The sequence below is a fragment of the Salmo salar genome, chromosome ssa10 (genome assembly GCF_905237065.1).
Source record: "Salmo salar chromosome ssa10, Ssal_v3.1, whole genome shotgun sequence".
NCBI lineage: Eukaryota > Metazoa > Chordata > Actinopteri > Salmoniformes > Salmonidae > Salmo > Salmo salar.
This window is the reverse complement of record NC_059451.1, coordinates 80,576,431-80,713,091: the sequence shown is the minus strand read 5'-3', so window position 1 is coordinate 80,713,091 and position 136,661 is coordinate 80,576,431. Positions and strand designations below refer to the sequence as shown.

Genomic DNA, 136,661 nt, shown 5'->3' with positions numbered 1-136,661 from the left:
TTGTTAAGCGTTTTTTTATTTAGCCAGCGCGCTCTTTGCTTCCACTCACATTCCCCTATTGTCTTAGGCCTGATGTTCCTTCAACCTCCCCTTAAAAAGGTAAAAAATCCTCACACATCTTCAGACTCCACACACACCTACGAATCAGGTGGGAATGATGAGGGCTGTATGTGGGCATTGCGTAACACATGGAGAAAAGGTTGATTACTATGGATCTAGGACAAGGGAATAAAGCTGTCTGGAATTACTTTGATTACATCCTCCTTTCAACTCACACAGTTCACCCAAAGATTGTGTATGCATTCTCATCGACGGGGCTGCAGTGGAGCAGGTTGAGAGCTTCAAGTTCCTTGGTGTCCACATCACCAACAAACTAACATGGTCCAAGCACACCATGACAGTCGTGAAGCGGGCACGACAAAACCTATTCCCCCTCAGGAGACTGAAAAGATTTGGCATGGGTCCTCAGATCCTCAAAAGGTTTTACAGCTGCACCATTGAGACATCCTGACGGGTTGCATCACTGCCTGGTATGGCAACTGCTCGGCTTCCGACCGCAAGGTACTATAGAGGGTAGTGCGTACGGCCCAGTACATCACTGGGGCCATGCTTCCTGCCATCCAGGACCTCTATACCAGGCGGTGTCAGAGGAAGGCCCAAAAAATTGTCAAAGACTCCAGCCACCCTAGTCATAGACTGTTCCCTCTGCTGCCACATGGGCAAGCGGTACCGGAGCGGCGGTGTAGGTCCAAGAGGCTTCTTAACAGCTTCTACCCCCAAGACATAAGACTCCTGAACATCTAGTCAAATGGTTACCCAGACTATTTGTATTGCCCCCCCCTCCCTCCCCTCTCCACACCACTGCCACTCTCTGTTGTCATCTATGCATAGTCACTTTAATAACTGTACCTACATGTACATACTAGCTCAATTAACTGGTGCCCCTGCACACTGACTCTGTACCGGCACCCCCCTGTATATATTGTTATTTTTTACTGCTGCTCTTTAATTACGTGTTACTTTTATCTCTTATTCTCATCCGTATTTTTTGAAACTGCACTGTCGGTTAGGGGCTCGTAAGTAAGCATTTCACTGTAAGGTCTACACCTGTTGTATTCGGCGCATGTGACTAATACAATTTGACTTGATTTTTTGATTTGAAGTCTTTAAGAGGGTCTGAAAGATAGGAGGTCTTATTCAGGGGTACATATTATACAAGAGTGTGCGAGGGATGATATGTTTGAAGTTGAACTTTCTCCAGACTCTGACTTGTATGACTCTGTTTCATCCCAACAGTCAGCACAGCACCACAGGTCAAACCGGTGAGTAGCCAAACCTTTTGTATTCACCTCATAAACAGAGAAAGATCTGATTACGCTGTCCAATGGTTTTCAAACGAATCGCAGTCGCTCAATGGGTCAGTGTACCACTAACTGTAATAGACCCCCTCCTGTCCTCTTCCTCTCTCCTCTCCTCTAGGTGGGGAAGATCTCGAAGAACAAGAAGAAGAAGCTGAAGAAGAAGCAGAAGCGTCAGACCGAGCTGTTGGAGAGACGCATGCTGGAGATTGAGGCCCTGGAGAAGGAGGCTGAGAAACAGAGGGCCACAGAGGGCCCCGAAGGGGAGGGGTTGACTCACTCCCCAAAACACGCACCCCGCAACGCGGCACTGGGGCCCGCCGTCGCATTGGGTGAGAGCGATGACGACGATGACGACGATGAAGAGGATGGAGACGAGGAGGAGGAAGGAGAGGCGGAGAGGGAGAGGCCCACCAGGCTAACCAATCACACCTGTGAGTTGACATGCTTTGACTGTCAATCAGTGTGGTGGTGGTTTTATAGTCCTTCACTCAATGTGTTGGTTATTCACGCATTCAGTAGTGTGTGTGACTCAGAGCTGTGGGGAATGGGAGTGAGTGAGAACTGGAGGTGGATGGGCCAGCCTCCAACCTTTCACACTAGACCTACAAGAGGGGAGCAATGCCAGGCTGGTTCATAAACGACTACAGTCTAACCGAAGCTCGAGCTCTCTCTTTCTCCCTCTTTCTTTCTCCTCTCTCTCCCTTCTCTCTTTTTCACTCCTCCACTCTTTCTCTCCCCGTTTCAGGTGCTGCCCTACCCCAGGAGCAGTCAGAGGTTCCCCCCACACCAGAGGCAGCAGCAGAGCCAGAGGGGGAGCCCACCCCCAGCCCTGCTCCAGAGACAGAGACACAGACCCCCACACCCACCCCCACCACACCTGGGGATGTCAACACAGCCAATCCAGAGGGCGAGGCGGAGGAGGAGGACGACGAGAAGGAGGATTGGAAAGAGGCCGTAAAGGAAGAGAAGGAGGAGGAGGAGGATGGGGAAGATGACGAAGAGGATGAAGAGGACTTGGTTACAGCTCCGGCCGAGCCGCCGCCGGCGGTAGAGAAAGAGGAGAAGGAGAGGATAACAGACGAGGAGGAGAAGGGTGAGGAGACCAAGGAGCAGGAAACGGACAAAGAGGAAGAGGACGACGACGACGATGATGACGATGATGATGATGAAGACGACGATGACGCCGATGAAACGGAGACGGGCGCTGAAGACCTCAGCAACTCCATCTCCACCGCCACGGGCCAGAACAACAACACCCCCAAAACCAATGGCCATGTCCTCCTGGGGGGTGAGGAGAGGGAGAGGGAGCGAGGTCCCAGAGCCAACCATCCGGTCCCTACCTCCTCCCCCATCCATCTGCACTGCCCCCTGGTGGAGTCAGAGTTCAGCTGCACGGACAGGGACCAAAGCTCCCTCAGCTCCTTCTATGAGCTCTTCAACGGTGAGGTGGTCACGCCAGGCCTGACCAACGGGGCGCAGCGCCACAGGGGCACGGCGCCACGCTTCCCCGAGTTGCCGCTGGACCCCGACCCGGGAAATCCCGTCACAGTGGGCGGAGCTGGTCACCCGGGGGGCGCGACCTCCCCTCACAGCCCCACTGCAGACCGCAGCCGTACTGTGTCATTGTCTAGCACCGGGGACATGCCTAAAGGTGAGGCGTTTCTCCCTTTCTCTCTCCTTCTCTCTCCTTCTCTCTCCTTCTCTCTCTTTCTCTCTCGTTCTCTCTCTTTCACACACATGTATGAACAACACAGATGTGCGTGTACAGTACATGGAGTCACAGAGACACACATTTGCTGTATGTAATCTGCCTGTCCTTGACAACATTAACCCGTTTATCTAAACTAGATGATGTGGTTCTAGCCAAGGCCAAAGCAGCAGACCTGCTGGTCAACCCCCTGGACCCCCGCAACGCTGACACACTCCGAGTCAAGATAGCTGACCTGGGCAACGCCTGCTGGGTGGTAAGACGTGTGTGTGTGGTGTTTTACAATAAACTGATTTGCATAATAAACAGTAGTCGTTAAACTATCTCCTCTCTCTCCTTTCTCTCTCCCAGCACAAGCACTTCACAGAGGACATCCAGACCAGACAGTACCGCTCCATAGAGGTCCTGATAGGAGCTGGCTACAGCACTCCTGCTGACATCTGGAGCACCGCCTGCATGGTGAGCACACACGCACACACGCGCACAGACACACACAGGCACGCACGCACGCACACAGGCACACACGCACACAGGCACGCACGCACACAGGCACGCACGCACACAGGCACGCACGCACACAGGCACGCACGCACACAGGCACGCACGCACACAGGCACGCACACAGACACACAGACACACACACGCACACACGCGCACAGACACACACAGGCACGCACGCACGCACACAGGCACACACGCACACAGGCACGCACGCACACAGGCACGCACGCACACAGGCACGCACGCACACAGGCACGCACGCACACAGGCACGCACGCACACAGGCACGCACACAGACACACACAGCACACACACACACACACACACACACACACACACACACACACACACACACACACACACACACACAGTGCTGATGGATGATCCTGTCCTGTGTGTGTCCTGCAGGCGTTTGAGCTGGCTACAGGAGACTACCTGTTTGAGCCCCACTCTGGGGAGGACTACTCCCGGGATGAGGGTCAGTCTCTACATATTGCGTTTCTGATTGGTTCAGCCTCGTACTAAACCTAATACAGCATAATACTGCACTTTATTGATCTGCATATGATTATAGTGACAGGATTCAGCTGTTTTAATAATGGCTGTCGTTACCGTTGATTCTGAAGGTGTTTCGACTGAGTAACCGTGTAGTTACAGCTGTTGTTGATCTGTCGTTTTGAGATTTGCTCAACTGAATTAAGTGGTAGCACTTAGTAAGATGGTAATACCTTGTAGTACTAGCATATTGGAGATAGTATAACGGCTTAATTAAAAATACTTTGTATTGCAATGGGCCCAAAATAGAACATTCTTGAACAGGTTAAAGATGTCACAACAGATTTTAGTATAGCCCCCTCTAGTTTTCCTATCCACTAGTGTCTCTCTATCTATCCTCACCTTCTACATCTTTACCCTCACTCAACCTATCCCCGGATCTACATCTATACCTGACCTGACTCATCCCGCCTTGTCACGCCCTATCCCTGTATTTACATCCACACTCCCTAAACTTCCCTATCCCGCTCATCCTCTATACCGGCTCACTCCTGGTCCCCACTCCCCACCCGCCCCATGCTGTCCATCGTGAAGCCCTAGTCCAGTTGACCTCCTGTCACCTCAACGCTCTTGTTGATCTCATGTCCAGCCATCCACATTTGACTCCATAAATACTATGTTAACAATATTACACCACCATACTTCACCAAAAAGGGACTTGAACGATAATTCGCCATACTATCGACATAAATGGCATGTAGTCAATATGTATGGACATATACTGCCATGAGATCTTCATTGACGACAATGAGAGCCACCATATTTGGTGATGAGTCTCTCAGATTCAAAGATAATAGATGCATGTCTCTCTACTCCAAACCCACGGCACTCTCTACTCCATCTCACCACCTCTGGTGTGGGGTCACTAACACTGAGCTCTCTGTCTCTCCCTCTTTCACTCTTTCCTCCTCTTCCAACTCTGCCTTCCTTACTTGTCCTACTTTCTTGTTCTCCTTTTCCTCCTTCCTTCCTTCCTTCCCTCCTCTCCTCATCTCAATCCCCCGGTTCCTTGTCCTCCTTTTCCGCTCTCCTTTATCCTTTCACCCTATTCTCCCTCTCTCCTTCTCCTCCTTTCCCTGTTCCTCTTCCTCCTTTCTCCCTCTCTCCTCTGTAGACCATATAGCCCACATCATTGAGCTGCTGGGCGTTATTCCACGGCACTTTGCGCTCTCCGGAAAATATTCCCGGGAGTTCTTCAACCGAAGAGGTAGCACCAGGGAAAGTTCTGGTGGGACGGAGACGCACAGACGCCCGAGCACACACTGTGACTCAGACAGACAGACGGACAGGCATGAATATAGACAGGGTGGAAGGGGAATTGTATAAGCAGTCCAAAAGCAATAAGGGGTTTTGTAGCCAGTTTCCTGGCTGCCAAGACACCATTGGTGTGCACCAGAGGAGGCTGGTGGTAGGAGCTATAGGAGGACGGGCTCGTTGTAATGGCTGGAATGGAATCAATGGAACGGAGTAGAACACGTGGTTTCCATGTGTAGCATTCCATGATTCCATTCCAGCCATTACAACGAGCCCGTCCTCCTATAGCTCCTCCCACCAGCCTCCTCTGGTGTGCACAGCTGTTCAAGACCGCACATGAAGCAGGAACAATGTCTGTTTGCTTTATTTCACAAATGTAGTCATAGTCCTCTCCGGGACCTTCTGGGGAGACTTACTGTCCCGTCAGTCAGTCTGTCCGTCTATCAGAGTGGTGTCTCCAGGCAGCAGTGTGTCCATCCATCCCTCCAGTGTGTGTGTGTGTGTGTGTGTGTGTGCATGCTGTAATGCCGTGCCTGTTCTCTTGTGGTGTGGGCTGTGGCGGCCGGGGTTCAGATCACATCGCTCTGATCACGGAGCTTCTGGGGAAGGTTCCACGCAAAGTGGTCGCCGCCGGGAAGTACAGCCGAGAGTTTTTCTCCAAGAAAGGTAACGTCATGACGAGGTACTACCCCAACGAGGCAGACAGGAATACACAACAGTATTTATCTCGAAATATTAGTACATGTAACAAAGCTAGTCGGCGGTAGTATTTGAGTAGCGTGTCCACCTAGAAAATGTGCGTTTTCAAGCTTTGGTTATAAATATCTTGCTAGTTACACCTGTATTAGCATAGTATCTTTATCCCTACCTGTACATATTTACCTTAATTACCTTGTACTCCTGCTCATCAACTCGGTTCTGGTACCCCCCGTGTATATAGCCAAGTTATCGTTCCTCATGGTGTATTTATTCCTCATGTTATTATCTTTGTATTATTTTTCTATTTTTCTCTCTGCATTGTTGGGAAGGAAGCATTTCACTGTTAATCTACACCTGTTGTTTACGAAGCATGTGACAAACAAGATTTGATTTGAGCCACTTGACTGAGTTCTGAGTACTATCCTCCCTGAGTCTACTGCCTGTCTGTGTGTTACCTCTGTGTCTCTCTTTGGTAAGTGTCTGTGTCTTTTAGAAACGGTGTGCTACCCTGCTGCTAGCCTGCTTCTCTCATGTTCCAGTCATGAGGCTTTAATGTTCTGATTACAGCTCCCTTTCTTTGATGTTCTCTGTCTCTCTCGCTCTCCCTCGCTCAATCAAAGGTCTCGTCTGGTGTGAAAGGATGTCTCAGTTCGTTCTCCTTTTATCTCTCTATGGTCTTAATGTGTTCTGACGGACTCAGTCGCTCGCTACTCCGGGCCCTTGATTTGCCTTTCTTGGGCCGTGTCTCAATAGTCTTAAACTCGTGTCCTTTCCTTCATCTATGGTACACTGTAAGTAATGTTAAATAATGACAGTGAAAGCGATGTGAGGAAGCCTTGCTTCCACCAATTCAGTGTAGATGAAAGCAAAGAGACATGGGAAGGATGCCACTGTGGAGTATTGAGATGCAGTCCAGGTTCTACTCTCTCTTCTCTGTCTCTCTCTTAATCTCTCTCTCTTGCTCTCTCTCTCTCTCTCTCTCTCTCTTGCTTCTCTCTCTCTCTCTCACTCTTTCTCTCTCATGGTTAGTCTTTACAAATCATAGTGCTGTAACTAATTACTCTTCCTTTCTCTCTCGCTCTCTCTCTCTCTCTCTCTCTCTCTCTCTCTCTCTCTCTCTCTCTCTCTCTCTCTCTCTCTACCTCCCCCTGTAGGTGAGCTGAGGCACATCACCAAGCTGAAGCCCTGGTCCCTGTTTGATGTGTTGGTGGAGAAGTATGGCTGGGCCCCTGAGGATGCCGGCCACTTCACCCACTTCCTGCTGCCCATGCTGGAGATGGTCCCCGAAAAGAGGGCCTCGGCTGGGGACTGCCTCAGCCACCCCTGGCTCAACTCGTAGCGACACCAGCCCCCCCTAGTTGCAGCCTCCACACACTGCTCAAAGCTAGGCACTCAAGACTGGAGAGAGAGGGAGAGGGGGGAGGATGAGAGGGAAATGGGAGACTTTCTCGGTCCTGCCCTGCCTCGCCCTGAGCCCTCCACACACACACACACACACAGACACACACACACACATAGACATGCAAAACAGACACCCACAGAGCCTCAGCAGGTAGAAACCACAAGGCTGTCATAGACCAGATAGAGAAAAGCTGCTCCTCTGCGGTCCTCCCCATAAGTCCCATACAACCCCTCACAGGAGGAATAGAGCGGCCCAGGAATGGAGTTGAACGGAGTCAAACTTCCACGATTCTAGACAGGTAGGACAGAGATCCCTACACAACATGGGGAGCAGCCATGGTCAGGACTGTGTCTTCCAAGACATCTCCTACTTAGAAAGACCATGCAGTCTGAACAGAAACTAACCCGCTCATATGAATGGGTTCTCTGCAATGTCCTGACCAGTTTTCTCCTGAACCTAGACCTGTCCTCCACCCTGGGTTTCCTATTGGAAGTCAATGAGCACCTCTATCAGAATGCTGACTGTGTGATAGCTCCATCTGCCTGACCTTACAACAGCACGGCCTAAACCTGCTGAGACAGAAGTGTGTGTATGTGTGTGTGTGTGTTATTAGTCTGGGTCTGCACTGCACATTCTGTAGGTGCAACAGGCAAGTGTATGTTCGTCCCTCTCCTACAAAGGCGCAACAAGACTTCCAGATTAGGAGTCGGCCCTTCACCCTACTCCTCCTCTCATCCCTCTCCAGCCCCTGCCCCCCTCCCTCACTCTGTAGGAGTACTGTGCCCCCCCCCTGCCCAGGACTGAAGCAGTGTTGTTGAACTGTTTACATCCCCCCCAAAGCCCCCCAAAGCCCCAGTCCCCTGCCCTGTTCAGCCCCCCTAGCCACCCAGCCAACAACACAGCTCCAGTCCCATCCCCGGTCACCAGGGTGCCCCAGAACTGAACTGCTACCACACAGACAGACATACAGACAGACAGGGCACGGAACAAACAAAGATCCTAAAGACTGATGCACGATGAGCCGGACTGCTTGATCTGTAAAGAGTTTAACTGTCGTGAAAAGGAGTGAAGTGTACGGAGAGGCTGATTGACAGGAAGGGATGATGATGGTAATGATGGACGGGTGTTACTTAAGAGTTGTACATTTCATCGGTTTGTTTGTTTTAGTTTTCTTCCTGTCTTTTTATTTCAAAAGCGAAAGGAGTCACTTGTGTTTACCTTTTTGGTGCCCCGTGTGAGGTTATCCAAGTTCCCTTTTTTCCTTTTTCGAATCCTTCCTCCCTTTGACATTCCTGATTCAGTCACACCATTCCTGACCTCTTTTTCTCTTTATCCTTAAAACAAGAACAATCCTTATGAGTCCCTGTGGCGTGGCACTTTTACCAGATATGATTATTCCCCCTTGTAACCTACACAGGAAACCCTCAAAGTTGATCCTGAGCTTCTCCAGAAGGGGTTAGTCAAATGGAGGTTGCACTTGTCTTTGTAGATGTTGTTCAGGGATATATCTTTGTACATAACTCTGAGATCCGGCTCTGGAGATAAGACCGATGTACAGAATTGAAAAAAAAAACACATGCATCATTCCTAAAAGAGGCTGTCACATGGACATGGATCTGTCCTCCAGAGCAAACAGTGGCGAGAGGCTGAGCCATTCTGGAGGCCACCAGAATATCGAACTGTGCCACTCTGTGGCTGATGAGGGTACTGCGTTCCTGCACACTGCAGCGCCTCTCAGTGCCAATGCTCCTACGTTCCACTCCACTTCTCTCTCTCTCTCTCTCTCACACTCATCACAATTAGTCCAGTTGCCTATTTTTCGCAATAAAATAAAAATGAGTATAAGTAAATGGTGAGATATTTTTTAAAATATTTAATTAATTTAAAGAAGAAAAAAAAAAAGATACAAAAATTATCTGGTTGTTGTGAAAGTGACCGAATCTCGTCCTATTGAGGTGATTGTGTTTGTCTGTTTTAGAGATGTTATTTCTTTTGTAATTATTATTGTTATATTATTATTACTGTAATTAATCTGATTAGTTATTTTTTACTCAGTTGTCACCTCTTCCTCCCCTCTTACATGAACAGTGCTGCTCTGTTTGGACTTGTGACGGTGATGAAATTGATCAAACATTTTTGCAATAATAGTAAATTATGATTTTTTTGCACCAAAAGCTCCTGATCTCACTCTCAGCCATGCTGACTGTTCTTCCTGACATCGACAGAATCGCGTCTCTTTTCTGTGTTTTTCATTGACAGATTTAATAAAATTGTAAATTAATGGAGTCTTGATGTGGTCTTTGACAGTTTCCAGCAGTTTTCATTAAATACTACTAATATTGTAACTTGTGTATTGAGGATAAGAGACAAAAGCTGAGATTTTGATGCATTTTCAAACCAGCCACTAGTGAGTGTAAAAAGACAACAACAAAAAAACAAAATGGCAATGTATTGTTATCACTCAGAATGCCGAGGTCAGTTGACTTGACACACCTTATTACATTCTAATACTCACTAAACGATTTTACCTAGCCATCAGACAACATTATTCTAACTGCATGACATTGCATTATTCTAATTGCACGCTAAAAGATTATCCTAACAATACCCTGAGATTACTAGAATAGTATAAAACAATATTCTAAGGATTGTCACTAAATCAGATATATGTTAAAACTCACTTCTATTTTAATTAAGGGAAAATACTCTGCAGTGCTTACAGATAGTGTAAGCACAACTGTCAGTCAGTTTTAAATCATAGGTAAATCACATGCACCTTCAAGTATAAGTGCTGTTTGTCTGACGGGCAGGTAAGGGAAATAGTGTTGAAGGCATAAGACTTACATACTGTAGGACTATAGAACAGATTACCATGGTAGTTATTGAAATATTTGGACACCTTAACCAAGCAATGATTCACATTTCACAGATAAAAGGTACATTACAACAACGTATACGTTTAGTCAGTCACTAATGTAACATGCAGAAGGCCAGGAGTTTTTACCAACCACCTGACCAGGAAATACTCTGGGCCCTTACAAGGTCAAGAAGAACTCTAGACCCTAAATATGAGGAATCTGTGGTAGTGTTTGAGAGCATCAATTCATCTGACTGTTTTACAAATCACCTTGCACCTTAAATATTTCTGATGTTTAGATAAGTCACTCGGGTCAGTCAGTGATGCTATCAAACACAGCCTTTGGCAGATGTAGTGATATGTGGGTGTTGTGAGGGGAGTCAGGCATTCTTGAGCAGCAGGGGCTTGGCCAGCTCCAGAATGTCTAGGTTTGGGTCCAGAGGCCTCCCCAGCCCCTCCAGCACCATGATGGCAAACACAATGACGCAAAGTTACTCTCCAACTTCACCTGTAGAGAGGCAAACAAACCACAACGTCAACAGCAGTCTTGGTAGCAAACTCACATACTGTACATCAATGGAGGCTGCCGAAGGGAAGATGGCTCATAATAATGTCTGGAACGGAGCAAATGGAATGGCATCAAACCCATGGAAACCATGTGTTTGATACCATTCCACCTATTCCGCTCCAGCCATTACCATGAGCCCGTCCTCCCCAATTAAGGTGCCACCAACCTCCTGTGCTGTACATTCAGTAAATGAAGTCCATGTGCAAAATATATAGATATGACTATTGTTGATGTTACAGAAAATATTTGTGGTTTTGAAACTAGACCTTCTCAATCCAGGACCAGTCAAATTTACCGTGTGGGTGACCAATCCAAAGACTCTGGATAACAACTCAGCCACTTGGACCTTCCCCATTGAGAGACTGTTGCTGAGGGCATGGCCAACTAGCTCTGCCATCTCCTTTTTGAACCGAGGCACGTCCTGGCACTCGTTGGCCCTGGCATGGTTCAGGATCCGCTATTCCACCTTTTCACCCTAAACACAACAGCTATGGGTGTTAGAAGCTCATTGGATACCCCACATCCTCCATCACAATACTCAGGCAAGTGAGACACCTCATAAACCCACTTTTGGCCTCCTCTAGAACTTCTAGGAGAAGTTCTAAATTCATGTTTGTTTATGTGTGCGTGTGTGTGTCTCTTTCACCTGTCATAGCACCACGGCGGTGAACACGGCTCTGAAGTTTCTCAGTTCTCTGTCAATGAGCTGGGCCACGATGCCAGCATCACCAGCTGTAGAGGGGCCGGGGCCGGCCTCATGCTCACCAATACAGTGTCCCACCGGTCTGTCAGGGTGACCCTGCCCTCGGGGTCGTCGTCACCCCCGCTACTGCTACGCTGGACCAGAATGTCACCGGGTGAAGATCCCCATGCACAACGTTATCCACAAACACCTAGGATACCCAGAGACAGACAAACCCATATAGGGGATAAGGAACTGGTAAGTTTGATTCAATGTTAAGAAATAAGAAGGTCAACTTTTTGGGACAGTAAAGCTAAAACTTTTAATTTGGCTCTAAGCTCCAGCATGTTTTAAATGAAGCGACACTTCAGAATGTCAACATTTATTTGAGGGTATTTTCTTAAGTATCTGTTTTAATCATTTATAGTGTATTAAATTTAGTCAAAAGTTTAGTCTTTGGTCCCATATTCCTAGCACGCAATGACTACATCAAGCTTATGACTTTACTAACTGGGTGGATGTATTTGCAGTTTGTTTTGGTTGTGTTTCGGATTATGTTGTGTCCAATATAAATGAATGGTAAATGATAAAACCAAGATGGAACTCTTTGGCCTGAATGCCAAGCGTCACGTCTGGAGGAAACCTGGCACCATCCCTACGGTGAAGCATGGTGGTAGCAGCATCATGCTGTGGGGATGTTTTTCAGTGGCAGGGACTGGGAGACTAGTCAGGATCAAGGGAAAGATGAACTGAGCAGAGAGATCCTTGATTAAAACCTGCTCCAGAGCGCTCAGAACCTCAGACTGGGGGTGAAGTGTCACCTTCCAACAGGACAATGACCCTAAGCACACAGCCAAGACAACGCAGGAGTGGCTTAGGGACAAGTCTCTGAATGTCCTTGAGTGGCCCAGCCAGAGCTCGGATTTGAACCCGGTCAAACATTTCTGGAGAAACTCCCCAAATACAGGTGTGCGAAGCTTGTAGGATCATACCCAAGAAGTCTCGATGCTGCCAAAGTTGCTTCAACAAGTATTGAGTAAAGGGTCTGGATACTTATGTAAATGTGTTATTTCCGTTTTCAATCTTTAATACATTTACAAAAATGTCCAAAAACCTGGTTTTGCTTTGTCATTATGGGGTATTGGGTGTAGATTGATGAGGGAAAAAAACAATTTAATGCATTTTAGAATAAGACTGTAACGTAACAAAATGTGGAAAAGTCAAGGGGTCTGAATACTTTCCAAATGCACTGTATAATAGGTTTCAAATATGCAGAGGTCACAAGACTGGACATGATTAGGCGATCTCACCATATTAAGAAGAGTATCTACTCCCATCCTGGCAATCTCTGCTTCCCCCTTAGATGGACCTTAGGGCTCAGATAGTTGGATATGGGCTCACTCTGAAACACCTTTCCAATTGTGTTTCAATTGGTGTTGTGCCATATTTCCACCTATTATTCCTATTAGGCATCTTGGTGAACTTTGGTTATGGAAAATATATTTCACAGCGGTTTAGATGGTACAATGATTATTTTCACTATACTTGCTTGTTTTGTTAAATAAACTGAAATTAGGCAAACTATTCGAATTTTTGCAATGAGGAAATGGCGGAGCGATTTCTACATAGTGCACCTTTATATAAAAAAAAAAACATCCACATCCATACAATAATGTAATGGGTTGAATAAAAAATGATTGCTCATGACATGATAAAGTCATTTCAATACATTAAGCTTATTTTAAAATGATGTAGATTAAAGATATATGTTTTCTGCAGGAATTCACACATAGAGTGTGCAGATGTTGGGCTGTCCAAAAGAGGGAGACACAGGACAAGGTGAGATGCAGACAATGGTTTCCATGCTTAAAATTCTTGTTCAAGTGTTTGAATCATCATTAGATACATTATTTAATTGTACATGTTGTCATTAATAAAATAAAATGGAGAGAGTATCGTTCCCAGTTACAAATTGTGTTTCTGGACAGAGGTCCTCTCCACCTCCCAGATGTAGAGTGGAAGGGGCAGAGGAAGCCACACAAAAGCCACACAAAAGGTAGGAGAAACGCCAAACAGATGTTGGTCGTCCCCCCGTCCCCGTCCCCCCAGCCATCGATGGGTCAGGATAAGCTTTTCAAATGTCTCCCACATTTCAAAGGGAGAGGTCAGAGCTTGGCGCTGCAGGTCACAGAGGTTGTTCCTCTGGTTACGTTTTACATTTACCTTTAAGTCATTTAGCAGACACTCTTATCCAGAGCTACTTACAGTTAAATCAAATCAAACTTTATTTGCCACATGCGCCGAATACAACAAGTGTAGACTTTACTGTGACAAGCCCTTAACCAACAGTGCAGTTCAACAAGAAAATATTTACCAAGTAGGCTAAAATAGAAAGTAATAATAAAAAGTAACACAATAAGAATAACAATAACAAGGCTATATACAGGGGGCACCGGTACCAAGTCAGTGTGCGGGGTACAGGCTAGTTGAGGTAATCTGTACATGTAGGTGGGGGCGAAGTGACTATGCATAGGTAACAAACAAACAGCGAGTAGCAGCAGTGTACAGGAGTGTCAATGTAAATTGTCCCGTGCGATTTTTATGAATTGTTCAGCAGTCTAATGGCTTGGGGGTAGAAGCTGTTGAGGAGCCTTTTGGTCCTAGACTTGGTGCTCCGGTACCACTTGCCGTGTGGTAGCAGAGAAAACAGTCTATAACTTGGGTGACTGGAGCCTCTGACAATTTTATGGTCTTTCCTCTATAGGTCCTGGATGGCAGGAAGCTTGGCCCCAGTGATGTACTGTGTCGTTCGCACTACCCTCTGTAGCGCCTTACGGTCAGATGCCGAGCAGTTGCCATACCAGGCGGTGATGCAACCGGTCAGGATGCTCTCGATGGTGCAGCTGTCGAACCTTTTGAGGATCTGGGGGCCCATGCCAAATCTTTTCAGTCTCCTTAGGGGGAAAAGATTTTGTCCTGCCCTCTTCACGACTGTCTTGGTATGTTTGGACCATGATAGTTTGTTGGTGATGTGGACACTGCAGCCCTGTCGATGTTAATTTGGGCCTGTTCGGCCTGCCTTTTCCTGTAGTCCACGATCAGCTCCTTTGTCTTGCTCACATTGAGGGAGAGGTTGTTGTCCTGGCACCACACTGCCAGTTCTCTGACCTCCTCCCTATTGGCCGTCTCATCATTGTCGGTGATCAGGCCTAGCACTGTTGTGTCGTCCGCAAACTTAAGGATGGTGTTGGCCACGCAGTCATGGGTGAACAGGGAATACAGGAGGGGACTAAGTACACACCCCTGATGGGCCCCAGTGTTAAGGATCAGCGTGGCAGGCGTATTGTTGCCTACTCTTACCACCTGGGGGCGACCCATCAGGAAGTCCAGGATCCAGCTGCAGAGTGAGGTGTTTAGTCCCAGAGTCCTTAGCTTAGTGATGAGCTTCGTGGGCACTATGGTGTTGAACGCTGAGCTGTAGTCAATGAACAGCATTCTCACATAGGTGTTCCTTTTGTCCAGGTGAGAAAGGGCGGTGTGGAGTGCGATTGAGATTGTCGATCTGTTGGGGTGGTATGCAAATTGGATGCAGTTAGTGCATTCATCTTAAGATAGCTAGGTGAGACAACCACATATTACAGTTGTAGTAAGGACATTTTTCCTCAAAGAAGTTATCAGAAAAGTGAGTGCTAGTATGAAAATACTTTACTAAAATTCCCCTTGACAGACTATACCAACAACAAAACTTATTGAAATACAAATAAACGTAGGCTTCTTTTGCAGAGATGAGTTCACAGGCAATAGATCAGCACTGGTTCAAGACAGTTGGAGTCACAGATATTTCTGAAGGGTAGCCTAGTAGGGTGAGGTAGTCTTGTTCAACTCATTAAACTCTCTGTGTGAACCCAGAGAGACTATAACCACACAAGTATTTATTATTTACTGATACAATAACAATACACTCCTTTGCCTTTGTTAGCCTAGTTGTCATCAAGATGTCAGACTCACGTGTAACTTGTATTTGTACAAATGCTAATATCGGTCCCATGACTTGAGTAGGTTTTGTGCCACAAATGCAAAAAAGTTAGCATGTGGAAACAGTGCCAGGGAAACTAAACCAAAGCATGGATTGCTGTCATGCCTTTTCCATAGACTGCTTACAGGGTAAGGAAAGCAATATGTAATTTGGGTGAACTATCCCTTTAAGTCACCTGTAATTAGTGAATAATTAGAAATCAACCAATACATTGTCATGCCATCTAAGGGCAGAGGTACAAGGGGCCATCTGTAGCTAACAAAACACATTGCTGTTGTTCTATTGGGTGGTTTGTGGACTGGTCAGTAAATAAAAGCTACTTTCAGAGATAAAGTCAGTGGAGGTCAGGAAAGCAAAGCCCCCACTATCCTCTCAGAGAGAGGAAGAGAGGCCCTTCAGAACTTTTAATTGGCTCCCGGAGGAGGCCCTTATTTAAGTATTCGGTTATGCTCAGTTTTGCCCCTTCCTGCTCCATTCCGCTTCTGAGCAGGACACTCCGTTTCCACAGCAACTGGGGCTCCAATCGCCCAGCCAGCTGCAGGTTAGTACAGCTGTGGGGGCTTGGGGGTGTGGGCTGAGCTGATGATGGAAAAGGAGGGCGGTACTAGAGTGAGGGAGAAAGGCAGAAAAGGGAGGGGGATCATGAGAGAAGGAGGGGTGGGAAAAGTTTGAGAAAGAGAGAGCGGCAAATTCATTGAAAGAGAATATAGACAGAGAGTATGTGTGTGTGAGTGAGAGAAGGCAAAAGGACAGAATAACTGAAAACATTTCAACCTGAAGGCTGAAAGGGGAGGGACTGCCTTGACTTGTCCTTTTTCAAACAAGTTTGTGGAGAATCTTGGAGAAGCTCTTTTTCTGCTTGGGAAGAAGGGGCAGGGTCTATGCTAAGTGGGAGTGCAGCTCAGAAGCAGGGGAGTAAAACCAGAGGAGAAAGGGGAAAAAGGCAATTTTGCTTTGAAGGAAGTCATACCAGTGGATGCTGTCAGTGTCCGATTTCACAAAATGACAGAGCACTTCTACAGGGCTCATCCAGCTGAGAAAGGTATGGCAAAATAAGATTAACTTGTGTTTAATGTGTATGCTTTTTGGTTTCAAAGATTTTGTTTTGTATTTTCTGTGAATCTGTTTGAACTTTTTTTATTTTTACTATGGGACTGAACCAGTAACATATTTAAGTGTGTTAATGTGGGTTTTGTGTGTTTTACTGACTAAGTATTTAATGTACATTTTGGACTATAGGTAATTTATAGTGTGTCGGTTTTGTTAACTTGTGTGCGTTTGAGCGCACATGCATTTTGTGTTTGGATGCGGTACTGTGTGTGTGTGTGTGTGTGTGTGTGTGTGTGTGTGTGTGTGTGTGTGTGTGTGCACATGTGCTATCAAAATACAAATATATGCAAAAGCACATCTGAAGATACTTCAGATCTCTGTTTTATTTGAGCAATATTCAATTACGGTCTGCTCCGGCTAAAGTGTGTTTTGAATGTTGTTCAAGTAGGCTGTCAATTAATCATACTGCTGCACCAATTCCGTTATACAGAACCATGTTAGAATACCTAGGAAGACAGGCGTGCATGCATGTGCGTGTCAGCCTACTAAAAACCGTGCAGTAAGAATAGTTATAATGGGTGTCAGCTCTCATCTACCTATATATGAAATGAGCAAAGGGCAGGAGAGATGTTTTGGTGAGATGAGGGTAATGGAGGGAAATATGTGTATTCCAGTCCAGCTTCTAGAGTAGAGCGGATGAGTAGGGGGGGAGAGAGGCGCAGAGTGGATAAGTAGATAAGTGAGGTGAGACATTCTTCAGCTCTAGAAACAATGGCAGCTCTTCATCCAGCCAGTGTAGAGTCTCTGTATTGTTGGGAGTCGGTGGCAGAAAGAAACATCCCCAAGGGACTGGCTGTGCATCTCACTCACTCTCTGGGGAAGGTAGCTCTTTGTTGGCTTTTCATTATAGCTGTCATTAGAGGAAATCTACACTCTTAGAAAAAAGGGTTCTTCGGCTGTCCACATAGGAGAACCCTTTCTGGTTCCTGGTATAACCCTTTCGGTTCCTTGTAGAGCCCTCTGTGGAAAGGTTCTACATTGAACCCAAGAGTTCTACCTGGAACCAAAAAAGGTTCTCCTATGGGGACAGCTGAAGAACCCTTTTGTAGTGGTCTGGGTGTAGCTGGTGCAGAGGAGTCAGGCGCAGGACAGCAGAGATGAGTAACACAAGTAACTTTACTCAAATATTCCAATAACATGTCGTAATACCGAGCCCACAATAACAGACCGAACATACATAAAACAATCACGCACAAAGACCAAATAATGAACATGTAATTGGGGAATTGAAACCAGGTGTGTAAAACAAAGACAAAACAAATGGAAAATGAAAAGTGGATCGGCGATGGCTAGAAGGCCGGTGACGTCGACCGGCGAACGCCGCCCGAACAAGGAGAGGGACCGACTTCGGCGGAAGTCGTGACACCTTTTTAGGTTTTAGATGGCACCTTTTTTTTCTAAGAGTGTAGTGGTGAAGTAGGAGTTTATTGTGATATAAATTTGTTGGTGGAAATTGTAAGGTGGTTGGAGGAGTCGAGTGCCCACAAATCAAGTTCACAATATTGATACTGTTGCATATTAATCACTGTCTCGACCAACATTTTGGATCGGGCCTTCCTCAAGGAAAGCTGAACTCAATGAAAACCTAATGTTAGTTGGTGTGAATTAGGGTTAAGGGAGGGGGCATTTGGGTGGAGTTGGGGTGACCGTAAGAGACAGAGGAAGCTCTGTGTGATGCCATGCCATACAGTTTACCAGGAACCTCTCCCGAGTTCTTACAGGACTATCAGTCATCCTCTTTAATTCAATGAGGTTCTGACCTCCTCCTGATCCTGACGTTCTTCTGTTGTGTAATGTTCTATTAGCTTTCTACCTAACTTAAAAAAACACTAAACTGAGGAACGTTCAAAACTGACGTTCCGTCAGACACGACTCTTGCTGTTCCTTCGTGAAGAAATCTAAGTCTTGATTGGCGCTTTAGTTCAGTCGACTAGAAGTGCTATCACATGCAACATTCTTCCATTCTTTACCGCGGCGCTATGTTGTGCTGTATTGAGTGTCTTGTAGTTCTGTGGTGAGAAGGACTGTGGTAGTTTGTGACGTGGTACTGAAGCCTATAATCCTGCAGTAAGTCCGCATGACTGGTGGAGAGCCAGAACCCCTTGTTTTCTGTTATCAGACGCAACAACGGCCTGTTTGATTGGTAAGCTGTTTACATTCTCTGGAGTGGCGAGAGAGACTAACAGAATGATGACTGCTGTTTGATGCTCTGCTTTGTAGGTGTGCTTTCCCAGCCATGCACTTACTCAGCCATTCATACACACTCATGCATAGATAGTCATGCATACAGACACAACCAAAAGGCAAATGAAAGTGCTCGGTCTTAAAATCTTAGATGTTTGGAGTATGTTTTCCCAATATGTAGAGACATTGTTAGTCTCTTTTTCAGTGAACTCAGAAGCCAGATGTTTAGTATCGTGACAACTGTCATTTGTCACAATTAAATCTCAGCTGGTTTGGAAACCATGTTGTATTGGATAAATGGATCTCAGGGAATCAGATGTGTTGACTCAAAGCAGTGCTGGGCCAACTGGAGAAGTCATACATTTTGCGTGCTGGGACTTAGTCAATGACAGATCAAGCTGTCTATTCGCACGCTGAGATGCATTTGTAGTGTGAGTGTGTGACATCTGTCCCCTCTCACCAGAGGTCCATTATCCTGAACATAGAACAGTGACAGCACGTCTTGGAGGAGGACAGTCATTTCTCCACCCTCTTACAGGAACCAGCTTTCTACAGGCACTCTACCAAGCACCCCCAGTGGCCAAGGACCCAACTGGGGCCTTCAGACTGCTGCCATTGACAAGCTGCTGTGGTTACCATGGTGACGCAGCCAGAATGTGTCCTGCATTGCTAGTAGGGGTTTCAAAGGGTCGGAAACTTTCTGATAAACTTCCGGAAATTTTCCATGGGAACTTAAGCTCTGGATTTGGGGAATTTTGCTTGACTTTATGAATTTATCTTATAACAGTGAATCTTTTTTTTGTGGGATGCACAAGACAATTCTAGGTCTTGTGGCATATTTTGGTTAAACTATCCACAATTCAATGGAATTGCAGCCCTCTGCATGCACAGTGTACTCTTCCATCACATGTACAGCTGATTCTCAAGATCTTGCACACTAATGAGATGCTATTGAGCCCACACTACTACACTGTCTGAGCCAAGGACTACATGCTTTCTGGTACATTTTGATTACAATACTGGGTGGGGTGAATATATTTTATGACATGATTTTGTTGTTAAATAGTAGCCTACAGCAGTGTGTTTAAATCATTTCTAACTTAACAATTTCTGCTAGTTTTTGCTACCATGTGGGTTTTAGCTTACTTGAGCCTGCTAACTGAGGAGTGTTAATACACCGGTTTCCATACATGCTTCAATTTATAACATGTATCTTACAAAGGAGTTGTTGTAATCTAACTGCTTACCTATTTATCTGTACATGGAATTGTATTTTTTTTTCTTTTACTCTTTTTTTTCTCATCTTTACAGGAAAATGTCACAGGCACTATCTGATGTGTGGAGACATTTCACTGCAGCTAATGTAGAGGGAAAAGCTGTGTACATTTGCGAATACTATGCCAAATCATATGTGATGAATGCAACAAAGATACAGAATCATCTGGCCAAGTGCATAACGTTCCCTCAGTGCTCACAGCAAGCAACCTCTTACAAAAGTCCATCTACTTCTATTCAAGGTGAAAATGATGAATCAGACACCTTATCGATAACAACAGCTCATGGTCCTCCTGGAATGAGCAGTTTTTTTTTTTACTCAATGGAGGAACGTAGTCAGAGAAATGCTGATGAATGTCTTGCTCGAGCTGTGTATACAACTGGTTCACCTCTGATGCTCACAGGCAATGTCGACTGTTCGTGGCCAAGGAATAATTAACTACATCTCCACCCCTCAACCAGTGTTCTACAAGAGCACAGACACAAGGGACAACAGACACACCGGTCTCTACATTGCGGATGAGCTGAAGGCAGTCATCAATGACCTTGGACCACAGAAGGTATTTGCACTGGTGACAGACAATGCTGCGAACATGAAGGCTGCTTGGTCTAAAGTGGAGGAGTCCTACCCTCACATCACACCCATTGGCTGTGCTGCTCATGCATTGAATCTGCTCCTCAAGAACATCATGGTCCTGAAAACAATGGATACACTCTACAAGAGAGCCAAGGAAATGGTTAGGTATGTGAAGGGTCATCAAGTTACAGCAGCAATCTACCCCACCAAGCAAAGTGAGAAGAATAAAAGCACCACAATGAAGCTGCCCAGCAACACCCATTGGGGTGGTGTTGTCATCATGTTTGACAGTCTCCTGGAGGGGAAGGAGTCTCTCCAAGAAATGGCCATATCACAGTCTGCCGATATGGACAGCCACATCATGAGGATCCTCCTGGATTATATATTTTGGGAGAGCGTGACACTCCTGATACCTATAGCATAGATTGAGGGAGACGATGCCATCCTGTCTGAAGTTCAGACTCTACTTGCAGACATAAGAGAAGAAATCCGTACTGCCCTGCCCACATCACTGTTGCTCCAAGCAGAGGAAACTGCAGTTCTGAAATGCATCAAAAAGCGTGAATACTTCTGCCTGAAGCCCATACATGCCGCAGCGTACATGTTGGACCCCAAGTATGCTGGCAAGAGCATCCTGTCTGGTGCAGAGCTCAACAAGGGTTATGGTGTCTTGCCTGGATGAGGGCAAGGTTCTTGGCAGTCTGGCGAAGTACACTTCCAAGCAAGGGCTTTGGGATGGAGATGCAATATGGCAGTCGTGCCAACATATCTCATCAGCCTCCTGGTAGAAGGGATTTTGTGGATCTGAGGCTCTTTCCCCTGTTGCCTCCATCATCCTCCAAATCCCACCAACATCAGCCGCCTCAGAGCGCAACTGGTCCTTGTTTGGGAACACACACACCAAAGCACGCAACAGGCTGACCAATACAAGGGTTGAAAAATTGGTGACCATCCGGGCAAATTTGAGACTCTGAGCCTGACAATGAGCCATCCTCAACAAGGTTGGAAAGTGACAGTGAAGATGAGGCCTCAGAGTCAGATGTTCAAGAGGTGGACATTGAGGAGGTCCAGGGAGAAGACATGGAAGCTTAAGAGGAAGACAACCAAAGCTTTAGTTTCTAGACTATCATTTTACAGATGTATGTTGAAAACGTTTTTGGGAGATGTGATGGATCATTGGGGATCATTCAATAGTCCCTTTTGTTGTTCAGTGAAATCATCCCATGTGAAGTCAACTCATTTAATTAAAGTTAAATTCGTAACTAAATCGTTTTTTATTTCTATGGAAAGGATTTAATAATTTGCAATTGGTAATGTAAAATGTTTGTTTCTGTCTCCATATATGGTAAATATAGCCAATACACACAACCTCAGCATGTAAATGGTATTAATATTAATTTGCATACATTTAAGTTAATTCTCATATTCCCACAAAGTTTCCACCTCTGAATATTCCCCAAAATTTGCAAATCTAGTTGCTAGTGAAGGAATTGCTGATGTCCAGGATTTCTTGGGGCTCTGGTGTATTGTCTGAGAGGTAGGGAGAGGGTTAACACTTTAGTCATTATCAAAGCCCCCCCACCACCATTTATGCTGTAGCCCACACCCCACACACACACCATCCAAAACCTGTGCTTGCGAGCTGTTGCTCATATTAATCTGTCAGGCCAGTGTAGCCGGTTAAATTCCTCAGTGCCTCATTTGCTGTATTAAAACATGCATCTAGTGGAACACTGACTGTGGCTGTGGGGAAACTGTTGGTGCTGTGATCTCAATTAGATCATTTAACAAGACATGGACAGGACTATCCCTTCTCTTCTGTTTTGTTTACATAGAGCAACTTCAGTATAGGGAGGTGTGGTGTACCAGGGGAAATGACGCCTAGTCAGCTAAGCCTGTACGGTGCCCTGTTAGGTTTGGGGTAGAAGAGCTAACCAGTCATGATGTGACCCATCCAAACCCCAGTGTTGTTGGCTCTCCCTGGGCAACTCCATAGCCTGCGTCTTCACTGGCAGTCTCTCACACTCACTCACAGGGCTTCAGTCCCTTCCATCATCGTAGAGGGAGAGTTGGCGTATTGGGCATGTTCTCGTTTGGAAGCGGAGCTGGCAACTCTATCCAGAGGGTCACTCACCGAGGACACTGCTCATTGACTTTGGCTGCTGTGGCCATGCTCTGCTCTGCGTTTACAGTGAAGGTGGAAAATATTCCAGCACATATTTGCCTTGTTGTGTGTGTATAATATGGCCACAGGGTCTGACAATGGGAACCCCCAAAGGCAACCCAATAACCCCCAAAACATGTAGCCTACTGTAGGCTCTCCTCAGATGTTGCAATTAGTGGAATATACCATCTTGTTTGGTGATTTTTGTGGGGGCATTTTAATAGCACCATTCTCAAACATTTGTGTCTTAGAGTTAAAAAGATTGAATCCTCCTAGTCCAATTAAAATGTAAAGTTGCTATTTTCAAACTAAACCTTAGAAAAGAGAAACAGAGATAATAATGGTTCTGACAATTAGATTCACTTCTGAGAATTCAAAGAATGCCTGGAGATTCACCCAGGTGTAAAAACGAAATGAGCATGGCTCGAGAGACCCTGGCATCTTTGATCATGCAGAAACGCATCACTTGCAGTGTCTGTCTCCAACAAGATCATACTGACTGCAGCATAACTCTCTTTCAGTTAGGTTTTCTCTTGAGTTCTCGCTTGTCTTTACACTCTGTTTCATTTTAGGTTTTGTATCTTGAGTTCTCTCTTGGCTTAGGCTCACAGTTGCCGGTCTTTGGGTGTGTGGGGGTCAAAAGTGTCTGTTCCGCTGTGCTGTGGAGTTTTGTCTCTGGGAGACCATTTTCCCAAGCTCTCGCCTCACACCATTCCTCTGGGAGCAGCAAGGGAATTATACAAATCTGTTCTTGCACAGGCGTGCGGGGATGGGATCGGGAGCTCTCTGCAGGGAATTCTTAGGCGGAACCCCAGAAATGCGGGTGAAAACAGGAAGAGAAGGAGAATTTGGCAGCGAGCTCATTTGGGAGAGACTGGCTAGGAGGACAAATATGATCCGGGACCAGAGAATAAGTGAACAAGTGCATTGCAAAGGGTCCATATACACTGAGGCCTATTCAAGACCAGCAGTGTTCAAGTCATAAAGAAACGCTAAACTTATTTCATGAGACCGTTCCTTGTGAATAAAACTATTTTTTCCATCAGCTGTTCGATCTTGGGTTAATGAATAGCACATTTCCTTTCTGGAGTCGACAGGTTTTGGTGTTCCAATAACAGATACAAGCATTAACTGAAGTACAAGACATGTTCTCACCCCTTATCATTGTGGTTGAGGACAAGGTGAAACCTCATCTAGCTTCATCGGCTGTGGTGTGTGTGTGTGTGTGTGTGTGTTGCATATTTTCTGTTGCTACATAGCGTATTCCTCACCCTGTGAAACCCTTAGCCAACACTTCAGCTACACACAGGAGACTCATTTCCAGAGCTGCTTTTTTTTAGCAAGTCTAATAGTTAATGGCCTGACTTAATCTGTCACTGGTTGATTTATTGCAGCTGTATGCATGTTGCATTTTTGCTTACAGTATGGCTCGATGGATGTTGTGCAAGACTTTCTGATTGTTGTGCATCTAGAGAAGACCACTCTGAAGAGGTCTGATGAAGTGAACACGAGCAGGCTTGGATCAGCTATGAAGATTGGAGTTTATGGTATTCAGCAGGCTTGGATGATGAACTAATTCAGACCAAAGTTGAAGCTTTATTCAGAAAGCTCTGCAGGTTTGGATCAGCTAGTATATGCCAAAGTTGTAACTATTTACATTTTAGTCATTTCGCAAATGCAATTATCCAGAGTGATTAGGGTTAAGTGCCTTGCTCAAGGGCACATTTTTCACCTAGTCTGCTCAGGGATTTGAACCAGCAACCTTTCGGTTACTAGCTCCACACTCTTAATAGCTAGGCTACCTGCCACCTTAAAGAAGGCTTGGATCCTAGCTGTTCTCAGTAGAGCAGGCTTGGATCACTTAATATAGTGGTAGCTAGCTAGCTGTTCTCAGTAGAGCAGGCTTGGATCACTTAATATAGTGGTAGCTAGTTAGCTGTTCTCAGTAGAGCAGGCTTGGATCATTTAATATAGTGGTAGCTAGTTAGCTGTTCTCAGTAGAGCAGGCTTGGATCATTTAATATAGTGGTAGCTAGCTAGTTAGCTGTTCTCAGTAGAGCAGGCTTGGATCATTTAATATAGCGGTAGCTAGCTGTTCTCAGTAAAGCAGGCTTCGAGATTAGCTGGCATAGGCCATGGTCAGTGGAGCCAGCAGGGTAATTGGTAGCAGATTGGGTTGAGGGGCAGCACATGTAGGAGTCTCTTCCTGTGAGGAGGAGGGGAAGACAGGTCTGTAGAGGAGGGGATGAAGGGAGTATGGAGGAGTAGTGTGCTGTTGAAATCTGATCCTTCTTTCCAGATGGGTTGAATGGTGATCGTTTACTCCTCTGCCTCCCTCACTGCTCATTGATTCATCTTCTCCTTCGCTTCACTTATATTATTTTGCTCTTCTCTGTTCTGCTGTCTTCTCCCTTATTCTATTCTCGCCTCTTCTCGTCTGCTCTCAAGGTTACTCTTTCCATAGTTGAGTTGAGCCCAGTCCAACAACTGTCAACCTCCTTAAAAGTAACCACACCAGTTTCTTAGTGAGAATGTCTTTCTGCTTTCCAGACTGCGGTGTCAGTAGCTTCACCCTAAACCTCTGGTTCTGGAGCCTGGTCGAATCACTGCTAGGCCGTAAGCAGATCGTTAACATGCTAGCCACACCATTTGCAACGTCAGTGGAATGGGTTTCACTGGGAAGAGAAGGAAAGCCCTTACTATTAAAGGCTTGCTGCGGTTTCCGATCGGCGTGCTGTGGGGTTTTCACCCCATTTACAATCTCCACTCTGACAGGTGGATCGGAGTAAGGTCGTTTCCATAAAGACTGGTGCTTCCTGTTTCCGCCCTAGAGTAGAACAGTGGACTTACTGTGGTGAAAGGCAGAGGAACTGTCAAAAGAGTTCTCGGTTTTCACAGTTTATCTGCCTACACCACAGTGAGGTGGGATGGAGAGGGCACAGGCAATAGTACCCTTAACCCACATCCTGCCATTCACACTTTCTCTGTCTGTATGACTGTCATAAAAAAAAACACAAGGGCAAACAAGACAAATGTTTGTCATAGTGTTTACCCAGAACAGTAAGCGGTTTCTGAGTAGCCGTGGTAACCCTGTGGTCATGCACCATAATTACTGTATATCCTGTGAGGTTTGCAATTGGGGACCCATTGTGGTCATATTTAATTCATTCCTACAGTCCTTTGTGGGGTAGACGGTACAAACCCTTGGCTTGGAAGCAACTACTTACAGTTGTATACAAACATACAATAACAAGAAATGCTATACTTGGGTGTGAAAAATGCATGACAATACATGTCAAGGTTATTTTTAGATTGGATTGATACAATTAATTGTTTGTGGTATCCCCTTGAGTTCCTGTCTCATTCTGTGGCTAACCCCGTTTTGTTTCTGTCTGCTGGCCATCCTTTCCCAACGGCTAACAATGGAGGAAGAGGGGCAAGGCGACGTGGCTGAGCAGAGGCACGCCATGCTAGGGGGAGTCCCGCTGGGCCTGGACGGGACGTGGGCAGCAGGGCGGCCCCTGTGTGTCTACTCGCTCTGGGTTCCCATGGGTCGCCTGATAGGGATGTTTACTACATCCAGTGAAGAAATGCAGAGACGGTTGGAGCTAGGGGATAATTGCAAGGGAGAGAGTGAGCAACAGAGAAAGTGAGCACGGGAGAGAGATGGTGAGCGAGAGGGAAACGGGTGATAAAATAAGGGAGAGGGGGAAGGACCGGGAGCGAAGTCCAGAGGCCTGTTGCACACACGGTCGACCTGCTTGGCTGCTAGCCAGACCCCTGCTATGGAATCAGCATGGGAAAGAGGCTGGGACCCAGGACAGGCAGTGGAGGAGGGAAGAGAGAGAGGAAAGAGAGGGAGAGAAAGAGAGAGACTTACTGCTGAGCCTAGATAATATTCCATTGTTCATTTGCCAAACCCTCCTTCCCTCCATACAGCCTTCATGTCTCCCCCACCCCCCTCTTCTTTCTCATGAATCTTTGTCAGACTGAAGCAGGTCAAGTCAGCATGTGAGCAGGTGAAATCCCTAGCACATAATTTGAACTGCCACATTGTTTCATATCTGGCCTGGGTCCCTACAACATCCTGCAGCAGGGCTGACAACAAATTGGCTTAGCATTACCTCTGGCATACTCTGGAAGTTCCTTCAGAGTAAAAATAAATTCCTCCCTCTCTCTCTCTCTCTCTCTCTCTCTCCCTCCCTCCAGCTCTCATCATCTTGCTCTCCAACAGCGAGGGAAAAGGGAGGGCGAGAGTCTGCAAAGTTTGCTGTTCCGCAGAGAGCTTGCTAAATGTGAAGTGGTGCATTCAATTGATTGCAGACGAGGCTTTAGCATTTGTTAAAGCAAACCACACTGTGTGGGGATAGACACAGCTCTATACTTAGCCATACAGGGAGAGCGAGAAATTTAATCAGAGCCTCCTGCACTTAAATTCTCTGCTGCAGTTTTGAGCAGCTCTCGCCATCTGCTGCTTTGCTACCTTTCTGAAGGACTGTAGTCCTTTCTCCTTGGGCATGAAGTAGTAATTTGAGTTTAACCACTTGTGGTGAATCATCATCCTGGACAATCACTCTTTGGCGTAGCGTCCCTTCTTGCTAGCTGTGATATCTGGGGCCGCCGTGGGTGACTTGTCCTTTTTAGGTATGTGGAAATGACTGAGCGCTCCCCCATTCCGGAGGCTCCCTTAGAAGACGGGTGATGTCATGTCTTTCTGAGATGCAGCTGTGAGGAGCGGCTTGCAGGCCTCCACAGCTCAGAGATCTGCAACACTGTTCACAACAGCAAGACTTATCACTGACAGTACTACTGACAACACTACTGACATTCAAGAATTCACATTGACAACAGAACTGACACTGATAATACCAGGTCTAAAGCAGAGGAGGCTGGTGGGAGGAGCTATAGGATGGGCTCATTGTAATGGCTGGAATGGAATTCATTGAACGGAGGCCAACATGGGGGTTCCATATGTTTGAATTTGATACCGTTCCATTAATTACATTCCAGTCTTTACAATGTGTCTGTCCTCCTATAGCTCCTCCCACCAGCCGCCTCTGGTCTAAACTCTGACCACACCATGGACCTCAGCACTGACAACACCGACGACTGCACAGGACCTCAGCACTGACAACACCGATGACTACATAAGACCTCAGCACTGACAACACCGATGACTACATAAGACCTCAGCACTGACAACAAGAATGACTACATAAGACCTCAGCACTGACAACAAGAATGACCACACAGGACCTCAGCACTGACAACACCAATGACCACACAGGACCTCAGCACTCACACCACCAACGACAACACCGACGACACCAATGATCACACAGGACCTCAGCACTGGACCTCAGCACCATCACATCAAGTCATAAATGCTGATTCCGCACCAATGAACACACCACTTATACTGGTACTGACAAAATGAGTGACAATGACAAGTCCATGTCTAATTTGCCATGAGGTGCTGTAAGGCTAGGAATGCAGACTCTTATTTAGTCACAGATGCCATGAAAAGCTGGAATCTGAAGTCGACAGTGGATTGTTTGTAGCTGCCCTATTGTTGTGGAATGTCGTGGTGCCTCCTCTGGGCTTGCTAGTCTGTTTCCTTGACCCGGCTGTAGCTAGGTTGCGAATCCTGCTGTGTTAGTGTCCTATGTAAAGCAAACCAGGGTCCTTGGGGCTCTGTCAAAGGCTTCCAGGGCCATCAGTGTGGGGCTGCTATTGTCCACAGAACCCAGCCCCGGCCCGGTATCAGGCTCAGTGGCGTGTTTGTGTGGGTTACAGCAGTTTGTCTACAGGTCTTTGTGGAACAGGGATTTATAGCATCAATGCAGATGGTCATAGTCCCCCTGCTCCTCCTTTAGCACATCTTGTGCTCCTCTTCTGTTCCCTGTCTTTTTGACACGCATGCACCAGTGAATGTATCACACACTCTTACAATGCTCAAACACATTTATTTCTTCCACACACACGTGAATACATCTTGCACAAACATGCTAAAAAGATGATAACTGTGACCCTACTTCCCTATATTTAAATTCGCATACCATCTTCCCTGTCTTACCGTGACACTGTCCCCTTTGCAGTTTCGTACTTGGCTCACCCCTGTGTTTATGTAACTGTATCTGTGTCCAGACACCTAGTGACCAGCCATCTGTTGATAGGAATCTCCTGCTGTCCTGTTGGGTTTGTTATGCAACTGATGGGCCCTGATGCCCTGCTGCTGACCCTCTGGCTAAAGCTCACTCTCTCTCACACACACACACACGTTATGCTTTGGTCTTCTTGCAGGGCCAGGGGTTTACTGATGTGTTTTGATGACAAGGTCTGGGCATTATCAGCCAGTCCTATCGATCCTCTCTCACACATCAACAGTCCCAGACCCTTCTGAACAATGCTCATTCCCATAGTTCCTCTGCCGCAGCGTGCATCAGCTGTCACCCCAATCAGATGTCAGAGAGCAAAGGTCAGTGGGGTCACATTTCCCTGTGATGTTTTTATTGGCCGGAGCAGATGGCGTCCCTTGGCCACATCATTGTGGAGGTTGTCATCTCTCCCTTCCTGGGTCAGGGTTAACGGCTGCTAGGGACAAAGAGGTGGCTAAGGCCCTCTGGCTCTCTCTCGCGCTCTCTCCAATGGAGTTAGTTACCCCAGTAACGGGCTTGGTCCCAATAAAACTCCCTGGCAGCGCTGTCAGATTTACAACTTTACTAGATACGGATTCATTGGCTGTCACATTGAGTGAAGGGGGGGGTGGGGTGGTGTGTATCATATGGAGCTGCCTGCTACTGTAGTGCCAGGCTTTGACTCGTTTGGAAAACCTGGAGCCTGTAATGGTCAGTCAGTTACACTCAACAATTAAGTGTTCCTCAGTTTGAGTTGTGGGACTGAGTCCACGGAACACGTTCAACTGTGGAGAACGCAGTGTCGCAGCGAGGCAGTCAGCTTTCCATCACAGAGCTCCTAGAACAGCACTTTGCTTTCACCCTGGGGCTCGCAAAGATGAATGACAGCTGAAAGCCTCAACCTTTTTCACTGTGTAACGTTATTCTTGTATTACAATTCACAATATCCACTTTCCTTCCCTCTTTTCTCTCTCGCACCATTTTCTCTCTCCTTTCCTTCCACTCCCTCACTTTTCCCTCGGTGACGCGCACCCCCGTCTTGCTGACCCAGAAAATAAATTAAATGTAAAGCTACACTTCATCTTTCTGGAGGATGCATACAAGTTCCAGCCCTTATCCACTGGATTTCTGTTTTTTAAAAATGGTCCTGCAGCGAGGGAAGGTAGGGGGGAGGTTGATGTTTCTCCTCAGACGTGTGAAGAGTGCTCAGCTGAAAGTCATTTGAGCCTGCAGGCGAGGGCCTGACGCAAACCCCTCCTCTCCCTCTCTGTGGGGGGGAATAGCCCAGTACTTCTCCAACAGACGCCAGAAGGGGAGAGCGGGTTGGAGGAGTAGAGAGAGACAGAAATAGAGACGGACAGATAAAATGCACTTGGTTACGGTAAGAGGTTTGTCAGCCAAAAGCATAATTTCTCCAGTGTCAAGTTATACTTAAACACTGAAGTGGAAAAAAACAACCCCTGAGCTGTGCAGTTTCAAAACGCTGGACGAACCCACTGGGCCAATTACACAGTTGACTCCGCCAAGGAAGAGTTCAGCTAGTCAACAACTTTTATGTAATTCAGCCAAATTGGGACATTTTCTTCAATGACTTGTTCAGCTACTCAGGGGACAGCAATGTATGGCATATTGCCCGACTGGGCAGGCATTCCCTGCGTCCTGAGGGCTGGGGTGAGGAGTTGCAGCAGGGTTAGCTAATGTGTGCTTATTGGGGGTTGAGGGGGCGTTTGTTGGAGTGGGCAGTGCTCAGGAAATGGTTTAACGGCCCATGGATGCCCTGGAGCCCTCTAGCACATCTGGGTGAGGTCACACGCACATTCCCCCATCTGTTGGTATGGGAACTGCTTTGTCTAGCTGTGTATATATGTATGTGTGTGTGTGTGTGTGTGTGTGTGTGTGTGTGTGTGTGTGTGTGTGTGTGTGTGTGTGTGTGTGTGTGTGTGTGTGTGTGTGTGTGTGTGTGTGTGTGTGTGTGTGGGACGTGTGCGTCTGTCCAGCAGTCTGTCTGAGTAACTGCTAACAGGCGTTTGCCCAGATGCGTCCCCTGAGCCAAATCATGCCAGGACGCTTGACCAGCGTTTATGGGCCTGGTCGTTGAGTGCTTGTCTAGTCTGTGTCCCAATTGGCACCATATTCCCTATATAGTGCATTACTTTTGACTATGTTTTTAGAGTAATAAAGTACAGAGGAAAATGTCAGCTGGAGAATGGGAGGGGAGCCACGATTGATGGAGGGTAACACGGTAAACAAAATGCTTCAGCACTGCTCTTGAACACGTTCCAGGTCTTCTTGGAGAGGTAGTTAGTCAGTGAAGAGGATCGATTGTGTGATCGGTTGTCAAGTGAAAAACATTCCTCTCAAGTTGAACTGAATACTGCTTCTTTTGTGTCGGAATGTTGCTGATGTTTTCCTAATAGGCCTTAATTGCATTACGGTAAGCTACATGAATGGAAAATACTGCAAATTCCCCCATGTGCCACATGGACTGTCCTCTGTTAACTTCTGTGGGTTCAACATAATTTAAAGCATCATTTACAAGTTTATCCTCCAATTACTAATCAAGTAGGGATCTACAGTTTGGGGAGATTCCTCACAACCCGTGAGGTCTGTTCCTCTTTCTGCGGTTTTGATTTACAGCCGTTTCAAGGCTCACAGAACTCAGATGGAGGCTTAAAACCACCAGTATATAGCATACCCATTAGCCTGTCTGACTCTTAGTGTTTACGTATATCTCTGTGTGACAGTCCGACTCCAACCCTTTTGCTGCATGAGGAGAATAAGTCATCCACAAATGATCTCCTCTAACAGACCAATAGCAATCTAATTCTACTACCTGGATACTTCTGTGTCTGACTGTCTTTCTCTGTCATTCCAGGATGCCAGCTGCTAGCACAATGACTGGTGGGACGGCCCTGCTACTCTGTACCAACACTGACAACTGTGTCTACCAATCAGTCAACGGGTATGTATTGCACTACTTCCTGTATACATTTTACAGTCCACTCCATGGAACCCCTTAGAAATAGGCGAGGGCAACCACAACTGTCCCATGTGGTGCTCCCACAATGGAGGGCCGGCAGGGCAGAGGTTGCCATCTGCCAGCTGGATACTGTTACTGGTCACCCTGTTGTCACTAGTGGTGAGTGAAGCCCTATAGCCCTGTAAGCTCCCCACTGTATCTGTGGTAACATTTTAACCAACAGATCTTCCCGACATGGCAGTGCATTCATTCTTTTCTTTCCTTGTTTTGAATCCCCACCCCTCTTTGGCATGTAAAAGCTATAGATTTCACAACTTGAAGATATACCAACATACCTGGAAAAGTCCCAAGCAACAGATCTATTTTCCCCCCTCATTAGACTCCTCTTCAACTCGTTCCCCTTATCTCTTCCCGTCTCCTCATGCTCTGTTAGCTCAGCTGGCCAGAGAGGGTTGTTGTAACCCTCTTCCGGCCCCATAAGGCCCCCTCCACCCTCACCGTCCTACTCCCTTCGTCTGTGGGTGAGAACAGCCTTCCCATAGTTCCCCGCTTTTAGCCAGGCTCTCTTTATGAAACAGGCCTCTCCCTGCCAAGAAGAAGAACCCTATTGATCCCCTTCTGCCTCCCCTCCCTCTGTCTGTCTGTTCCTCCCCCTCCCACTTTGTCTTGGCTTTGCAGTTTGACCTAGCTAGTTTTTGTCCTCTGCTGCTTCATAAAAACTACAGCCTCAACTGAAGGGAGAGGCATTAATTTTTTTGAACTATTCAAAAGGCACTCACACATCTGAGGGATCTTTGTTGCAGGTGCATGGTAGCAGTTGATTGAGCTGAGATAAAAGAAGAAACCCCCACACTGCTCTTGATAATATTCACTGCTCTTTATTAAGCTTTACGTATCGGCCTCAAGGCCGTCGTCAGAGCTTTTAAAACCAAGATAATTTGCATGTTTTTCACAATTGCTCTTCTATCTTGCTCATTCCAAAATTGTTTAAGGGAGCGAAGGGAAGTTGTACTGGCCGTTTCTTTTAGGTTTCCCTCAAGATTGCTGATTTCTCCCTTTCCTATATACAATAAAGCAATGTCATCGAAAGTTGCAGTCATTGGTTGTGCTTCCTCTGTTTGTTTTAAAACCAAATCATTTGATGAACTGGCCTTGATCCAACAAGAGGTCAGTTAGTGGGTCAGCTTTAGTTTAGAAAAGATGCACGTCTGCTCTCTGCCGCCTCTCTCCTGGCTGTGTACACTTTCCTCCCCCCCCAGAAATGGTTGTTGCTTGTGAACTTTGACCTCACGTTCAAACAGTCACGACCCACTCATCGTGCAGAAACGCATACTGTTGTTTTACGAGAATTACTAATTATTTACTCCATAAATTCAAGTGCCAGTTATTTTATATCTGAAGAGCCTAGACTATTTTGGAATTTTAAACATACTTACACAGAGATATTATGTGGAAATCCAGAATTGAGCTCGACGATCAGTGCTTTGTCTACACCTGTTTTTGTCTGGGATGGGTTTGGCACTGCCATCTCTAATCTGTGTGTGTGCGCGTGTGTTCCTATGCATGTGTGCAGGCTCCAGTGCTGCGGCTTGAAGGTTGGGGAGGCTCCGTCTGCGGTCCCCCTGCGGCCAGACGTGGTGTGTGGGGACAGGGACACCTCCAAGCGGCCCTTCTCCCCCCTGGTCTCCCCTGTGGACGGGACAGACACCACTGACGCCATCCTGGCTCACAGGAGAGCCACCTCGGACCCCCAGACCACCATGGAGCATGGACTGGTCGGCTGCAGCAAACTCAACAAGACCCCAGCGGGTCTGAAGACCAGCGCCAGCATCCGGGACAAGATCTCGCAATGGGAGGGGAAAAAGGAGACCCGCCCTACCGCCCCAGTAGTTGGAAGTGGTCCATGCCTGCTGACCACAGTGCACAAGGAACCAGAGGCTGTGAGAAAGGAGATCTCGGAGGTCCACAGGCCGGACAGTAAGAGGTTGGTCAGCTGGGAGAGGCAGGACTCTGGGAAGGAGCATGCAGGAAAGCTGGGGGATTTATGGCCAAAGTCACCTGAGGGCCCCACTACCAAGGGGAACCGAGAGGTGATACTGGATAGAGGACCCCTCAGAGGCAGTTAGTAAACCCACAGAGACAGCCAAGGAAAATAAGTCAGTTTTGACTCACATTAAGAAACTGGAGCAGGCCATGAAAGAGGATCCCACCAATCCCTCCTTGGTGTTGCCTGGGAACTATTTCTGCCCTCCTTCCGAGGAGCCAGAGGAGGCAGAAAGGAGGGGGAACGAGCCCATATTTGGGACACTGGACGTTATGGGGTTAATGCCTGTGGGGTCATCGCAGCAGCGGAGGTCAGGTGACCCTGAGAATGTGTACACTGAGCCTGGCGCTGCCAGTCCCTCCATCAACCCCTTACCTAAACCCCAGCGCACCTTCCAGCACCACACCCCTCCCAGCACCCCAGCCTCAGGACTAAGCCTGGGCAAGGGGAGACGTGACCTTCCCCCTCTGCCCTCCATCCCCCCGCCTCCCCTACCCACCTGCCCCCCGCCAGAAGTCTGCAGGAGACCCCGGGCAGACCGAACCCGAGACAGCATTAACAGGTAAGAGACGGAGATCAGACGGAGATGAAATGAGACAATATGGGAGGAAATACAGCACCCTCCGATTCAGATACAGATTCATTCATTGCCACACCTAAGATTGGCGGTGTTGTCTTTCGGTACAGCAGTCTTTCCCTGTATATGTTTTACCCTAACCGCATACTTCATCCATTAATCCAGTGCAGCGTCTCATTCTGCACATCTGCACTGAATCAGAGGGGGCAATGTCATTCTGCTCATCATAGCATTCTAGAGGGTGAGGTCATTGGTTGGAGCTTTGGAATGTACACATGGAACATGAACCTTGCCAAGAGACTCCTGGCAGGAAACAATAACATGTTGTACTGTGTTTTTGTGGTTGATTGGTCCTTGGAATATCAAGGGCTTTTGGTGGAGTCATTTTATAGCCCTTACGTGGCATTGATTTTACTTTTCATTTTCACTGAAGTGCGAGGCTATAAAGAGACGACGTTCATCCAAGGCTTCTAAAAGCACAGTACGTGTTTTCAAGTATAGAACTAAAGAAACCCCCTGTCTGGACTCGAGCGTTTGCATGTTTCTATTGTTGATTTCTTTAGTCGACTGCATTCTCGTAAGACCTAGTCTGGCTGTGTAACGTTCCATACCAAATATGGAGGTTTCACACAGCTGAGGTCTGTTTTTCGAAACTCTTTGTGAAGTCGGCCCAAGTTTCAGCCCAGCTAGCACTTAACCCTTTGACACATGCCAACAAACGGGTGTGATCATTCTACAGTGGTCCCTGCAGCGTACGCTCAAACCGGTGTGATTAGAACGTCCAGTTTCGATTGAAGCAGCAGTCAGCGTTTGAGCTGTCCACACAGTTTTTTCACAAACATTTGTCACAAACACAGTCCTAACAAAGTTATCCCCTGAATTTGACCAGTTTATTTTTTGGATGCAATGTACAGACATGCTGTCGATACTTCTGTGAATAACACAATCATCCAAACCTGAAAATGTAGGCTACATTAGTCCTAGCGCTAACTGAGGAAAGATTGACATCACACAAGCGGTCATATTTACCCAACTCTCTGCTGACAGAAACCACAATATTAATTAGCTAATAGCAATTACTATTTACAATTCATCACATCACAGGTGAACTCACCATTGGTCAAAACAATTGAGTAAAACACTTTCTAGAAATCAAAAGTAATCCGACGATGGATAGTTTGTGCGCCACCATGTTTCTTTTTTCGCATCAACCAAAGAGGAGTTTGGTCTGTTTGTAGACACACCCCCTTCAACATGCATACTGCATTCATTCACTTCCCTTCATTCACTTCTGGAAGTTCCTCAAAAGATGAGTGAACCATTCCTTCACTTCATTTTATAACATCTTTGATCTGACAGACATTTACGTGACACCCAGAATGTACTGTATAATGTCAACAAACATGGCACCACACATAGCTGGCAAAGAGCTTAGCATTAGCTCATTATAATCAGTACAACTTTCAAAAAAGTATTTTACACACACAGATGTCCATTACAATCTATGCAATCATCGGAATGCATGATTTGTCACCAGTACTTGAAGATATGTGAATAAAACTGTAAATGCATTATGCTACACAAAAAAATGACCAGGGGCACAACTTTCACGCCCCCCCCCCCCCACATTGTGAAATTGCACTTTTGTCCCCCTCAGTTTTATAATTGGAATGTGATACAAAACGAGGCAGCGGTGTGCTTTAGGACCCTGTGGACGCCTCCGAGTGGTCGGGTAGGCTGTTTGGTGTGTTTAACTTTAAAAAAAATAATAATATCCAGTCAGATAAGAATATACCCCCCGCTTCTAAAACCAACGTTGAGCCCCTGGGAATGACAACACTATATACAGACAATAATGCAGTTAGTTTGATTGGACACGTGTGCATTCCTAAATTATTATTTGTAAGGAAAACAACAATGAAGGCAATACGAGCGCCAGCCAGAAAATGTGCCAGGGGGAAAAAGTTTGCTCCTCACTGATGCAGTGCCACAAAAATGTTTAGTAATGCATTTGCATGATTAATGCCTAAGCAAATTAATTTCCATGTGTCCTATCTGTGCTTGGAGTTTAAAAGTTAAACTAAGCTTGCAGTTTTATTAAGTCTTATTGAAACATTCAGTGAAAGTTTAAGGAAGTTATTCAAAAACGTAATGTATTTCCTTTAAATTTCTTTCTAAACAATTACAACATTTAGCAGCTGTTCTCAGAACGTGTATTTTATTACCTTCAAATATCCTATAATTTCTGTTCTCAGAACCTTATAACCTCCCAGGAAAACTTTCAGGGAACCATAGTAAAATCTTCTCCCAACCCCCCTGCAACCTAAAAATGTACATTCCCAGAACAAGTGTTCTCAGAACGTTTAAAAAAAAAACGTATGGCTTCGTTCCCAGAAGCAATCGGGAACCAAATACATGTTTCCACAACTTCCAAAGAAACAAATGTGCTAGCTGGGAGAGTGTGAGCTAAAAAATAGTGAGCTATATATGGAATAGGGTGAGGCTGTCCAAAATGGTAGTCTTTTGTGGGTTTTACAGAACAATAGTCCTATTGGAAGAGATACTGTCTGTTTCCCACTGGGCCAGACTGTTTGGCAGCAGTGATGCGCACACAGAGATGGGCATTCAGAGCTGGCCAAGAGGATTATCTGTCAGTCTGCCTACACACACACAAGCGTGCGCATGCACACACACACACACACACACACCTTTACCATCTGGAGGGCTATAGAGATAGGTAGTTCTAGACTGAAATGTCTTTCTCTGCTTCCTTTACCCAGGTCCCAGAGGTAGAGAGAGAGACCATATGCAAACAGTTCATCTTGAATCTTCACCACCAGCCAATACTGTCAAGACAGATTATTTGTGTTCCTTACCTTAAATCCACTACTTCCACTACCAATATGTTTCTCCCACCCGGCTGATCCCATGTGTCTGTCCTACAGGAAGTCCTATGAGTTTGAGGATCTGCTGCAGTCGTCAGAGAGCAGCAGGGTGGACTGGTATGCTCAGTCCCGACTGGGCCTCACACGCACTTTATCAGAGGAAAATGTCTACGAGGATATCCTAGGTAACGCACCTTCTTTCTGGCCCTAGGTATATGTTCCTAACATGGGCTTGATGGCTCAGTTGGTTGGAGCTGTGTTGGTTGGTTTGCAACATCAGAATTTCTGCATGGACCATATATACAGAGTATGTTCTTATACCGTACGTTCCTAACACTGGATAGTGGAAGTGTTTAAGGGTTGACTCGTGTCATGGGCCCTTCTGCTCAGGGACAACTCCATGCCACAGAGTTCAGGGGCATGTTCAGTAGGGTACACTGTAGCATAACTCAGTGGAAAACAAAGCTGTTTTCTTATTGGACAAGTTCTGTTTCAATGAATTTAAAAAGCATCTGTTACTTACTTAACACAACCCATGTGTTCCTAAGGTGTTCTTTTGTGCTTTTTATTAAGAGTCATGCTGCTTCGGTATTGTTATTAGTAACAATGTGGTTCTCTTACCTACGTTTCTACGTTATGTCTACTGTGTTGAACTAACCCCACCTCCAGCCTGTTTAATATCATGTTGGTGTAATGGAGTTTTGTGCGGTCATGGGTTGTGTTCAGTAAGTAACAAATGCTTTTTAAATTCATTGAAACAGAACTTGTCCAATAAGAAAACAGCTTTGTTTTCCACTGAGTTATGCTACAGTGTACCCTACTGAACATGCCCCTGAACTCTGTGGCATGGAGTTGTGTGTGTGTGTGTGTGTGTGTGTGTGTGTGTGGGGGGCGGCATATTTGGGGCTTAGTCCCCTGGTGCATTTTTGGCAACATTCTCCATGTTTCTATGGTTTTCATCACTCACACTATGAGTATTGGTCGTTACATGTAGGGTATATTCAGGTCCGTGCTTTAGAGCTTAACCATAACAATCAAATGGTGTATTTTATTGCATTTGGGTGCTGCCTATACTTAGCCTGTATTTTCTTAGTGTCTAAGTGGAGTACTTAGAGTGATTTCTCAGACATGGTCTACCGAACCCCCGGCCCCCCATGGGTAAAGTAACTCATGACTCACTGTAGGAGCAGCTTTAAGTGCCTATGGGAGGAAGAGCTGGAGTTGGAGCTACAAAGAGGGAGACAAAGGCGAGACAGCAGACTGTTATAACTGGGTATCAGTGTCTCTCCACCATTTAACACCCCCCCCCCAACGCTAAACACAACCAACTTGAGCTTGCTCTTTCAAACTAGAAAAATCTCTATCACAGACCATAGTAGGCCTATAATGATATAGAGATGTTTGCCAGTGAAATGTGAAAACCAGTACTCTAGCTGATCCCTTGTTTTTCTGAGGAGAGGAGGGGGAAGAACTGTATGTCCCGGTCTGACGTCCCCCTCCAACAGGTCCATCTGGTAGATGGATTGACGAGGGAGAAGAGACCGGCCCCGGCTCTGGAAAATGGGCCTCACTGTCCCTGCCTCTCTCTCTCTCTCTCTTATCTGCGCTCACAGCAATGGTTGGATTACTGGTGCTTTAGTGTAAACTGCATCTGAGCTAGAGCGGACAGTTTATCTTGGTGAAATATGAGCTTGGTTGCAAGCAAGCGCTGCTGGCAGGTCTGTACACACACACACACATCTGGAGCAAAAATATTGGAAACGCAACCAAAACATACCGGCAATGAATTAGAGCACTCATTTGGGTAGATTGCCGTCCAATTAGAAACGTAGGACATTAGAACCGTGGTTCGATAGCATGTTGCTGAGTTTTTATGTGGCGGTCTGTATCCTTTGCAGACCCTCCGTCAAAGGAGAACCCTTACGAAGATATAGAGCTGAAGAGAAGTTGCCCTGGAAACAAGCGCTCTTTACCCATCTCCTCTCCCTCATCCCTTGTCCCCGACACACCGGCCAAGGTACATAATGTAGAATGAATTGTCCCTGATAGTAATGTGCATTGTGCTTCTAGTGAATGTGACCATAGTGATCAACTGCTTGTAGTGATCAGATTGTGAACTAATCAAAAGCAATAGAGGCCCACTACACAATTTCAGGAAAAAAAAAAAAAACGCATTGATACACGTCTCGGCCTCCCCCTCTTCCTCTATTCTGTCTCCCTCCAGCTCTCCTCAAAGCCAGGTTTCTTCAGGCAGAACTCAGAACGCCGCAGCTTCAAGCTCCTGGACCTGCGTAAGACCAACCGGGACACCGGCATCTCCTCGCCCTCCCGCATCAGCCCCCCCTCCACCCCCAGCAGCCCTGACGACACTCCCAGTCTCTCAGGAGACCCCTACAACCGCAGGCGCAGAAAGATCCCCAAGGTAAATGGGGTGCCTACCAGACACCTAACCTCCCCCCATCCTCAGTGATTTACAGGCACAGTCTACTGCTTTGGGGTGCCTGGTGCTCTCATGCGTCCCAGTCTAGTGCCAAGGCATGGCCTGCCTCATGCATTTGTCTGGGAATAACTTGGACAGGACAGAGACAGTTAAGAGGATGTACCTAGACAGGACAGTTAAAGATTTATTTTGACAATATATTTCCATGGAGAGAGAACGTCTCCCAACAAGTGTTGTGTCCAACAACTCTCAGAATAGTACTGTATGGTTGCTGCCGGTCTGGCTGCCAGTCTGTTAATGCCTCTGCCAATAATACTGTCGTAATTGCCTTTTTTGGCAAGGTAATGACCAAGGAGCTGGCTAATAAAGCAGAAATAGACTGGCACTCAGGTTAACCTATGTAGTGAGAGGGTGGTTCTGGGAAGTTACGACGGCGGATTCTTGTGTTGTGCTACTTCTCCTCCCTACAGATGGTGCTGAAGATCAACGGCATCTTCGAGTTGAGGAGAGGGAAGAAACGCATGAAGAGGGTGTCTCAGTCTACGGAGTCCAGCTCAGGGAGAGGTGAGGCTGGGGTAGACCTGCCAGGAACACACCGAGGGTGAGGGGCTCGAGCTGCTTAAAGGCTTACCCCTACACTGCTACACCTCTACCCCCTTACAACCCTATCCCGCTATTCCCCTAGCCCCCTACCCCCTTCTCCCTTACCCCCTAGCCGTTAGTTTCACAGCTGCTTTCGCTACACAGTTTGGACAACACTGCCTCATATCTCCATAAAAGCAACAACACTCCTCCATATGTGTCCACTTAGCTTTATGGGCATGTTTACGTTTTTGGGTCAGTTGCGTTTGACCCATTTTTCAGACGAACGTTTTGTTGTTGCTTAATCAAACACAAATGTGGAAAGAGTTTGTTATTGTGAATGAGTACTATGCCATATGTGGAAATGTTCTGCTTCAAATGTTATTTCACATTATTTACAATGTGGTCACATTCACTCGTTATTTTGTTACTTTGTTTCTCTTTGATGCAGTGACCGATGACAACAGTGAGTCCGAGAGTGACACAGAGGAAAAATTGAAAGGTGAGGACATCCTCAAGACTGTCTGTGTGAGCGTGTGTGCGTGTACTGAAATGTATAGTGCTCTCTCCTTTCTAGAGGGGGAATGATTGGATGAAATCTGCCATTCCTTTGGATTAAGTGTATTTTAATGATGTGTCAGCTCACAGCCAGCGTCTGTCGTCGGTGCAGTCCATGTTGAGGCAGACGGGGCGGTTCCGGACCCTGGAAAGGGGCCTGATGGACCTACAAGAGAGGAAGCTGTTTGAGTACTTTATAGTGGTGGCACTTCAGAATACCAAGGCTGGAGCTCCTTATCTACCAGAGGTCACTCAGCAGTTCCCCCTCAAGGTAGTCCGAGCTGACAGCTAGTCCTCAACCAACTGGAGTGTTCATGTGTTTATCTTATAAGTGAAAAAAAACATTTTTAAAATGAGTGCACCTACTGTGTGCGTGTGTGCGCGTGTGTGTGCGTGATCAGACATGCAGTGCCAGACATGTTTGGAAACACCTACTCATTCAAGGTTTTTCATTATTTGTACTATTTCTACATTGTAGAATAATAGTGAAGACATCAAAACTATGAAATAGCACATGGAATCATGTAGTAACAAAAGTGTTAAATAAATCAAAATATATTTTATATTCTTCAAGGTAGCCACCCTTTACCTTGATGACAGCTTTGCACACTCTTGGCATTCTCTCAACCAGCTTCACCTGGAATGCTTTTCTAACAGTCTTGAAAGAGTTTCCACATATGCCGCTTTTCCTTCACTCTGCGGTCCAACTCATCCCAAACCATCTCAATTGGGTTGAGGTCAGGTGATTGTGGAGTCCAGGTCATCTGATGCAGCACTCCATCACTCTCCTTCTTGGTCAAATAGCCCTTACACAGCCTGGTGGTGTGTTGGGTCATTGTCCTGTTGAAAAACTGTATCTTCTGTATACCACCTCTACCTTGTCACAACACAACTGATTGGCTCAAACACATTAAGAAGGAAAGAAATTCTACAAATTAACAATTTAACGAAGCACACCTGTTAATTGTGACGCATTCCAAGTGACTACCTCATGAAGCTGGTTGAGAGAATGCCAAGAGGGTGCAAAGCTGTCAAGACAAAGAGTGGCTACTGAAGAATCTCAAATATAAAATATATTTTGATTTAACACTCTCTTGGGGTTACGGCATGATTGTGTGTTATTAGTTAGTTATTTTATAGTTTTGATGTCTACAATGTAGAAATCAGTTAAAAATAAAGAAACCCTTGAATGAGTAGGCGTCAGCTTTTGACTGGTACCTTAGCATTGAAGCTAACCTGTTTATTCTCTCTGTCAGCTGGAGAGGAGCTTCAAGTTCATGCGGGAAACAGAAGACCAACTGAAGGTCATTCCTCAGTTCTGTTTTCCTGACGCTAAGGACTGGGCCCCCGTTGACAACTTCCCCAGGTCAGGCTGCTCATACACACATGAACCCCCCACCCCACCCCATATAGGAGGTGTTGACAAATGATGAATGGGAGGCTAGTGAGCTGTTAATAAAGTGCTTCAGGTATAATGAAACAACCTGTCACTTCTTCCTGACACACATTGCCCAATAGTACCTAGACCAGGTCAATCTCACAAGCACTACTTTGTTTCCAAAGGTGAAAGTGTGTTTCTGGTGGGAGACAGGTAATAATTACCCTTTACTAAATGTTTTATGGGTACCGGCTATTGGAATGTTAGCTCAAGCAGACCGAGGCTGCATCCCAAATGGGATCCTTATCCCTATTTGGTGCACTACTTTTGACCAGGTTCGAAAGGGCTCTGGTCAAAAATAGTGCACTATATAGCGAACAGGGTGCCATTTGGGATGCAGTCAGAGCCCCATTACACACACCTGCAGGGCAGAGACGTTGAGCTGGCTGACACGGTTCCTGTCAGAGAGCCAGGGTTGGTCAATGCACACCTGTCAGACAGACTGGAGCTGTCTTTGTGTGGCTTATGCAGAGTAAGTCTGCCCTGAGGGGAGGACTGGAGAACAAAGTAGGGGGTTATTGGTTTTACTGATATCAAGAAATTACCAGGGTGGTTGGATTTTTCCTTTAAACAGGATCAATGGGTTGGCGACACAGCGAACTATCCTAGACGTTCTTAAAGTTGATAAGATTACTTTAAAATGGGTGGTGCACAGACAGTGAACCATTTTTTTCCCCCAACTTTCTTTCCAAATCACGGAAATAAGAGGTATGTTTTTCAAAGTTGGCTGGCTAATCTGATGTTGTTTTGTGAAATACAGACAGGAGTTTGAGTGCTCTATTTTCAACACACAACTCACTCAATTTCTTAACAGTTTTATTGCTCCTACATATGAATAGTTTCCAACCTGTGTGAATTATCTTATTTTCCAGTGAAACGTTCTCCTTCGTCCTGACTGGTGAGGACGGGAGCAGACGGTTTGGATACTGTCGTCGTTTACTGGTAAGCTACTCAAATGGCTACTTTTGTTATTTCCACTTCACCCACTTCCAGGTGTGTGTCACTGACCTGAGTGTTGACAGTGATTTGGAAATCCCTGTGTTGATTTGAATTCAAAATGGAGGGCCCTATCATTCACTGCACTGTCCTGCTCTGGGTCCGCAGCCCAGTGGTAAAAGCCGGAGGCTGCCAGAAGTCTACTGCATCGTCAGCCGGCTGGGCTGTTTCGACCTCTTCTCTAAGGTACAGTATACTATACACACAGTGCCTGGAGTTTTTCCTGGTCAGGTCACATGTTCAGGCCAAAATCCTGGCCTGCAGTTCAGTATGGCCACCCACAGTGAGAGGAACTGGAGCCCACATGTACCCACAGAGCCCCTCCCTCTCCCTGTTTGTAACTTTCCCACCACAGCTTTTCAAGCTGCAGCCCTGGCCCCAGTACACAAAGACACATGTGAACCCCAGCTGATGTGGTTACCACAGTGGAATATTGGCATAGGCTCCCCTATAATGAGCCACTGATTTATGTGTGTCAGCCTACATGCATGTATGTGAGTGTGCAGTAGCCCGTGCTGCTTGCGTATATTTGAGTGTTCAATATATTAGAAACTGGGTGGTTCGAGCCCTGAATGCTGATTGGCTGAAAGTCGTGGTATATCAGATCGTATACCATGGGTATGACACAACATGTATTTTTACTGCTCTGATTACATTGGTAACCAGTTCATAATAGCAATAAGGCACCTCTGGGGTTTGTGGTATATGGTCAATATACCATGGCTAAGGGCTGTGTCCTAGCATTACTTAAATGTGTTGTAGTGCATTTATATCTATAAGCTTCAGTTTAGCGTACTGTTAAGTGTACTTTCTATACCATACTTAATTGTGTAAGTTAATGTGCATTAGGGTAAAGTATAGTGTACTGCTACTCCATTGTGAATGTGTGTGCTGTCTTCCCCCTAGATCCTGGATGAGGTAGAAAAGAGGAGGGCCATCTCTCCAGCCCTGGTGCAGCCCTTCATGAGGGGCATCATGGAGGCTCCATTCCCCGCCCTGGGGAGAACCATCACTGTGAAGAACTTCCTACCTGGCTCAGGCACTGAGGTGAGGGGGAATAACGTTACAGAGCAGGGGTGGCTAGAGTCGATTCCACCACTGGCCATAGGAGGCGGCCTTCGCTTTACTGAAAACGTCATTGACTTGAGGTGTTTATCTTGTACGTTATAAACTTTGGATGTGTGTACACTGTGCTGTATGCAAGTGTGTTTTGTGACGTTAGTAGCCTGTGTGTCTATGTAAATACATCTCTTTCTCTCTCTCTCGTTCTCCATCTTTCTCAGGTGATAGAGCTGTGTCGTCCGTCTGACTCTCGTCTGGAGCATGTGGACTTTGAATGTCTGTTCTCCTCTCTGTCGCTGCGTCTGCTCCTCAGAGTCTTCGCCTCTCTGCTGCTGGAGCGTAGGGTCATCTTCACCGCTGACAAACTCAGGTGGGACACTACTGTGTGCTCTATGGCCACTAGTGATGGGGGGGATCTATACAGTTGGGCAAGATACTCCAAGTATCGATTTGTCCGTTTTTTTTTGTTGCTAGGTAGCGTTAGCTAGCGCTAGTCGGCCTGCGGAAAAACGCAGCTATACTTCATCCTATAGCTTGTTCTCCAAGGTTTTTTTCAGCATTTTTTTTCCCCCCCATGACTGATCAAAACTAATTTCCTCATGTTCTCTTTTGTCTCTCTACTGCAGACTTATACAGAGCAATATGTTTGGAACGTCGAAATAAAATTGCAGTACTGAATCGCAATACATATAGAATCGTGAGAACCTCCATACATATTGTATCGGCACCTAAGTATCATGATAATATCGTATCGTGTGAGGTCCCTAGAAATTCCTAGCCCAAAACAAGCCCTAGCCTCTATTCGGCCTAGTCTAGTAACTAGGGGCTAAGGTTGGAGGTTGTTTATGGACTGGCTAATGAGTATGTGTTGCTCAGTGTCAAATTCAGAAAACGTTAATGTCCTCAGAGGCAATTCATCTTGCAGCAGTCATAAAACATATCACATTTAAAATAAATAGCAAAGATATTTACAAGCAAATAGGCAGGGTAAGTGCAGTTTCATCGTGCATGTGCTAAGTATAATTAGTCCAACATTTTAAGTTGCAGAATTGCATTTGGAATAAGAGTACTTGGCCCCATTATATTTTATGTTTTTTAAATATTTATTTTTATTTTTTAGCCTTAGGTAGTCTGTACCTGTGGCCAGAAGGAAGGAGCTGGAATTCAGGGTGGAGTGGATGGGAAGTGTCCACCACTATTATATTTGCCATCTGGAGGGCTCTGCCCAAGTAGAGAGATGACCTGTCCTGCTGTTGCTGCCACATGATTTTTCCACAAGTCCTGACTATCTTGCCCAACCTATTTTTCTGTGCCACCTTGATATTCCCAAACCAGCAGGTCAAGCAGTAGGACAGAATGCTCTCAATGAATGATTTATAAAAGAGAACCATGATGGTTAGATCAACATTAAAGTGCAGTTTCCGTAGGAAATAGTCTGTTGGTCTTCAAAATAGCATCAGTACACTGATCCCAGGACAGCTTGTCGTCAATGACTAGACCAAGGTATTTGTACTCCTCCACTATTTCAATGGGCTCTCCTTTTATCAGTGATGGTGTGTGCATGGTAGTGTTCCTTCGAAAGTCAATCACCATGTCCTTTTGTTTTTGATGTATTTAATATTACATGGATGACTCCGACCAGACAGTAAAATGATTCAGACGGTCCGAGCTCGGTTTCATCCGCTTCAAGAAGACTGACCAAAGCAGTATTGTCAGCATATTTGATCAGGTGGCACCCTGGGAACCGGCTCCGGCAGCTGTCTGTATACAGTATGTATAGTACTGCAAATTGGAGGGGTTCAAGAAGGTGTCTAGTGGTGGTTTATGTATGCCTTGACGATCTTTTCAAGACAGGTAAGAGTGACAGGTCTGTAATCATTTGCTGCAAATGGATGGGAGGTTTTTGGAACAGGTACAACAATAGATTTTTTTTTTCCATAGTGATGGAATTTCCAATGTATCCAGGAACTGCTGAAAGAGAGCAGAAGATACCACTCAGCTGAGTGGAACAGTGTTTCAAGACACGACCACTTGCATTATCAGGCCCCAGGCTCTGTTGTGCTCCAGTGCTTTTGAATACTCGTTGTATGACTTCCTCATCGATGACAATCACGCTCTCTGTTGCCATGACATCCTCCTCCAGACAGGCCAGGGGAGCGGGGGCGCCCCCTGTTTCAAAACGAGTGAAGAACTTCAGTTTGTTGGCTGTGGAGGGCACACCCTCTCGTCCAGGCAGGGATCGATACGTTGCCTCGCTTTGAAAGGGGCGTTTGCCCAACCGGGCAGATGGAGTCTCCCTGTAACATTATCTGTTGCACCTTATCCTTGTATTGGCATCTTGCCTTTTATCTCTTCGTTCACCTCTCTCTCTACCTCTTCGAGTGGATTCCCGGAGGCAAACGCTTGTTTCTTCTTGTTAAGCACTACTTTCAATTCTTTGGTCACCCGTGGTACGCTAAGATATATCTTACATGTTTTTTGGGGGGGATCGCCAAATAAACACAATTCAATATAGTCATATTACATTAGTCAACTCATTCAGGTCAGCTGATGATTCTTCAAATCCACTAAATGAGGTAGTCAAAGCATCCCTGCAATTGATCACTACTGTCCTTGTCCCACTCCTGTGTTTGTTTTTCCACCGCCTTCCCCCTTTTGACTAACTGTCTATAAGTTGCTCGTAGAAAACAGTGTTATGATCTGATCCACCCAGTGGAGGTCTGGCCAAGGATGAATACACTTTCATGACCGAGCCGTAAAACAAACCAATGATCTTATTTTTCCTTGTTAAACAAGTCACATACTGGGTGAAAGTACTGTGTGTGCGTGCAGCTATTGAAATCCCCCATGATGAATTTGGGTGCATCAGGGGAAATCGCATCAAGCTCTTGAGTGAGGTTTGAAATTTTGTCCGCTGCATTGACACGGTTTGCTCTTGGATAGATATAAACAGTTGTTATAAAAAGCTGGGTGGAATTCACGGGGGAGGAAGAAGGGGCGCAGTGACAATGACAGTAGCTCTCTATTAGGAGTGCATATTTTCTTCCCTTGACAATTGTAGTTTTATATCATTTATCAGAACAGACTCCGCCTCCGTGCTCCTTACCACTAGCTTCTCTGCCCATACGAGTGATGGTGAATCCGTCAGGGGGGACGTCAGTCGGGCACCGCCTCCGACAGCCAAGTTTCAGAGGCCATCACACAGGCCTCCCTGTATTCATATAGATACCAAGCAGGGTAGTTGGAAACGGGTAGTTGTGAGCGGAATCTTTGTTTTGTTCCTCCTCAACCTCTGCCGCACACCTCCTTTTCCTCCTTCACCGGGTTGTTTTGTCTCACCATCTCTGCAGGTATGTCCCCTTTGATCCATTCTCCCGAACGTGCGTTATTACATTGTAAAAGAGCTATAGCGGATGTGTGGTGCCCGCCGACTTTCTCAGAAGTTCGCATGCTGTTTCAGGTACCAGCAAGATGAATCAAAGTAGGAGAATAATCCACTGTATGCACGTCATGTCGCTCTACTGTAGCCTAATCAGTAATCCGATGCAACATAAAACACTAATAAACAAAGCAACAAAAACGGACGAGTTTAAACGACGGACAAACGCTGCAGGGCACCACTGCGCAGCGTCCTCCTGCCCATCCTCAATTAAGCCTCACGCTTTCAGCCACCGTAGTCTTTTGAGTACTTACTGTCAGCTATGGATCAGTACAACTTAGTACTTATCTAGCTACCTTTTTTGTTATACTGTGTATATATACTAAGTAAATGTATATACTGAGTAAACCGACTTGACACCAGTGAGATCAGGTGAAAGGCAGAGGAGAGGGAACAGGATGAGACAGACACACCAGACAGACATACAGACAGATGGATCTTGGAATAGAGACAGAGAAAGAGTGTTAAGGAAGGAATGCTGTTGTGTTATACAGTTGTCTAGGGAACAATCATTTCTCTCTAGAAATATGTCATGGAAGCCAAATACAGGGTTGGTGTAGAAGGGAAAGCGTTAAGACAGCCGTGTGCAACCGATTTGACGCACTATCATCCACTATTCACCTGCTATTGACGGGTGCCTTGAGATGGACCCTGGAAATGCTTTATGGTCTTTCTTGGATGTGCATTTCCCTGTGCTGTTGACATAGGCAGCTCAATTCTGATCTTTTGCCCAATTATTGGCAATAGTTGATCTGATTGGTCAATTAGTGGAAAAAGATCTGAATTGGGCTACCTGTGTAGACTCTGCATCATTAAATGCTTCTGAAAACCCAGCAGGAAAAGCTTGTGAATCCACAATAGATTGTTGTTCTACTGTTGCATTGAAATGAGTGGAAACTTGGCCCACAATCACAGATTTTTGTTTTTGACTTAATTAAATGAAAACAGACACGCACATTGGAGGCATTAAGTTAACAGCACTGGGTTAGTTCATTCACTCCCGCAATATATATTGTAGTGTTAAATCACGCCCCCTAAAGATTCATGAACAAGTCCTCAAAAAGCAAGCTTTACAAAGTGCAATGTTCAGTTTTATGTTCTAAAGCAAGTCTTGATAATAGCTGAAGAATCTGCTACTACCACCTTGTGGTGGATTATAGAACTGCATTGAATACAGTACAAAGCACACTGACTTATATTACGTGGCTATGTGTAGGCTGCCACTACAGTCATATTTTTGCCGTTAGGTTTTTAATTAATGTTAACAACTTGTTCAATTCTGTCAGTTGACATCCTATTCTCTCCCTCTCTCTGCAGTACTCTGTCTCAGTGCTGCCATGCGATGGTGGCTCTACTCTACCCGTTCACCTGGCAGCACACCTACATCCCTGTGCTGCCCCCTTCCATGCTGGACATAGTATGTACCCCCACCCCCTTCATCGTGGGTCTGCTATCCAGCTCCCTGCCCAGCCTCAAAGAGCTGCCCATCGAGGAGGTGAGACCAGGCCCCTGAGCCCAGCCCACTGTGTGTGTGTGTGAACCCCTAACCTCATCCCTTTCCTCAATAAACAATGATCTCTGTGGGTCTACTCTGAGAAAGAGCTGAGGCTGCCACACTGTGCGGAAATGACATACGGCTCTCTCCTCAGGTCCTGGTGGTTGATCTCGGCAACAGCCGCTTCCTCAGACAGGTATACATCCCTAACAACGGTACCCATAGCAACAGACAAACAACATACTGTGTGTCTCTTACATAATTGGCTACACCCATAGATGTAGCTACAGCTCTCTGCTCATGGGACACAGTCGTCATTTCCTCTCACACCCCGGTCTTTCCTCTCCAGCTGGATGACGAGGACTCCATTCTGCCTCACAAGTTGCAGGCTGCTCTGGAACACGTTCTGGACAAGAGGAAGGAACTGGCCAGTGAGATGCCCACCGGTGAGTCAGTGCTACTATATTAACACCTCTCACAGAAAAGTAATGTTGTGACTGATACTGGCTTGACGAAGGTCTATGCGACTGTTGATATATGTTAATTACCATATGCCTTCTCATGACCGCCATGTTGAATCTGTCTCTCTCCAGACTCGAGCTCCCTCAGCATGGTGGTGTCGGAGACCTTTGTACGTTTCTTCGTGGAGATGGTGGGCCACTACCCTCTCTTCATGAGCGGGGGGGATCGAGAGGACGAGTCTGGAGCCCCCTCCTCGCCCACCCCGTCCTGCTTCCAGCGCGAGGCCTTTCGCAAGGCCGTCACTTCCAAGAGTCTGAAGAGGTTCCTGGAGGTCTTCATGGAGACCCAGATGTTCGCTGGGTTTGTGGCAGAGAGGGAGCAGCGCAGGCAGGGTCTAAGAGGTGTGGAGATGGGTAGTAGAGCGTTTGAATTTTGTTAGTGCCTGATTGTGGGCACTCCCATAAGATACGTCTGCTTTTGGAGTCTGTATGCCTGTCTGAAATGCATCATTATGAGAATTTTGCATATTTGTCTACTAGTTTTGTGTGTTCTCGTCTTTCTACCTGTCTGTCTGTCCAGGTTTGTTTGAGGTGAGGTCACAAGATTACCTGGACTCTCTACCAGGGAGCGAACATCGTGGGGTCAACAAGTTCCTCAAGGGTCTAGGTGAGGCCCAAATCCTCTCCCATACACCCTATCCACTCTAGTACCTACATGCATCATATACCAAGTCACTCTGAATAATAGGCGTTACATTCATGAAACTACATTCCTCCTCCATGTTTGAAAAGGTTGTCACTCACGCCAAAGTTATTTTGATCCGGTTCTACTGCCTGTTTTTATTTTCAGGAAATAAGATGAAATTCCTGTCCAAGAAATGATGCCTCGGGAGGGGACTCCATGAGAGGGAGCATGTTCAAAAGAGGCAGAGAACAAAACACTTTGTCTAAGGACCCAAAGTCCCTGTGGATAGCATGAAGAAGGGGATTGTGTGTCCACAAGCTTAAGGAGACATTCTGGGCAAGGACCGAACACTCTTGGCAATATTTGGACTAAACATGAAGGACTTTGGAGGGTGTTGGGGTTTAGCAATCGGACCAAAAACATTCATATTGTCGCAGCCCCAAAGACACAGACCCATCAAGGAACGTCATTCTCCTTTGAGGTCTTATCATTCCAGAGTGTGTCTCTGTTGCACCTGAGAGCTTACTTTTGTAAACCTGTCGGCCTTTATAGTGTACATTGATGTACTGTATAGCACAGTCCATTTCCATTCCTAGAGTTGGGATAGAATGACTCCACCCACAAACCTGAAAGACTCCACTGTTGCTGGGTGGGCCAAAAGACCATTCCATTTTGTACAGTACCGTTTAAACATTCCACATATTTCTATTGACTACAACTTCTATGTTAACAGGAGGCTTAAGTTAATTTATACTGTGTACTTTTTAGAATAACTTTTGCTTCCATTTTCCCTCCTTCAAATGAAAGCAAAAGAATATCCTGTAGTTTTGTGATGGGCGTTATGTAGTCTGTATGGAGGAGGGGTCGTAGACCACTGGGTTACTATTGAGGGAATATACAGCAGTGACAGCGTGAACTATGGATTGGAATGGGTGTAATCCAAAAAAGAGAAATGATCAGCAAATCATACCTTGGAGAAGGCAAAGTAGGCCTACAACAAATCGATATGTAATTGTAAAACACCACTAGTTTTGCCTTAAACCTGATTTGAAAATGTTATGAAGCAAATAAAGTTATTTTTAATTAATAAATACAAGGATGTGGGCCTCATTCATGCCTGATTGCTATTGCTGAAGAACTAACAGCTATTACAACGTTATAAACTGATTATGTAATCACACATATTATCACTCAAAAAGGGTTATTGACTTGATGTCACGAAACAAAAGGACAGTATTGTACAATTGAGCCCTTAATTTAAGTCATTTTCTACATTATCCACTGGAGGGCTCTCGCTATTACCCATTTCATTCAGTACTGACGCTCCAGTTGTTCAGACTCCACTCTACCAGTGCTCGATTTATTATGGTTTCCTTAAAGATGAATAGCACAATCCATTTTCCTCGTTTGCTATACATAAATGACCATCGATATCGAACGAAAAATCATTATTATGAACGAAATATATCAACATATTTTGCCAAAGAGCATTACACGTTTTTTAAATTGTATAGTTAGCCTATTTATAGTTAACCTAATATAAATAGTAATTTATATTATCAAATGTATTACTTGAATAGTGTCCAATAAACAAAGATTTTGTATCTTCATTATAGGGTTATTTCACAACTTCAGATAATTCGATGAGGGCTGATAAGGTTTCGTAATAGCTTTGTCCCTTTGTGTGTTTGTCCCTCTGTAAAGAGGCAATGACTGTCCCCGACCTCTTTTCTTTGTGATTTCCTTTTTCCCCCTTACCAAGGCTGGCTTTCTTTTCCTTTTCGGTGCGCCGTCCCCTCGAATCCCCCTCCCTCGTTACGTGTTGACCGGTCGGTCCTGCCTCCCTATTTCCCCTCGTCTTTTTCTCTCCCTTCCAGGCTTCATGTCATACCACAGCTAATTCCTGACATTCCAGCCCTCTTCGCGCTTCAAACGACTCAGGAAAGGGGCGACCAATTTAAATACATTTCTTCACAGAAATCTGACCCCAGAAATTCCACTTGCCTGTTTGACCCAGCGGTGTTGTCTGTTGCTTGACTTTCAACAGGTACGTTTACAACATGTTTCTGTCTCTTTGCATTGTGAGGTGAACATCTGTTTTCTTTCATAAACCAATGCCTCTCAAGTTGTTACCAAACTTTCTGTATCGGAGTTAGACTGGTCAGCTGTAGCCGTAGTACAGTTGTCTGCCGGTTACATTGTTTATAAAACGCTGTTTGAGGTACAAATTCTTTACATTTCTGACATTTTTTTTTGTTGTTGTCGAATTTCTAAATTTGTATCCCTGCACTGTACTTCCTGCGTTTCGGACGGAACTTTTTAAAGGAAACTAAACGTCATAGCGCGCAGTTAAACGTTAGGGCACCGGTGGGTGATGGGCTACTGAAATTATAAAATGAAAAGATATGTTTACAAAATAGATATTTCAGTTGCCTCATTTGAGAATGTCAGTTGTCAGAAAATCTGAGAATGTTTCCGAAATAATAGAAATGAGTGATTTTTTTGTTTGTTTGTTGTTGTGCCAAATAATAAAATAAAAATACCAGTCTACTATTAATAACTATTACTCTGAATTACTTCCAATAACTACAGCTATTAATACTAATTTAGCACTTGAGCTATATCTTCAATAACTATATCTAGAGAGAAATGAAAACAATTACATGTGTATTATGTGACTATGATTATTCATATTTGTTATATGCCCATGAAAGTAGTTCCCATGATCTTACATGTTAATATAATGTGTGAAAAGTCCACATACCATACATTTACAGAATGCCTGTTAAGTCAACAAAATGTGGTTTACTGTGTTGTCTGTGCCCAAGCTAAATTCAATTATCAGGCATACGTTTTATATAGTTTTAAAACGTCCACATTTTCAAGCAATTTTATTTTCGCTTTGTTTATGATGTCGTGTACTTGGTGTGCTGTTTTTGAGTCCCCAAATCCAACCACTGCTACCTGGCATATTGTGTGCGCTGTGTGTAGCCAGTGATGACCGATCAGCACACACACAGGGTTTGGTTTTGTAGTGGAGTGGATAAATTGTGTAGAGTCTAGTCATGGTGGTGCTGACAGGCTGTGTGAGGGAGTATTTTTGGTCTGGGTCCCAGAGCAGGGTTAGTGTGTGTGTGAGAGTCCATCCATCCCTCCCCCGGGTCAACAGGTGGAATGGGCCAGGGCCTTGGAGAGGTAGGGGGCAAGCACACCCCTGTTAGGGCACTCTCTTAAAACTACTGTATGACAGCCAAGGGTTATTCATGTAATCCATCCTTTCTCACTTTTTGTTTTTCTGTCTTGGGGTCTCTGAGTTCACTACCCTAGTCTGTTTTTAATGTACATACTGTAGCCTAATAATGATGGATTGCTAACTTGTCATTCTGTCTCTGTCTGTGTGTCCATATCATCAGGTCTCTGCAATTTATAAAAACTCATAAGCTGTGTGTATTGGTGTTTGCGTCTCTTTTGCCTTTGTATGCCTGTGTGTGTGAGTGAGCATGTGTATATTGCGCTGCCCTGAGACTGTCCTTGTGCTGAGGAGACTTCAGTGTGCTCATCCCACATAGCGAGCATTCCTCCTCCACTCACACGAGAAAGCAGAATAATGCCTTAGATATGAGCCCTACAGAACAAAGAAACCCCCTGGCCTCCAAGCCCCAACAACCCACGTCTGCCAACAATCCTCCTCTCTAGTCTCCACATACATATGTCCAACAAGTCATTGGGCTGTTTTAGTGCACATGTTTGATGGATCTCTCTGTAGGGATAACCTTGGATTGAACTCCGTCTTGACCCTGTAATCCTGTGGTTATTGTGAGGAATGACTTGAATATACTGTGGGATTTTCATGATCGGTTTTGATGTGGGGCTAGTCGAGGTGTATGGAAGCGTTAGTGGCATTGGCACAGGATGTTACATGTAATTAGGCAGTGTGTTTGTTTGTGTGTGCTCAGAGAGCTGAGTTGATCTGCTCCTGACAGGGCAACACAGTGGGACACCGCACAAAACATGCCAATCAAATATGTTCCTTTCTCTCCCCACCCAGGCCAATGCCTGATCCTAGAAGACCATGGCTGTGTCCCAAATTGCAATCTATTCCCTATATAGTGGAACCATAGGACTTTGGTCAAAAGTAGTGCACTAGATAGGGAATATATTGTCATTTAGGACACAGCTATGGTCTTCTAGGATCAGGCGTTTTATGAGGGTATGTTTCCGAGAATTACATTCTGGTCCCGATTAGAGGAGACTGTCCAGTGGAGCACCCCCGTCTCTCCTGTCCCCCTTCACCCCTAACCCTCTCTGGCGTTGACGCCCCTTGCAGTCCTACCCACCCCACAACACACTGAGTAGGCCGTGAGCACTGTGCCAGGGGCAAGTCGAAACTGATGCAGCTGTTCCCTCTTATGACTGGGGGTCGAAGGGTGGCGAGGGAGTGGGCAACGCTGCATAGTTTGTATAGGTGGGTGTGTGTGTGTGGTGTAGTCCTATGTGTATTTCTGGTATCTGAAGTGAAAGTGTCAGGGTATATTTGTGAGTGTGCGTCTTTACGAGTGCATATCGGATTTGTTCCATACTTTTGTGTGTGCATTTCTGAGAAGTACACACCTGCTTCCTGTGTGCCCCCTGAGCGCAGCATCAGCTGGGAGATTATCCCATTTGAGTGGGCCCAGGGGAGAGGGGCCGAGATGGAGAACTGGAAGGGGCCACCTGATTTTAAGGGGCTTACGTCAATTAACCCTGTTGGACACTTTGGCTGAGGAACCTAACCAGCATTAATGGTTTATGCCCCACAGCTCTCTACACTTAACTTTCTCTTACTTCATCAGTGTTGCACTATAACATTTTAATTACAGTTGGTTACTCTGTAAGCAAAGCAATTAAATGTACTCTCTTTGAGCACAACAGTGACCATTTCACCATAGACCCCTCATTTAAAAAGTTACTAAGGTTTACCACCAGAGCAAAGAAAGGGATTCTACAGTGTAAGTTTGCCCTCCTCCATTGTTTCACAGTGTTGTTAGGTGCATGTGTGTGTGAGCAGGGTTAACTGGCCAGCTCATTTACAGGAAGCCCATTGGAACGTCGGGAGGCTCAGAGGAAGAGATTGTTCCTCACTCAGACGTGACACCCTGTGACTCATCAGGACCACCCCTTCCCTCCTGTCCCACTTTTCACCCCCCCCCCTCAATTGGCAGCCCATATTTGCCTCGAGGAAAACAAACAACGATCGAGACAGGCCTCACCCAGTGACCCGAGCAGGAAAAACTCCAGGTCCTAATTATGCATTACTGAGAAACCTAATGATGTATTCAGGTCACATGGTCAGCAAAAACTCCTGGCCCACCCTAGTCATGTGATTGGTACTGTACATGGCTTGAGTGTTAAAGGCTTGAGTGTTAAAGTGTAATTTGACTAGACGGAGAGAGATGATAGACTTAAAACAACCCTGACATGATCTCCTTGATGTGTCTGCCCAAGTCTTTCTCTATCAATGGCGGTGTGGTGGGGATCTCAGTTGAATGTGTTTCCCAATCTGTTGGCTTAGTGACTCCTCCACCCTCTGTCTCTAGGTGCCATGCTGTTTGTTTTCATGCCTCCATAATTACATTTCTGATCCGAGGTGCTTTTTCCAAGTAGGATTAGCGACTCCCCAGTGATGTGGTCCAAGATCTTATAGCCTACGCACACACACCGCTCTTCATTATGACTGCACTCTTGACGTAACTATCACTTTTCTAGATGGAGCGCCTCCTTGGGCGGACGTCAAAGGACCTGAGTATTGTTTTGTGGTTTTAGTTTCGTCTTCATTTCTTGATGTTTGAACTTCTTGAGGGAGATCTGGCAAGATGTTGAATAGCTGACCATATGTAGTCACAGACTAGTACTATGGACCCCAAGACATTTCAAAGTACCGAATGCTTAGCAGCATAATCAATATTTGAAACCAATCCTTGTTATCCTGACAAGTGCATAATATGGTACTTCATTTTTTTTTTTTACAATGGGTATTGCTTTCCTATGTTCGTGGTCTAACATTCTCCAAGCCAGCACTCCTTGACTCAACCTCCCCTTACCTAAATATTGTGTCTTTTGCTTCCTCAGGATCGCCTTGTCCTGTCTTGTCCTCGGCCCTTGGAACGCACCCTCTACCCCCTGCTCCTCCCAGCCCTGTCCTGTGGTCCTCCCGGCCCCCCACCACGTCTGCGGAGTGGGTGCCGGCCCCCTCCCCTGGGGGCACCAGTGAGGAGCTGAACGAGCCTCTGGACAAGCCTCTGGAGAACGATGCGGAGGGCGTGTGGAGCCCCGACATCGAGCAGAGCTTCCAGGAGGCCCTGGCCATCTACCCGCCCTGCGGACGCAGGAAGATCATCCTCTCCGATGAGGGAAAGATGTACGGTACGCCCAACCCTTTTCCATCTATTCCCCGGTGTTATGTGATGGCTCTGCCGTCCCCTCGCTCTTATATGGACACACGCTCTCAGGCGCTGTCCCTTGATGTGCAAGATATTCCCTTTTTTTCTGGTGATATTTGTATGTTGCGCTGTCCCTCACATATTTGTGCAACCTTTATGTACAAATAGACACGTACACACCATCTTCATGTTTCAGAGCGCTCTTCACATCACACAGCTGTCCCTGTTTTTAAATGTAGTTCTGTCCTTGCTGTTCTTGTCTATTAATGTTCTGTATTATTTCATGTTTTGTGTGGACCCCAGGAAGAGTATCTGCTGATTTCACAGCCGCTAATGGGGATCCTAATAAAATACCCTTTCCCTCCGTCCACGTGGCTGAGTAGCGTGTGATGGCACGATTTGATGTGTGCCACTCTCCTCTCCATGTTGCTGCTCACATTCTAATTGATTGATACTTCACAGGATCTGCTTAACTTCACTCTCTCTGACATTCCTGTACTTTTCTAGTGTTTAATTACGTAACTATGTAGCGAGGAATTGGTTTGGCCATATCTCATTACCAGTCATAGGTACAGTATACTGTATAGCATTACTTCATTGCACATTGGCCTTCCTACCTATGTTATGTCATTGGCTTTTAAGTGTTGTAGTCCAATGAAAAGTGAAGAACAAAAATTGAGAAGTTATACATGGAGTGTGGAACACCTGCCCTTTCCATGACCGACTGACCAGGCGAATCCAGGTGAAAGCTATAATCCCTTATTGTTCCGAGGGCAAAAGGGGGTGCAACTCAATATTAGGAAGGTGTTCCTAATGTTTTGTGTACTCAGTGTATGTCTTGATGAGGTCATATTTAGGTAAGTGTTTTGTACACAATGGATTGTATTGTCTACCATAGTATGCTAATAGTATAGAGTGCTCATAGTCACTGTATGACATTCTGAAGGGTCTATAGGTCACACTGTCTTGCTGATAGACGTCTGATAACATATGGCTAGCTGATAGACGTCTGGTAACATATGGCTAGCTGATAGACGTCTGGTAACATATGGCTAGCTGATAGACGTCTGGTAACATATGGCTAGCTGATAGACGTCTGGTAACATATGGCTAGCTGATAGACGTCTGGTAACATATGGCTAGCTGACAGCTCGTCTGCTTGACTATTTGATAGCTAATCCGGACCCCCGGTGGTGGAAAATCGAGGGGCCCAAACAGAATGGGTGGTTGTGTGCTTATCATATGCGGTCTGCCATGGCCCGTCACAGCGCCAACTCCTCTAGCAATTAGTCATTAGCCACACGCTAGGCTAGCTAGGTCCGGTGAGGTCACAGCCGTCCCTTGATCAACTCTAAACCCTTATAAAGCCTGCAATAATGGGGGCGGAGGAGACGGGGCAGGTGTCACATTCTGTGTATGGGGGGAAAAGAGGGGAAGGGTGTTGAGGGCTGGGAGGGGGGGTGCTGAGGTACCCCTTCCTCCCCACGGGGGTCAGGGGCGGGTGATGTGCACCAGGGAGTACGATGGCCCGTTAAGAATGGTATGCGTTTGGAGCCGGAGTTCAAGTCAGCGCCGCTGTAACCCTATACCCGAATAGACGTTTACCCTTTGAGCGCCTGGAGGGGGGAACAAATAAACACCAAGGTAGTGGCGGTGTCTTGTGGGGTGCTCTGCACCTGTCCCTGGTGTCTTTATGCCTCCCTCTGTTCCCTGCTATTTCTGTGATTTACCAGCCCCTCATGCACTCTATCCCCCTTCCACATCTCGCACACACAAACACACACACCGTAGGCCCTGCCAGAGTCGCCCCCCCTCCCTCCGGGTCTGTCCGTCAGTCTGTCAGTGAGTCTGGCTGCCTTTCAGCTAACCTCCAGCTGCTCCCCAAGTTCACCCCAGCCTCGCGGCCAGCCCAGATTTACAACATGAGAAAAGAGACAAAACTAAGCTCGTAGCCCTCCCCCCCCCTTACACCCCATCAGCCCCTAAACAGCTAAAGCTTCCCTCCCTCCAGCTCTGTCAGGGTCATCGACAGCCCTTTTGACTCTTTGCTACAACTCTACTAATTTCAACCTAAAGCTATGTGACTCTCATTCTCATGTTGAGGTTTTGACATAAGGAAATTGTTAGGTTTTCCTCTCACTTAATGCAGCCTATGAAAATGTCTATTTTAAGATGTTACAAGGTTCCTGTAGGGAGAAATCAGGAATTTAGAGTGTGTGTTTGATTTCCTCTCTACAACACAGACTGATGTTCATTTCAGAGGCAACAATGCCATACTAAGATGGCGAACCGTTAATTGTATTGTGTGTGTGTGTGAATCCTCTTCAATCCTTTGTAAATTCTTATATCGGAGAAGAATGTTTTTGTCCCATATTTCCTCATGCATTCATGGGATTGTTCTGGTAATAGCCTGCATAGCGCTGGCCGTCGTGCCGATTACACATTCAAGTTAGTAGCTCTTTTGTGTTTTTTTTGTGCGGCGGTCAGTCATTCGACATGCATTGCCAATGAAAACATGTCCTATCTTCCATGGGTCCCTGTTGTGCTAGGCCCCATTGGTCTTAGGCCGGTGTGTAAAGTAACGGGGGATCCACCGGGTAGAATGGCTTTTCAGCTCCGGGATGACAAATGATGTGTGTTAAGGGAGGAGGGAGGGACGGTTGGATAAGTGCTTTGTCCCGAGGTATAGGATACCCATATAGGCCGTATATGGAGAGAAAAATGACTTTGTAAATGTGATTATGTTGGCTGTTTATTCACAGTGATTGGATTATCAGCCATAACTCTTCTTGTAATCCCTTTTTATTATTTACATAATCAAAAAATGTGTCTATTCTTATTCCTAATGCAGAAATAACTGACATTATCATATTTTGTTCAGTCTTTCACACCTGCTCTCCCTCTGACACCTATAGTGAAAATCTGTTTTCCCTGTCCTTCATTACAAGGGTTTTATTGCCGATAAACATGTTGACATGTTTGTCTGTCTTGTGTACAAAGTCAAAGTGCCCTGCAAGCAGAGGGCAGCAGTTTTTCCTGTCAGCTCAACCCTCGTTAATAAAGTACATGATGTAGAGGAAAGGCCCAATGGAAATAAATGGTTCTCCTCCTCACCTAGGTCCCAACTTTCCCAGTCAAGTGAGAGATTCACTGACCGAAGGCTGTGTGGCCAGTAGCCTTTTGAGAAAGTGCTTGTGTGTTATGTTTCTTAGTCTTTGCCGCTGAGAGGACCGAGTTCTCTGTACGGTCATCATATCATTGCTGAGTCTCCACAATGTGTACTAGGGCAGTGGGGTCACTGTCTCCAGAGAGAGTATGGCCAGGTCAGGGGGTTGCTGGGTAGTGGGGTGTGTGTGGTGCTAGAGGGGACAGCCCTCACATGGGAGGATCCGGAGTCTGAACTGGACCCTGGCTGTAACCCTAGCCCCTGTCTTGACCTTCACTCTCACTTGTGATAGGATCCCCTCAGCGACATTGAGGAACCATCACTGCCTTTCTGCTAAGGTGCCTTCAGACATGGCTGTCTGCTTGGCTCCATGCATCTCATTATAGGGCCCTGATCGAGCGCTCGCTCCCATAAACGTAATCCAAGATCTAGCATGACTGTATAGAAAGATAAAAGCTACGTATTGAAATCCCTTGCCCTTGCACCTATCCAATGGTGGTAAATCAGTGATTAGGTACTAAAAGTATTCACACGAGAGGAGACGGGGAGAATATTATGTAGCCAGTGTAGAGATACATACTGTATGGCCAGGATTCACTTAATTCAAATGAAACTGACGGTAAAAAGTCAGCTACCGCTGCTACCATGGTAACGCCTCTGAATGAATCGCAATGCTATGTGGACGTACCTTTTTTAAATCTCTTAAGTCTTTACAGGGACGGCACGGTATTAGACAGTGTCCCTGAGAGAGGGGTGAAATAGCCGAGTGGCTTTAGAGACGGGCCTGTTCGCCAGGAGTCTCCACGCTGCTCAACTCACTATCCTATCGGAGGGGAAATTGTACCCTGCCAACACATTCCTGCGGCCTAAATGTGATTATTAATATTTTTTAAATTCTCGCCTACAGAGGCACATGTGCTGGCGGAAGCCGTATGGCTGGAAGATGTGTGTTCAGAGAGGGGCTCGCTGTGTGTGCGCTTTCCCTGGCTGGCATATTTGGCCTCCTATCGTGCCCATCGATTGCCACTGCAGAATAGAGAGTAAATGTAAGAAGCTGAGTCCTCTGTTGTCGTCTGGGGGGGGCTGGGCTATGTGCTAAGGTGTGAGTCGCTGTCCTTCTAGGCAGGGTCATGAGGGTGTGAATGCTTTTGCAAAAGGGTTAAAGGGTGTGTACACACATATACACACACACCCAACCCAGTAAGCCTCCCTGAGGCAGGCAGCAGCAAAGAGAACAGATGCAGGGCCGGTGCTGCAGCAGGCAGTGTGTTGGTATGTGAGGAATGCTCGGGAGGATAGAGGTCAGAGGGTAGGGTAGGCCGTTTAGGGCCAGAGAGGAACCCATCCTTCTGAGAGGAGGCATATATATGTATGACAGGGAGGGGAGGGCTACACAGTCTGCAACCACCGCTAACCCCCTCTGACTTTTCCCTGACCCCAACAAACAGAACTGGAGGGGGGCGGTAGGGGGAGACCAACTCTCCCAGATGGTCCCAGAGTCGGACGAGTAGAGTATTGTTGTTGTGGTCGGTCACTGACTGCTCTTGAGAACTAACACAGGGTCCTTTGACCTGATCCCAGTCCCTGACTCTTTATCCTTAAACAATGAGAGCAACCTACACATTTCAAACTGGCCTTGGACCAGTGGTTAAGGACATGCTGTGCCTGCACTGCACGGAGTTGACCGGGGTCAGGTTCTGTCTCTGTCTGTCACCCTCTCTGGACCGCTCCCAGTGGACACGGTCACGATGACATCATTGTGTGACTGACCGACTCCTCCTCTGATCTGTGATCTCGCACTTGTCGGAATATTTTTTTTAATCGTACCACCCGTCCATTTGTAGGAGTGGCAGGGACATCTGATATAAACACCTAAAGACCAGCCTCTTAACAGCTCATTAATGACTTGGTGTAATGGTCACAAATACAGTATGCTAATTTTGAATGGACTGGGAGGGTGCTGTGTATGACAGTATGTAAGCATAATGCTGAATCATGGCTCAAATTATTTTATAAGCACGATGCTGAAAATCAAGATTCCACTGTCAATGAATGGAAGAGATCAATAGTTAAGATTACAAATAAACTTTTAAAAAAACTACGTATTTTCTGGAAGTTTTTTTGTAACACAGCACTTACAAAGTTAGATGGAACATAATGTAGTGGTTTCCTCAAGTACATGTGAAGTATACTGTACTCACATTTTTGTTACTTTTTACGTAGCCTACATGTACTTTTCCTAACAATGTGCTTTCTAAATGATTAACTACTAGTGGTATCTAGAGTAACAGAATAATGGGAATTGATATTAAAGTTGCCTTGTTCATTTGAGGTCATGAAATAAGAGAGCTCTCTGCCTTCACCCTTACACCTTGTAGTCCGTCGCCTGACAAAACATCTCTACGGAATCCAGGAGTTTACCTCAGTGACCTCACAAAAAGTATTCGCCTTCCGTCAGCGTCTGCAAAGTGCACAAGAAATGTGGAACACGTTTTTCATCCAAAGGGATTAAAGAAATATGAATTCAGGTGCTTAAACGATCGGCGCGCGAGTGCACCTTCCGATATAAACACTGAACGCTTGAGCAATTCCAGCCCAGAAATTAAAATAAGATTGAGGGTGAATGAGTGCCGTGACTGGGCCTTGTGTGGAGGCAGACGGAGACTGAGCGAAGGGTTTAAATCCACAAAAACCTGACACAAAGGGAGCCCTACTGCTCTGTCTGTGTTTGCATGTAAGCGCTCGTGTGTGTGTGTGTGTGAAAGAGGTTAGCATCGCCCTACTTAATATTCCTCCTTGTGAACATGTCACCACTTCACAGAAAACCATCACCGCCAAAATTGACCGCAATACCCTCTGATTTAAAAATAAATACAAATATTTCACCTTTATTTAAATAGGCCATGGTGGCAAAGTAATTACAATATAGCAATTAAACACTGGAATGGTAGGATGTGCATACATACAGCTGCTACTTTCAGAAGGCGGTGAACTAGTCCCCAATTAAACTTGAATCTTTTTAGAGATTGATTAGTGGAAAGTTATGTCCTTACAAACGGTGTCTGCTAGAACCTTATCCCCAACAGTGTGGCTCAGAGGAGGGCTGGAGAAACCGTGTTTTGCATTCCACTCGGAAAGTGCGTCCCAAATGGCACCCTATTCCTTACATAGTGCACTACTGTTGACCAGGGCTTGTCAAAAGTGGTGCACTATATAGGGAATAAAGGGTGCCATTTGGGACGTAAGCTGAATCTGATCACTTTTATTGCCTGCCAGCGTTTCTGGGCTCCTTAGGGTTCGGGTTGCCTTTCCTCAACCTGACCGGGCGTTCTGATTGGTCAGCGGCGTAGAGCAGGGTTTTCTGACCCAAGCATCACTATGTGAGGAAAGTCTTATGCTGGTTGTTCCAGGTTGCGATGCGTGACTGATATGTGTTACTTCACATGAAGATGTGGTGTGAGAACGAAAAATGACAGTGTTTAAGAGGTAGCGCAAACTCGACCCTTCTACGGCTGGGTGGCTGGCTGAGTGTGTTAAAGTGTGTACGTTGTGGGTGTCTGTGCGTGCCATAAATGTGCATGTATGTGCAGGGCCAAGAAGAGGTCACATGAGATCACAAGTCCTTCGCCCTTGATGGTGAAACAAGCCCAAGATTTACTGCAGGCGTAAAGGCATATTCCATAAACATTGACACACACCAGCTGCCGAGCAGCCTCTCCAGGCCTCCTTCATCGCGCTCGGTGTGGCCGTGGCGTGTCTGTTCTGAGCATGGCTGCTATACCTCTTCACCTGCTCAGCCGCTGTGACCTGTCTGTCAGCAGCACAGCCCCACAGGGCACATGGACCAGGGCAAGCGCACACACACACTCTTGGCCTTAAACAAAATTACACTTTTACTGAACACATTCATTTACACACACTTACGCACACATCGGACACATTAGCACACAAACTCACACACCCCTCCCACCTCTGCAGCTGATTTGCCCAGCCAGGCACGTCCAGCTTGCTGAGGATGAGTTAGCTTCAGTAAACATTGTAATTCCTGCCGGTTATAACATCCTCATCCTACAGTACCTTATATCAACTGGCACCCAGCTTGTTGTATTTAACTGCGTTCAACTAGGATTAACACCTTTGGATCATATATGACACTATGAAACCAAAATCAAGCTTTGTATCTAAACAAATCTACAAATATAATTTTTTTTATATTGGATTATTTGCATTTTCTTCATGCCATTTTAAAAAAAAGAAATTCAACAAAAATGTATATTGTCTTGGCTTTTACAGGACGGAACGAGCTGATAGCACGGTACATCAAGCTACGCACTGGGAAGACACGGACAAGAAAGCAGGTGAGTTTCACGTAGCACCAACCCACTCCTGCTCTATATGTTCCGAGCCCTGTGCACCCCGTACACAACACACCCCCACCCCATGTCTGTCCTAGCGGTCTACTCCAATCAGAGGCAAAAAACAAAGACACAGAGAAAGCAATAGAACAGCTATGACAGGGAAATGATGCTGCCTTCGCTCCTGCACAGTCCCCGAGCCCTAGCCCCCTTCTCACGCTGAAATGGGCTACTGCTGAGTGATTTAGTGGGCCGGGGCCCAATGCACAGATGCTATAGGATCAGATGACTGTGTTTCTTCACTTCCTCACGTAGCGCATAGCCCAACCTTGTTAGGAGAGCAAAAAGTACAGGATCTTTGCAGCAGAGAGGACGCTGTAGAGGGCTGGATGAGGCAGGGATTTGGAACCCTATCTGGGACATGGAATTTGATATGGAGTGACTGACTGACAGGTTGGCACTGGCTGATGTTGCGTTACATGGAGAGAGAGAGAGTGAGGGGGGGGTCATCTTTGACCCCTTATGGGATGGGGGTAAAGGGGGAGAGGGGTTGGGGTTAATGAGTTGAGGAAGTGTCTAGCAATGTATGTGGACACCTGCTTGTCAAACATCTTATGCCAAAATCATGGGCATTAATATGGATTTGGTCCCCCCTTTGCTGCTACAACAGCCTCAACTCTTCTGAGAAGGCTTTCCACTAGATTTTGGAACATTGCTGTGGTGACTTACTTCCATTTAGCCACAACAGCATTAGTGAGGTCGGGCACTGATGTTGGGCGATTAGGCCTGGCTCACAGTCAGCGTTCCAATTCATCCTAAAGGTGTTCGATGGGGTTTAGGTCAGGGCTCTGTGCAGGCCAGTCAAGATCTTCCACACCAATCTCGACAAACCATTTCTTTATGTGCATGTGGGCATTGTCATGCTGAAACAGGAAAGCGCCTTTACCATACTGTTGCCACAAAGTTGGAACCACAGAATTGTCTAGAATGTCATTGTATGCTGTAGCGTTAAGATTTCCCTTCACTGTAACTAAGGGGCCTAGCCCGACCCATTCCTCATCCACCAAACTTTACAGTTGGCACTATGCATTGGGGCAGGTAGCGTTCTCCTGGCATCCGCCAAACCCAGATTTGTCTGTCGGACTGGCAAATGGTGAAGCGTGATTCATCACTCCAGAGAACACGTTTCCACTGCTCCTGAGTCCAAAGGCGATGAGCTTTACACCACTCCAGCCAATGCTTGGCATTGTGCATGGTAATCTTAGGCTTGTGTGCGGCTGCTCGGCCATGGAAACCCATTTCATGAAGTTAGCCATGAGTAGTTCTTGTGCTGACGTTGCTTCCAGAGGCAGTTTGGAACTCAGTAGTAAGTGTCGCAACCGAGGACAGACGCTACGTGCTTCAGCACTCGGTCGTCCTTTTCTGTGAGCTTGTATAGCCACTTCGCATCACTTCACGGCTGAGCCATTGTTGCTCCTAGACATTTCCACTTCACAATAAAGGGCACTTACAGTTGACCGGGGCATCTCTAGCAGGGCAGAAAGTTGACGAACTAACTTGTTGTTAAGGTGGCATCCTATGACGGTGCTACGTCTGTCGAAAGTCACTGAGCTCATCAGTACGGGCCAATGTTTGTCTATGGCGATTGCATGGCTGTGTGCTCGATTTTATACACCTGTCAGCAACGGGTGTGGCTTAAATAGCTGAATCCACTCATTTGAAAGGGTGTCCACATACCTTTGTAGTGTAAATCAGTTTGTAAATATGCCATTCTTAATTAGTAAAAAAACTGAAGAACATTGTCACATCCAGATACTTTTTGCAGGAGTTGTAGGTCTTCATCAAGCATCCATGAATTAACCTAAGGGTTGAAACGTTATGACATCACCTTGGAGCATGAGCAGCAGTGTGCAGCCTTTGTATTTTCCATGTTGGTACTAAAAGTTTCAAGACAATGACATTGCACTGTCGTAAGAATGAGAATATCAATCTTATTGTTTTGCCGCACATTTTGGCATCAACATGGACACATCTACCAAAGACCTGATCTCCCTCCCTCTCCTCCAGGTGTCCAGTCACATCCAGGTGCTAGCGCGACGGAAGGCCCGGGAGATCCAGGTGAAGCTCAAGGTATGCTACGTGAGTCTCCCTCATTTTTGGATCTTCAATTGTTGCACTGCATCATGGGTTTGCTCAATATACAGTGAGGGGGAAAAAAGTATTTGATCCCTTGCTTATTTTGTACGTTTGCCCACTTACAAAGAAATGATCAGTCTATAATTTTAATGGTAGGTTTATTTGAACAGTGAGAGACAGAATAACAACAAAAAAATCCAGAAAAACGCATGTCAAAAATGTTATAAAATGATTTGCATTTTAATGAGGGAAATAAGTATTTGACCCCTCTGCAAAACATGACTTGGTACTTGGTGGCAAAACCCTTGTTGGAAATCAGAGGTCAGACATTTCTTGTAGTTGGCCACCAGGTTTGCACACATCTCAGGAGGGATTTTGTCTCACTCCTCTTTGCAGATCTTCTCCAAGTCATTAAGGTTTCGAGGCTGACGTTTGGCAACTCGAACCTTCAGCTCCCTCCACAGATTTTCAATGGGATTAAGGTCTAGAGACTGGCTAGGCCACTCCAGGACCTTAATGTGCTTCTTCTTGAGACACTCCTTTATTGCCTTGGCCGTGTGTTTTGGGTCATTGTCATGCTGGAATACCCATCCACGACCCATTTTCAATGCCCTGGCTGAGGGAAGGAGGTTCTCACCCAAGATTTGACGGTACGTGGCCCCGTCCATCGACCCTTTGATGCGGTGAAGTTGTCCTGTCCCTTTAGCAGAAAAACACCCCCAAAGCATAATGTTTCCACCTCCATGTTTGACGGTGGGGATGGTGTTCTTGGGGTCAAAGGCAGCATTCCTCCTCCTCCAAACACGGCGAGTTGAGTTGATGCCAAAGAGCTCCATTTTGGTCTCATCTGACCACAACACTTTCACCCAGTTGTCCTCTAAATCATTCAGATGTTCATTGGCAAACTTCAGACGGGCATGTATATGTGCTTTCTTGAGCAGGGGGACATTGCGGGCGCTGCAGGATTTCAGTCCTTCACGGCGTAGTGTGTTACCAATTGTTTTCTTGGTGACCATGGTCGCAGCTGCCTTGAGATCATTGACAAGATCCTCCCGTGTAGTTCTGGGCTGATTCCTCACCGTTCGCATTATCATTGCAACTCCACGAGGTGAGATCTTGCATGGAGCCCCAGGCCGAGGGAGATTGACAGTTCTTTTGTGTTTCTTCTATTTGCGAATAATGCACCAACTGTTATCACCTTCTCACCAAGCTGCTTGGCGATGGTCTTGTAGCCTATTCCAGCCTTGTGTAGGTCTACAATCTTGTCCCTGACATCCTTGGAGAGCTCTTTGGTCTGGGCCATGGTGGAGAGTTTGGAATCTGATTGATTGATTGCTTCTGTGGACAGGTGTCTTTTATACAGGTAACAAGCTGAGATTAGGAGCACTCCCTTTAAGCGTGTGCTCCTAATCTCAGCTCGTTACCTGTATAAAAGACATCTGGGAGCCAGAAATCTTTCTGATTGAGAGGCGGTCAAATACTTATTTCCCTCATTAAAATGCAAATCAATTTATAACATTTTTGACATGCGTTTTTCAGGATTTTTTTGTTATTCTGTCTCTCACTTTTCAAATAAACCTACCATTCAAATTATAGACTGATCATTTCTTTGTCAGTGGGCAAACGTACAAAATCGTCAGGGGATCAAATATTTTTTTCCCCTCACTGTTGCAATGGAATGTGTAGAAAAACCAATCACAGTTTCTAAATTATGCAGGATCTGCCAAAATGGAGGCGCAATTCAACCTTTCACGATTGCGTTTAGAACACAAGATATTCAAATACCAATCCTCCTCACCAATGTATCTCAGTCCACATACCATTTGTAGGGACCTTGCATTCAATGGGAATGTCTACCATTCTACCCATTCCAATTCTGTCTGCTACAGCACTAGCTATGCAGGTCATTTGGAGTAGCATGCTGATGTTTTGAACGTGTGAAGTTAATATGGTGGGTTGTTGGGGAGGCTGTGGGGGTGCTTGGTTGTAACTATGATGTTGTTCCTTTAAAGCCACAGAGCTGAGATCACCAGAAACGCTTCCTATGGTCTTCATTGTACCTTAACCCATGTTATTCTCTTCTCATTTTGAGGTTTGATTCCATGAAAAAAATAACTAAATATACTATGGCGATAGGGAATTTCTAATGGATTCCCATTCCTACATTTCAGTGAAAACAATGTGGAGAGACAAACAATTAGAAACAGAGAGAGTGGGTTGTATTAAATAGCACCCCCTTCATTTGTATGAGCGTTTTATGCAATGCTCAGTACAGATGATGCATCTCTACAAGTCCCCACAGTCAATTTAAATATGCTCCAGCATCCCTGGCCTGAGGCTTGCTGTGCACAATATGAACAAATGCATTTGTCAGGATATAAATTAATGTTTGTATTGTTCCTTCCAGGCATTTCATAAGTATTTCAATAAAAGTGTTCCTGTTTGGTGGGTGAGAACTTTCCTTACACATTCCGTCCCCTGCGCTTGCGTGTTTACGTTTCTCACCACAGACACGCACATGCAAGCACGCGTCCGTACACACACACACACCAGGTGACACAGCTCTCCGTCTCCCTGGACGGCGGCCACTGGGCCTCAGCATTGGTCACAAGCCTTTGACAGGCCTTTTTAAATAGGTCTTTCTTGTAACTGAGAACATTAGCAGATGTACTCCCCATATTTCGGCTATGCCTTTGTGTCGGCCGGTTCTGGGAAAAAGAATGTGCTGGTTGGCCTTGCATTAAAGGGTTGGGCTGACAATGTTTGTAGTTCCAGATGAGTTGGAAACTGCTGACGTCAACATGGACACGCGCGCACAGAACATTAACGCTTTACCAAAGACATTAGACAGGAATGACTGCCTTTTCTGGTAGCCACCATGTCTCCTGCTTAGCGTTAGCATTTATCCGTGAACCAGCTTGATTGGCATTAGCATGGCGCTAGCCCTCTGACATGCCCGGGCCAGCTCCAACTCTGACCTCTAGCAAAGACGTAGACTGCTTGTCAACACCTCCCGGCCTCTGCCAAGGCTATAAACCTTACTTTCGACTCCAGGGCCCTTGACTGCAATATCACCCAGCCTCCCAGACCAGCACAGGATGATGCAACCTTCCGCCCCTCTTTTCCCACCCAACTAACATAGTGGGGCAAGTGTTCCCAGGAAAACAGGTCGCTGACTAAAGTGGAAAGCGTGTTTGTCTGACCCCTGGGGCCTGCTGTGTGTGTCTGCAGGACCAGGCTGCCAAAGACAAGGCCCTCCAGAGTATGGCCACCATGTCCTCTGCCCAGATCATCTCCGCCACTGCCTTTCAGAACAAGATGGCTCTGCAGGGGCTGTCCAGGCCGCCGTATCCCACTGCTGGCGGGGTGAGTATGTGCATGGACACACACACCCTGTCCTTGGGCAACACTGAGGGACACATATAGAAGGAGAGGTAGTGTGTGTAATTAAAGATGTTTCCATGTTTTCTTTTCTTTAGTTTTGGCATGGCGGCCTTCCAGGACAGCCTAGAGGTCCTGAAGAGTAAGTTAAAACCCTGTGTGTGTGTGCGTGCCTGACTCTCTGTATGTCTGTCCTGTCTGTCAAAAGGCAATGGTTTACTGCAATGGAATAAATGGAAATCGCAATCCGTCCAAACTGAATATGAGAAACATCTTATTTAAAAAGCACTTTAGTTGATCAAGCTGAGCCCCCAGTGTGTTTAAGGGTCAGTCAATTAGGTGTGTGTGTGTGTGTGTGTGTGTGTGTGTGCGGGGTCAGGCGGGTGAGGGTGTAATGTGTCTACTGCCTGTCTCGTCTCTCCAGCATTAAGCCCTTTTCCCAGCAGAGTTACGCCATGCAAGCGTCTGGCCCGCCCCCCATAACAGGTGGGTTTTCCCAGCTTCCCTCACATCCCTATGTGTCGACAGATGCTGTCATGGTCTGCAAGTGATGAAATACACAAGATGCCAATGAAGAGCTCCAACAAAGCTCAGAGAAAGACAGAATGTAACATTTTATAAACCTTTGGTATATTTTGTTACCCCTGGCCCCCACCCTTCCTCTTCACCAGGCTATGAGAGCACGGCAGGCCTGTCCATGTCGCCGGGCACCCCCCCGTGGCAGGGACGCAGTATCGCCAGCTCCAAGCTTCGCATGCTAGAGTTCTCTGCTTTCCTGGAGCAGCCTCAGGACCCAGAGACCGTGAGTAGTCACTTAGTAGCCCCTCGTCCTGCCTGATAAGCCTCCATAATCATCTCACGTACGCTGCGTTGACACCGACAACTAGTGAAAAAATAATCAGAATTGAGCTGCCTTTTTTAAATGCAGCCTTATTTAATAGGGGCACTGCAAATTAGTAAGCAACATTTCAGATCTCATCAATGTACAAGTGTGCGACATACAGCTTTAAATAAATATCTATGCTCACTTTCATCCAGCAAGCCTTTTTCTTAAAGGTGTTACTTCCTTCCTCAGGCCATGACAGCATCTTGACCATGAACTGAAGCAGTGCTTTGATACTAATCAACATCTCTCTCTCCCCTTTGTTTTACAGTTTAACAAGCACCTGTTTGTGCACATCGCTCAGTCCAACCCTACCTTCAGTGATCCGTACCTGGAGGCAGTGGACATCCGACAGATCTACGACAAGTTCCCTGAGAAGAAGGGAGGGATGAAGGAGTTGTTTGAGAAGGGGCCGCCCAACTCTTTTTTCCTCGTCAAGTTCTGGGTGAGTCAAAGCGGGGTGTGTGTTAGAGGCCACATTGTAGTGTTTGTGTGTGCATGCAGGTGTGACTGTGTGTGTTTTTGTTTAACTATCCTTTTGGGTACCAGATGTCCTCACAAGGCCAATTTGGACAAGTGGGGCCATTTTGCCTGTCCCCGCAAGGAAAAATGCTATTTAAGGTTTAGGGTTACAATTAAGGTTAGGGGATACGGTTTGGGTTTAGGGTTCAGTTTAGGGTTAGGGAAAATATAATTTTGGGTGGGAATCAATTATTTGGTCCACACATGGATTGCAATACAAAACTGTGTGTTAGTGTGTCTTTCTGCTTTCTGACTAGAATCATAGAGAAGCAAAGCAGAGAATCACTCAAATTTCTGAGTAACAAATAAGTACTTTACTGTCAGGGCCAGATTAAGAAATCATAGGCTCAGCCTCCCGAGTGGCACAGCGGTCCAAGGCACTGCATCGCAGTGCTTGAGGCGTCACTACAAACCCAGGTTCGATCCCAGGCTGTCACACAACCGGCCGTGACCCGGGAGACCCATAGGTCTGGGTTAGGGGTGGGTTTGACCGGGGAGGCTTTACTTGGCTCATCGCAGTCCAGCGACTCCTTGTGGCGGGCCGGGCACTTGCAGGCTGACTCCGACACATTGGTGCGGCTGGCTTCCGGGTTAAGCAGGCGGGTGTTAAGGAGCGAGTGGTTTGACTCGTCATGTTTCGGGGGACGCATGACTCGATCTTCAACCTCTCCGAAGCCCGTTGGGGAGTTGCAGCGATGAAATGATTGGTTCGCAGTTAGGGAGTTGTTGAGAACAAGTTGTTTCTATTGGTTCTACAGACATATTAGTCTTCTCTTTTCAGCGGTAGGCCCTTGCTTTCCAAACACAATTTTTCCCCCAATTTGTATTTTGAAATTTGCAAAAGGCAGACAGCCACAACCAACCATAGAAATATAATCCATAGATGTCAGTTCCCATTCAAGTCAGGACTGGCAGCCATTGCTAGTGTACCCATGAGTTTAACACTCAAATTGCCAGGTTAAGAGGTTCTAAAAGCCTTCTGCCCAAATTGCGGCCTTCCCAACTGTAGGCAATCGGTAACTGCCAAAATAAAGGAAACACAAATGAAGGATACAAAGTTTGTTGTGGGGTGCAATTTCCTGGCGTGGTTTAGGTCCACTTGTAATATCTATGGCAAGGTGAATTTGAAGCTGTTCTGGCAGCTTGTGGTGGCCCAAGACCTTTTTAAGACACGTTATGTTGGTGTTTCCTTTATTTTGGCAGTTACCTGTATGAGCTTGTGATAAAATGTTGATCTGTGGTGAAATTATGCTCTCTGGTGTATTTTAAACATTGAGAGCGGGCTCCTGTGGTTGGATAAAATGTAAAAAATGTTTAAAAAAAAAAACAATGACGTTATGTTTTTTTTTTTTCTTGTTGTTTGTTTTTGCTTCTTGGGCCTCCTGTGGGCTTGGGCCTGACTCACACAATTGACCAGTCATATTGATTTATTATGCAGTTACATTTTTGGTTTTTATTAATGAGTTACCCAATCAAGGCAGGTCCCCCCCAGTTACCCACGTGGGCCCCTTACCTCCCCTCATCTAATAATTAGCAGAGCGGCAGCAGGCTGTCTACACACATTGAAAGCAGCTTCCTGAATCCTCCTGAGGTTGGCGGTTGCAGTAAAAAAAAAAAAGAGTATTTACTGGGTAATGTATACAGTTTGTATATTTTTGTCTACTTTTTTTCATTTTTTTTCTGCTGCCTTTTGGGCCCCCCACGGGCCTGGGTCCAGGGGATTCAGCCCCGGTAAGCCCCTGCATTAATCCGGCCCTGCTTACTCTAACAGAGTTCCATAAAAATTGACAATAGCTTTCTAGCTAAATACTATTTCTTAAGCAAGCATTTTGCTAGGACTGTCGGAGTAGTCTGAGTGGGGAGGGGAAAACTGAAAACCAACTGTTATTGGCAGATCCGTTTAGAATTCTCTTTATTTTTTGAAACAAATTAAAAGTAATCTGTTTTAAAACGTGGCTGTTTTCTGCCCATGGGTACAGCGGGTATAGAGGACACATTGTGGTGTGTGTGACGGCAGGAGAGTGGCAGGGCTGCTCTTTCACTGGTGAAACCTGAGCCTGGGCACCTGTCCACTCGCTATTTGGCTGAACCCACCCCACATGCATCCACTTATTTATAGATTTCCCCCAACCAAGAGAGAGGGAATGCACAGTGAGAGAGTGAGTGACCATCTTCTCTGACCATTTCTTTGCGCAGAATGTGCATAACTTGCTTCAGAAACATTACTTATACATGCAATATTCTACAGAATGAAGATTTTCAGTCACACCTTTACATCCCAACTCTACATTCCCAAATATAGAATGTGCCCCCCCCTAACGATCTCCACCTCCAGTTGGCTTGTACATGAGTTGTTAGTCCCCCTCACATGCTCCTCTGAAGCCTTATTTATTGTTGAGAGATAAGACATTGGTAAGTGACACCCATATGAAGCCGCCATCTCCCCCCTTGGAAGAAGCAGCTGCTGAGAGCCATGGCATTTGATGCAGGGTTAATGGGAAGGAGGGAGCGAGGGACCCAGCCATGTATCATGAAAGTGGGAGAGAAAGGGAGGGGAATGTGTCCAAGCCATTTATTACGGTAGCGACTGGAGAACACAACCCCATATGACTGCTGCTAGCGCCAGATACCTCACCACATCATATTATAGTGGGTCCGATTGTCCTAACCCTCATGGCACCCATGACAAAACACACACAAACAACCATCCATGCATCCAGCCAGCCGGGTCATGACTTGGGGGCGTCCTGAGGCTCTGGCCGGTTGTCATGGCGACTGTGACAGGCTGCTTGCACATCTCCAAAGCTATGGCATTCTAGATTGAATTTCCAGCTCCACAGCCGGCCCAGCCTGCTCCCCGTAGTGCCCATGGCCCTGTCCTAACGTATTGTCTAGCGCCTTTGAAGTGCCCGGAGAATCCGATTTGAGACGGCCCTTGTAAATTGTTACACAGGAGCCCGGCCTGGCTGATCTAATCAGCCAATTGTGGGCTGTTGATTGTAATTGGATGAATTCCCTCGCAGGCCGTTAAAGAAGGGGGGGAGTGCGGGTTCTGGGAGGGTCACAGGGCCTCGGGGATGAAGACAAATGATAGAATTACAGGAGCGAGGGATGAAGACGAGGAGCAGGGCGATGAAGAGAGGCTGAGCGCTGTATTAATGACCAATTAGGAGACGAGCCTGAGAGGGGAAAAGGTAAAACCCTCTCAATGTTTGTCTGTCTTTCTCTACCATGACAGAGATGACACCTCGTCTAAATGTGAAATCAGATCTAGGATCAGATTACCCAGACCCAGATCCTTCCCTTAACCGTTAGGGGGAAGATTCTACTTTCTCAGACAGACAGGAGGTTGGATGCACCTGACAGAGAGGCCCAGACGGGACTAACGCCACAGCTAGACACAGCATCTTGGGAATGCAGTGGCTGGGTTGGCAGCCTAAGCTAAGTCAACACAGGCAACAGCAATAGAGGCTGCTGTGCTTTGCAGAGAATCAGTCGCAGGCTTTGTTGAGCCATCACACTGGGGAAATACGTTCTGGAAAGCCAACTAAGACATATACACACACACACGTTCCCTGTTCCTTAAAATTAAGTATATTAACTGAGGAGAAGAACCTGGCATTACTGAAAGAAAGCTTGATGTGTTATGACTGAAGTGACATACAGGTTTTTCTTCAGATTTTTGATTGAACTGTCCGGAACTAAAAAGGTCTCCTCTTAAAGACTGGCAGGTTGTTTGAACAATGCCTTATCATATTGGTAAGACTGACAGGTTGTGTGTGGACCTCTTCCTGTTTCAAAAAAAGGGGGAGGGACTAGCAGGTTGTTGTTGACTGTATGTGTGGTTCCTCTCTCTGCAGGCTGATCTGTTGTTGTTGACTGGGTGTGTGGTTCCTCTCTCTGCAGGCTGATCTGTTGTTACTGACTGGGTGTGTGGTTCCTCTCTCTGCAGGCTGATCTGTTGTTGTTGACTGGGTGTGTGGTTCCTCTCTCTGCAGGCTGATCTGTTGTTGTTTTCTGGGTGTGTGGTTCCTCTCTCTGCAGGCTGATCTGTTGTTGTTGACTGGGTGTGTGGTTCCTCTCTCTGCAGGCTGATCTGTTGTTGTTGACTGGGTGTGTGGTTCCTCTCTGTGCAGGCTGATCTGTTGTTGTTGACTGGGTGTGTGGTTCCTCTCTTTGTGCAGGCTGATCTGAGTGCCAACCTGCAGGACGACAGCAGTTTCTTCTACGGCGTGTCCAGTCAGTACGAGAGCTCTGAGAACATGATCATCACCTCCTCCACCAAGGTCTGCTCCTTCGGAAAGCAGGTGGTGGAGAAAGTAGAGGTGAGCGAGAAACAACGGATTGTTCCAGGTCCATGAATAGAGATCTAGTAAATATACATGCAATATACACTGAGTGTACAAAACATTAGGAACACCTTCCAAATATTGAGTTGCACCCCCTGTTGCCTTCAGAACAGCCTCCATTCGTCAGGGTATGGACTCTACAAGGTGTCGAAAGCGTTCCACAGGGATGCTGGCCCATGTTGACTCCAATGCTTCCCACAGTTATGTCAAGTTGGCTGGATGTTCTTTGGGTGGTGGACCATTCTTGATACATACAGGAAACTGTTCAGTGTGAAATACCCAGCAGCATTGCAGTTCTTAACACACTCAAACCGGTGCACCTGGCACCTACTACCATACCCTGTTCAAAGGCACTTAAATATTCTGTCTCGCTCATTCACCCTCTGAATGGCAACATACACAATCCATGTCTCAAGGCTTAAAAATCCTTATTTAACCTGTCACCTCTACACTTATTTGATGTGGATTTAACAAGTGACATAAATAAGGGATCATAGCTTTCACCTGGATTCACCTAGTCAGTCTGTCATGGAAAGAGCATGGGTGTTCCTAATGCTTAGTACACACTACATACTGTTTATGTTAGGGTTTGGTGGTATCCAGATAGTCTAATCTTCATACTGTTTCTATACCATACCGGGGTATAAGGTATTACCGGAAGTGCACACAAGTGCCGCTATTAAACTTATTTATTTTTTATGTTTCACACAAAACTATTAAGGCAACAGGGATCTTGATCCAGGAGGGGGTTGAATGTCTCTGCTGTAACCAAGAAGCTTGATCTTGACATCTAACCACTTAGTAAGTTAGCAAACCAAATGCATAGCTGGAGGCCTGAGCTGGTTATCATTTATTTGACACATCTTAGATTTCTTATAGTTAACTTATAGTTAGTTATAAGCAGTGGCATAGCACCCACCCCTGAAATACCGATGGTATGATTTTGAATACCGTTTATATTTTGCGGTATTGAAAATCATATCGGTATTTCGAAATACCCATGTATAAGGTATAAACGGTATATCGCCCAAGCCTAGTATATATACAATATGCATATACAGTACAAAATACATACCATAGATGTGTAGATAAAGACAGACATGTATGTTGGTTTACAGTACATAATTAAACAGAAATGGATTATTTCGAGATGGTCAACCAACCAAGTTTTTATGGAGACTCCAGGATTGGCATGAAAATAAATGTTTTAGACCTGCGATCTCAACGTTTGAGATCATGACTGTTCATGAACGTAATGATTATCACTCTGAGAGTAAATTAATAACCCAACCAGGGGTAGGGATGGATTCAACTCACTACTCAACGATCTGTGGTCTAGAACAGACGGCCACACAAATTACAAGACATCACTTACACTCCTCCTCACCCTGACTCACTGGTCACGTCCCAAGGAACCTACCAGGTACAACCCTAAATCCGTAACCATGGCCACCCTCTTATATATCATCCTGACCAACTTGCCCTCTAAATACACCTCTGCTGTCTTCAACTAGGATCTCAGCGATCATTGCCTCATTGCCTGCGTTCGTAATGGGTCCGCGGTCAAACGACCAGCCCTCATTACTGTCAAACGCTCCCTAAAACACTTCAGCGAGCAGGCCTTTCTGATCGACCTGGCCCGGGTATCGAAGGATATTGACCTCATTCCTTCAGTAGAGGATACCTGGTTGCTCTTTAAAAGTGCTTTCCTCACCATCTTAAATAAGCATGCCCCATTCAGAAAATGTAGAACTAAGAACAGATATAGCCCTTGCTTCACCCCAGACTTGACTGCCCTTGGCCAGCACAAAAACATCCTGCGGCGTTCTGCATTAGCATCGAATAGCCCTCGCGATATGCAACTTTTCAGGGAAGTCGGGAACCAATATACTCAGTCAGTGAGGAAAGCTAAGGCTAGCTTTTTCAAACAGAAATTTGCATCCTGTAGTACTATTTCCAAAACGTTTTGGGACACTGTAAAGTCCATGGAGAATAAGAGCACCTCCTCCCAGCTGCCCACTGCACTGAGGATAGGAAACATTGTCACCACCGATAAATCCACGATAATCGATCATTTCAATAAGCATTTTTCTACGGCTGGCCATGCTTTCCACCTGGCTACCCCTACCAACATCTCTGCAACCCCTGCAGCAACTTGCCCAAGGCCCCCCCCCCACCCAAATCCAGACAGCTGATGTTCTGAAAGAGCTGCAAAATATGGATCCCTACAAATCAGCTGGGCTAGACAATCTGGACCCCCGAAATTGTTGCAACCCCTATAACTAGCCTATTCAACCTCTTTCTTTTGTATCGTCTGAGATCCCCAAAGTTTGGAAAGTTGCCGCGGTCATCCCCCTCTTCAAAGGGGGAGACACTCTAGACCCAAACTGTTATAGACCTATATCCGTCCTGCCCTGCCTTTCTAAAATCTTTGAAAGCCAAGTTAACAAACAGATCACCGACCATTTCGAATCCCATCGTACCTTCTCCACTATGCAATCTGGTTTCCAAGCTGGTCATGGGTGCACCTCAGCCACACTCAAGGTCCAAAACGATATCATAACCGCCATCGATAAAAGACAGTACTGTGCAGCCGTCTTCATCGAGCTGGCCAAGGCTTTCGACTCTGTCAATCACCGCATTCTTATTGGCAGACTCAACAGCCTTGGCTTCTCAAATGACTGCCTCGCCTGGTTCACCAACTACTTCTCAGAGTTCAGTGTGTCAAATCGGAGGGCCTGTTGTCCGGACCTCTGGCAGTCTCTATGGGGGTGCCACAGGGTTAATTTCTCAGGCCGACTCTTTTCTCTGTATACATCAATGATGTCGCTCTTGCTGCTGGTGATTCTCTGATCCATCTCTACTCAGACAACACCATTCTGTATACCTCTGGCCCTTCTTTGGACACTGTGCTAACAAACCTCCAAACAAGCTTCAATGCCATACAACACTCCCTCCGAGGCCCCCAACTGCTTTTAAATGCAAGTAAAACTAAGTGCATGCTCTTCAACCGATTGCTACCCGCACCCTCGCACCGGACTAGCATCACTACTCTGGACGGTTCTGACTTAGAATATGTGGCCAACTACAAATACTTAGGTGTCTGGTTAGACTGTAAACTCTCCTTCCAGACTTGCATTAAGCATCTCCAATCCAAAATTAAATCTAGAATCATCTTCCTATTTCGCAATAAAGCCTCCTTCACTCATGCTGCCAAACATACCCTCGTAACACTGATTATCCTGCCGATCCTTGATTTTGGCGATGTCATTTAGAAAATAGCCTCCAACAAAATTGGATGTAGTCTATCACAGTGCAATCCGTTTTGTCACCAAAGCCTCATATACCACCCACCACTGCGACCTGTATGCTCTCCTCGGCTGGCCATCACTACATATTCGTCGCCAAACCCTCTGGCTCCAGGTCATCTATAAGTCTATGCTAGGTAATGCCCCGCCTCATCTCAGCTCACTGGTCACCATAGCAACACACACCCATAGCACGCGCTCCAGCAGGTATATTTCACTGGTCACCCCCAAAGCCAACACTTGCTTTGGGCCGCCTTTCCTTCCAGTTCTCTGCTGCCAATGACTGGAACTAATTGCAAAAATCACTGAAGCTGGAATCTTATCTCCTTCTCTAACTTTAAGCATCAGCTGTCAGAGCAGCTTACCGATCACTGTACCTGTACACAGCCAATCTGTAAATAGCATACCCAGCTACCTCATCCCCATATTGTTACTTGTCCTCTTGCTCTTTTGCACCCCAGTATCTCTACTTGCACATCATCATCTGCACATCTATCACTCCAGTGTTAATGCTAAATTGTAATTATTTCGCCTCCATGGCCTATTTATTGCCTTACCTCCCTACTCTTCTACATTTGCACACACTGTACATCAATCAATCAAATGTATTTATAAAGCCCTTCTTACATCAGCTGATGTCACAAAGTGCTGTACAGAAACCCAGCCTAAAACCCCAAACAGCAAGCAATGCAGGTGTAGAAGCACGGTGGCTAGGAAAACCTCCCTAGAAAGGCCGAAACCTAGAGAAGGGCCAGGCTATGAGGGGTGGCCAGTCTTCTGGCTGTGCCGGGTGGAGATTATAACAGAACATGGCCAAGATGTTCAAATGTTCATAGATGACCAGCAGGGTCAAATAATAATAATCACAGTGGTTGTCGAGGGTGCAACAGGAGTAAATGTCAGTTGGCTTTTCATAGCCAATCATTCAGAGTAACTCTACCGCTCCTGCTGTCTCTAGAGAGTTGAAAACAGCAGGTCTGGGACAGGTAGCACATCCGGTGAACAGGTCAGGGTTCCATAGCCGCAGGCAAGACAGTTGAAACTGGAGCAGCAGTACGGCCAGGTGCACTGGGGACAGCAAGGAGTCATCAGGCCAGGTAGTCCTGAGGCATGGTCCTAGGGCTCATGTCTGCCGAGAGAGAGAAAGAAAGAGAGAATTAGAGAGAGCATACTTAAATTCACACAGGACACCAGATAAGACAGGAGAAATACTCCAGATATAACAGACTGACCCTAGCCCCCCAACACAAACTACTGCAGCATAAATATTGGAGGCTGAGACAGGAGGGGTCGGGAGACACTGTGGCCCCGTCCGACGATACCCCCAGACAGGGCCAAACAGGCAGAATATAACCCCACCCACTTTGCCAAAGCACAGCCCCCACACCACTAGAGGGATATCTTCAACCACCAACTTACCATCCTGAGACAAGGCCGAGTATAGCCCACAAAGATCTCCGCCACGGCACAACCCGAGGGGGGCGCCAATTTTTCTATTGTGTTATTGACTGTACGTTTGTTTATGTGTAACTATGTTGTTTTTGTCGCACTGCTCTGCTTTATCTTGGCCAGGTCGCAGTTGTAAATGAGAACTTGTTCTCAACTGGCCTACCTGGTTAAATTAAACATTTTAAAATAAAAAAAATGGCACCCTATTCCGTATGTAGTGCACTACTTTTGACCAGAGCCCTATGGGCCATTAGCTATAATGTAATGACATTCAACGGGGACATCAATTTGATTATGGTAACCATTGCCTACAGTTTGTTTAATGCTATAGCTATCTTGCCATATATCAGCTAAATTATACATGTATTACCTTGAATTTCATCTATGAAATAATCTAATGTATTTTCAGTGTGACCAGCTCATGATATATTAAACATACAGTAGCAGTCAAAAGTTTGGACACACCTACTCATTCAAGGATTTTTTTGTTTTTACCATTATCTACATTGTGGAATAATAGTGAAGACATATAAACTTTAAAATAGCACATATGTAGTAACCAAAAAAGTGTTAAACAAATCAAAATATATTTTAGATTTGAGATTCTTCAACGTAGCCACCCTTTGCCTTGATAACAGCTTTGACCACGCTTGGCATTCTCTCAACCAGCTTCACCTGGAATGTTTTTCCAACAGTCTTGAAGGAGTTCCCACATATGCTGAGCACTTGCTGGATGCTTTTCCTTCACTCTGCGGTCCAACTTAATTGGGTTGAGGTCGGGTGATTGTAGAGGCCAGGTCATCTGATGCAGCACTCGATCACTCTCATTGGTCAAATAGCCCCTACACAGCCTGGAGGTGTGTTGGGTCATTGTCCTGTTGAAAAACAAATGATAGTCCCACTAAGTGCAAACCAGATGTTATAGCGTATCGCTGCAGAATGCTGTGGAAGCCATGCTGGTTAAGCGTGCCTTGAATTCTAAATAAATCACTGTCACAAGCAAAGCACCATCACACCACCTCCTCCATGCTTCACGGTGGGAACCACACATGGGGAGATCATCTGTTCACCTACTCTGCGGCTCTCACAAAGACACGGCGGATGGAACCAAAAATCTCAAATTTGGATTCATCAGCCCAAAGGACATATTTTCACCGGTTTAATGTCCATTACTCGGGTTTCTTGACCATTATCACAAAACACAACTGATTGGCTAAAACACATTAAAAAGGAAAGAAATTCTACAAAATTAACTTTTAACAGGGCACACCTGTTAATCGAAATGCATTCCAGGTGACTACCTCATGGAACTGTTTGAGAGAATGAAAAGGGTGGCTACTTTGAAGAATCTAAAATATATTTTGATTTAATACTTGATTCCTTGATGTCTTCACTATCATTCTACAATGTAGAAAATAGTATAAAAAATATTAAAAACCCTTGAATGAGTAGGTGTGTCCAAACTTTTGACTGGTACTGTAAATCATATTTTGGATATATTTTGTCTCACCAGACGGAGTATGCACGGTTTGAGAATGGGCGGTATGTGTTCAGAATCCACCGGTCCCCACTGTGTGAATACATGATCAACTTCATCCACAAGCTCAAACACCTGCCAGAGAAGTACATGATGAACAGTGTACTGGAGAACTTCACCATCCTACAGGTACACAAGCACACACAAATGCACATTTTTAAATATTGTATACATAATTCGTACAATAAGGATTCAAATATTTCTAGACAGGGATAGCTGGACATCTAGGGAAACAGATACCCAGTGGTGGAAAAAGTACCCAAATGTCATGATTGAGTAAAAGTGAAGATACCTTCATAGAAAATGACTTGAGTAAAAGCGAAAGTCACTCAGTAAAGTATTTTTCTAGTAAAAGTCTAAAAGTATTTTGTTTTAAATATATACGGAACAAAATTATTAGTACTCAATACAACAATTTTGAAGATTTTACTGAGTTCATATAAGGAAATAAATTGGGCCCTAATCTATGGATTTTACATGACTGGGAATACAGATATGCATCTGTTGGTCACAGATACCTTAAGGTAAAGGCGTGGGTCAGAAAACCAGTCAATATCTGGTCTTACCACAATTTGCCAAATGCAGTGAGACACATATCCTTCGCATAGAGTTGAACAGGCTGTTGATTGTGGCCTGTGGAATGTTGTACCACCCCTCTTCAATGGCTGTGCAAAGTTGCTGGATATTGTCAGGAACTGGAATACGCTGTCATACAAATCTATCCAGAGCATCCCAAACATGCTCAATAGGTGAGTCTGCAGGCCATGGAAGAACTGGGATATTGTCAGCTTCCAGGAATTGTGTACATGAGGTGATGGTTGGTGGATGAATGGCATGACAGTGGGCCTCAGATCTCTTCACGGTATGGCTGTGCATTCAAATTGCCATCGATAAAATGCAATTAAATTTGTTGTCCGTAGCTTATGCCTGCCCACACCATAACCCCACCTCCACCATGGTGCACTCTCAGCAAACCACTCGCCCACACAACACCATACATGTGGTCTGCGGTTGTGAGGCCAGTTGGACGTATTGCTAAATTCTCACAAACGAAGTTGGTGGCTTATGGTAGAGAAATGAACATACAATTATCTGGCAACAGCTCTGGTGGACATTCTTCAGGTCAGCATGCCAATTGCACACTCCCTCAGTACCTGAGACATCTGTGGCATTGTGTTGTGACAAAACTGCACATTTTAGTGGCTTTTTATTGTCCCCAGCACAAAGTGCACCTGTGTAATGATCATGCTGTTTAATCAGCTCCTTGATATGCCACACCTGTCAGATGGATGGATTATCTTGGTAAAGGAGAAATGCTCACTAACAGTGACGTGTAAAAATGTGTGCACACATTTGAGAGAAGTAAGATTTTTGTGCGTATGGAGCATTTCTGGGATCTTTTATTTCAGCTCAAGAAACATAGAACCAACACTTGAAATGTTGCGATTATATTTTTGTTCATTATACTTAAGCACCAAAAGTGAAAGTATGAATAATTTCTAATTCCATATATTAAGCAAACCAGACAGCACAATTTTCTTTTTTCTTTTTTTAATGTACGGATAGCCAGGGGCACACTTCAACCTTCAGACATCATTTACAAACAAAGTATTTTGACAATTCAAATGTGTGTAGTTCGCTTCTCTGTCATGTTCTTAGTGAGAATTGAGACCCACCTGTATGCAAAATAATGAACATTTGATTTATTTCTTCACAAAGGAAGTATGCTGTAGTGGTGGTATAACAGGACAATGTGTGTCTCTCTTTAGGTGGTGACCAACAGGGACACACTGGAGACGCTGCTGTGTATAGCCTATGTCTTTGAGGTGTCTACTAGTGAGCATGGAGCCCAGCACCATATTTACAGGCTTGTCAAAGACTGAGAGAGCCCTGTGGACAGAGAACCACTATAGCACAACAACAAACCCAACATTGGACAATCTCCTATATAAGCTGCAAGCACCATACGATTGTCTATCAGGACCCAAAGAAGCACTAGGAGAGTTGCTTGCTTGAAACTACTGTGGAAGAAGTGGATTGAGAGCATTGGGAGCTAGAGTGAACTTTACAACTGTGTGATGTGAAAATGAGGAGCAGAGGGTGGGAACCTTCATTGTGGTATATCTATATGTACCAGAGGAGCCAAACGTCAAGACGATGCATGAGAAAGTAGATTTTCATCTCATTTTACTAGTGCTTGCTTGTTTGATTTAGTTTCTTTTACGCAGCTGCATGAGCGGGATTGTGTTTGGTTGTCCATGGGCGACACCTAATGACTTTTAATGTATATTGCACACAGAAGAAAGAAAAGAGGGCAAGAGGACAAAAAAGAACTATAAACCCCAAGACTGCACATCCATGTCAGTGTTTTTAGTGCCAATATTTGTGTTATGAGTAAAAATGTAATGTACAGTACCCATCTTCACTGAAAAAGAATCTCAATGGAAAATAACAGGCAAATTAAAAATAAATATTGTATTCACCTGGTTTAAATGATGCAATTAAATGCCGAACTAACCTTGTCTCACACCCCTCCAGCAGGTGGCGATAACGCAAAATGTGTTGACTTGTCCGACCGAGAGTTCAAACGTTTTACTCGTGCATGCAACCGGATACTGCCTTTATTTTGCCGGTCCCCAGGAAGAGGAGCTGTGTAGTTGCCTTGGCAGCAGCTAATGGGGATCCATAAATACAAATGCTTTTGTCGCTGGTGCAACACGTGATGAAAACAACACAGCTAGCTAGTTAATAAACTTGCATTATCTAAAAATGTCTAAAATACAGTTCAGGGGTTTTCTCAAAGAAAGATCAACAGCTGCTACTGAGGAGATGTAAATGTTAGTCCAAAAAACGATAGTATCAGGAGGAAGCTGTATTCAGAGGCTGCTCGACATTGTTCTTCAACCAAAGATAAAGCTAACGTTACACAGAGCAGGTTTGTTACTCATTACACTTGTCTAACTTACTCAACCTAAAATGTATCGACATTCGGGTAATGTTAGTTTAAGTTGTTTTTGAGACGAGGTGTAGGGTTACAGTTGGGGTTAGTGTACCAATTAAGCCCACGTACCCATTAATATTTTTTGCTTTAAAATGTAACCTTTTATTTAACTAGTCAAGTCAGTTAAGACCAAATTCTTATTTACAATGACGGCCAAACCCAGACGCCGCTGCTCCAATTGTGCGCCGCTGCTCCAATTGTGCGCCGCCCTATGGGACTCCCAATCACGGCCGGATGTGATACACCCTTGAATTGAACCAGGGACTGTCGTGACGCCACTTGCACTGAGACGCAGTGCCTTAGACCACTGCGTCACTCAGGAGCCGCTTCCATATTTGGATTCAAATAAAAAAATATGAATTTTCTGCTATTTTAATGTTTCATGTGGTTGTTGTATCCATACCCATTTTTATTCTAAGCCAATCAGATGTTTTAAGTTATTGACAGTGTAAATTCCTACTAGTATGGAGGCGACTCGCAGATAAACACATTTTCCCGTTATTTTTAGTACGTTCTCAGATAAGTGATCATACTTAATGTATTATAATTTAAGCTTACATAAGACATGACATTTTGTATGGTTTTTTTTACGTTTGGAAATTCATTCATGTATTATTTAAGAGGTGGGCTTATTCAGAACACCCATTAGCTTAAAGGGTATGTGTTTGATACCATTCCTTCCCCCCCAATTAAAGTGCCACCAACCTTATGTGTTACGCTTACCCTAATTTACAGTATATTTTACTAGAAGGGTCGTTCCATTTCAGCAAGCCATGACACACACCATCTCAGATTTTTTTTCTTTAATGGTTTCTGCAGTTAGAAACCCATAGCTAAGCATTATTGCAACATTATTTTGTTGAAAGACAATTTGATCTATGAGAAATTAAAGTAATTGATTGCATTTCAATTTGTGATTCATGTAAAATTCAATAAATATAGTACTCAAAAGTCCAATTTGGACCAAACCACTTCCTAACAATGATTAAGTTGTGAGGAATCCAATAAAGCAAACACCCACGGACCCCCCCCCCAGACCACACACCAAGCCCACCCCAACAGCCATCATACACTATCAGTTCTTTATGTTTGACAAGTAATATGAAGCTGTGTTTTGGAGAATTGTTTATTCAACCTAGGTCATTTGGTGATGTTTTCCCCCCACTGTTCAGATAAACCTAACTACTTCAATTAGTAATTGCTGTCCCATCATACACCCTGATATTATCAGGTTCTGACCACTTCCTGGTGTTCCAATGTCAATTCAAAACTTAATCAAATTATGATTTATACACTACATGACCAAAGTTGTGGCCCCATGCTTGTCGAACATCTCATTCCAAAATCATGGGCATTAATATGGAGTTGGTCCCCCCTTTGCTGCTATAACAGCCGCCATTCTTCTGGGAAGGCTTTCCACTAGATGTCGGAACATTGCTGCCTGGACTTGCTATCATTCAGCCACGAGCATTAGTGAGGTCGTGCACTGATGTTGGGCGATTAGGCCTGGCTTGCAGTTGGCGTTCCAATTCATACATCCCAAAGGTGTTCGATGGGGTTTAGGTCAGGGCTCTGTGCAGGTCACTTAAGATTTTCCACACTGATCTCGACAAATAATTTCTGTATGGATATCACTTTGTGCATGGGAGCATTGTCATGCAGAAACAGGAAAGGGCCTTCCCCAAACTGCCACAAAGTTGGAAGCACAGCATCATCTAGAATGTCATTGTATGCTGTAGAGTTAAGATGTTCCTTCACTGGAACAAAGGGGCCTAGCCTGAACCATGAAAACAGCCCCAGAACATTATTCCTCCTCCATCAAACTTTATAGTTGGCACTATGCATTGGGGTAGGTAGTTTTCTATTGGCATCCGCCAAGCCCTGATTCGTCCATCGGACTGCCAGGTGGTGACACGTGATTCATCACTCCAGAGAGCGCGTTTCCACTGTTCCAGAGTCCAATGGCGGCGAGGTTTACACCACTCCGGCTGACGCTTGGCATTGAGCATGGTAATCTTAGGCTTGTGTGCGGCTGCTCGGCCATTGAAACCCATTTCATGAAGCTCCCAACGAACAGTTCTTGTGCTGAAGTTGCTTCCAGAGGCAGTTTGGAACTTGGTAGTGAGTGTTGCAATCGAGGATAGACGATTTCTACGAGCATCCTATGACGGTGCCACGTTGAAAGTCACTGAGCGCTTCAGTAAGGCCATTCTACTGCCATTGTTTGTCAATAGAGATGGCATGTCAGTGTGCTCAATTTTTTTGGACACCTGTCAGCAATGGGTGTGGCTGAAATAGCGAAATCCACTCATTTGAAGGGCTGTCTACGTACTTTTGTGTGTGATAAATAGATAAACTCAGCAAAAAAAGAAACATCTTTTTTTCAGGACCCTGTCTTTCAAAGATAATTCATAAAAATCCGAATAACTTCACAGATCTTCATTGTAAAGGGTTTCAACACTGTTTCCAATGCTTGTTCAATGAACCATAAACAATTAATGAAAATGCACCTGTGGAACTGTCGTTAAGACACTAACAGCTTACGGTAGGCAATTAAGGTCACAGTTCTGAAAACTTAGCACACTAAAGGGGCCTTTCTACTGACTCTCAAAAACACCAAAAGAAAGATGCCCAGGGTCCCTGCTCATCACGGGGAACGTGCCTTAGGCATGCTGCAAGGAGGCATGAGGACTGCAGATGTGGCCAGGGCAATAAATTGCAATGTCTGTACTGTGAGACGCCTAAGACAGCGCTACAGGGAGACAGGACGGACAGCTGATCGTCCTCGCAGTGGCAGACACGTGTAACAACACCTGCACAGGATACCAGGCGGTGATGCAACCGGTCAGGATGCTCTCGATGGTGCAGCTGTAGAACTTTTTGAGGATCTGGGGACCTATGCCAAATCTTTTCAGTCTCCTGAGGGGGAAAAGGTTTGGTTGTGCCCTCTTCACGACTGTCATGGTGTGTTTCTTATGGGCTCCCGAGTGGCGCAGTGGTCTAAGGCACTGCATCGCAATGCAAGAAGCGTCACTACAGTCCCTGGTTTGAATCCAAGCTTAATCACATCCAGCCGTGATTGGGAGTCCCATAGGGCGACGCACTGTTGGCCCGGGGTAGGCCGTCATTGTAAATAAATAAAAAATGAAAGAGCAACCCGGCTTTATGTTTTTGCTGTGTGTGACTCAATGACACTGCCCACGGTTAGAAGGGAGTGAAGGCTTCAGTTCGGCTGGCGCCTAGTCGGCTAGGCGAACCGAACGAGTGTTCTGGAATAACTCCAACTTCTTAGAGATCGGCGTCCCGTCGACGGGACAGTTGTAAATCATGCAGCGCCTTGTGTCAAGATCGCTGATTTTTGAGAAACAACAAATGTCGGTACATATAAGTGTCTTATATCGGCTGAAAGCTTAAATTCTTGTTAATATAACTGCACTGTCCAATTTACAGTAGCTATTACTGCGTAAAAATGCCATGCTCTTGTTTCAGGAGAGCTCCTAATAACAAAACACTTTTTTCACCACGATAGGTTTGATAAATTCACCTCTGGAGGTGGAATGTGTACTTACATTCTGAAATCTTGCTCTGATTTATCATCCAAAGGGTCCCAGAGATAACATGAAGTGTCGTTTTGTTAGATAAGAATCATTTTTCATATCCTAAAAAGGTCCATATAGCATGCACGATCGATTTTGTATTTCCACTCATTCAATTTGCAAAGAAAGTTATCTGTGAAAATCTAACCCTAAACGTTGTTTCAACCAGTCAAATCGTGTTCGTATGTATTCCTCAGAGATCCTAGAATGTTACCAGACTTCACTATAACATTAGGGGTGTAGTATATCCTATAGGACACCATATTTGGTCAGAGAGCACGCCTTCATGGCACGCCGATGATGCGGGCAGTCTTCACTTGAACGACTCTAACTGTCAAATAAGCACCAATCGGGGTCAAACAAAGCTAGCTAGATAGCCAATGAGCTGGGCTTCACGGGAGTATCCGGAAACCCTGTGTCTGTCGCAAAATGTAGGTCCTAACCTTTTGCGACAGCATGCCTTTTCCTTTTGGACAAAAATGATAAGAGTTTTCAGAGTTATGAAAACTGGTTGAACTTATATTATGGCTACTAATACTGGAAAAGTTCAATCAAAGTCCAAGTATACAGATTTGACGATATTCTTGCAGAAAAATGTAGTATGAATGCAACTGTCTCCTTCACGATTTGCCCAAATGTACCTGGATGACTTCACACTAAATGTCATGGAGAACGCTCATACTTCAAGTAATCCGTCGGAAACTTTGCACATGCACTGCTGCCATCTTGTGGACACCATCGGAATTACATCCAGAGTGATGGCTAGAACTGGGACCTTACATTTACATCTTACATTTGAAAGATGGTGGTAATTTTCTTCTACCAGATCTATAGTGTTATATTCTCCAACATTCAATTCACATTTCCACAAAGTTCAAAGTGTTTCCTTTCAAATGGTACCAAGAATATGCATATCCTTGCTTCAGGCAGTTAGATTTGGTAGTCATTTTAGGTGAAAATTTAAAAAAAGGGGGCTATCCATTAAGACCTTTGCTTGAAAAACGAATAAAGAGTGGCAATAGTACTGTTTGTCCATTTTGAGACTTCGTAGCCAGTATACACTTCCTCAAAATAGTCCTGATTAATCTAAGATAACTAAAACAAATCTGTAATTTAATTATTATTATTTTTTGCCAAGGAGATCTTCCATCTAATTTTACATCGAAGATGTTTGGTGCAGTATTTCTCAGTGAAAAAATGTGCATGAAAATGAGTCATGAATGACCACAGACTTTATTGAAGAATCCCTACTGTTGACCAATCACTGACAAAGGGGCGTAGACTTTGGCTTGCCTTGAGAAAGCATTGTGTGCCCAAGTAACTGAAGAAAAAAAACCTCACTGAAGTCCATAACGAACAAAAACGTCACAAAATGTCATCATAATACATGCGAACTCTACCAAACTGTTTCGGCTGGGAAGCATGAGGACACCTTTAGTCAGCCCAAGAGTTAACACACATAAGGAATTTTATTCACTCACACTGATGAAGATGTACATGGGGATGGTTTTTGAGTTCACGCATCCAATGCACAACTCCACCCACCGTAACGCCGTCAGGCTCAGGGCAATATTTATACCTTTGCAGGAGTGCGCAATGGATCTGTCTGACAAGTGCAGGGCTAGCTGTGAGCATTTGACCAATCAGAGAATGCGTGATCAGTGCATGGGCAGTGTCTGATTGGCTGAAGCCACGAGCTGGGGTGATCGATAACTGTCATCTGAGGGGGAGAGCTAGACTACACCGTGCCAGACAAATGTAGGCAACATACACGCTGAAAATTAGACCCACAGCGGCCTCGGCAGGGGGATTCTGTAATACCTTGGATGCCCTACTTCTTGAAGTTTGCCGTTTTAAAAAATATATATTTTGTTCAAAACATACCTTTTTTTACCCTTTAGTGTGTGTACTTTATACTTGGGATATCGCTTTTTAACATGATTTTTTATTTTTTTTAATCGCTGGAAGACATCTTTAAGATTTGAATTAACATGGGGGGATTCTTCACACCATCTAGTGGTCAGAACCTGGTAATATCTGATTGTATGATGGGACATAAACCTAACAACTTCAATGCCTAATCTCTCTGAACAGGGGGGGGGAATCACATCACCAAATTCATTGAGGACACATTACTTAGCTTGAATAAGCAATCCTCCAAGCCACAGCTTTATACTACTTGTCAAACACAGAGTATTGTATACTGGCCATTGGGGTGTGGTTTGAGGGGGTCTGTGGGTGGCTTTTTACCATTGTTAGGAAGAGGTTTGGTCCAAATCGGACATTGTGTATTATAGTTATTGAATATTATATGAATCCTATAAACTGATAGTCAATTTGGGTGCATCAATTAGCTTCATTTCTCATGGGTGGCTTTCAACAAAATAATGTTTCAGAAATGCTAATCTTGTCTGTTTCTAACTATAGAAACGATTTCAGAACAATTTGAGATGGTGGATGTCAATTCTCTTTCTTGTGCTTTGAGATGGAATGACTCAGAATTGAATTATTGCAGAATTACCCTCCGTCTGGTACGCCTATGTAAGCATTGAGTTCTCTGTTTTGTTCTTCCTCCAGCAGCTCACTCACTCTCTCTGAAGCAGAGATTCCCCCTGAACAGCAGCACTGTGAGCAGGAGTAGAGCCTCAGTCTAGTGCAGGAGGACCCAGAGCCCACACAGATCAAAGAGGAACAGGAGGAATTCAGTCTTGAGGCTCATACTAAAGACTCCATATTCACTCCCGCTTATGATGAAGACCCAACTCAACCCTCACATCCCTATCAAGCCCAAAAGGAAGGAAACGGAGAGAGAGACACTCTACCCAGTACTACAACTGAACAGATCAAAACAGAACCTGATGGACAGGACTACGGAGAATCAGAACCAACCAGTGTCTTTCAGCCCCTCTCTGCAGTAAATCCAGACTGTTCTGCAGCTCAGTGAAAACAGTGAAAGTGACAGTGGGATGGAGACTTGCAGACCTGCATCAGGTTTTAAGTCAGTCCAATCACAGAGAACAAAGATGGTAAAAGGACAAAACTCCTGTATCAATACTAAGGGTAAGAAATCCACACAGTTGTCCCTCCTGAAATTACTCAGTCAGTCACGCTAATCCCTGTTGTTGTAAGGTGTGTGGCACATCTTTTTATCACACGGGCTCATTGATTAAACATGTTCAAACTCATACTAAGGATAAAGAACAGCTTTGTGGAGTGTGTGGAAAACATTTTCAGTCCACAGAAAGTATGAAAGATTACCTCAACTCAAATTGCACCGAGGTTTTGTTGTGTTTGTAGTGAACGGTTCACCTTCAACAATAAGCTGATAGTGCACATGAGAAGCCACACAGGGTAGAAATCTTTTCCCTGCCCTGATTGTGGTGCATCCTTCAATCAGAATGGTCTGAAAATACACATGAAGAGTCACACAAAAGAGAAACCATATCACTGCCCTTATTGCGGCAAAGGATTCAGCAACAGTAGCGATCTGAAAAAACAAAACACATTAGGATTCACACAGGGGAGAAATCATTTTTGCTGCCCTGATTGTGACAAAGGATTCAGAGTTGCCAGTAATCTGCACATGAAGATTCACACAGGAGAGACAGAAGAACCCTGAAAGTACACATAAGGCACGTGTCAAACTCCTTCCAAGGTGGGCCGAGTGTCTGCAGGTTCTCTCTCCTACCTTGTACTTGATTGATGAATTAAGGTCACTGAATATTAAATAACTCCCCTCAACTGGTTGTCTAGGTCTTAATTGAAAGGGGGAAAAAAACTGCAGACACTAGGCCCTCCATGGAATGATTTTGACACACCTGACATGAGGACTCACAGGGGAGAGACCATACTGATGTCCTCATAGTAGACAATGCATTTCCTAATCAGTTACATTGAATAACAATCAAAGGCACACGGAGGAAGCACAGTGTATCATACAATGCTTTCTCTGTGTCTGATTGTTATTCAAGTTAACCATTGAACATATAAGTGCAATGATTGCAGCTTTTTTAAATGCTAGAACTCCTACAAAGGTACATCACTGGGGCTGAAATCCCTGCCATCCAGGACCTATATACCAGGTGATGACAAAGGAAGGCCCTAAATTTGCAGACTCTAGCCACCCAAGTCATAGACTGTTATCGCACGGCAAGCGGTACCGGACCACTAAATCTGGAACCAAAAGGCTCCTGAACAGCTTCTAGCCCCAAGTTATAAGACTGCTAAATAGTTAACCAAATAGCTACCCGGACTATCTCCATTGACCCTTTTTGCACTAACTCTTTTTGATTCTATCAACACACACTGGACTCTACCCACATACCCACACTAACACTCCACCACACATAACACGTACAGACAGGCATACACTTCCACACTCATCATATACGCTGCTGCTACGGTCTTATCTATCCTGTTGACTGGTCACTTTACCCCTACCTATATGTACATATCTACTTATATTACCTCGTACCCCTGCACATAGACTCGGTACTGGTATCCCTTGTAAAGTACCAGTCCAAAATTTGAACACACCTACCATTCAAGGGTTTTTTTATTTTTACTATTTTCTACATTGTAGAATAATAGTGAAGACATCAAAATTATGAAATAACACATATGGAATCATGTAGTAACCAGAAAAGTGTGTATTTTATATTTGAGATTCTTCAAAGTAGCCACCCGTTACCTTGATGACAGCTTTGCACACTCTTTGGCATTCTCTCAACCAGCTTCATGAGGTAGTCACCTGGAATGCATTTCAATTAACAGGTGTGCCTTGTTAATTTGTGGAATTTATTTCCTTCTTAATGCATTTGAGCCAATCAGTTGTGTTGTGACAAGGTAGGGGTGGTATACAGAAGATAGCCTTATTTGGTAAAAGACCAAGTCCATTTTATGGCAAGAACAGCTCAAATAAGCAAAGAGAAATGACAGTTCATCATTACTTTAAAACATGAAGGTCAGTCAATCCGGAACATTTCAAAAACATTGAAAGTTTCTTCAAGTGCAGTCGCAAAAACCATCAAGCGCTATGATGAAACTGGCTCTCATGAGCACTGCCACAGGAAAGGAAGACCCAGAGTTACCTCTGCTGCAGAGGATAAGTTCATTAGAGTTACCAGCCTCAGAAATTGCAGCCCAAATAAATACATCACAGAGTTCAAGTAAAAGACACATCTCAACATCAACTGTTCAGAAGAGACTGTGTGAATCAGGCCTTCATGGTCGAATTGCTGCAAAGAAACCACTACTAAAGGACACCAATAAGAAGAGACTTGTTGGGCCAAGAAACACGAGCAATGGACATTAGACCGGTGGAAATTTTAGATTTTTGGTTCCAACCGCCGTGTCTGTGAAACGCGGAGTAGGTAAACGGATGATCTCCCCATGTGTTGTTCCCACCGTAAAGCATGGAGGAGGTGTGATGATGTGTTGGTGCTTTGCTGGTGACACTAAGATTTATTTAGAATTCAAGTCACACTTAACCAGCATGGCTACAACAGCATTCTGCAGCGATACACCATCCCATCTGGTTTGCGCTTAGTGGGACTAGCATTTGTTTTTCAACAAGACAACGACCCAACACACCTCCAGGCTGTGTAAGGGCTATTTGACCAAGGAGTGAAAGAGTGCTGCATCAGATGACCTGGCCTCCACAATCACCCGACCTCAACCCAATTGAGATGGTTTGGGATGAGTTGGACCAAAGAGTGAATGAAAAGCAGCCAACAAGTCCTACGCTTATGTGGGAACTCCTTCAAGACTGTTGGAAAAGCATTCCAGGTGAAGCTGGTTGAGAGAATGCCAAGAGTGTGCAAAGCTTTCACCAAGGCAAAGGCTGGCTACCTTGAAGAATCTCAAATGTATCTTTATTTATTTAACACTTTTTTAGTTACTACATGATTCCATATGTGTTATTTCATAGTTTTGATGTCTTCACTATTATTCTACAATGTAGAAAATTGTAAAACTAAAGAAAAACCCTTGAATGAGTATGTGTGTCCAAACTTTTGACTGGTACTGTATATAGCCAACCTATCATTACTCAATGTATATTTATGTATACTATTCTTAAATTGTTTTATTGTATTCTGCATTGTTGGTAAGGGCCTGTAATTAATAATTTCAATGTTAGTCTACACCTGTTGTTTACGAAGCATGTGACAATACAAATTTGATTTGATTTGAATACAGGGTGGATGTCATGTTTTGGCTAATAGATGTACTAAAATGTGAATAAAGTTGACATTTCAACTTTCAAATGGTATCACAAAGATGATTGTAGATCCACACATCAAATAACGTTGACTTGAGAGGGAATATCCATTGTTTTAAATTAAACTGTCAATCTTCCATAGGAACCCTATTGAAATCATAGAAATATAGATAATAGAATATACATTCCCATTCAAATTGACATTTACAGTGGTTGGACCGGTGGTCATCTTACTGGTATTAATTGGAAGTTAAAATGTCAATTTAATTTCAATGATGTAGCAGCTAAATTGCAGTGGTCTGAAGGGATAGGTCCATTCTATAAATTATATTTCTATGATTGAAATAACACCCACCCTGTATTCAAGACAATGCTGTATCTTAACCGAAGATGGGGCCAAAAAATATTTTAGATGATGTAAAACAGGATCTAAGCTACAGCATTTGTGAAAAACGTTAAAACGTACAAAATTTAAATGTTTTAACTTTATTTCAAAATATCATAGAATACTCTGACAACAACCCTGTTTTGTAAGCTTTCAAATGAAATCAAACTCAACCATTTATCTTTTTTAGCGATGACGACATGAATGTCTCATGGTACGGTGGGGTTTATGCAAAATAGGTCAAATTTGAGCACCTCTATCTCCTGAATGTTTTAGAAATCAGGTCCAAAAAGTCACTTTCTGACCACATCCACCATGAGCAAGTATGTATGAAAGGTTTCATTCAAATCAAAAAGGGTGCAGTCAGATTGAAATCATATGGAACCACCCTCAGGACTAATCTTGGGTGGATAAGATATGACTGAATTACTGCTTGAACATCACAACCCCCCATCGCTGTCTAACAGAGAGTAGTTAGTGGATTTTTTTCTGAGCAACAGGAGTGCCTTCTCATTACCTGTAGAATGACAGAAAGACAATTTTGAACCCATGTCCTCGTTTTGCACAAAACACATGTTTTTGTTTTGGGAGTAAAATTTGTCAATATGTTGAAATAGGCTACATTATATCTGTTTTGATGTTGTTACTTTGTGTTTATGTGCCCTCCTGGTTTCTAGAGAAGCTGAGAGAATCTTAAACACACCAATTATTTTGTCAGTATCTATGGCCTTGATGTCAATATCCACTTTGCGGGAATGTACATTTTTATAGAATTTTTGTATGTTTTGACTAACATTAAGACAATTGATATGATGAGCCCAAGTGAACCATTCATATAAATGAACCTTCTGAAATGTGTTTTATTTTTCCTCCAGAGATTGTACGTTTTATATACAAAGTATTACAGAGTACATGTTGATAATGTCTTTACCTGCACTCTTCTCTTTCTTCTGACAGTTTTGCATGATTATATGAATATTCAAAAATGTTAATGTCTTTGATGTGTAAAAAGCACTGTAAAGGCCAATCAAATTACATTTAACTGAGGCTCTTAGTTGTTTGGGGTATGATTGGACTATTTTGATCATATTCTTGCGGGCCCTGAATATATTATTAATAATATACTATAATTGAGGAAGCATTTTGCCTGTAGGCTATTTCAACAGGCTCTTTGAACTGACCCAGTCGCACTCCATTCCAGCAGGTGGCGATAAAGCTAAACGTATTTACCCGCGCACGACCAAGAGGGCACATTTTTTTACTTGTTGATGCAACGTATTATTGTATCGCTGATGCCGCATGTGATGAACAAATCTCCTAAGCCTGTGTTTACCACAGAAATTATTCGGCGTTTATCCAAAAACCCTACAAAAACGCCATTCATTTCCTCATAGGCCTTGCCAAGGAACCGACACAAAGACACCGTTACTATTGTCTCTCTCTATTAGCGTAGCTGTCATGAAAGCAACATTAGTGTGCCGGCACAAATATTACGACTTTCGGTTCAGATTTTACCTTCAAAATAAAAGCATGCGGTAAAACGCTGATTTCGTATGTACAGCTAATCATTTTTGCAGCTTTGCATAGTGGGTAATGTTAAAATAATGTTACAAAATTATAACTACACCGAGGAAAAATCTAAACTAAAGGGAATTACTACTTTAAATAAGATAAATACTATAAAGTGGAGCACACTGAGAAACGGCTGGAGCCTGTACATGGTGTTATTTCTTGAAAAAGTGTGGTCTAAATACCCAGCAGCCCTTTCTACTCCACCCATGCCGATGGCCGCAATGCTAGGAGGACATTAGGCCTATAAATTACATATTGGCTTATATTGAAAAATATTATATGTGCTGATGTAAAAGTGGGGTTGGTAATACTCACTAGGGTCTGTAGCATCATATATATATATATATATATATATATATATATAGTACCAGTCAAAGGTTTGGACACCTACTCATTCCAGTTTTTTTTTACTATTTTCTACATTGTAGAATACTAGTGAAGACATCAAAACTATGAAATAACGCATGGAATCATGTAGTAACCAAAAAAGTGTTAAACAAATCAAAATATATATTATATTTGACATTCTTCAAATTAGCCACCCTTTGCCTTGATAACAGCTTTGCATTCTCTCAGCCAGCTTCATGAGGTAGTCACCTGGAATGCTTTTCCAACAGTCTTGAAGGAGTTCCCACATATGCTGAGCACTTGTTGGATGCTTGTCCTTCACTCTGCGGTCCAACTCATCCCAAACCATCTCAATTGGGTTGAGGTCGGGTGATTGTGGAGGCCAGGTCATCTGATGCAGCAGACCTTGGTCAAATAGCACTTACACAGTCTGGAGGTGTGTTTTGGGTCATTGTTCTATTGAAAAACAAATGATAGTCCCACTAAGCACAAACCATATGGGATGCTGTATCACTACAGAATGTTGTGGTAGCCATGCTGGTTAAGTGTGCCTTGAATTCTAAATAAATCAGCGAAACAGTGTCACCAGCAAAGCACCCCCACACCATCACACCTCCTCCATGCTTCACGGTGGGAACCGCCATCTTTGGGTGTCTGACGCACAATTTTGTGCAAAAAAATTTAAGTTGAACACCGCCAAAAAACATCAGTTAAATGTGTAATTAAATGTGCAAGAAAATATAGTGCCTAGACCAATTTAATGAAACCCTGGCTGTTGACGTAGGCAACAAATCGCAAAACAAGGAATCTCCGATTCCCCACTGAGCTCCTTTTTGGAAATGGCAAGTTCCATAAACGCATATCAAGTGCAAGTGCGCTGCCCAGCAGCTCACATCAGCAGGATGGGGGGGGCTTTTCATTTTGAGGGACGTCTAACGTGGATCGCTAAAATAATGATTTGGCTATGATCGCATTTCCTCAATTTAAATATTAGGCCTATGGCTGGGGAGACGTATACATTTGACAGCCAAGCACAAGTGATCAGTGTAGCCTTTTATCGTCTAGACTTTTAGTGTGTGAGTTCACAAATTATCTGTCAATTCAGAAAGTTTCCTAAAGTAGCCTGTCTGGACTACATCAATTAATAAGAGAAGAGGGACAAATAATATAACTTAACCGCATGTTCCATAACGTTGCCATGGAAAATATTAATGTTGTTTCCAACTATCAATTAGCAACTGCGCCATAAATCATTGAGATAGCCGAAAGGCCAGTCTTTTTGGCAAATGACAAGGAGTGGAATGTTAGCTAAAAAGACTGGTACCCAGACTAAAGGATCATAGCTTGCAATACAAAAAAAAAAGAGTATGGGCATGAAGGGTAATTATAGCTAATTACAACTTAAGGCCTTATATTTCTTCAGAGTCAGGGGAGGTTTTGGAGCTGTTAATGTGGGGAAGGCTTTTCCCTCGTGGTGCTGAGGGTTGCTGAACCCTAGATTGACGTGGTAAATTCTTTCACAAACATGGAATCTCTTATTTGCAGATTTGTTTTTCAACTGGTCCATTTGGATGAAAACTCCCTCTCCAATCTGTAAAACATAATCATATAGGTTTAAACATCATTCCATCAGGGACTTCATCAGGAGTATGTTGGATCAAGAAGAAATGACTTTCTACCCTATTATTTAACAGGCAAACCAACATTAACTAAACATTGTGCACCAGGTCGGTCTTTTTGGACCCCCGCACTGGGCACAGACCTCAGTTCAACGTGTAGTCTTGGTTTACATTTGGTTGAGTTGTCAATTACTGTGAAATCAACAAAAAATATTCACCCTGTCATTGGATTTAGGATAAAAGTTGGTTGAAAAAAATACAAAATGCCCTTATGTTGATGACTTTTTGCAAATCCAACTAGTTTTCCACATTGATTCAATGTCATCACAGATGTTGGGGGTTGAAATGACATGGAAACACTGATTCAACTGCTTTCTGCCCAGTGGGCCTGTCCCTAGATTTGGATAACCCTGACATCGTATCCTGTACTGTATGTTAAGTAACCCTGACCTCCAAGACTCACCTGTACTGTATTCCAAGTTACAGTAAGCCAAGACTCACCTGTACTCTATGCCCTGTCCTCCTCTCCAAGACTGTTTGCCAAGCGTGTACAATGCAGTCAACATTCACTCAAGCATCAACTGGCTAACTTGACATCTAAGATTAATAGCCACAACAATCAGACTTTGGAAATATTTTTGTATACATCATAATAACTAGAATAGAATGCCTTATCATTCAGGTGGTCTCTTCCGGGTGTGACAAGGGGCTCCAGCAGGGCCAAGGTCCTGGGAGTTTCTATTGATAGAGAAGTAAAAGTAAAGTTATTTAGTATATTTGACATTCATCTTGGTGAAAACATTCATTAACATATTCATGTTAAAGTGCAGTGTTAAAAAAAAATATATACAATATATACCGATTACAGTGCACTTACACATCCGTTTATAAATCGTCGATCAGGCATTCCTGTAGATCCACGTTCAGTTTTCTGTAGTTTGTCACCTCTGCCTCCATTGTCTTACATCTGTCTGTGGCCTCATTCAATTCCTTGGTCAGCATCTTTATGAAACGCTTTACTCTCACTGAGTTGCATTTTTTGCACCACCTTGTCATCACTTGTGTCAGTGGTGGTCTCTGCCGGCACCGTAATCATTGGCTTCTGCAGCACAGGACTCCTGAGTGGCCTATAATCAAGAATTGCATGTCACACAGCATTCACTGGTTGTTCTTTAACTAAAGTATACATTGAGTATACAAAACATTAGGAGAATCTTCCTAATATTGAGTTGCACCAGATTTTGCCCTCAGAATATCCACAATTTGTCGGGGCATGGACTCTACAAGGTGTCGAAACCTTTCCACGGGGATGCTGGCCCATGTTGACTTCAATGCCTCCCACTGTTGTGTCAAGTTGGCTGGATGTCCTTTGGGTGGTGGATCATTCTTGATACACACAGGAAGTTGTTGAACGTGAAAAACTAAGCAGTGTTTCAGTTCTTGTCAATCTCAAACCGGTGCGCCTGGCACCTACTACCATACCCCGTTCAAAGGCACTTAAATATTTTGTCTTGCCCGTTCACCCTCAATGGCACACATACACAATCCATGTCTTAATTGTCTCAAGGCTTAAAAATCCTTATTTAACCTGTCTCCTCCCCTTCATTTACACTGATTGAAGTGGATTTAACAAGTGACATCAATATGGGATCATATCTTTCAGCTGGATTCACCTGGTCAGTCTATGTGATGGAAAGAGCAGGTGTTCCTAATGTTTGTACACTCAGTGTGAATTCAGTATCAAGTAACGGAACCTGTGTGCATTCACCTACAAGATGAGGAACACCTACAGGGCATAGGAAAAGTATTCAGGCCCCTTCCCTTTTTCCAAATTCTGTTACATTACAGCCTTATTCTAAAATAGATTAAAAAACATTTATTTCCTCGTCAATCAACGAGATTGAGAAATGAGAAAGCGAAAACAGGTTTTTAGAAATTGTTGCAAATGTATAAAATATTTAAAACTGAAATACCTTATTTACATAAGTATTCAAACCCTTTGCTATGAGACTCGAAATGTAGCTCATTTTCATCCTGTTTCCATTGATCATCCTTGAGGGTGGCAGGTAGCCTAGTGGTTAGAGCGTTGGGCCAGTAACCGAAAGGTTGCTAGATCAAATCCCCGAGCTGATAAGGTAAAAATCTGTTGTTCTGCCCCTGAACAAGGCAGTTAACCCACTGTTCCTAGGCCGTCATTGTAAATAAGAATTTGTTCTTAACTGACTTGCCTAGTTAAATAATAATATATATTTCTTTTGTTTTGTTGCTACAACTTGACTGGAGTCCACCTGTGGTAAATTCAATTGATTGGTCATGATTTGGAAAGGCACACACCTGTCTATATAAGGTCCCACAGTTGGCAGTACATGTCAGAGCAAAAACCAAGCCATGAGGTTGAAGGAATTATCCGTAGAGCTCTGAGACAGGATTGTGTCGAGGCACAGATCTGGGGAAGGGTGGCAAAACATTTCTTTGATCATCCTTGAGATGCTTCTTCAACTAGCAAAACATTTCTGCAGCATTGAAGGTCCCCAAGAACAAAGTGGCCTCCATCATTCTTTAAAAAAAAAATGTGAAACCAACAAGACTCTTCTTAGTCAGGGAGGTGATCAAGAGCCCAATGGTCACTCTGACAGAGCTCCAGAGTTCCTCTGTGGAGATGGGAGAACCTTCCAGAAGGACAACCATCTCTACAGTACTCCACCAATCAGGCCTTTATGGTAGAGTGGCAACATGGAAGACACTCCTCAGCAAAAGCCACATGACAACCCGCTTGGAGTTTGCCAAAAGGCACCTAAAGGACTGTCAGACCATGAGAAACAAGATTCTCTGTTCTGATTAAACCAAAATTGAACTCTTTGGCATGAATTCAAAGCGTCACGTCTGGAGGAAACCTGGCACCATCCCTACGGTGAAGCATGGTGATAGCAGCATCATGCTGTGGGGATGTTTTTCAGTGGCAGGGACTGGGAGACTAGTGAGGATTGATGGAAAAATTTACGGAGCAAAGTACAGAGAGATCCTTGATGAAAACCTGCTCCAGAGCACTCAGGACCTCAGACTGGGGTGAAGGTTCACCTTCCAACAGGACAACAACCCTAAGCACCCAGCCAAGACAAGCAGGAGTGACTTCGGGACAAATCTCAATATCCTTGAGAGGCGCAGCCAGAGCCTGGACTTGAACCCGATCGAACATCTCTGGAGAGACCTGAAAATAGCTGTGCAGCGTCGCTCCCCATCCAACCTGACAGAGCTTGAGAGGATCTGCAGAGAAGAATGGGAGAAACTCTCCAAATACAGGTGTGCCAAGCTTGTAGAGTCACACCCAAGATAACCAATACCCATTTGCAAACATTTCAAAAAAACTGTTTTAGCTTTGTCATTATGGGGTATTGAGTTTAGATTAATGAGGGGAAAAAACTATTTAATCCATTTTAGAATAAGGCTGTAAAGTAACAAAATGTGGAAAAAGTCAAGGAGTCTGTATACTTTCTGAATGCCTGTATATGCCAAGTTGGTGGTTGTTTGCCAATTAACTTTTTGACAATCAAGGCTTGAGATATTGGCCCCACACAAGAAAAACAGTAACAACTCTAAAAATAACAATATATTAGTTATAATGAGGCCAAGAGCCTTAAGAGCCTTAATTACTTCTCGTCAACTCCTTCCTCTCTAAAAACAAAGGAAGTTCCTCAGGAGTGGAATTCAGCACTTTGGGCACAGAAATCCTTTTGTCTTTTCAAAGGCGAGTTTCAATTTCCTGTCTGTTTTTTTAGATATAGGGGAAACCATGCAGTGTATAAATGTGTTACTGTGTGTAACTTAACAATCATTCAGTCTGACCAGATGGCCTTGAGAAATGTAAAACATTTTGTAGAATAGAACATTCACGTGACAGATGCAAATGCTTACAAGGTATACAAGATAAATGTAAGTCACACAAATATTTTTAAACCCGTACTGATGCCGGTACAAAACTGTTAGCGGCTCTTGGGTTTAATAGGTAAAGACCTGAGTCTACACCCTTATGGCAGTATTGCATATGATTGTTCAGTGGATGTGTTAACGTTAGATCGAAAATGTAATTACCCCTCTTATGTGTGCTATTCATTTATACAGTTAGCTAGCTAAAGTTAACAGTAGCTGATAAGTAATATTGACAAGTGACTTGGACAATTAAAGAGCAGGTTGTCAAAGAGTCTTATACATTTTTGGGGTTAAAATATTAGATGTTTTATATTTCTATGGTGGCCTTGAATCCGTCTTCATACTAATCGACATCGACATAAGCATACATGGCTAACGTTAGCTAGCTAGAGAAATAATCAAATAGCTAGCTAATTTAAATACAGGTTATTGACACGATTATACTATTACGTGGGGACTTTTACTTTGAATTTTTGTCGAAATTCCGTGATCCGGAAGTACTTTTTTAGTGTTGCGGAATTTCAGACGATTAAAACAACACAGCTAGCTAGCTAATCATCTTGCATTATCTAAACATGTCTAAAATACAGTTGTTGAGAGTTTTTCTCTACGATAGATTAACAGCTGCTGCTGAGGAGATATTCGATGTCGTTGAAAAAACCATTGCAGAGAATCAGGAGGAAGTTGTCCGTCTACAGAGGCTACTCGACATTGTTCTTCAACCTGAGATAAAGCAAGACAGAGCAGGTTTGTTACTCATTACGTATGTCAAACTTACTCAACCTTCATTTTATGAAACAAAAGGAGCAATGCCAAAGATAGTTATTTTTGAGAGGAAGTGTACCTGTAGTAGGTAGGTCTAAATGTCATAATGCAGTGTTTCACTTATATTCTTTTAGCAGTGGTGGCCCACCCCTGCTAAATTGTTGCCACTGCTGCAAAAAAATATTTGATACGTACACACTCACCGGCCAGTTTATTTTGTACACCCATCTAGTACCAGGTAAACCATATTTTTCTTGTTTTTAGCTGATAGGAGTGGAACCCGTTGTGGTCGTCTGCTGCAATAGCCCATCCATTCTCCACACCACTGTGGTACTGCATCGTTATTTGCCTGTTTGTGGCCCGCCTGTTAGCTTGCATGATTCTTGCCATTCTCCTTCGACCTCTCCCATCAATGAACCGTTTTCACCAATAGGACTGCCGTTGACTGGATGTTCCTGTGACAACAATTTTGGACCCCCTTGTGGCCCCTCTAAATGTGGAGTATGAAATAATTTGTACATAAGTAATTTTTGCTATCATTCTTTTTTTACATCCTTATTAGACAGTGGCAACGATGATGATTATGAACATGGTCTTTTGCCTGCTAATGCCTGCAATGCAGTGAAGAAAACGATATGACAACAATAACGTCTAATGTAACTGGCCCCTCTAACAGTACAACTGGCCCCAGCTTGGCCCCCCCAGTTGAAATGGCCTAGAACCGCCACTGGAGGGTGACCTTTCTGAGACCGTAGATCCCGTTCTAACCTTCAATTGAACAGTAACTGAACACCTCGATGTCTGTCTGCTTTATATAGCAAGACACAACCATGTGACTCACTGTCTGTAGAAGCGAACGGGGTGGAAGTCTACAGGAACAGCTAGCTTGTCATTGCACTAACGCTAGCAGCAATGCACCCCTCCACCCTACCCATCATATCCAAGTTTATTTGTCGTATGCGCTGAATACAACAGGTGTAGGAGGTGTAAACTTTACAGTGAAATGCTTACTTACGAGCCCTTTCCCAATGAAAGTAAGAATAATTAGCATAAAAGGAAATATTAACACAATAAAATAACAATAATGAGATTATGTACAAGGGGTGCACAGGGGTACGAGGTAGTTGAGTTAATACGTACATGACTCTGCAATCAGGATAGATAATAAACAGAGTAGCAGCAGCGTATGTGAAAGTGTATCTACACTACCGTTCAAAAGTTTGGGGTCACTTAGAAATGTCCTTGTTTTTGAAAGAAAAGCCCTTTTTTTTGTCCATTTTTAAAATAACATCAAATTGATCAGAAATACAGTGTAGACATTGTTAATGTTGTGAATGACTATTGTAGCTGGAAACTATTTTTTTATGGAATATCTACATAGGCGTACAGAGGCCCGTTATCAGCAACTATCACTCCTGTGTTCCAATGGCAGTGCAAACTGGCTCTAGCCAGAATAGAAAGAGGAGTGGGAAGCCCCGGGGCACAACTGAGCAAGAGGACAAGTACATTAGTGTCTAGTTTGAGAAACAGACGCCTCACAAGTCCTCAACTGGCAGCTTCATTAAATAGTACATGCAAAACACCAGTCTCAACGTCAACAGTGAAGAGGCGACTCCGGGATGCTGGCCTTCTAGAAAGAGTTCCTCTGTCCAGTGTCTGTGTTCTTTTGCCCATCTTAATCTTTTATTTTTATTGGCCAGTCTGAGATGGATTTTTCTTTGCAACTTTGCCTAGAAGGCCAGCATCCCGCAATCGCCTCTTCACTGTTGACGCTGAGACTGGTGTTATGCGCACTGGGGCCTCCCACTACTCTTTCTATTCTGGTTAGAGCCAGTTTGTGCTGTTCTGTGAAGGGAGTAGTACACAGCGTTGTACCAGATCTTCAGTTTCTTGGAAATTTCTTGCATGGAATAGCCTACATTTCTCAGAACAAGAATAGACTGATGAGTTTCAGAAGAAAGTTCTTTGTTTCTGGCCATTTTCAGCCTGTAATCAAACCCACAAAGGCTGATGCTCCAGATACTCAACTAGTCTAAAGAAGGCCAATTTTATTGCATCTTTTATCAGGACAACAGTTTTCAGCTGTGCTAACATAATTGCAAAAGGGTTTTCTGATGATCAATTAGCCTTTTAAAATTATAAACTTGGATTAGCTAACACAATGTGCCATTGGAACACAGGAGTGATGGTTGCTGATAATGGGCCTATGTAGATATTCCATAAAAAATCTGCCGTTTCCAGCTACAATAGTCATTTACAACATTAACAATGTCTACACTGTATTTCGGATCAATTTTATGTTATTTTAATGGAGATTTTTTTTTTTTGCTTTTCTTTCAGAAACAAGGACATTTCTAAGTGACCCCAAACTTTTGTGTGTGTGTGTGTGTGTGTGTGTGTGTGTGTGTGTGTGTGTGTGTGGGCAGAGTCCAGTGAGTGTGCATAGAGCCAGTGCAAGAGAGTCACTGCTGAAAAATTCCTAGGATAAACCTTGGCATAATGTCAGCACTAATTTTCATTCTTTCTCCTTTCCCCCCAGACCTCCAGCAGCTCTGTCTCTCTGTCTCTGAAGTGGACATTCCCCCGGAGCAGCAGGAGTGGAGCTCCAGTCTGAGGCATGAGAACCCAGAGTCCACACAGATCAAAGAGGAACATGGGGCCACTCAGAAGGAAGAGCAGCTTCAAGGGCTTGAGGCTCATACTAAAGACTCCATATTCACTCCCGCTTATGATGAAGACCCAACTCAACCCTCACATCCCTATCAAGCCCAAAAGGAAGGGAACGGAGAGAGAGACACTCTACCCAGCACTACAACTGAACAGATCAAAACAGAACCTGATGGAAAGGACTACGGAGAATCAGAACCAACCAGTGTCTTTCAGCCCCTCTCTGCAGTAAATCCAGAATGTCCTGCAGCTCAGAGTGAACACGGTGAAAGTGACAGTGGTATGGAGACTGGCGGACCTCCGTCAGGTTTCAAGTCAGTCAAATCAAAGGAAACAAAGATGGTAAAATTACAAAGCTCCCTTATCAACACTAAGGATAACAAATCCACACAGTTGTTCCACCTGAAATCACCCCGGCAAGATCATGCTACTCCTGGTTGTTGTAAGGTGTGTGGCAAGTATTTTCATTACATGGGCTTATTATTTAAACATGTTCAAACTCATACAAACGATAAAGAAACACTTTGTGGAGTGTGTGGAAAGCATATGGCGTCAACAGAAAGTATGAAAGATCACCTCCAGACTCATATTGCAGCTAGGTATTGTTGTCATGTTTGTAGTAAATGGTTCACCTTAAACAGCAATCTGATAGTGCACATGAGAAGCCATACAGGGGAAAAAACGTGTCACTGTCCTGTTTGTGGCAAAGGATTCAGCACCAGCGGCGATCTGAAGAAACACATCCGGATTCACACAGGGGAGAAGCCGTTTCGCTGCCCTGATTGTGGCAAAGCGTTCAATCAGAGTGGAAATCTGAAATATCATAGAAAGTCCCACACAGGGGAGAAATAATATCGTTGCAGTTGTTGTGACAGATGTTTCAGGATCAAATCTTAAAAGTACACAAGGACTCACGGGAGAGACAAGTAAGATGCAATGATTGATGATATGCTCAAGTGGGCCGATTCATATGATGGATACTTCTGGAAATGATATTTTCTTCATCCAGGGATTGTATGTTTTAATCAGTTTCCCACTCTACATTTACAAGTGCATTTATTCCGTACATTGGCCATGTTGCACTTGGCCATGTTGCACCCATGGCTGCGCCCCTGCCCAGTCATGTGAAATCTGTATATTAGGGCCTAATGAATTTATTTCAATTGACTGATTTCCTTTATATGAACTGTAACTCAGCAAAACCTTTGAAATTGTTGCATGTTGCATTTATATATATTTATTATTATTTTATCATTTTTTTCACTATATCTGCATACATGTATAATACTTAAATGCTCATGTGTGACATGTAGTATTAAAATGTTTATTACAAATATGTCCCTTTATATGTTAACAGTATGTGTTAACATATATGTTACGGGATCACTATTTGAGTGATCTTTGTAGTCATGGTAATAAAACCTTAGAACAAACTACACTAAACACTCAACTTGATTAGGATGACATTTCTTTCATTTTTTTTCTTTCATCACTTCTCAATTCAGCCATTTTACTGTTCTAAACCGTTCCCACTTGTCCCTTTTGTTGCATCCAGGAAGTGCTTCATGACAGCATCTGTGGGGGGGGAAAGCAACAAATATAAAATAAAGAGCACATAGAACAGTTAGGGGTTGGGTTTGGGGTCATTAAATGATCCAATTCAGTTTCATTTAAAAATCCTTGAACATTAATGCCCTATTTGCAATGATTGATTTGTAAATTAAAGGATAGTTAACTTTTTTACGCCGAAGTCAGTCGGATGGTTCCTTACCCTGAAAGTAGTCCATGGGCCAGTAGAAACTGTAATCCATTACTTAGAGTTGTTTGAATAATCACTGGTAACCTGAGGGGATTTGGCCACAAACTTTGACTAATTGCCCCCATCACCCCCATTATTTTTTGTTTGTTAGCAATCTGACTATGAGGTGTAAAACAGCAAACTATCCCTTTAACATCCTTCAGTTTATTGAATTGAAATTGACCCCAACCATGTGATGGTGTATTCATGTTTAATGGGATACGGCAAGAATTTGAGATTTAGGTACTTTTTCTACTTACCCAGAGTCAGATGAACTCATTAAAAAATGTATGCCTCTGCGTGCAGTTTGGAGATGATTGAAGCTAGCATATCATTAGCTTAGCAAAATTGCTGGTCTCCTGGTATAGTAGCTAGCAGATCACAACGTTGTATGTCTCAATGGCGCTGCCCATGCGCTCACAGATGCCTGGAGACCGATACACTATATATACAAAATTAATATTGACACCTGTTCAAATTAGTGGATTTGGCTATTTCAGCCACACTTGTTGCTGACAGGTGTATAAAATTGAGCACACAGCCATGCAATCTCCATAGACAAACGTTGGCAGTAGATTGGCCTTACTGAAGAGCTCAGTGACTTTCAATGTGGCCCAGTTATAGGATGCCACCTTTTCCAACAAATCAGTTTGTCAAATTTCTGCCCTGCTAGAGCTGCTCTGGTCAACTGTAAGTGCTGTTATTGTGAATTTGAAACGTCTATGAGCAACAGCGACTCAGCCGTGAAGTGGTAGGCCACACAAGTTCACAGAACGAGACCGCCAGGTGCTGAAGCGCGTAAAAGTTGTCTGTCCTCGGTTGTAACACTCACTACCGAGTTCAAAACTGCCTCTGGAAGCAACATCAGCAAAATAACTGTCAACTCCATCGAACACCTTTGGGATGAATTGGAACGCCGACTGCGAGCCAGGCCTAATCGCCCAACATCAGTGCCCGACCTCACTAATGCTCTTGTGGCTGAATGGAAGCAAGTCCCCACAAAAATGTTCCAACATCTAGTGGAAAGCCTTCCCAGAAGAGTTGAGGCTGTTATAGCAGCAAAGGGGAGACCAACTCCATATTAATGCCTTTGATTTTGGAATGAGATGTTTGACGAGCAGGTGTCCACATACGTTTGGTCATATAGTGTATCTCCGACACAACACCTGTTATCCTTATACGTTCATTCTGAGTTGGAGACCTCCAAAAATGTGACAATTCTATTGAGCCTGAGAAAGCTCCTCCCTCATCCCCAAGGCCCCTCCTAGCCATGATCTCAACAAAACGGAGCTGCTCTTCCTCCTGGGATGGCCACTCCAAGACCTCTCCATCACGGTTGACAACTCCGCCATCCAGACATTCTTTGGGACAGTAACTGTTTGAGCCTGGGTGAATTTCAATCTACAAAACATAAATAATTCACTCAGATGCTGTAAAAGACTAGAAAGTATTGTAAGTACAGTAACAACACATCCTCTATTTAAAATAGTTATATTAGCTAATACATTGACTTGTATTAAAAAAAATATGTTCTCATTATTTATCTTAATCTCAGATGATGTAAAAGTTAACGATCGTGTACTACGTTTCACGAAAAAAGAATCCACATGTAACCGGTGTGAAATGGCTAGCTAGTTAGCCGGGTGCGCATTAATAGTGTTTCAATAGGTGACGTCACTCGCTCTGAGACCTTAAAGTAGGTGTTACCCTTGTTCTGCAAGGGCCGCGGCTTTTGTGGAGCGATGGGTAATGATGCTTCAAGGGTGGCTGTTGTCGATGTGTGCAGAGGGTCCCTGGTTCGAGGAGAGGGACAGAAGCTATACTGTTACACACATAGGGACTCCGAGTGGCGCAGCGGTCTAAGGCACTGCTATAGGCGTCACTACAGACCCAGGTTCGGTCCTGGGCTGTATCACACCGGTCGTGATCAGGAGTCCCATTTCTTTATTTTTTATTTAACCTTTATTTAAATCAATCATTTCAAACCAGAATATTATCTGGCGCAATTCTTTCTTATGTTATTCTGTGGGCTAGCCTTGTATAGCCGCAAACCCAGTCATCTCTATGTCAAGATCGCTAACAGTTTTCACTCCGTCAATTTACACATTTCAACTTTACAATTTCAACATAAAAGGTAAGCGTCACTCAGATAACCATTTCGACTCTAATATTTTATATAGAATATGTGCTTGTCTACACCACATACCTGTTTATGAGAACAAAGAAAAAAGAGAAAGGAGAAGAAACAGTTGTAGTTGTTGTCACAGGCATCTTCTTTGAGTGTTGTTGAGGGGAGGGGAGATGCCTGTGCCCCCTGCTGTGGGCAACAGGCATAAGGAATTCCCAATGGAAAACCTTGGAGAACTCAAGGATTTCAGCCATATACAGTCATTGATTACAACAACCAGTGGTGACCCGTCATTCATACATATGTTTGAGCCCAGCATTTTTAATGGGGGTTTGCCTGTTTTCATGTTATTTTGGCATTAATACGTGTCACATATCAGTTTGCAAACAATGTAAAAAGAATATATATAATTGAGTTAATAAAGCTGCATACAAACATGGTCTCTTTTTTTGTTTTCTTGAGTAAGGCAGCTTCAAAATGCAGGTGTTTCAGCCTAGCACAGTGCTTTCTGTGGTGGTGGGGCAAGCCAGCAGAAAATACGGAGCGTTGCGCTGTGATTGGCTCAGTGTTCTGTCACTCACGGGGACACTACGTCACCGCAAAGTCTAAGAGGAGACCTCGATAATTCTATCCCTTTGGGTGCTGCCATAGTTACATTAGAAGTCCTCATCCAAGAAGGCTTAAGGTCATTGTCCACTGATAAAATTACGTCAAATCACGTTATATGTACAGTAGCTTTGATTGGACGAATCATGTCAACATCATACTTTCAAAATCTTAGCTAGCAGTCATCATCATGAATCAAGTTGACAATCTACTGGCAAATCCTTTTTAATCCTTGTCATATGAAGAGAAATAATGAAGACAAATTCTAGATAAAAAGTATAGGTGCTCATCATCCATTGGACATAAACATTACACAACAAAGTTGAAAATCACAAATTCAACGAGTGGTTTGGAAGGAATCAGTGACAGTGGCTGTGTGGTCCCAAATCTGGGTTTAAGGGGCTCTTTTCCAAATTTAAAATGATAAACATTCAACATTGGCAATGCTGTCAATGAAGCATGATTTGTGCCGCGCTCAAAACAACTGTTAACTCGGAACTGCAAAAACTTGACTTCGGTGAGTTCAAGACAACTGGGAAGTCAGGAATAAACGAGCTCCGACTGGGAAATATGTTTTGAACTTTCATCCAAATTTGGAATTGTAAATCCGGCCTCAAGTTGTTTTGAAAGCACCATAAAGCCAGAGAATGCCAGACTTTGATGACAACATTTGCCCACGAAGGACCGCCGCACCACCTTCCTGTTCAAGTGAGCACAGCACAACAAGGTGAGTTCAAAAATGTATTGTATGCTGCTGCATATATGATGTAATATGCCAGGGAGATATGTATACTGTAGCTAAGAAAGTAAAACTAATTGTATTTTGTGTAGCAAAATGTTAGTAGCTCATGTGCCTCACCCTAATAATTAGGTCTATTTACCACTCTTAATTTTACCTACTATTCTGACTTGGTGGTGCACATGTAGCCTATAAGCTGTTTTAGAGAAATATTATTATCATGCACTTTAAGAGCTTTCATTGTCTGCTTATATGCCCCCTTTATTTATCCTACGGTTTTGACTTGGCGTATAGGGAGAACACTGTAAGAAAGGCCCATGATCAGAATTTTGTCGCTGTACATTTCAAAAGTGCTAACCAAATAGCTATATTGACTAACATTATGTCCATCCTAGCTTGCTCAGTAATGTCTTAATCAAAATTATGGATTGCCTCTTATCTGCTTGTCGTCCCCTTACGCCATAGTTTGTACATCTCAATTGTCATTAGAAACCACATTTGTTTTTGCAAGTCAGTCATATCAGCTATGTTTTTTTAAAAGGCAATATATGAGGCTGAATGAACTGTTCCACTGCCAGACAAGGCTCCGCTGATAGCCAGGTGTAGCAGTGGTAAGGTGTTGGGACTGCTGTTAGGACAGCTTTATGTAGGGCCTAACAGTTTGAGGGTACTGTTTGTCACCGTTATAGTGCATTTAATGTATTGTTTAGTGTTGTGTAGTGGCTTTGCTGGCATATTTTTTTATTTTTTTTGCCCCACCAAGATTTACAGTCTAAAATCGCCACTGACAACAACAATATCTAAACCATGTTTTATAAACATTCATACTTCGATAGGTTTCTGTGGGTTTTCAAAGATGTGTACGTCACAAATGATAAACCTACAATAGTCTCCGCATTCTCAATCTAATCTCAAAATGAGATGGCAAGTATCATCTATAGTAGATACAAGAAACAGCAAAGTAGTCATAAGGTTGCCTAACACTAAATTCAGTTAGGGGTGAATTATTTTCTAAGTGTGAAATCGATGTATTGTTTTTAAATATATGCCATGTAAAGAAAAGGCATTGAACTAAAACAAAGTAATATTCTCAGTACATCCATGCTATTATTGTTTGTATGGGGTTGTGAGATTTAAATATAGTAGGCTATTGAAATATATAATTATATATTTTTAAATGTATGTTACGTTTATATATGGGTTTTGAATAAATTAACATATATTTTAAAATATATGTCACGTTCTTTGATATATAAGTCCATATATGGCCATGTATTACTTTTCTGTATGGATTTTCTCAATGACAGATTAACAGCTGCTGCTGAGGAGACATTATCTGCAGTAAATCCAGACTGTTCTGCAGCTCAGGGTGAAAACAATGAAAGTGACAATGGTGTGGAGAATGGAGGACCCGTGTCAGGTTTTAAGCCAGTCAAATCAAAGAGAACAAATATGGTAAAAGGACAAAGGTCCCGTATCAATACTAAGGGATAACATCCACACAGTTGTCCCTCCTGAAATCACCCAGGCAAGTCATGCTAATCCCTGTTGTTGTAAGGTGTGTGGCACATCTTTTCATCATACGGGCTCATTGATTAAACATGTGCAAACCCGGATAATTAACAGATTTGTGGTCTGTGTGGAAAACATACAAAGTCCACGGAAATGATGAAAGATCACCTCCAAACTCACAATGCAGATAGCTTTTGTTGTCATGTTTATGGTAAATGGTTCAGCAAGAAGGGTAAACTGATGCACATGAGACGCCACATAGGGGAAACTTATTTTACCTGCCCTTAAATCAGAATGGAAATCTGAAAATACACATGAGGACCCACACAGGGGAGCAGCCAAATAGTTTGTGGCAAAACGTTCATTCGGAGTTGACGTCTGCAAATGAATATGAGGATTCTCACAGGGGAGAAATCATTTAACTGTCGTCATTGTGCCAAGGATTCAACCAGAATGGAAATCTAAAAACACACTTGAGGATTCACACAGGGGAGAAATCATATCTCTGTCATTTTTGTGGCAAAACATTTAATCAGAGTGGAACTCTGAGCTATCACAGAACGATCCACACAGGAAGAGATAATATAATTACAGTCATTGTGGCAAAAGTTGCAGCTCCAGCAACGATCTAAAAATGTGCATCCAAATTGACACAGGGGATAATCTAGGCTGTTACTGTCCTGATTGTGGCACAGGCTTCAATCCGATTGAACATCGAAAGATACACATGAGGAAACAATATCATTGAGGCAGCTCTATTGGGCTGGCCTGGGTTGAACCGTCACGTCATCGGGCGAAATCGGGGATGGAGGAGCGCCCATCTCAAATGAAACATTAATCTGCGCTGCTCCGTCATTTATGTCAACAAGTCAGCATGCTGCATCTTCCAGAAACATACATCTATTTTCCATCAAATATATGTTTACATTTTCAAACGAGTTTTCATTGGCAGATAAAGCGTTTTTATCTAAAGCAATCACTTTTGCAGGTGAAAACACAGACTCCTACTCATCTCTCCACGTGCTTAATTACGTCACTTTTGTTTTGAGCCGCCTCGCTGTCCGCCAGAGCAGGGCATCACGTTTACGCCCGGGAGGCAGCCCAGTTCCAAAACTAAGGTTCAAATTTATCACCAAATTGAAATTTATCCCACCGGAGTAACCCGGGCCAGATAAACTAACCCCTCATTGCAGCCCTAATGACGGATATTTCAGGAATGACACAAATCTAAAACGTACGATTCATATAAATGAACATTCTGTTTTATCCACAACAGAATACATGTTGATAAACGTATTAATTGAAGTGTCTTCACCTGTTCTCTTCTCTCTCTTGCGACACTGTTCCATTATCAGTCGTTTATCCTCTGATGCTAGAAAGCGTATATACAAAACGATCCTCTGATGAGCTAGATAAATAGTGCAATAGTAAACATTCAAAACGTTTGACCGTTTAATCAGCAATAAATATAATTGGTCCCATATTGCAGATGTCCATAAGTGTATTGAATGAAGTATGTTAGTAGTCAGTTTTTTATATGGTGAATACCATTGTGTACCACACCCAGGACGGCGTAAATGGTCCTAGTCTTCTGTGGCTCAGTTGGTTGACCGTGGCCCTTGCAACACCAATGGTTGTTGGTTCAAATCCCGATGGGACCACTCATGGAAAATATATGCACGTATGATATGGTATCTATCTTTCTATGAGTAACCAACTATAAGCATACTACCTGAGATAATTTACATTGCAAGGCATCTCCCCGAAATATCTGATTTGTGTTCAGAGATGTAACCTCCAGCAATGTTCAATTTTGTGGTCTGGGCGCCTGGCATACAAACGTCATCATTACCAATCCACAGATTATACCCCAGTAGCAGTAGCTCATTATGACTGTTAAAGCCTGCCCCGCTGGTGTGTAGTCTCTGTCTGGGGCGGAAGCCAGTTTCAGGCTGTGCTGCGCTGGCAGGTCACTATGAGCAGCCTTCCCGGGTCCATGGGTCATTGTTAGTTGAAACTCTTTTCCTCACTATCAGAGCTGGACTCCAAACCTTGCATAAACACTTCAATTTGTAAGTATTCTATCTAAACCTGTGAGCCAGTACCCTAGCTGGGCCAAGATGTGGATAATGGGAATGTGGCACCGTGGTTGACCGACATGCTGACAATAGGTGGGAAACATGTGGAACAAAAGGGAGTGAGGGAGAAACATATCTTAGTCTCGTAATCTAGTTCTTAAGAATCTAGGCTGCTAGTTACAATTATGGTAATCCTCTCTCATATGTCTGCCCCTGAAAACAGATATTGTGGAGAGTGGGAACAATGGGTTGTGGCATTCCCTGTCTGTTTGGATTTACCGATGACGTATTGAGGTAGGGTCAGTGTGCACTGATCTAACGGTATAATGGTAAAAATAAATAACGTTTACTTAATTGAGTTGAGTCTAAGAGTCAATAATACAGGCTAAACCGCTACAGGCTATAATGTGAATAGCAGCAACCAGATGGGGACGTTTGGCACCCACTTGGCAAGCGTAATGAAGCCTATTTGGCAAGTACCGCTACTCTACGTTTTCTTTGCAACTGATAATAAAGCCAGTACTACATTACTGCTAGTGGTAGGGTACATAAATGAACAGTTTGCAGAGATCAGACATACCGGCCTCGCAAATAGAACCGCGAAAACAATGTGGGCTTGACTCAGAGAGATTCCGCGCAAACTCGTCCTCTGGTAGCCTACGTAGTCGTGACACACCTGGCTAGGACACACATAGCTGGCGCAAGCAGTCCGACATCATTTCTGTCAATCGACCAAGTTCAAGAGAACCTCGCAGATGTGTCCGAAAATGTTGACGATCCTCTATTCAACTTGAATTTTAACATGATTTGATTACATATTACACGCGCAATGACTGTTCCATGGGGTTTGCTAACGATTCTGAGTTTGGTGTACCACACGGAATCGAGGTGTTCGCCGACTACTTATTATAAAAACTGCTGGATTCGTCAATACCCTGGTATATTCATCGACATTGAGGAATCTCAGAGAAGAGGCGCTCAGCTTCTGAAGTATTACCAAGAAGAGACAGCTCTGAAATGCAGCCGAACCTGTTGCCTTACGAGAAATTGTAAGTTTACTGTAATTGTTCATTTTTGTATCGGATTTGTACTATATACTAGATGCGCAGCGATATCAGTTTAACCCTACTAGAACCCAAATGTACCATTATGTAAATGTCGACATTAAAAAAGTATTCTCAAATGTTTAATTCATGACCTATTGGAGGCAATTTTGTACAATATTATAATCAGGTGCCCTGCCAGTTGGACAGGCGTAGCATGTCATGTGTGACTGCGCTACGCAAAAGTTTATTCATCTGTTGCAGGGTGCGTCGATGGATAATTAACATTTTATGTAACTCCTTAGTTTCTTGTAACCTGGCGATATTCCACTATGACACCATCCAAGAGAACGTGAACTGTTTTCATATGCACTGTCCAACATTGGAGAGCTGTATCCTAAGCTACAGAGGCAACGTCATCCTGTACAACATCACCAAAGGTGAGCCTCCATAAGATAAACATGTTTAGACCCAGGAACTAAGTCGTGCTTTAGTGCTGTTTGTTTCTATGAATTCTAAAAGAAGCCAAACACAGATGTATATTACTGGTTATTAATACACACACAAAAAGCTTTACCTAGAACATTGCAGGCACTTTATACACTCTTATAGCTTATATTGAGTGATTTGGGATGGTATAGGCTTCAGTGAAATGATTTATCACCTGCTACTCTGACAGCATTTGACTGTGGGGTTGGATGTCTTGGGTCTCACACAGGGGTGGATCCGGACCTGTTGGTGTTTGGAAAGTACTTCACCTCCAACGTGCGGGTGTTGCCCCACCTCTACACCAGAGTCAACGCCTCACAGCCCCTAGCCTCAGACAAGCGCCAGTTCAACCGGCCACCCGTCCCCCCTGTCCAGCCTCTAACCATAGCCCCTACTGCCAGGATCTCCACCACCACTGCCACCGCCGCCACCACCACCACCGCCACCACCACCACCCCCGCCACCACCACCACCCCCGCCACCACCACCACCCCGCCACCACCACCACCACCACCACCGCCGCCACCACCACCACCACCGCCGCCACCACCACCACCGCCACCACCCCGCCACCACCACCGCCACCACCACCACCGCCACCACCGCCGCCACCACCACCACCACCACCACCACCACCGCCGCACCCCAGAGCCCTACTCTGGGCACTACTCAATCCCCCGTCACATCCACCCCCTCCTCCACCATAATGCCCACCCTGGGAACCCAGGCCCCCACCACCACTCCCCCGACCCCCACCACGACTGCCCCCTACACCACCCAGACCATCCCTGCCTATCCATCAACCCACAGAGAATCAACTACCACCCCTCATCCCACCACACCTACCCAGCAGCCCACATCCACAGCCAGGATGGCCACCACCACCACCAGTCCCCTGACCTCCCTGGCTCCTGCAGCCAACGTGGATGGCAGTAACAAGCAGGACCTCAACGACACCAAGGGCTACGTGGGCAGGAACCTAACAGAGGCCGCAGGGGGAGAAGGCGACCAGGGTAGCCAGGGCGCGGTGGAGTCCCCCTCACCCGGTGGTTTGGGCCCAGGGTGGCACGTAGCGGCACACACCCTGCTGGTTGCCGCGGTGACGGTCGTCACGGTGCTGCTGAGCTGCTGCTGTTCCGTGCTGCTAGTGGTGAGCTGGAGGGGTCGGAGGAAGAGGAAGGGCCGGTACAGGACCACCTGGAGGGGGAAAGGGGGGTCCATGCGCCTCATTAAGTATGCCATTGTCAGGGAGAGCTCCTGAGGTAACCATGGGGTTCAAAACAGGGACTAACAAAGCTTTTACAGGGAACTGCACATTTAAAAGTAAAGTAATGCTAGTCCACTAGAGAAGTAATGTTTACATCAGAAACAATCATCAATTTAGCAAAGGGACCTGCCACCGACCTGCGAATGTTGTTTTCCTCCCTTCAAACACAATCTGTATGTGTGTGTGTGTAGTCTGGAAAAACCACTGAAACTGAAAAGCAAAGATCGGGACCATCACTGGTGTAAATGGTAAAAGAAATGCAGTTATTTTTTCCCCATTCTGACATGTTCAGTATCATCTTACTTATGTATACCTATACTTTAGTGGTTTTGAAAAGATGAGCTGCATGGAGCTTATTTTAGATTCCGTAGACCCAGTAGAGAATGAATTGAAGTACATGCCAAAACTGTGAGACCAAAGTTGCTGTGAGGATTGTGGTTAATACTGATGTAATGGCTTGAGACTTTCAGTAACTGCTGATGCATTTGTAGGTCATTTGCCTAAAGATACCGTACGTCCTTTTGGCAGACCTACATCTTGATGCGGTCGAATGAAATCAAACAGATGTTGATGCCAAACTCCATGGACAGTGCCCAGTGTCTGCTCTGCTTTAAGTGCATTGATGGGGGCTTCCAAGCAAGAAAAGCTGCTGCAACAAGCCAAGTTTTGATCTGAGGCAGTAAGCTGCTAAATGGACTGTGGTGTATGCGAGTGGAGGTGTATCTTAGGCTCAGACCCATCTTGCCACCACTCCTCCAGAACATCTTTCCTGCACATGGGGTTTCACCTGACCCAGAATCACATGGACCAGAGCAGGAACCTTTTTGAAGGGTTTGGTGATTTATTTTTTATAGGCCCATTGCTGAATGTCATTTCAGTAGGGTGCTTCTCTTTGTCCCCCTGGGCCAGAGGGGAGAAGGTGATGGGTTTGAAGCCAGGAAGAGAGGGTAATACAGTAAACATTTGTGTCCACTGTCTAGTGATGTAAAAAGCACTTGTTGAAATAACAGTAAGAACTTAGCCCAAATTTCAGAACTGAGAAAAATGAAGCTTTTTATTTAAAATGCAAGGAATACATTTTTTGCTTCTGGCTATCAGTTTAGCATAACTAGTATTAGACAATTGTATTACAGACATATAAACAGAGGTCCTTTTATTTATTGTCAATAAATATTTCACAAAAAGACAGTTACAGGCATCAAATGCTGTGTGTGGTGAAATCAGATGATAGGTTTGTCTAGACATTGAACTGGTCACCCCAAGTGTGTAGCAGTCGAGTTCTGGTCTTTGCTTTGTATTGGTGACTACACTGTCCATTGACTGTTCTTGCTCACTCTCCTGTGTGTATCTGCATGTATAGAAGAGGGCATATTAAAGGTTGAGCAGTTTCTTCACAGCGTCTCTGTACTGGTGCATGCTGCTCTCGCTCTCTCCCTCGTTCTTCAGTCTGGTCACAGAGTCCCTGTACTCCAGCACCTCCGGCCTCCCCAGCAGCTCCTCCCTCACCGCCTCTCCGTCCCCCTCTACCTGCATGCGGACCAACGTGGACATGATGTTCTTTTGAGAGGGGCTGTCCTCCCAGCTGTACTCTTCCATGTCTGCCACAGTCTTCTCCGACTCCCAATCCTCAATTTTCTAGAAAGAGTAAGTGGAACAGCACAGCATTGTTAGCTACAATGTATTCAGAAAGTACTCAGACCCCTTGACTTTTTCCCAAAAATGTTACGTTACAGCTTTATTCTAAAATTGATTCAAACATCCCCCCCCCCATCAATTTACACACGATACCCCAAAATGACAAAGCAAAAACAGGTTTACACATTTCTGCCAAAAAAGAAAAGTTACATCACATTTACATAAGTATTCAGACCCTTTACTCAGTATTTTGTTGAAGCACCTTTGGCAGTGATAACAGCCTCGAGTCGTCTTGGGTATGACGTTACAAGCTTGGCACACCTGTATTTGGGGAGTTTCTCCCATTCATCTCTGCAGATCATCTCAAGCTCTGTCAGGTTGGAGGGGAGCATCGCTGCACAGCTATTTTCAGGTCTCTCTAGAGATGTTGGATCGGATTCAAGTCCGAGCTCTGGCTGGGCCTCTCAAGGACATTGAGACTTGTCCCGAAGCCACTCCTGCATTGTCTTGGCTGTGTGCTTAGGGTCGTTGTCCTGTTGGTAGGTGAACCTTCGCCCCAGTCTGAGGTCTTGAGGGCTCTGGAGCAGGTTTTCATCAATGATCTCTCTGTACTTTGCTCTGTTCATCTTTCCCCTCTATCCTGACTAGTCTCCCAGTCCCTGCCACTGAAAAACATCCCCACAGCATGATGCTGCCACCACCATGCTTCACCGTAGGGAATGTTGCCAGGTTTCCTCCAGACGTGATGCTTGGCATTCAGGCCAAAGAGTTCAATCTTGGTTTCATCAGAACAGAGAATCTTGAATCCAAACTTCTTCCATTTAAGAATGATGGGGACCTTCAATGCTGCAGACATTTTGTGGTACCCTTCCCCAGATCTGTGCCTCAACACAATCCTGTCTCAGAGCTCTACAGACAATTCCTATGGTGGCTTGGTTTTTGATCTGATATGTACTGTCAACTGTGGGACTTTATATAGACAGGTGTGTGCCTTTCCAAATCATGTCCAATCAATTGAATTTACCACAGGTGGACTCCAATCAAGTTGTAGAAACATCAAGGTTGATTAATGGAAACAGGATGCACCTGAGCTTACATTTACATTTTAAGTCATTTAGCAGACGCTCTTATCCAGAGCGACTTACAAATTGGTGCATTCACCTTATAATATCCAGTGGAACAACCACTTTACAATAGTGCATCTAAATCTTTTAAGGGGGGGTAGAAGGATTACTTTATCCTATCCTAGGTATTCCTTAAAGAGGTGGGGTTTCAGGTGTCTCCGGAAGGTGGTGATTGACTCCGCTGTCCTGGCGTCGTGAGGGAGCTTGTTCCACCATTGGGGTGCCAGAGCAGCGAACAGTTTTGACTGGGCTGAGCGGGAACTGTGCTTCCTCAGAGGTAGGGAGGCGAGCAGGCCAGAGGTGGATGAACGCAGTGCCCTTGTTTGGGTGTAGGGCCTGATCAGAGCCTGAAGGTACGGAGGTGCCGTTCCCCTCACAGCTCCGTAGGCAAGCACCATGGTCTTGTAGCGGATGCGAGCTTCGACTGGAAGCCAGTGGAGAGAGCGGAGGAGCGGGGTGACGTGAGAGAACTTGGGAAGGTTGAACACCAGACGGGCTGCGGCGTTCTGGATGAGTTGTAGCTAAATTTTGAGTCTCATCGCAAAGGGTCCGAATACTTATGTAAATAAGATATTTTTTCCTTCTTCGCTTTGTCATTATGGGGTATTGTGTGTAGATTGATGGAAAAATATAATTTAATCAATTTTAGAAGGCTGTAACATAACAAAATGTAGAAAAAGGGGTCTGAATACTTTCTGAATGCACCATACATAACCTCAGACAAAAAAATCATAACCGTGATTCTTCTGTTTATGCCTCAATATATGACAATAACGAGAGGTATGTGACACGTTAACATAAGGTGTCCCACAGGGGTCCGTGATGGCCCGTCATGGGAATGTGGGTTTGGGGACAGAGCAATGTGTGGAACCCCTTGAGTGCCCTGGTCGCCCCTCAACCCTTTGTGGCGCTCCTCTCTCCTGTCCTCTCACAGAGATAGTGTTTCTCCAGACGTGGTGCTGAGTCCCTCCACCACAGCCGGTCTCCCTCCCATCACATTCCCCAGAGGACAATAGGCCCGTTGTGTGTGAGCTTAAAGCAGGGGCTGCCACAGGCGCTCCTGCAGCCCAGGTGTTTGGGGTTAATGGACCTCATTACGTCTATATGGTCCCCAATATCAAGACTGGCTGGAGGCCAACCCCTCCAGCGGACAGGTGGTGCAGTGGGGATGGCTGGAGAAGAGATCAGTCCTCTCCCCGTTAGCCTGACTGTCAGGATTATTACGCCACTACAAAATAGGATCAGCTAAGGTTCTGTACTGTAGTTTTATTCAGACTCTAGCCATCTGATTGTAAATTAAAATGAAACTACACTGGGTATACAAAATTATTTAGATTGACAGACTGACCAGGTGAATCAAGGTGAAAGCTATGATCCCTTATTGATGTCACTTCAAAATCAGCATAGATGAAGGGAAGGAGACAGGTTCAAGAAAATGTTTTACACAATCCATGTCTCAAAGTGTATGTGTGCCATTCAGAGGGTGACAAATAATTTAAGTGCCTTTGAACGGGGTATGGTAGTAGGTACCAAGCGCACCGGTTTGTCTCAAGAACTGCAACGCTGCTGGGTTTTTCACACTCAACAGTTTCCTGTGTGTATCAAGAATGGTCCACCACCCAAAGGACATCCAGCAAACTTGACAACTGTGGGAAGCATTGGAGTCAACATGGGCCAGCATCCCTGTGGAACACTTTCGACGCCTTGTAGAGTCCATACCCCGGTGAATTGAGGCTGTTCTGAGGGTAAAAGGGGAGGGGGGGGGGTGCAACTCAATAATAGGAAGGTGTTCCTAATGTTTGGTCTACTCAGTGTACATAGCTATAATGGTTGACCATTGGTCTGACAGACAGACTCCATATCTCCCACCACAGAGTGTATCCCAGTGAATGAAAAGAGGGAGATGCAGAGGAGGAAAACATTTGTGGGTTTTATTACTGGAATGGGACACAGAGTACTGGAGCGCTCAGATAAGAGATGGACATATTAGATAGTCACTTGGGGATTGGAGCGACTCTAGTGCCCAGCGGGCCAGACGGTAAAGTACTGTAGACTTCCTGCTGTGGTGTGGTGGAGGACTGTGGTCCGTCCCAGTAGAGCACTGGCCCGGATCAACAGCCCACAGCAGAATTAGCAACAGGCCCAGAGAGTCAAGAGTCCTTCTCACTGAGCGAAGAGATAGAATCACCTCAGTGGCAACTAACAATTGGCCTCTTTGTGGGCTTGCGTTACTACCGGTGTATGGGTTCTCCCTCCCAGCGTCCACCAACCTGCAGGCTGCACTGTGCCTTCCATTGTGCGTGTAAAGGGCAGCGGACAGTGTTCCGCTTCCCGGCTCTGACGCCATTTCTTAGAGAGACAAAAAAAAAAAAGCCAAGGCTTTCTACCAGCTAAACCCCTGCTGCCTTGGCCAGAGAAACCCCTGCTGCCTTGGCCAGAGAAACCCCTGCTGCCTTGGCCAGAGAAACCCCTGCTGCCTTGGCCAGAGAAACCCCTGCTGCCTTGGCCAGAGAAACCCCTGCTGCCTTGGCCAGAGAAACCCCTGCTGCCTTGGCCAGAGAAACCCCTGCTGCCTTGGCCAGAGAAACCCCTGCTGCCTTGGCCAGAGAAACCCCTGCTGCCTTGGCCAGAGAAACCCCTGCTGCCTTGGCCAGAGAAACCCCTGCTGCCTTGGCCAGAGAAACCCCTGCTGCCTTGGTCAGAGAAACCCCTGCTGCCTTGGCCAGAGAAACCCCTGCTGCCTTGTCCAGAGAAACCCCTGCTGCCTTGGCCAGAGAAACCCCTGCTGCCTTGGCCAGAGAAACCCCTGCTGCCTTGGCCAGAGAAACCCCTGCTGCCTTGGCCAGAGAAACCCCTGCTGCCTTGGCCAGAGAAACCCCTGCTGCCTTGGCCAGAGAAACCCCTGCTGCCTTGGCGAGAGAACTGCCACAGGCACAACAGGGAGAGTCATTCATTCCCGTGTGGCTGTACTCTCATGTGAAAGCAGCCTGTGCTGGTGACCCTGGTGGTGGATTTCTCAGGTGTGTGGTGTTGGTTGGAGTTGGCGCACTGTGAATAAGTGGCGGGGTCAGGACCTTATTCTGGTGTTGGTTTTCTCCTGTTTAGAGGGGAAATGCCAGTGGAACAATGCTGCTGTATGCCGTCCTTTTGCCTATTCACCACTCATAGCTCCCTAACAGGCTCTCTCTTTCACACCAAGGGTAGAGAGAGGTGTCAAGTCCATTGGTGCTAGCTAGATTGACATGGTCTTAGCAGTTGGAAATGAAAACAGACAAACGGAGGGAGGAAGAGCATTGGCCACGGAAAAGCCACACGAGTGTCTCAGCAGGACACGGGGGTTTGGTGGGGAGGGTGTGACTTGTGAATAGTGAACTCTTGAAATATTCATGACTTGGTTGAAAGGCAACAAAAAAAGCCTGTCATGCTCTTTCTACTTAAAAATCCCTAATGTATACGCAAGGGACGGCTTAAGGTATCAGGCATCCCTTTCCTGGTACATCACGGATTCTCTGGATAGTGATGGACTTGGCTGCCTGACCATTTGTCTACTCATCGTCCACGTATTGGCTGGGTGGTGAGGTTAGGTGGAAGATTATGTCTACTCAAGCTCTTTGGCACTGACCAGGGTCACGTTCAGGAAGATGCAACGTACTGACATAGCAGACAGACATGTCCTGAATAGAACATCGGGACTTTCTGAACGCGCCCCTGGCACTAGCAAGACACTTACCCACGACTCGTGATAGAGGACAGTCAGGAGGTACATGGCATGGTCATAATTCTGCTGTCTCACAGGGCAGCTGGCAGGGCAAAGGTGAGAAAAAAATAAATAAAACATTGATTAGAAAGTACAGGGCGAGTTGAAGTAAAACCTCCCCATCAAAAGACGTCACTGTAAAGCAATGACGACAGTGAAGGACCAATAACTTACTTAGTCTCTTTTAAACGAAGAGGAACTAGTCGATATTTGTAATAGTACATTGAACAACAGGGAGCGCTGCTTACCTGTCAGTGGTGATGGTGAGTGTGTCCGTGTCCTTGCAGTACCTCTCTCCTACCAGTTTAACCATCTTCTTCCTGGCATGGTCATCCAAGTTCAGACAGGAGAGCTTAAGCTGAGCGGACAGAAACACAATCTTACATTATAATACTGAAGCTTATTTGGTTTGCCTAAGCTGCTTCAAAATGAAACCCTCAATGCACTTTTAGCACGCAAAAAAACAATAGACGCAACCGTCCATCCTGACTCATGACATCTGAAATAAGCGCCGTGCCACACTAAATGTTGAAACTCTGCAGCAGTGAAACACTTCATCACAAATTATGCTTAAAATGATTCCAAAGAACTGCAGCCGTCACAGCTGTACGGGGGAATAATGTTTTCTGCAGCATGAATCATACCTGCTTGACCTAACAACCCCTTTGTACACTTAACATAGGCCCAGGCCTGTTGTTACCTCATATCCCAGCAATAATGTCTTGCATTACGCCTGGGAAGAAAACACTTCAATTTGCTCAACTTAACCCCGAGGCAGACATTTTCAATATATTAGCCCACACAGCTACAAGGATGCACTTTCATGCTAGGTTTAGGACCTCGTATTGAAGCTTAGAAACTTTGGCCAAGATAACTGCCAACAAATGCTTCTTGTAGTCATCAATGAGCTTGCTGCACCTTTCTACTGGGAACTGGTCTCACTCTTCAGCAGCAAACTGTTCTAGTTCTTCAATGTTTTAGGTGTGCCCTCCACCATCTGCTGTTTTCAGCTCACGCCGTAGGTTATAGATGTGATTCAGATCTGGACTCCTCACTGGCCACTCCATAACAGTGTTTCTTCTTGAACCATTCCTGGGTGTGTGTGTGGTTGTTGTCCTACTGGAAAACACACAACCTTCAACAGGTACACCATTTTTGGACACTGGGTTGAACATTGCACTCCAAAACACCTTGATAATCCGCTGATTTCACGACGTCTTGCACACAGTACCAGAGGTAGCAAAGCAGTCCCACAGCATTATCGAACCTCCCCCATAATCAATTAGTTATTTTCTTTGAACGCTTAATTTGGTTGTTGGTAAACATAGGAAGACCCCACTGCTGAAGGAGACAAGAAAGCCCAATTGAACGTCTCAAAAACCCATCTAAACAAGCCCAAAATCCTGGAGAAAATGTTCTGTGGACCAGTGAAACAAAATTAGAGCTCTTTGTCAATACATATCAGAGCGGTGTCTTTACTGACAACCAAATGAAGGATTTAATAAAAAATAACACCCTCCCTACAATCTAACATGGGGAGGTTTAATAAGGCTGTGGGGTTGCTTTGTTGCCTCTGGTACTGGGGGCCTTGGAGGTGTGCAAGGCATCATGAAATCAGCAGATGATCATGTGATTTGTATTCCAATGTTCAACCCAGTGTCCAGAAAACTGGGTCTCCATTAAAGGTTGTGTGTTTTCCAGCAGGACAATGACCCCAAAACACATCAAAATAAGCACCCAGGAATGGTTATGAAGAGATGCTGGACTGTTCTGGATTGGCCAGCGAAGAGGGCGGATCTGAATCACATCCAAACAATGGTGAGATCTGAAAACAGCAGTTGGTAGAGGGCACCCCTCAAATATTGATGAATTAGAGCAGTTTGCTGCTGAAAAGATGACCAAATTGTCAGTAGAAGGTTGCAGCAAGCTCATTGATGGCTACAATACGCATTTGTCTGCAGTGATCTTGGCCTTAGGCTGTGCAACCAAGTACTAGCTCTGGGGTGCCAATACTTTTGTCCATACCATGTCTTTATTTTCTACATTACAATTGTAAACATAAGTTTACTAAAATAAAATTGGTTCTGCAATGTTGAAAATCCAATAAGGTGTGGTGACCAAAAGTTGTTCTACATTTCTACTTATTTTAGAAGAAATGAGGAATGATTTAATAAAGGTGCAAGGGTGCTAATATACTGCATTTGCCCACAACTGTACAAGCATCATGAAAGCTCTAACACAAACTCATATTTTTTGTTAACCTTTATTTAACTAGGCAAGCCACTTAAGAACTAATTCTTATTTACAATGACAGTCTAGCAGGGAACTGCGTTGTTCAGGGGCAGAACAGGAGATTTTTTACCTTGTCAGCTCGGGGAGTCGATCTAGCAACCTTTCGATTACTGGCCCAATGCTCTAACCACTAGGCTACCTTGACTTGTTGAAAATCTGTTATTTTTTTGGACCTAACTTGCTTAACTTTTTATATGTGGTTTCTTCCTTCAGACTCCATAGAATTACCTCTTCCTTAATATTTGGTAAAATTATTAATTTAGTGTATGGTTTCCTAGAAATAAGGGTGGCACAACCCTTTGGCTCAACTTACCCCATTCTCCCCTAAGCATTTGTTTTTAGGTTCCCCTTTAGTGCGGTTCTCTATTTGTGGCAAGTATGTTATAGCAGTATTTCATAGGCGTAAAAGCATAGATACGGACAATGGAGGTCTTTCTTGAAAGGTCAGCCGGACATGAGCTGAGAGCTGTTTAGTGAATCTCTAGATCCCTTCTATACAAAAGAGGAAAAGTCTGCACTTTCTATGAATTCCGTAGAGGGTCAAATACAGGTCAAAGAGTCAAATTGAAATAGTAGCATTTTAATCTGTAAACTAAACCCCCTGAGTCCCAGACCATATAGGCCTACAACACAGGCAGACAGAAACTTACTCTGAGGTGGACTATGCGGGCAGATGGGTTTCTGAGGGAGGTGCCGGCAGACACGTAGTCCTTGCTCTCTACTTTGACAGGGAAGTGCTCATCACATTTAGCACCTGTGTCCAGGGCAGAGGGCCACTCTGTGCAGAACGCTTCAGGGAAAAGAGAAACAGAAACACAATTAAATACTGTTGCTACAGTAACATTAGTGTGACTCAATAAGCAATTTTGTGACTTACGTTTCAGAGCTTCACAGTGTTTCTTTATGGCTAATGGAGTTAAATGCAAAAAGTTTGGAATCTGAAAAGAGAACCGTTTTAATAAAAATCTGAATTAGCTACAATGCACAGAACAGAAATACCACTGTACAAGTAACATATGTGGAACCAGTATGACCTGACAGCACAATACAATATATAGCTTTAAATGGTACAAATAATTTCCCTCCCATTGCCAGATAATGCTGACATCAAAAGCTCTCATATCATGCCAAGTTGGAGATAAGACCTCTGACCTTGATGAGCTCCAGGTTGCCCTTCTTCTCTGGGGGCACCCCTTTCTTCACTGGGAAGCCCATGCGGACAGGCAGGGGCACAGAGCCCTGTCTGAAGGGGGTAGCGGTCGGGTAGACTGCAGTCCAGTCCTGGTCTTCAGGCATCCTGTCTGTCCTGGGGTCGCCCGCCTGACACACACCACGGAGACAGGGAACAGATGGAAAGGAGACAGTATGTGGGTCAACTTCAAAATACATATACATCTTTCTTTCTGTCAATATACAGCTTGGAATAAACTTGATCAAAAATTCCTCATTACTTCTTTTTTTAATAGTAAAAAATGTGGGCTGAATTCATGACATGCCCCTCTCCCCCCAAGGACCATAATGTGCTGTAGTAGCCATGTTGGCCTACTTGGAGTGCCTTCAGAAAGTATTCACACCCCTTGACATTTTGTTGCGTTTCACCCTGGAATTAAAATGGATTAAATGGAGATTTTTGTGTCACTGGCCTTCACACAATAGCCCCATAACGTCAAAGGTGAATTATGTTTTTCGAAATTGTTACAAATTAAATAAAAAATGTAAAGCTCAAATGTAATTCAACCCCTTACGGAAAGCCTAAAGCCTAAATAAAGTTCAGGAGTAAAAATTTGCTTAACAAGTGACATGCTTGTAATCGTTAAGGACTGGGGAGTTTTTCAGGATAAAAAAAAAAAAAAAGAAACTGAATGGAGCGAAGCCCAGGCAAAATCCCAGAGGAAAACCTGGTTCAGTCTGCTTTCCACCAGACACTGGGAATTCACCTTTCAGCAGGAAAATAACCTTAAACACAAGGCCAAATCTACACTGGAGTTGCTTACCAAGAAGACAGTGAATGTTCCTGAGTGGCTGAGTTACAGTTTTGAATTAAAATCCAATTGAAAATGATCAACAATCGATTTGACACAGTTTGAATAATTGAGGGGGGAAAATGATCCAGGTGCTCCTACAAAGTATTGACTCAGGGGTGTGAATAGTTATGTAAATTCGATATCTGCAAAAATGTCTAAAAACATGTTTTCACTTTGTAATTATGAGGTATTGTGTGTAGATCAGGCTGTAACACAACAAAATGTGGAATAAGTCAAGGGGTATGAATACTTTCTAAAGGCACTGTTGTGTAGTCCATACAGTTTATCTGTCTTTGTATATTCCACTTAATATGTAGACTAGAGGGCACTATTTTTACTTAAACTTTATTTATACAGGAAGTCTCATTGAGATAAAATACATTTTTCAAGAGAGACCTGGTCCAACCAAGACAGCAGCAGGGGGAAACAAAGTTTCAGACAAATCTCAGACATAACTTACAGACATAGAAACACAATGAACAAACGATAGCCGTAGACACCCATAAATTACAATCACATACATAGATACACAAACACCATAGATAAAAATCTATCACGTGTACCACTGCATGAAATCCTAATGACAAATCACGTTCCTCAGTAACAGGAGGGTCAAACTTTAAAACACCAAAGACCCTGGGGTTTCAAACTGGTCTGGAGACAGTTCCAAGACCACGAAGCCGAGTAACTAAAACCGTTTTTGCCATGATCCATTTGGATTTTTGGAAAGTGGGAGTGACACCGTAGCTGACCTAGTCAAAAGAAGAACAGAGATAAAGCAGCAGATTTCCCAAAACAGTCTTGTAGATCAGAGTATACCAATGTTTAAGCCTACATAGACTTAATGAAGACCAGTCAACAGCACTGTAGAGATCATAGTGACGTGTCAGCTGCTTTTGGTTAGTAATAAACCTAAAAGGGCCTCATGATACACAGAATCCAGTGCCTTCAGGGTAGTGCTTGAGGTCTGCTTATAAATAACATCAACGTAGTCCAAGACAGACAAGAATGTACACCATACAGTCTCTTTAATGGCCTCAAAGGAAGAAAAAAAACTAGTCTTATGTCGGTAATAAAAACCTACTCTCAACTTCAGTTTCTTTACCAGGTTCTCAACATTATTATTGAAGCTCAGCTTCTCACCCAGCCAAACTCACAGATATCTGTGCGTTTTGACTTGCTCTGTGGAATGTCCTTTCAAGGTAGCAATGACATGGTTTTCAGAGTGTTGTTCAGAAAACACCATGCATTTTGTTTGAGGAATTTCGAACACGCTTCAAATCGCAGAGACAAACTTCTGCCACTCGACTAGAGAATAGTGTCATATTGAGGCTCCCGAGTGACGCAGCGGTCTAAGGAACTGCATCTCAGTGCTAGAGGTGTCACTACAGACACCCTGGTTCGATTCCAGGCAGTATCACAACCGGCAACGAATGGGAGTCCCATAGGGCGGCGCACAATTGGCCCAGCGTCCTCCGGGTTTGTCGGGTTTGGCCGTCATTGTAAATAAGAATTTGTTCTTAACTGACTTGCCTAGTTAAATAAAGGTAAATAAAGTTTTAAAAAACTGTGTGTGCCTCCAGTTGATGAACTACACTTCCTCCCCAGTTACGCTTTCACAGAGGTGTTTGGAACACACTACATAGACAATTCGCACAGGCAGCCGCCTACGTCTTCCATTTGTTCCCCGTAAACAAGCGTTGTAACATGGAGATAGAACCATGTGGGAACACTAACCCTAACACTATAAAAGGTGTGTAGTGATTTAATGTTATTATTATATTTAATTTTCTGATATGAAAGATAAGTTCCTTATGTTTCTCAAAACAGTACTGCAAGTGATGTGTGCTAACTTTCAGACCGAGCATCAGGGCTCTTAACAAAAGTCTCCTGGTAAAGAAGATCCTATCGTCAATAGGCGCTAAAGTAGTTAGCATTTATGAATTGGGTACTCAAGGACTGGAGTTGAGAAACATTGGTTACACACTAGCAATGCTGGGAATTAACTTGCAAAAAAAATATAATCCGCCTGAAGCCAGGAGTTCAATCAAATTACATTTAAACTTACTCTGTCGATTGGCTGAAGGCTTGGTCCTTATACAGTGGGTAATAATAATAATATATATTTTTTTTAATCTAATAGAACGTATAATTAAACAGAATTTCCAAACGTGGGTCTGTTGTAGACCCATGCAGCTCCTTGAGCTTACCTCATGTCAAAAATAAAAGTTCCCCACAAGTTCTTGCTTTTTTTGTGCAGGTATGGTACACATGCAGGACTTTGACATGCGGTAAGTGGAGAGGAATTAGGTCTACAACAGACCCACATTTGTAAAGTCTTTAAATTGTCGTCATTTCTCAATTTCCCCCCTGCATGAGGACCAACCCTACGGACAATCAGCAGAGTAAGTTTATTTAACTTCCAGTGGACTTTTCCGGGTGTTTTTTGCAAGCCAATTCCTACCAATACTAGTGTGTAAATACTAGCGTTTCTAAAAACAGCTACTTCGAACTATGATATGTGCCTACGGTAATTAGCTAGCTACATCTGCCAGTATGGAATGGTTTTATCTTTACTGCTAATAAAATGGGGGGCAAAAGACCCAGCCAAAAATATACTTTTGGTAAGCGGTTTGTTTAGCACGTGTTTACGAACATTCGCAATCCTACCCGACTGTGCTAGGGTGGGTATCAAACTTTTGATTCGGTTAACCACTACAAACTTGAGGTCTTCATGGTGTAAAAAGTTGGACCCGTTCCAAAATAGATCCGTGACTTTCCCACCTGACCCGATATGCTTACATTTTATTGGATAAATAAACGGAGACCCGTTTGGAATGAGCCTGAGGAAAGTCAGACCCGTTCTGAAAAGGATGATGGAAAACAGACCCGTGCTGGTTCGGATCAGAGAGACCCGTTCAGATCCGAGAGTAGAAAGCGAGAGAAAGAAAGCTCCAACTGGGCGCTGCCAGCGCCATCAATAAACAAGTGATATTGGCCAAATGATCTACAGTTACGTGTCCTTAAACTTCAAAACATGAATGAAACCTTCAAACGTTTTGAACAGGCTTATTTTGCAGCTATTACCAACAAAGGCGATGGCCTACCCAACAAATGAGAGCAATAGGCAAATGCTATTTCCTTCACAACAGGCCTACTTTTAAACTAAATGCAGAGCACAAAATAAATTCTGAACTTAATTTAGCCAACGAAAATGTCTTAAAATGAAACAAAACACATTGGGTTCTAAAGAGTTAAGTAGCCAGAGGCCATCAACTGCCTTTCTTTAAATTACAGCGTGGCTGTTGTCATCAACCGGAAACAGGGTATTCTGTCATTTCACTTTTCAACGTTTTTTTCACTTCATTACTCCAAATGACGGCACCGAAGCGGGCAACTTTTCACTGTGAAATAGACTGTATCTATGTTGGTTGGTGATATGGATTCGGACACGTCCACGCAGTTTGAAAAGTGATGATGTCGAGGTGAGTGAAATAAGTAAAGAGAAGATATATGTTTGGTGCTGTTGATGCTATGAAACATGAGATGAGTAATGTAGGGTATGTAAACATTATATAAAGTGGCATTGTTTAAAGTGGCTAGTGATACATTTATAACATCAATTTTTCCATTATTAAAGTGGCTAGTTGAGTCAGTATGCTGGCAGCAGCCACTCAATGTTAGTGATGGCTGTTTAACAGTCTGATGGCCTTGAGATAGAAGCTGTTTTTCAGTCTCTCGGTCCCAGCTTTGATGCACCTGTACTGACCTCGCTTTCTGGATGATAGCGGGGTGAACAGGCAGTGGCTCGGGTGGTTGTTGTCCTTGATCTTTTTGGCCTTCCTGTGACATCGGGTGGTGTAGGTGTCCTGGAGGGCAGGTACTTTGCCCCCGGTGATGCGTTGTGCAGACCTCACTACCCTCTGGAGAGCCTTACGGTTAAGGGCGGAGCAGTTGCCGTACCAGGCGGTGATTCAGCCCGACAGGATGCTCTCGATTGTGCATCTGTAAAAGTTTGTGAGTGTTTGTGGTGACAAGTCGAATTTCTTCAGCCTCCTGAGGTTGAAGAGGCGCTTCACCACACTGTCTGTGTGGGTGGACCATTTCAGTTTGTCCGTGATGTGTACGCTGAGGAACTTAAAACTTTCCACCCTCTCCACTACTGTCCCGTCGATGTGGATAGGGGGCTGCTCTCTCTGCTGTTTCCTGAAGTCCACGATCACCTCCTTTGTTTTGTTGACATTGAGTGTGAGGTTATTTTCCTGACACCACATTCCTAGGGCCCTCACCTCCTCCCTGTAGGCCGTCTCGCCGTTGTTGGTAATCAAGCCTGCCACTGTAGTGTCGTCTGCAAACTTGATGATTGAGTTGGAGGCGTGCATGGCCACACAGTCGTGGGTGAACAGGGAGTACAGGAGAGGGCTGAGAACGCACCCTTGTGGGGACCCAGTGTTGAGGATCAGCGGGGTGGAGATGTTACCTACCCTCACTACCTGGGGGCGGCCCGTCAGGAAGTCCAGGACCCAGTTGCACAGGGCGGGGTCGAGACCCAGGGTCTCGAGCTTAATGGAGAGTTTGAAGGGTACTATGGTGTTAAATGCTGAGCTGTAGTCGATGAACAGCATTCTTACATAGGTATTCCTCTTGTCCAGATGGGTAAGGGCAGTGTGATTGCGTTGTCTGTGGACCTATTAGGGAGGTAAGCAAATTGGAGTGGGTCTGGGGTGTCAGGTAGGGTGGAGGTGATATGGTCCTTGACTAGTCTCTCAAAGCACTTCATGATGACGGAAGTGAGTGCTATGGGGCGGTAGTCATTTAGCTCAGTTACCTTAGCTTTCTTGGGAACAGGAACAATGGTGGCCCTCTTGAAGCATGTGGGAACAGCAGACTAGGATAAGGCTTGATTGAATATGTCCGTAAACACCAGCCAGCTGGTTTGCGCATGCTCTGAGGACGTGGCTGGGGATGCCGTCTGGGCCTGCAGCCTTGCGAGGCTTAACACGTTTAAATGTTTTACTCACGTTGGCTGCAGTGAAGGAGAGCCTGCAGGTTTTGGTAGCGGGCCGTGTCGGTGGCACAGTATTGTCCTCAAAGCGAGCAAAACGTTGTTTAGTCTGTCTGGGAGCAAGACATCGTGATCCGCGACGGGGCTGGTTTTTCTTTTGTAGTCAGTGATTGACTGTAGACCCTGCCACATACCTCTCATGTCTGAGCCGTTGAATTGCGACTCTACTTTGTCTCTATACTGACGCTTAGCTTGTTTGATTGCCTTGCGGAGGGAATAGCTACACTGTTTGTATTCTGTCATGTTTCCGGTCACCTTGCCCTGATTAAAAGCAGCGGTTTGCGCGAATGCTACCATCAATCCACGGTTTCTGGATGGGGAATGTTTTAATAATAGACGCTGTGGGTACAACATCACCGATGCACTTGCTAATGAACTCGCTCACCGAATCAGCGTATTCATCAATGTTGTTGTTCGACGCTATGCGGAACATATCCCAGTCAACGTGATCGAAGCAATCTTGAAGCGTGGAATCCGATTGGTCGGACCAGCGTTGAACAGACCTGAGTGCAGGTGCTTCCTGTTTTAGTTTCTGTCTATAAGCTGGGAGCAACAAAATGGAGTCGTGGTCAGCTTTTCCGAAAGGAGGGCGGGGGAGGGCCTTATATGCATCGTGGAAGATAGAATAACAATGATCCATGGTTTTGCCAGCCCAAGTCGCAATCGATATGCTGATAGAATTTAAGGAGCCTTGTTTTCAGATTAGCCTTGTTAAAATTTCCAGCTACAATAAATGCAGCCTCAGGATATGTGGTTTCCAGTTTACATAGAGTCGAATGAAGTTCTTTCAGGGCCGTCGATGTGTCTGCTTGGGGGGGGGATATACACGACTGTGATTATGATCGAAGAGAATTCTCTTGGTAGATAATGCGGTCTGCATTTGATTGTGAGGAATTCTAAGTCAGGTGAACAAAAGGACTTGAGTTCCTGTACGTTGTTATGATCACACCACGTCTCGTTAATCATAAGGCATACACCCCTCCCTCCCTTCTTACGAGAGATGCTTGTTTCTGTCGGCGCGATGCGTGAAGAAACCAGGTGGCTGTACCGACTCAGATAGCGTGTCTCGAGTGAGCCATGTTTCCGTGAAACAAAGAACGTTACAGTCTCTGATGTCTCTCTGGAAGGCACCCCTTGCTCGGATTTTGTCTACCTTGGTGTCAAGAGACTGGACATTGGCGAGTAGTATGCTCGGGAGCGGTGCGCGATGTGCCCGTCTACGGAGCCTGACCAGAAGACCGCTCCGTCTGCCCCTTCTGCGGCGCTGTTGTTTTGGGTCGCCGGCTGGGATCCAATCCATTGTCCTGGGTGGTGGGCCAAACAGAGGATCCGCTTCAGGAAAGTCGTATTTCTGGTCGTAATGTTGGTGAGTTAACGTTGCTCTTATATCCAATAGTTCCTCCTGACTGTATGTAATAAAACCTAAGATTTCCTGGGGTAACAATGTAAGAAATAACACATTAAAAAACACTGCATAGTTTCCTAGGAACGCGAAGCGAGGCGGCCAACTCTGTCCTGTTCTATTGGTTTTCATATCAACTTTATTTTTTGTTGTCCAGAATTCAAAGGCGCAATCCTAGTCATATTAGCAACCCATCCTAGCTGTTGCATCTTCAGATTCACCCTCTAAGTTTCTAACTGAGATCTCTGTCATATACCGCTTGCATCAGGTGAGGTGTTTGGAATTGCCTTTTGGCAAATGCTTGAAAATGACATTTTATTGGAGGCTTCATTACAGGTGTTGCATACTATGTTAAGATGAATTGCCATAATCGAAATGTGATTTCTGACATTCTGAACACGATGGGTGGACGTCCTAATGGGTTACGCACCTAAATGCATATGGGTCCGGTTTATCTCTCAAATGGCCGGCAAATTAAAATATTGCTGGTCACATTGTCTGGCGCCACATTTTCCTAACGGAAACCCTGATATATAGGGTTAGACAGCATGCAATTCTCACACCATTTCCCTTTTTTTGTGACCAAAATGTGCAATTCTCATCACACAAACACTACATTAACAGAGGACATGTCCAATCGGGTCTTGAGAGTAAGTCAATTTTAATTGCACATACTCCAGACCCCTGGAAATTATATCAGAACCGACCTAGATCTAAGACAAAAGTCCGAATTTTGGACCCGGAACCGGTCTGATCTTGGGTCTGTTGGACCCGTCCAGACATCTACTACAAACATTATTTGCTCACTCACCTCTCTCCTTGATCTTCGGTTGAAAGGTCCTCTGTTCTCTCTGTCAGGAAAGCCTGAAATCGATATCGATTGTGTCAGAAAAACACGATACAGCCCAATTAATTATGCCAGCAACTAGCTATGCGGTATCCAACTTTCTATATGAACGTTTCTATACGAAACTTAGACATCATTGCGACCAGGGTTCATATAGTCATTTGGAACAGGCTAGCTAGCTAGCAAATTAGCTCCTCGATGTGACGGCATGGTATTGCATGGAAACTCACCTTTATTTTGACTAGAATTATTGGTAGACAAAGCCGTTGCATATGTTGCTCTGTTTAACGGGTTACGCACATGAACTCCATACATATGACAATGTATTCGTCCTAAGGACAAAATTGATTTCTTCAATGTATGTGCAGCCATGTTTGAGGAGGCAATGTCAACCTATGGCGAGGCGAGAGGGACAGTCGTTTAGCGCTTGCGAAATAGAACATCAATACAACATTGGGTATCAGCGCCCCCCTTTGGTATAGATAATGAACTGCAATATGGGAAACGGTGAACGCATTAGTGGTAGCCAATTACAAGT

General features: G+C 44.6%; 7 protein-coding genes across 15 annotated transcripts in view; 6 read left to right on the top strand and 1 right to left on the bottom strand.

Annotated features, from left to right (window-relative positions):
• LOC106560984 (SRSF protein kinase 2) overlaps positions 1-9,761 on the top strand; it is a 65,227-nt gene extending 55,466 nt beyond the window's left edge. For 3 of the 8 annotated variants that reach the window (XM_014124489.2, XM_014124493.2, XM_014124491.2), the window contains 8 exons: positions 1,297-1,322; positions 1,480-1,792; positions 2,107-3,012; positions 3,210-3,325; positions 3,421-3,528; positions 3,979-4,048; positions 5,953-6,045; positions 7,233-9,761. In XM_014124489.2, the coding sequence (XP_013979964.1) occupies positions 1,297-1,322; positions 1,480-1,792; positions 2,107-3,012; positions 3,210-3,325; positions 3,421-3,528; positions 3,979-4,048; positions 5,953-6,045; positions 7,233-7,417 (1,817 nt within the window). In that variant the 3' untranslated portion in view covers positions 7,418-9,761. Of the gene's footprint in view, positions 1-1,296; positions 1,323-1,479; positions 1,793-2,106; positions 3,013-3,209; positions 3,326-3,420; positions 3,529-3,978; positions 4,049-5,239; positions 5,560-5,952; positions 6,046-7,232 lie in introns of those variants that run through there. The other 5 variants (XM_014124492.2, XM_014124490.2, XM_014124494.2 and 2 more) reach the window with 5 other exon arrangements.
• A 6,493-nt stretch (positions 9,762-16,254) lies between these two features.
• Positions 16,255-34,176, top strand: LOC123724452 (uncharacterized). Its single transcript, XM_045688131.1, has 3 exons — positions 16,255-16,665; positions 31,946-32,032; positions 33,624-34,176. Exons 2-3 carry the CDS (start codon positions 31,947-31,949, stop codon positions 34,174-34,176), a joined length of 639 nt encoding a protein of 212 aa, XP_045544087.1. The 5' UTR covers positions 16,255-16,665; position 31,946.
• Positions 34,177-34,243: 67 nt separating this feature from the next.
• Positions 34,244-51,799, top strand: LOC106560985 (DENN domain-containing protein 2A). Its single transcript, XM_014124496.2, has 18 exons — positions 34,244-34,656; positions 37,617-37,741; positions 39,455-39,573; positions 39,781-39,978; positions 40,467-40,560; positions 41,030-41,080; positions 41,220-41,407; positions 42,393-42,502; positions 43,447-43,516; positions 43,679-43,756; positions 44,477-44,617; positions 44,854-45,002; positions 49,389-49,566; positions 49,721-49,762; positions 49,916-50,012; positions 50,160-50,429; positions 50,608-50,694; positions 50,878-51,799. Exons 1-18 carry the CDS (start codon positions 34,244-34,246, stop codon positions 50,907-50,909), a joined length of 2,442 nt encoding a protein of 813 aa, XP_013979971.2. The 3' UTR covers positions 50,910-51,799.
• A 250-nt stretch (positions 51,800-52,049) lies between these two features.
• Positions 52,050-84,710, top strand: LOC106560986 (transcriptional enhancer factor TEF-3). Of its 2 annotated transcripts, none has more exons than XM_045688130.1 (12): positions 52,050-52,759; positions 56,821-57,114; positions 64,591-64,655; positions 66,720-66,782; positions 70,020-70,154; positions 70,268-70,311; positions 70,594-70,655; positions 70,841-70,971; positions 71,324-71,497; positions 75,759-75,899; positions 82,194-82,346; positions 83,987-84,710. In XM_045688130.1, exons 2-12 carry the CDS (start codon positions 57,108-57,110, stop codon positions 84,098-84,100), a joined length of 1,089 nt encoding a protein of 362 aa, XP_045544086.1. In that variant the 5' UTR covers positions 52,050-52,759; positions 56,821-57,107; the 3' UTR covers positions 84,101-84,710. The 2 variants fall into 2 exon arrangements, with proteins under 2 accessions (XP_045544086.1, XP_013979972.1); XM_014124497.2 differs by having other exon boundaries at positions 66,720-66,791.
• An 18,688-nt stretch (positions 84,711-103,398) lies between these two features.
• On the top strand, positions 103,399-108,414 carry LOC106560987 (zinc finger protein 16). Its single transcript, XM_014124498.2, has 2 exons — positions 103,399-103,632; positions 106,190-108,414. Exons 1-2 carry the CDS (start codon positions 103,461-103,463, stop codon positions 107,167-107,169), a joined length of 1,152 nt encoding a protein of 383 aa, XP_013979973.1. The 5' UTR covers positions 103,399-103,460; the 3' UTR covers positions 107,170-108,414.
• Positions 108,415-116,588: 8,174 nt separating this feature from the next.
• Positions 116,589-117,971, top strand: LOC106560952 (MANSC domain-containing protein 4). Its single transcript, XM_045688722.1, has 3 exons — positions 116,589-116,661; positions 116,940-117,079; positions 117,438-117,971. Exons 1-3 carry the CDS (start codon positions 116,589-116,591, stop codon positions 117,969-117,971), a joined length of 747 nt encoding a protein of 248 aa, XP_045544678.1.
• A 1,042-nt stretch (positions 117,972-119,013) lies between these two features.
• LOC106560988 (28S ribosomal protein S35, mitochondrial) lies at positions 119,014-136,558 on the bottom strand. Its single transcript, XM_014124499.2, has 8 exons — positions 136,354-136,558; positions 136,088-136,140; positions 127,938-128,105; positions 127,663-127,723; positions 127,436-127,575; positions 124,742-124,851; positions 124,467-124,536; positions 119,014-119,612 (listed from the first exon to the last, which is right to left on the bottom strand). Exons 1-8 carry the CDS (start codon positions 136,493-136,495, stop codon positions 119,349-119,351), a joined length of 1,008 nt encoding a protein of 335 aa, XP_013979974.1. The 5' UTR covers positions 136,496-136,558; the 3' UTR covers positions 119,014-119,348.
• Between the last annotated feature and the right edge of the window lie 103 nt (positions 136,559-136,661).

Bases quoted from the DNA above. Each gene is read 5' to 3' on its own strand.
- LOC123724452 (XM_045688131.1), top strand. From the start codon at position 31,947: ATGCCAGCTGCTAGCACAATGACTGGTGGGACGGCCCTGCTACTCTGT. The intron at 32,033-33,623 runs GTATGTATTGCA...GCATGTGTGCAG, and splicing joins GTCTACCAATCAGTCAACGG to GCTCCAGTGCTGCGGCTTGA.
- LOC106560985 (XM_014124496.2), top strand. From the start codon at position 34,244: ATGAAAGAGGATCCCACCAATCCCTCCTTGGTGTTGCCTGGGAACTAT. The intron at 37,742-39,454 runs GTAACGCACCTT...TATCCTTTGCAG, and splicing joins TGTCTACGAGGATATCCTAG to ACCCTCCGTCAAAGGAGAAC. The intron at 39,574-39,780 runs GTACATAATGTA...GTCTCCCTCCAG, and splicing joins TCCCCGACACACCGGCCAAG to CTCTCCTCAAAGCCAGGTTT.
- LOC106560986 (XM_014124497.2), top strand. The intron at 66,792-70,019 runs GTGAGTCTCCCT...GTGTGTCTGCAG, and splicing joins TGAAGCTCAAGGTATGCTAC to GACCAGGCTGCCAAAGACAA. The intron at 82,347-83,986 runs GTACACAAGCAC...GTCTCTCTTTAG, and splicing joins AGAACTTCACCATCCTACAG to GTGGTGACCAACAGGGACAC.
- LOC106560987 (XM_014124498.2), top strand. From the start codon at position 103,461: ATGTCTAAAATACAGTTGTTGAGAGTTTTTCTCTACGATAGATTAACA. The intron at 103,633-106,189 runs GTTTGTTACTCA...CTTTCCCCCCAG, and splicing joins GATAAAGCAAGACAGAGCAG to ACCTCCAGCAGCTCTGTCTC.
- LOC106560952 (XM_045688722.1), top strand. From the start codon at position 116,589: ATGCACTGTCCAACATTGGAGAGCTGTATCCTAAGCTACAGAGGCAAC. The intron at 116,662-116,939 runs GTGAGCCTCCAT...GGTCTCACACAG, and splicing joins CCTGTACAACATCACCAAAG to GGGTGGATCCGGACCTGTTG. The intron at 117,080-117,437 runs GTCCAGCCTCTA...CTGGGAACCCAG, and splicing joins ACCGGCCACCCGTCCCCCCT to GCCCCCACCACCACTCCCCC.
- LOC106560988 (XM_014124499.2), bottom strand. From the start codon at position 136,495: ATGGCTGCACATACATTGAAGAAATCAATTTTGTCCTTAGGACGAATA. The intron at 127,576-127,662 runs GTAAGTCACAAA...TTTTCCCTGAAG, and splicing joins ACACTGTGAAGCTCTGAAAC to CGTTCTGCACAGAGTGGCCC. The intron at 124,852-127,435 runs GTAAGTTTCTGT...CTGTCCGCTCAG, and splicing joins CCCGCATAGTCCACCTCAGA to CTTAAGCTCTCCTGTCTGAA.